Source organism: Oncorhynchus gorbuscha, linkage group LG09 (genome assembly GCF_021184085.1).
Source record: "Oncorhynchus gorbuscha isolate QuinsamMale2020 ecotype Even-year linkage group LG09, OgorEven_v1.0, whole genome shotgun sequence".
Lineage (NCBI taxonomy): Eukaryota > Metazoa > Chordata > Actinopteri > Salmoniformes > Salmonidae > Oncorhynchus > Oncorhynchus gorbuscha.
In genome coordinates, this window is record NC_060181.1 from 96,288,644 (window position 1) to 96,416,143 (window position 127,500).

The 127,500-nt window shown below is 46.6% G+C and overlaps 3 protein-coding genes across 3 annotated transcripts in view; 2 read left to right on the forward strand and 1 right to left on the reverse strand.

Annotated features, from left to right (window-relative positions):
* The first annotated feature begins 6,299 nt into the window (after positions 1 to 6,299).
* Positions 6,300 to 26,371, forward strand: LOC124043035 (indian hedgehog B protein-like). Its single transcript, XM_046361219.1, has 3 exons — positions 6,300 to 7,263; positions 16,352 to 16,613; positions 25,567 to 26,371. The coding sequence occupies exons 1-3, from the start codon at positions 6,964 to 6,966 to the stop codon at positions 26,262 to 26,264; spliced, it is 1,260 nt and encodes a 419-aa protein (XP_046217175.1). The 5' UTR covers positions 6,300 to 6,963; the 3' UTR covers positions 26,265 to 26,371.
* A 14,305-nt stretch (positions 26,372 to 40,676) lies between these two features.
* Positions 40,677 to 77,475, reverse strand: slc23a3 (solute carrier family 23 member 3). The gene is made up of 13 exons (XM_046361220.1): positions 77,104 to 77,475; positions 61,724 to 61,875; positions 61,493 to 61,560; positions 61,190 to 61,266; positions 50,232 to 50,413; positions 49,475 to 49,574; positions 49,141 to 49,318; positions 48,357 to 48,610; positions 47,307 to 47,412; positions 46,721 to 46,888; positions 46,283 to 46,378; positions 42,410 to 42,629; positions 40,677 to 40,992 (listed from the first exon to the last, which is right to left on the reverse strand). The coding sequence occupies exons 1-12, from the start codon at positions 77,230 to 77,232 to the stop codon at positions 42,427 to 42,429; spliced, it is 1,713 nt and encodes a 570-aa protein (XP_046217176.1). The 5' UTR covers positions 77,233 to 77,475; the 3' UTR covers positions 40,677 to 40,992; positions 42,410 to 42,426.
* Positions 77,476 to 122,780: 45,305 nt separating this feature from the next.
* tmem198a (transmembrane protein 198a) overlaps positions 122,781 to 127,500 on the forward strand; it is a 50,877-nt gene continuing 46,157 nt past the window's right edge. Inside the window, 1 exon segment of the mRNA XM_046361221.1 lies at positions 122,781 to 123,141. The gene's annotated coding sequence lies outside the window, so the exon portion shown is untranslated.

The window sequence follows — 127,500 nt, forward strand, 5'->3', positions numbered from 1 at the left end:
CTAGTGGTTAGAGTCTAGTGGTTAGAGTCTAGTGGTTAGAGCGTTGGGCCAGTAACCTGCAGGTAGCCTAGTGGTTAGAGTCTAGTGGTTAGAGTGTTGGGCCAGTAACCAGCAGGTAGTCTAGTGGTTAGAGTCTAGTGGTCAGAGCGTTGGGCCAGTAACCAGCAGGTAGTCTAGTGGTTAGAGTCTAGTGGTCAGAGTCTAGTGGTCAGAGTGTTGGGCTATAAATTGCATGTAGCCTAGTGGTTAGAGTCTAGTGGTCAGAGTGTTGGGCCAGTAACCTGCAGGCAGCCTAGTGGTTAGAGTGTTGGGCCAGTAACCTGCAGGTAGCCTAGTGGTTAGAGTCTAGTGGTCAGAGTGTTGGGCCAGTAACCTGCAGGTAGTCTAGTGGTTAGAGTCTAGTGGTCAGAGTGTTGGGCCAGTAACTTGCAGGTAGTCTAGTGGTTAGAGTCTAGTGGTTAGAGCGTTGGGCCAGTAACCTGCAGGTAGCCTAGTGGTTAGAGTCTAGTGGTCAGAGTGTTGGGCCAGTAACCTGCAGGTAGTCTAGTGGTTAGAGTCTAGTGGTTAGAGCGTTGGGCCAGTAACCTGCAGGTAGCCTAGTGGTTAGAGTCTAGTGGTTAGAGTGTTGGGCCAGTAACCTGCAGGTAGTCTAGTGGTTAGAGTCTAGTGGTTAGAGTGTTGGGCCAGTAACCTGCAGCTAGTCTAGTGGTTAGAGTCTAGTGGTCAGAGTGTTTGACCAGTAACCTGCAGGTAGCCTATTGGTTAGAGTCTAGTGGTCAGAGTGTTGGGCCAGTAACCTGTAGGTAGCCTAGTGTTTAGAGTCTAGTGGTCAGTGTTGGGCCAGTAACCTGCAGGTAGTCTAGTGGTCAGAGTGTTGGGCCAGTAACCTGCAGGTAGCCTAGTGGTTAGAGCCTAGTGGTCAGAGTGTTGGGCCAGTAACCTGCAGGTAGCCTAGTGGTTAGAGTCTAGTGGTCAGAGTGTTGGGCCAGTAACCTGCAGGTAGCCTAGTGGTTAGAGTCTACTGGTCAGAGTGTTGGGCCAGTAACCTGCAGGTAGCCTAGTGGTTAGAGCCTAGTGGTCAGAGTGTTGGGCCAGTAACCTGCAGGTAGCCTAGTGGTTAGAGCCTAGTGGTCAGAGTGTTGGGCCAGTAACCTGCAGGTAGCCTAGTGGTTAGAGTCTAGTGGTCAGAGTGTTGGGCCAGTAACCTGCAGGTAGCCTAGTGGTTAGAGCCTAGTGGTCAGAGAGTTGGGCCAGTAACCTGCAGGTAGCCTAGTGGTTAGAGTCTAGTGGTCAGAGTGTTGGGCCAGTAACCTGCAGGTGGTCTAGTGGTCAGAGTGTTGGACCACTAACCGAAAGGTCACTGGTTTTGAATCCCTCTGAGCTGACAAGGTGAAACAACGTTGTTGTTGACAACGGGAGAGTTGGGATATACACAACAACAACAAAATAATAATGCAATTTACACTTGTACATATAGATATAGAACAAATATAAACATATTATTATTACTATTATTATTATTATTACTTTTTTATTTTCCTGTTTCTCAGCAGCTGCAGAGGGCTCAGCAGAGGGCTCAGCAGAGGGCTCAGCAGAGGGCTCAGCAGAGGGCTCAGCATAGAGCTCAGCAGAGGGCTCAGCATAGAGCTCAGCAGAGGGCTCAGCATAGAGCTCAGCAGAGAGCTCAGCAGAGGACTCAGCATAGGGCTCATCAGATGGTTCAGCAGAGGGCTCAGCAGAGGGTTCAGCAGAGGGCTCAGCAGAAGGCTCAGCAGATGGCTCAGCAGATGGCTCAGCAGAGGGCTCAGCAGAGGACTCAGCATAGGGCTCATCAGATGGTTCAGCAGAGGGCTCAGCAGAGGGTTCAGCAGAGGGCTCAGCAGAAGGCTCAGCATAGAGCTCAGCAGAGGGCTCAACATAGAGCTCAACATATAGCTCGCAGAGGGCTCAGCATAGAGCTCAGCAGAGGGCTCAGCAGAGGGCTCAGCATAGAGCTCAGCAGAGGGCTCACCAGAGGGCTCAGCATAGAGCTCAGTAGAGGGCTCAGCAGAGGGCTCAGCAGATGGCTCAGCAGATGGCTCAGCAGAGGGCTCAGCAGAGGGCTCAGCAGAAGGCTCAGCATAGAGCTCAGCAGAGGGCTCAGCAGAGGGCTCAGCATAGAGCTCAGCAGAGGGCTCAGCAGAGGGCTCAGCATAGAGCTCAGCATAGAGATCAGCGGAGGGCTCAGCAGAGGGCTCAGCATAGAGGTCAGCAGACGGCTCAGCAGAGGGCTCAGCATAGAGCTCAGCATAGAGCTCAGCAGAGGGCTCAGTAGATGGCTCAGCAGAGGGCTCAGCAGAGGGCTCAGCAGCTGCAGAGGGCTTAGCAGAGGACTTAGCAGAGGGCTCAGCATAGAGCTCAGCAGAGGGCTCAGCAGAGTGCTCACCAGAGGGCTCATCATAGAGCTCAGCAGAGGGCTCAGCAGAGGGCTCAGCAGATGGCTCATCAATTGTTCAGCAGAGGGCTCAGCAGAGGGCTCAGCATAGAGCTCAGCAGATGGCTCAGCAGAGGGCTCAGCAGAGGGCTCAGCAGCTGCAGAGGGCTTAGCAGAGGACTTAGGAGATGGCTCAGCATAGAGCTCAGCAGAGGGCTCAGCAGAGTGCTCACCAGAGAGCTCAGCATAGAGCTCAGCAGAGGGCTCAGCAGAGGGCTCAGCAGATGGCTCATCAGATGGTTCAGCAGAGGGCTCAGCAGACGGCTCACCAGAGGGCTCAGCAGAGTGCTCAGCAGAAAGCTCAGCAGACGGCTCAGCAGAAGGCTCAGTGGAGGGCTCAGCAGAGGGCTCACCAGAGGGCTCAGCATAGAGCTCAGCAGACGGCTCAGCAGAGGGCTCAGCAGATGGCTCAGCAGATGGTTCAGCAGAAGGCTCAGCAGAGGGCTCAGCATAGAGCTCAGCAGAGGGCTCCCGAGTGGTGCAACAGTCTAAGACACTGCATCTCAGCGCAAGAGGCGTCACTACAGTCCCTGGTTCGAATCCAGGCTGCGTCACATCCGGCTGTGAAAAGGGAGTCCCGTAGGGCGGTGCACAATTGGCTCCTGGGTGGGTAGGGCTCCTGGGTGGGTTTGGCTCCTGGGTGGGTAGGGCTCCTGGGTGGGTAGGGCTCCTGGGTGGGTAGGGCTCCTGGGTGGGTTTGGCTCCTGGGCGGGTTTGGCTCCTGGGTGGGTAGGGCTCCTGGGTGGGTAGGACTGTCATTGTAAATCAGAATTTGCATTGAGCCGATCAGAGTTGTTGTGAGAGCAGTTCACTTGACAGTGACAAGTGGAAGGAAGCACTCTGGTATCACACATACTTTGTCCTGATAAGTTGGAATGCGCTGTAGCCTATAGTGAACAACAGCCCTGCATACTGCTAACAGAGTTTTCTATCCAGTGTTGAAATACACTGAGTGTACAAAACATTAAGAACACCCTGAGTTGCACTCCTCAGAACAGCCTCATTTCGACAGGGCATGGACTCTACAAGGTGTCGAAAGCGTTCCACAGAGCTGCTGGTCCATGTTGACTCCAATGCTTCTCACAGTGGTGTCAAGTTGGCTGGATGTCCTTTGGGTGGTGGATACACACATTCTTGATACACACAAGAAACTGTTGAGTGTGAAAAACCCAGCATCGTTGCAGTTCTTGACACAGTCCGGTGTGCCTGACACCTACTTCCATACCCCATTCAAATTCACTTAAATATTTTGTCTTGCCCATTCACCCTCTAAATGGCACACATACACAATCCATGTCCCAATTGTCTGGAGTCTTAAAATATTTATTTAAACTGTCTCTTCCCCTTCATCTACACTGATTGAAGTGGATTTAACAGGTGACATCAATAAGGGATCGTAGCTTTCACCTGGATTCACCTGGTCAGTCTATGTGGAAAGAGCAGGTGTTCCTAATGTTTTGTCCACTCATGTCAGTGTCTGTTGACCCAAGTCATGTTACACATTCAAGTGTACAGAATATCTTGGCTACTGTATAACTAGTATTTTCTGAATTATTACAAATGACTAGGCTAGCAGACTATCTTGACTAGTTTAATAATCACCTTAGTTGTCCTGGCCGTGGTTGCCATGCTTACGGTGTGACACGGCACAGCCCAAGGCTGTGTGTAATGCAGTGGCAGCCTAGACAGGAGCTGAGGAAGAGAAGTCAGGATAGATAGAGGCTCTGTCTATCTCTCAGTGCAATGCATTTGACTGGAGCACTCTGGTCTAAAGTAGTGCACTACATAGACAATAGGGTGACATAGGGCTCTGGTCTAAAGTAGTGCACTACATAGGCAATAGGGTGACATAGGGCCCTGGTCTAAAGTAGTGCACTGTGTAGGCAATAGGGTGCCATAGGGCCCTGGTCTAAAGTAGTGCACTATGTAGGCAATAGGGTGCCATAGGGCCCTGGTCTAAAGTAGTGCACTATGTAGGCAATAGGGTGCCATAGGGCCCTGGTCTAAAGTAGTGCACTATGTAGGCAATAGGGTGCCATAGGGCCCTGGTCTAAAGTAGTGCACTGTGTAGGCAATAGGGTGCCATAGGGCCCTGGTCTAAAGTAGTGCACTACGTAGGCAATAGGGTGCCATAGGGTCCTGGTCTAAAGTAGTGCACTACGTAGGCAATAGGGTGCCATAGGGTCCTGGTCTAAAGTAGTGCACTACGTAGGCAATAGGGTGCCATAGGGTCCTGGTCTAAAGTAGTGCACTACGTAGGCAATAGGGTGCCATAGGGCCCTGGTCTAAAGTAGTGCACTACGTAGGCAATAGGGTGCCATAGGGCCCTGGTCTAAAGTAGTGCACTGTGTAGGCAATAGGGTGCCATAGGGCCCTGGTCTAAAGTAGTGCACTACGTAGGCAATAGGGTGCCATAGGGTCCTGGTCTAAAGTAGTGCACTACGTAGGCAATAGGGTGCCATAGGGCCCTGGTCTAAAGTAGTGCACTGTGTAGGCAATAGGGTGCCATAGGGTCCTGGTCTAAAGTAGTGCACTACGTAGGCAATAGGGTGCCATAGGGTCCTGGTCTAAAGTAGTGCACTACGTAGGCAATAGGGTGCCATAGGGCCCTGGTCTAAAGTAGTGCACTACGTAGGCAATAGGGTGCCATAGGGCCCTGGTCTAAAGTAGTGCACTGTGTAGGCAATAGGGTGCCATAGGGCCCTGGTCTAAAGTAGTGCACTACGTAGGCAATAGGGTGCCATAGGGTCCTGGTCTAAAGTAGTGCACTACGTAGGCAATAGGGTGCCATAGGGCCCTGGTCTAAAGTAGTGCACTACGTAGGCAATAGGTTGCCATAGGGCCCTGGTCTAAAGTAGTGCACTACGTAGGCAATAGGGTGCCATAGGGCCCTGGTCTAAAGTAGTGCACTACGTAGGCAATAGGGTGACATAGGGCCCTGGTCTAAAGTAGTGCACTACGTAGGCAATAGGGTGCCATAGGGCCCTGGTCTAAAGTAGTGCACTGTGTAGGCAATAGGGTGCCATAGGGCCCTGGTCTAAAGTAGTGCACTGTGTAGGCAATAGGGTGCCATAGGGTCCTGGTCTAAAGTAGTGCACTACGTAGGCAATAGGGTGCCATAGGGCCCTGGTCTAAAGTAGTGCACTACGTAGGCAATAGGGTGCCATAGGGCCCTGGTCTAAAGTAGTGCACTACGTAGGCAATAGGGTGCCATAGGGCCCTGGTCTAAAGTAGTGCACTACGTAGGCAATAGGGTGCCATAGGGCCCTGGTCTAAAGTAGTGCACTACGTAGGCAATAGGGTGCCATAGGGCCCTGGTCTAAAGTAGTGCACTACGTAGGCAATAGGGTGCCATAGGGTCCTGGTCTAAAGTAGTGCACTACGTAGGCAATAGGGTGCCATAGGGTCCTGGTCTAAAGTAGTGCACTACGTAGGCAATAGGGTGCCATAGGGTCCTGGTCTAAAGTAGTGCACTACGTAGGCAATAGGGTGCCATAGGGTCCTGGTCTAAAGTAGTGCACTACGTAGGCAATAGGGTGCCATAGGGTCCTGGTCTAAAGTAGTGCACTACGTAGGCAATAGGGTGCTATTTGGGGGAGAGACTGTAAGTATCCATTCGCTGAAACTGCTAACTCCTCCACACAATGAATTGTCCTCTTTCCAGTCTCGGAGTGATGCACGTTAGCGCCTGACGGGCATACTGAGGTGACAGGATAAGGGGCAGAACCTGTGGTGGTGCCGCGGGTGTAGGGGACGGGGCAGTGGCACTGGCAACCACACTACAGTGACCCGATGGGCGGAGTGGCAGAGCAGGATAGAAGGGCAGGACTGGCAGGGTGCGGTCTCGAGTGGCAACTGATCGCTTGGTTCGCTCAAATTCCCCATTTCAATTGGAAAAGCAAAGCGGAAGTGAGAAGCCACTGAGAAGGAACCTTTTGGAGTCCGGGACAAACGGACAAGAAGGACAAATGCCAGAACCCGTAGTGGTCCTCCTCGTTTGACATTGACAGTTCTTCAGTGGCAAAACCACAGCACCAAGAAGACAATCTGCGACCACAGGTCACAACAGAAGATCGACTTTGAACCTGTTTATTTAAATAACCATACTTTACAACTCCATGCCCATATCTATTGGGTCCCGACTGGAAGAAAGACGTTACAGTTACGCCGCAGCGTTTGGACAACACCATACGCGGACGACAGAGACATCGAACTTTTACCCCGCTGCTGGTACCATAAAACGCATTCGGTTAAAATTGTTGTATTTTTTGGGGGCTTTTATGGACAGTTGCTGTGCGCAAGTATGATGTCGTGGATTAGACCGATACAATATTAAAGATTCGGTCCTCTACCCCCCCCCCATCCCTTACCCTGTGGGGGAAACAAGACGTATCCAGAGGGAGAGGGTAGCTTGAGACACCACGGCGACCTGTGCCACCTTACCACTCCGCGTCGGAGTGCCAGTGCCCGGCCCGGCCGGTCTGGGTGGGATGCGTCGCTCCGTGCTTGTGGGCCTCTTCATGGGGTGCACCCTGCTGCTCGCACCTGTAACGGAGGGCTGTGGGCCGGGGAGGGGATATGGCAAGAGACGTCCGCCGAAGAAGCTCACACCCCTCTCTTATAAGCAGTTCAGCCCAAACGTTGCCGAGAAAACACTGGGCGCCAGTGGCAGACATGAAGGCAAAATAACGAGAAATTCAGAACGATTCAAAGAGCTCACTCCCAACTATAACCCTGATATCATATTTAAAGACGAGGAGAATACGGCTGCCGATCGACTTATGACCCAGGTGAGAAGCAGGAATGGGGTTTTTAAAACGATGTGTGTTTTTATCCCAGTTTGACAGCGGTAGCAAGGTGACCCGATAGTCACATTAGACACGCTGTTGATAGTTCGTTTTTACATCTGGTTTGTACTTTGTTAAATGTTTAAAAACTTTTACTTCAAACTTTATTTTTTTTCCCCCCCAGCACTTTCATCTATGTTTTGGTTCAATTGATTTCTGTTGACCGTTCAAAATTAGACTAGCCTACACGTCAATTATGCAATAATAGGCTAGGCTATAACTAGTCTACCTCCTCTAAATGTAGGTTATATTGCAACACTGTAACTAACCTTATTTTAGACTAACTTGTCTCCTGTTTTGGGAGCTAAATTAGACTACACATGCAAGTGGACATCAGCAAAATACAAATGGCGCGAATTTATATGAATTGATAACCGGTTTAATTTTTTATTGATTATGACATGTTCACATCTATTTAATTAACCCTTCAAATGCTCTTGTTACACATTTTGAACGGAGAGTGAAATTACGCACCTACCATTACGCATGGATTATGTTTGAATAGCTCGCGGGTTTATTTGCAGACTTGTTCAGCGAAACCACTGATCTCTTCTAAAAAACAAGACCACGAAGAAACACAAGACATATCATGGCAATAGTTATCTGTATTTTTATTGGGAGGCAAACATACAGTAGCATAGCACATCGGGTGCAAAGCGAAAACATGTTTATAGCCTACATGTCTACGGCACTTTGACCACTTGTGACAACATCGCCGATCAAATCAAATTGTACTTGTCACGTACACATATTTAGCAGATGTTATTGCGGGTGTAGCGAAAAACTCAATAGCCTTTATGTGTTTAGGATATATAGTCTTTGTATTTAGTTGTTTCCCTCAGAGATTTTCATTCATCGTTGTATTACATGTAATGTATATATTTCATTATACATGATTACGTTTTAATTTATATCATTTCATTTGTTCTTCCTCCACTATGTTTTCTCAAGTCTTTTATGTTGTAATTAGCTCATATTTATGCCTACATGCTTAGTCCTACCAATGCTTACAGGACTGTTTGTTATCATCTGGTTCTTCTGTGGTTCCATGACAACCATTGACTCTTACTCTAATATCCCATTATGTTAGTCATTCCTCTCTCTCTCTCCTCTCTTCTCTCTCTCTCTCTTCCCCATCATTGTTAGTCATCCTTCTCTCTCCCCCAGCATTGTTAGTCATCCCTCTCGCTACTCTCTCTTCCCCAGCGTTGTTAGTCATTCCTCTCTCTCCTCTCTCTTCTCTCTCTCCTCTCTCTTCTCTCTCTCCTCTCTCTTCTCTCTCCTCCAGCGTTGTTAGTCATCCCTCTCTCTTCTCTCTCCTCTCTCTCCTCTCTCTCCCCCAGCGTTGTTAGTCATCCCTCTCTCCTCTCTCTCCCCCAGCGTTGTTAGTCATCCCTCTCTCTCCCCTCTCTCTCTCTTCCCCAGCGTTGTTAGTCATCCCTCTCTCCCCCAGCATTGTTAGTCATCCCTCTCTCTACTCTCTCTCCCCTCTCTCTCTCTTCCCCAGCGTTGTTAGTCATCCCTCTCTCCTCCAGCATTGTTAGTCATCCCTCTCTCTACTCTCTCTCCCCTCTCTCTCTCTTCCCCAGCGTTGTTAGTCATCCCTCTCTCCTCCAGCATTGTTAGTCATCCCTCTCTCTCCTCTCTCTCCCCCAGCGCTGTTAGTCATCCCTTTCTCTCCTCTATCTCTCTCTTCCCCAGCGTTGTTAGTCATCCCTTTCTCTCCTCTCTCTCTCTCTTCCCCAGCGTTGTTAGTCATCCCTTTCTCTCCTCTCTCTCTCTCTTCCCCAGCGCTGTTAGTCATCCCTTTCTCTCCTCTCTCTCTCTCTTCCCCAGCGCTGTTAGTCATCCCTTTCTCTCCTCTCTCTCTCTCTTCCCCAGCGTTGTTAGTCATCCCTTTCTCTCCTCTCTCTCTCTCTTCCCCAGCGCTGTTAGTCATCCCATTCTCTCCTCTCTCTCCCCCAGCGTTGATAGTCATCCCTCTCTCTCTGCTCTCTCTTCCCCAGCGTTGTTAGTCATCCCTCTCTCTCCTCTCTCTCCTCTCTCTCCCCCAGCGTGGTTAGTCATCCTCTCTCTCCTCTCTCTCCTCTCTCTCCCCCAGCGTTGTTAGTCATCCCTCTCTGTCCTCTCTCTCCTCTCTCTCCCCCAGCGTTGTTAGTCATCCCTCTCTCTCCTCTCTCTCCCCCAGCGTTGTTAGTAATCCCTCTCTCTCCTCTCTCTCCTCTCTCTCCCCCAGCGTTGTTAGTCATCCCTCTCTCTCCTCTCTCTCCTCTCTCTTCCCCAGCGTTGTTAGTCATCCCTCTCTCTCTCTCTCTCTCTCTTCTCTCTCTCCTCCAGCGTTGTTAGTCATCCCTCTCTCCTCTCTCTTCCCCAGCGTGGTTAGTCATCCCTCTCTCTCTCTCTCTCTCTCTCTCTCTCCCCCAGCGTTGTTAGTCATCCCTCTCCTCTCTCTCCCCCAGCGTTGTTAGTCATCCCTCTCTCTCCTCTCTCTCTCTCTCTCCCCCAGCGTTGTTAGTCATCCCTCTCCTCTCTCTCCCCCAGCGTTGTTAGTCATCCCTCTCTCTCCTCTCTCCCCCAGCATTGTTAGTCATCCCTCTCTCTACTCTCTCTCCTCTCTCTCTCTCTCTTCTCCAGCGCTGTTAGTCATCCCTTTCTCTCCTCTCTCTCCCCAGCGTTGTTAGTCATCCTTCTCTCTCCTCTCTCTCCCCAGCGTTGTTAGTCATCCTCTCTCTCTCTCTCTCTTCCCCAGCGCTGGTAGTCATCCCTTTCTCTCCTCTCTCTCCCCCAGCGTTGTTAGTCATCCCTCTCTCCTCTCTCTCCTCTCTCTTCCCCAGCGTTGTTAGTCATCCCTCTCTCTCCTCTCTCTTCTCGCTCTCCCCCAGCGTTGTTAGTCATCCCTCTCTCCCTCTCTCTCCCCCAGCGTTGTTAGTCATCCCTCTCTCTACTCTCTCTCGCCTCTCTCTCCTCTCTCTTCCCCAGCGTTGTTAGTCATCCCTCTCTGTCCTCTCTCTTCTCTCTCTCCCCCAGCGTTGTTAGTCATCCCTCTCTCCTCTCTCTCCCCCAGCGTTGTTAGTCATCCCTCTCTCTCCTCTCTCTCCCCCAGCATTGTTAGTCATCCCTCTCTCTCCTCTCTCTCCTCTCTCTTCCCCAGCGTTGTTAGTCATCCCTCTCTCTACTCTCTCTTCTCTCTCTCCTCCAGCGTTGTTAGTCATCCCTCTCTCCTCTCTCTTCCTCAGCGTGGTTAGTCATCCCTCTCTCTCCTCTCTCTCCTCTCTCTCCCCCAGCGTTGTTAGTCATCCCTCTCTCTCCTCTCTCTCCTCTCTCTCCCCCAGCGTTGTTAGTCATCCTCTCTCTCCTCTCTCTCCTCTCTCTCCCCCAGCGTTGTTAGTCATCCCTCTCTCCTCTCTCTCCTCTCTCTCCCCCAGCGTTGTTAGTCATCCCTCTCTCTCCTCTCTCTCCTCTCTCTCCCCCAGCGTGGTTAGTCATCCCTCTCTCTCCTCTCTCTTCTCTCTCTTCCCCAGCGTTGTTAGTCATCCCTCTCTCTCCTCTCTCTCCTCTCTCTTCCCCAGCGTTGTTAGTCATCCCTCTCTCTACTCTCTCTCTCTCCTCTCTCTCTCTCTCCTCCAGCGTTGTTAGTCATCCCTCTCTCCTCTCTCTTCCCCAGCGTGGTTAGTCATCCCTCTCTCTCCTCTCTCTCCTCTCTCTCCCCAGCGTTGTTAGTCATCCCTCTCCTCTCTCTCCCCCAGCGTTGTTAGTCATCCCTCTCTCTCTCTCTCTCTCTCTCTCCCCCAGCATTGTTAGTCATCCCTCTCCTCTCTCTCCCCAGCGTTGTTAGTCATCCCTCTCTCTCCTCTCTCTTCCCCAGCGCTGGTAGTCATCCCTTTCTCTCCTCTCTCTCCCCAGCGTTGTTAGTCATCCCCTCTCTCTCCTCTCTCTCCTCTCTCTTCCCCAGCGTTGTTAGTCATCCCTCTCTCTCTCTCTCTTCTCGCTCTCCCCAGCGTTGTTAGTCATCCCTCTCTCTCTCTCTCCCCCAGCGTTGTTAGTCATCCCTCTCTCTACTCTCTCTCGCCTCTCTCTCCTCTCTCTTCCCCAGCGTTGTTAGTCATCCCTCTCTGTCCTCTCTCTTCTCTCTCTCCCCCAGCGTTGTTAGTCATCCCTCTCTCTCCTCTCTCTCCCCCAGCGTTGTTAGTCATCCCTCTCTCTCCTCTCTCTCCCCCAGCATTGTTAGTCATCCCTCTCTCTCCTCTCTCTCCTCTCTCTTCCCCAGCGTTGTTAGTCATCCCTCTCTCTACTCTCTCTTCTCTCTCTCCTCCAGCGTTGTTAGTCATCCCTCTCTCCTCTCTCTTCCTCAGCGTGGTTAGTCATCCCTCTCTCTCCTCTCTCTCCTCTCTCTCCCCCAGCGTTGTTAGTCATCCTTCTCTCTCCTCTCTCTCCTCTCTCTCCCCAGCGTTGTTAGTCATCCCTCTCTCTCCTCTCTCTCCTCTCTCTCCCCCAGCGTTGTTAGTCATCCCTCTCTCTCCTCTCTCTCCTCTCTCTCCCCCAGCGTTGTTAGTCATCCCTCTCTCTCCTCTCTCTCCTCTCTCTCCCCCAGCGTGGTTAGTCATCCCTCTCTCTCCTCTCTCTTCTCTCTCTTCCCCAGCGTTGTTAGTCATCCCTCTCTCTCCTCTCTCTCCTCTCTCTTCCCCAGCGTTATTAGTCATCCCTCTCTCTACTCTCTCTCTCCTCTCTCTTCTCTCTCTCCTCCAGCGTTGTTAGTCATCCCTCTCTCCTCTCTCTTCCCCAGCGTGGTTAGTCATCCCTCTCTCTCCTCTCTCTCCTCTCTCTCCCCCAGCGTTGTTAGTCATCCCTCTCCTCTCTCTCCCCCAGCGTTGTTAGTCATCCCTCTCTCTCCTCTCTCTCTCTCTCTCCCCCAGCATTGTTAGTCATCCCTCTCCTCTCTCTCCCCCAGCGTTGTTAGTCATCCCTCTCTCTCCTCTCTCTCCCCCAGCATTGTTAGTCATCCCTCTCTCTCCTCTCTCTCCCCCAGCATTGTTAGTCATCCCTCTCTCTACTCTCTCTCCTCTCTCTCCTCTCTCTTCTCCAGCGCTGTTAGTCATCCCATTCTCTCCTCTCTCTCCCCCAGCGTTGATAGTCATCCCTCTCTCTCTGCTCTCTCTTCCCCAGCGTTGTTAGTCATCCCTCTCTCTCCTCTCTCTCCTCTCTCTCCCCCAGCGTGGTTAGTCATCCCTCTCTCTCCTCTCTCTCCTCTCTCTCCCCCAGCGTTGTTAGTCATCCCTCTCTCTCCTCTCTCTCCTCTCTCTCCCCCAGCGTTGTTAGTCATCCCTCTCTCTCCTCTCTCTCCCCCAGCGTTGTTAGTAATCCCTCTCTCTCCTCTCTCTCCTCTCTCTCCCCCAGCGTTGTTAGTCATCCCTCTCTCTCCTCTCTCTCCTCTCTCTTCCCCAGCGTTGTTAGTCATCCCTCTCTCTACTCTCTCTCCTCTCTCTTCTCTCTCTCCTCCAGCGTTGTTAGTCATCCCTCTGTCCTCTCTCTTCCCCAGCGTGGTTAGTCATCCCTCTCTCTCCTCTCTCTCCTCTCTCTCCCCCAGCGTTGTTAGTCATCCCTCTCCTCTCTCTCCCCCAGCGTTGTTAGTCATCCCCTCTCTCCTCTCTCTCCTCTCTCTCCCCCAGCGTTGTTAGTCATCCCTCTCCTCTCTCTCCCCCAGCGTTGTTAGTCATCCCTCTCTCTCCTCTCTCCCCCAGCATTGTTAGTCATCCCTCTCTCTACTCTCTCTCCTCTCTCTCCTCTCTCTTCTCCAGCGCTGTTAGTCATCCCTTTCTCTCCTCTCTCTCCCCAGCGTTGTTAGTCATCCTTCTCTCTCCTCTCTCTCCCCAGCGTTGTTAGTCATCCCTCTCTCTCCTCTCTCTTCCCCAGCGCTGGTAGTCATCCCTTTCTCTCCTCTCTCTCCCCCAGCGTTGTTAGTCATCCCTCTCTCTCCTCTCTCTCCTCTCTCTTCCCCAGCGTTGTTAGTCATCCCTCTCTCTCCTCTCTCTTCTCGCTCTCCCCCAGCGTTGTTAGTCATCCCTCTCTCTCCTCTCTCTCCCCCAGCGTTGTTAGTCATCCCTCTCTCTACTCTCTCTCGCCTCTCTCTCCTCTCTCTTCCCCAGCGTTGTTAGTCATCCCTCTCTGTCCTCTCTCTTCTCTCTCTCCCCCAGCGTTGTTAGTCATCCCTCTCTCTCCTCTCTCTCCCCCAGCGTTGTTAGTCATCCCTCTCTCTCCTCTCTCTCCCCCAGCATTGTTAGTCATCCCTCTCTCTCCTCTCTCTCCTCTCTCTTCCCCAGCGTTGTTAGTCATCCCTCTCTCTACTCTCTCTTCTCTCTCTCCTCCAGCGTTGTTAGTCATCCCTCTCTCCTCTCTCTTCCTCAGCGTGGTTAGTCATCCCTCCTCTCTCTCCTCTCTCTCCTCTCTCCCCCAGCGTTGTTAGTCATCCCTCTCTCTCCTCTCTCTCCTCTCTCTCCCCCAGCGTTGTTAGTCATCCCTCTCTCTCCTCTCTCTCCTCTCTCTCCCCCAGCGTTGTTAGTCATCCCTCTCTCTCCTCTCTCTCCTCTCTCTCCCCCAGCGTTGTTAGTCATCCCTCTCTCTCCTCTCTCTCCTCTCTCTCCCCCAGCGTGGTTAGTCATCCCTCTCTCTCCTCTCTCTTCTCTCTCTTCCCCAGCGTTGTTAGTCATCCCTCTCTCTCCTCTCTCTCCTCTCTCTTCCCCAGCGTTGTTAGTCATCCCTCTCTCTACTCTCTCTCTCCTCTCTCTTCTCTCTCTCCTCCAGCGTTGTTAGTCATCCCTCTCTCCTCTCTCTTCCCCAGCGTGGTTAGTCATCCCTCTCTCTCCTCTCTCTCCTCTCTCTCCCCCAGCGTTGTTAGTCATCCCTCTCCTCTCTCTCCCCCAGCGTTGTTAGTCATCCCTCTCTCTCCTCTCTCTCCTCTCTCTCCCCCAGCATTGTTAGTCATCCCTCTCCTCTCTCTCCCCCAGCGTTGTTAGTCATCCCTCTCTCTCCTCTCTCTCCCCCAGCATTGTTAGTCATCCCTCTCTCTCCTCTCTCTCCCCCAGCATTGTTAGTCATCCCTCTCTCTACTCTCTCTCCTCTCTCTCCTCTCTCTTCTCCAGCGCTGTTAGTCATCCCTTTCTCTCCTCTCTCTCCCCAGCGTTGTTAGTCATCCTTCTCTCTCCTCTCTCTCCCCAGCGTTGTTAGTCATCCCTCTCTCTCCTCTCTCTTCCCCAGCGCTGTTAGTCATCCCTTTCTCTCCTCTCTCTCCCCCAGCGTTGTTAGTCATCCCTCTCTCTCCTCTCTCTCCTCTCTCTTCCCCAGCGTTGTTAGTCATCCCTCTCTCTCCTCTCTCTTCTCGCTCTCCCCCAGCGTTGTTAGTCATCCCTCTCTCTCCTCTCTCTCCCCCAGCGTTGTTAGTCATCCCTCACTCTACTCTCTCTCGCCTCTCTCTCCTCTCTCTTCCCCAGCGTTGTTAGTCATCCCTCTCTCCTCTCTCTCCCCCAGCGTTGTTAGTCATCCCTCTCTCTCCTCTCTCTCCTCTCTCTTCCCCAGCGTTGTTAGTCATCCCTCTCTCCTCTCTCTCCCCCAGCGTTGTTAGTCATCCATCTCTCTCCTCTCTCTCCTCTCTCTCCCCCAGCGTTGTTAGTCATCCCTCTCTCTCCTCTCTCTCCCCCAGCGTTGTTAGTCATCCCTCTCTCCTCTCTCTCCCCCAGCGTTGTTAGTCATCCCTCTCTCTCCTCTCTCTCCTCTCTCTCCCCAGCGTTGTTAGTCATCCCTCTCTCTCCTCTCTCTCCTCTCTCTCCCCCAGCGTTGTTAGTCATCCCTCTCTCTCCTCTCTCCCCCAGCGTTGTTAGTCATCCCTCTCTCCTCTCTCTCCCCCAGCGTTGTTAGTCATCCTCTCTCTCCTCTCTCTCCCCCAGCGTTGTTAGTCATCCTCTCTCTCCTCTCTCTCCCCCAGCGTTGTTAGTCATCCCTCTCTCTCCTCTCTCTCCTCTCTCTCCCCCAGCGTTGTTAGTCATCCCTCTCTCTCCTCTCTCTCCTCTCTCTCCCCCAGCGTTGTTAGTCATCCCTCTCTCTCCTCTCTCTCCTCTCTCTCCCCCAGCGTTGTTAGTCATCCCTCTCTCCTCTCTCTCCCCCAGCGTTGTTAGTCATCCCTCTCTCTCCTCTCTCTCTTCTCTCTCCCCCAGCGTTGTTAGTCATCCCTCTCTCCTCTCTCTCCCCCAGCGTTGTTAGTCATCCATCTCTCTCCTCTCTCTCCTCTCTCTCCCCCAGCATTGTTAGTCATCCCTCTCTCTCCTCTCTCTCCCCCAGCGTTGTTAGTCATCCCTCTCTCCTCTCTCTCCTCTCTCTTCCCCAGCGTTGTTAGTCATCCATCTCTCTCCTCTCTCTCCTCTCTCTCCCCCAGCGTTGTTAGTCATCCCTCTCTCTCCTCTCTCTCCCCCAGCGTTGTTAGTCATCCCTCTCTCTCCTCTCTCTCCCCCAGCGTTGTTAGTCATCCCTCTCTCTCCTCTCTCTCCCCCAGCGTTGTTAGTCATCCCTCTCTCTCCTCTCTCTCCCCCAGCGTTGTTAGTCATCCCTCTCTCTCCTCTCTCTCCCCCAGCGTTGTTAGTAATCCCTCTCTCACCTCTCTCTCCTCTCTCTCCCCCAGCGTTGTTAGTCATCCCTCTCTCTCCTCTCTCTCCCCCAGCGTTGTTAGTAATCCCTCTCTCTCCTCTCTCTCCCCCAGCGTTGTTAGTAATCCCTCTCTCTCCTCTCTCTCCTCTCTCTCCTCTCTCTCCTCTCTCTCCCCCAGCGTTGTTAGTAATCCCTCTCTCTCCTCTCTCTCCTCTCTCTCCCCCAGCGTTGTTAGTAATCCCTCTCTCTCCTCTCTCTCCTCTCTCTCCCCCAGTGTTGTTAGTCATCCCTCTCTCTCCTCTCTCTCCCCCAGCATTGTTAGTCATCCCTCTCTCTCCTCTCTCTCCTCTCTCTCCCCCAGCGTTGTTAGTCATCCCTCTCTCTCCTCTCTCTCCCCCAGCGTTGTAAAGACAAGCTGAACTCCTTGGCCATCTCTGTGATGAACATGTGGCCTGGGGTGACGCTGAGAGTGACAGAAGGATGGGACGAGGACGGGCACCACTCAGAGGACTCCCTCCATTATGAGGGAAGAGCGGTGGACATCACCACGTCTGACCGGGACAGGAACAAGTACGCCATGCTGGCTCGCCTGGCTGTGGAGGCTGGCTTCGACTGGGTCTATTACGAGTCCAAGGCCCACGTGCACTGCAGTGTCAAATCAGGTAGGGTGATGGGATGACACACACAGAACGCAGTCCTGTATCATATAAGTGATCCACCTTGTGTGGCAACATGCAGTACATGTGATTGAAGTCTCAGACCGCTCTGGCTCGTTCAGAGATGGTTTCTGTCTGTTGGTGAGAGACTAGAATTCGGCAGGCTAAATGTAGTGGTGATGTTATAACCTTTTTGTTGATTGGGTGACCGTGGTTGAGAGGTTGTAGAGCCCACTACCACCGTTATAGCCCTTCAGTGTCAGGGGAGGACAGGGGAGGACAGCGGTGTGAACTTCTATTTATTCATTTATTAATGAAAATGTGTTTTTTGGGGGCAGAAATGCCTTCTTGAACATGTGAACTTTCATGTGCCTGAATAACAAACTTGTATGTCATTTGTAAATACGAATAAAATAGTTAAATTAAGAGACTAGTTGGTTTAGCCACAGACAAAGTTAACAACCTTTCCTCTAGCCATGATTGGCTGAGATAATGAGTGGGCTGGACATGCCGAGAGATGAGTTTGGATTGGTCTGCCGTATAGCAGGAGTTTGAGCTATTTGAGCTGGTCCGTATGTGTATGTTATCCTGTCTAAAGTATCACGTAGTAAAACTGCATACGTGTTGCTCTCCACTTTCTGGAGGACTGAGTTTTGAAATGAGTTGAATTCGAGTATGATATAGAGAAAACACCTTTCTCCGGATTACATCTTCAAACTAAAGGGCAACCGTGGCATACAGAGAAGATAGTCTAGCTAGTAATATTTTCAGATGTTGGTTAGCTACAGTGCCTGCAGATTTATGCAGGGTAGTAACATCATGAGTTGGGATTATGGTTCATCGATTAGCTAGCTACATGTCTTGACAAAAGACTCCATTATGCAAGTATCTATTTCAATATAATGTCACTGCGACAATAGATAGACGTTTGTTTGCCACCTACTTTCTGAAAGCCCGGTAGCTACAAGGGGTTTGAATACTTTCTGAAAGCCCTGTAGCTACAAGGGTTATGAATACTTTCTGAAAGCCCTGTAGCTACAAGGGGTATGAATACTTTCTCAAAGCCCTGTAGCTACGAGGGGTATGAATACTTTCTGAAAGCCCTGTAGCTACAAGGGGTATGAATACTTTCTGAAAGCCCTGTAGCTACAAGGGGTGTGAATACTTTCTGAAAGCCCTGTAGATACAAGGGGTGTGAATACTTTCTGAAAGCCCTGTATGCCGACAGAGGAGCGCCTTTTATGATGGAACGTTGAATATCTTTGACCTTTATTGAGTTGGACCAGAGTTACAACTTCTTAACTGTAGGACCAGAGTTACAACTTCTTAACATAGGACCAGAGTTACAACTTCTTAACATAGGACCAGAGTTACAACTACTTAACATAGGACCAGAGTTACAACTTCTTAACATAGGACCAGAGTTACAACTACTTAACATAGGACCAGAGTTACAACTACTTAACTGTAGGACCAGAGTTACAACTACTTAACATAGGACCAGAGTTACAACTACTTAACATAGGACCAGAGTTACAACTACTTAACATAGGACCAGAGTTACAACTTCTTAACTGTAGGACCAAAGTTACAACTTCTTAACTGTAGGACCAGAGTTACAACTTCTTAACTGTAGGACCAGAGTTACAACTACTTAACATAGGACCAGAGTTACAACTACTTAACATAGGACCAGAGTTACAACTTCTTAACTGTAGGACCAGAGTTACAACTTCTTAACTGTAGGACCAGAGTTACAACTTCTTAACTGTAGGACCAGAGTTACAACTACTTAACATAGGACCAGAGTTACAACTACTTAACATAGGACCAGAGTTACAACTTCTTAACTGTAGGACCAGAGTTACAACTTCTTAACATAGGACCAGAGATAACAACTTCTTAACTGTAGGACCAGAGTTACAACTACTTAACATAGGACCAGAGTTACAACTACTTAACATAGGACCAGAGTTACAACTACTTAACATAGGACCAGAGTTACAACTACTTAACTGTAGGACCAGAGATAACAACTTCTTAACATAGGACCAGAGTTACAACTACTTAACATAGGACCAGAGTTACAACTTCTTAACTGTAGGACCAGAGTTACAACTTCTTAACTGTAGGACCAGAGTTACAACTACTTAACATAGGACCAGAGTTACAACTACTTAACATAGGACCAGAGTTACAACTTCTTAACTGTAGGACCAGAGTTACAACTTCTTAACATAGGACCAGAGATAACAACTTCTTAACTGTAGGACCAGAGTTACAACTACTTAACATAGGACCAGAGTTACAACTACTTAACATAGGACCAGAGTTACAACTTCTTAACATAGGACCAGAGTTACAACTTCTTAACATAGGACCAGAGATAACAACTTCTTAACTGTAGGACCAGAGATACAACTTCTTAACTGTAGGACCAGAGTTACAACTTCTTAACATAGGACCAGAGTTAACAAGCTTGTGTGTGCAGAGCGGCACAATAATTACAATGAAGACACGTCTTACATTTTTTTTTTAGTTAATTAATCCAATGTTTAACCCGACCCAGAGTATGACGCGTGTCATCCTTCTAACTGTGGATCAAATAGCGATCATTCTGTTCAGGACAAATCAGACCAATACAATTTGTATTTGTCACATGCGCCGAATGCAACAGGTGAAATGTTTACTTTTACAAGCCCTTAACCAACAATTCAGCAGAGAGAACAGTCTATGACTACGGTGGCTGGGGTCTTTGACAATTTCTAGGGCCGATCTTCATCTCTCCCGAGCCTGTACGGGAGTTGTAGCGATGAGACAAGATAGTAACTACTAATAATTGGATACAGTGAAATTGGGGTGAAAAGGGGGTAAAATCAAATTTAAGAAATGGAAATGTGAAGAGCACATTTTGTCTCACGAGTGTTTTGGTACGAGGTCCTGGTATAGACGTCCTGGATGCCCCTGTGATGTACTGGGCCGCGTGCATTACCCTCTGTAGTTCCTTGGTGTAGAGGTCCTGGATGGCAGGAAGCTTGGCCCGGTGTGGTACTGGGCCGTACTATGTACCCTCTGTAGTTCCTTGGTGTAGAGGTCCTGGATGGCAGGAAGCTTGGCCCGGTGTGGTACTGGGCCGTACTATGTACCCTCTGTAGTTCCTTGGTGTAGAGGTCCTGGAAGGCAGGAAGCTTGGCCCGGTGTGGTACTGGGCCATACTACATACCCTCTGTAGTTCCTTGGTGTAGAGGTCCTGGAAGGCAGGAAGCTTGGCCCAGTGATGTACTGGGCCGTACTACATTACCCTCTGTAGTTCCTTGGTGTAGAGGTCCTGGATGGCAGGAAGCTTGGCCCAGTGATGTACTGGGCCGCATGCATTACCCTCTGTAGTTCCTTGGTGTAGAGGTCCTGGATGGCAGGAAGCTTGGCCCGGTGATGTACTGGCCGCATGCATTACCCTCTGTAGTTCCTTGGTGTAGAGGTCCTGGATGGCAGGAAGCTTGGCCCGGTGTGGTACTGGGCCGTACTACATTACCCTCTGTAGTTCCTTGGTGTAGAGGTCCTAGATGGCAGGAAGCTTGGCCCGGTGTGGTACTGGGCCGTACTACATACCCTCTGTAGTTCCTTGGTGTAGAGGTCCTGGATGGCAGGAAGCTTGGCCCGGTGTGGTACTGGGCCGTACTATGTACCCTCTGTAGTTCCTTGGTGTAGAGGTCCTGGATGGCAACGTCTCATCTTTACAGGACAAAGTCTCATCTTAAAACTTATTTTCGAGATATTAAACTCAGATCACATACAAATGCTCAAAAGTTGCCCAAATAAGGGGGAGGGATGGGGTTATCTTGTCAGGTAGAGGATCTGTGATCTGTTGAGGATCCCAGAAGATACACGCAAATCAGGATTTTCTCTGAGATGATAATTGTGATGATACTCTCTGAATATTTTGTTTTTCTGTGTGGATTGATTGTCTTGTTTTCACAATCCTCTTAAGTTTGAAACCCGGAGTAGTTGTCTGAAGCAGTTTACAGTAGGTCAGAGAGGTTAGTGGAGGGAGAGGCCCCACTCTAAGAGCCGGTGACAGTTAACTGATTAACTTTCTCTGTTTGTCCCCCCCCCCGCTCCCTTTGTCGTGTTTTCCCTCAGTCCTCCGTGATCTCCCTGGTCTCCTTGCTCACCTTTCTCAAATATCTAATCTAATCAAGTCTTATCACTTGGCCTTGGTACTTAACCGTTCCCAAATATTAGTGTTTTGACCCAGTGAAGACTTGAGACTGCCATTCGAGTGTCTTAGGTTGCGTGCCAAATGGTATTCCCTACAGAGTGCACTATTTTTTGTCCCTGATCCGTGTAGGGAATAGGGTACCACTTGGAATACCGCCTTTACCTGTTCTGTGACTAGAGAACAGAGAGACTTTCTGACTCATTTCAGTGGAAGTTGAGATGTAATCATTGGGTTACTCATTAAGCTGGTAATGCATTTGCCCCGAATTTTTGAGCAAAAGTTAAAGTTGAAAAGGAGAGATATGTTGTCAATGTTTCAGTGGAAGGTTTTTTTTCAAGGAGTATGTGTTTAAATGAAGAGTGTGTGTGTGTGTGTGTGTGTGTGTGTGTGTGTGTGTGTGTGTGTGTGTGTGTGTGTGTGTGTGTGTGTGTGTGTGTGTGTGTGTGTGCGTGCGTGCGTGCGTGCGTGCGTGCGTGCGTGCGTGCGTGCGTGCGTGCGTACGTACGTGTGTGTGTGTGTGTGTGTGTGTGTGTGTGTGTGTGTATGTGCGTGTGTGTGTGTGTGTGTGTGTGCGTGCGTGCGTGCGTGCGTGCGTGCGTGCGTGCGTGCGTGCGTGCGTACGTGTGTGTGTGTGTGTGTGTGTGTGTGTGTGTGCTTACACATGCTTGTGTGCAACATAACTGCCTACGTGGGTGTGTATTGACAGAGACCCCTTCAAGTCTCCAAAAGCTATAATGTTGACCTCAATCGAAAAGGTCTTGGTGTTTCCCTAAATGTTAAACATGAAACAATCATGGGATGTACGTGTTGACTAAGGTATCATAGACACTGGATGTACGTGTTGACTAAGGTATCATAGACACTGGATGTACGTGTTGACTAAGGTATCATAGACACTGGATGTACGTGTTGACTAAGGTATCATAGACACTGGATGTACGTGTTGACTAAGGTATCATAGACACTGGATGTACGTGTTGACTAAGGTATCATAGACACTGGATGTACGTGTTGACTAAGGTATCATAGACACTGGATGTACGTGTGGACTAAGGTATCATAGACACTGGATGTACGTGTTGACTAAGGTATCATAGACACAGGATGTACGTGTTGACTAAGGTATCATAGACACTGGATGTGCGTGTTGACTAAGGTATCATAGACACTGGATGTACGTGTTGACTAAGGTATCATAGACACTGGATGTACGTGTTGACTAAGGTATCATAGACACTGGATGTACGTGTTGACTGAAGGTATCATAGACACTGGATATGCGTGTTGACTAAGGTATCATAGACACTGGATGTACGTGTGGACTAAGGTATCATAGACACTGGATGTACGTGTTGACTAAGGTATCATAGACACAGGATGTACGTGTTGACTAAGGTATCATAGACACTGGATGTACGTGTTGACTAAGGTATCATAGACACTGGATGTACGTGTTGACTAAGGTATCATAGACACTGGATATACGTGTTGACTAAGGTATCATAGACACTGGATGTACGTGTTGACTAAGGTATCATAGACACTGGATGTACGTGTTGACTAAGGTATCATAGACACTGGATGTACGTGTTGACTAAGGTATCATAGACACTGGATGTACGTGTTGACTAAGGTATCATAGACACTGGATGTACGTGTTGACTAAGGTATCATAGACACTGGATGTATCATAGACACTGGATGTACGTGTTGACTAAGGTATCATAGACACTGGATGTACGTGTTGACTAAGGTATCATAGACACTGGATGTACGTGTTGACTAAGGTATCATAGACACTGGATGTACGTGTTGACTAAGGTATCATAGACACTGGATAGACACGTGTTGACTAAGGTATCATAGACACTGGATGTACGTGTTGACTAAGGTATCATAGACACTGGATGTACGTGTTGACTAAGGTATCATAGACACTGGATGTACGTGTTGACTAAGGTATCATAGACACTGGATGTACGTGTTGACTAAGGTATCATAGACACTGGATGTACGTGTTGACTAAGGTATCATAGACACTGGATGTACGTGTTGACTAAGGTATCATAGACACTGGATGTACGTGTTGACTAAGGTATCATAGACACTGGATGTACGTGTTGACTAAGGTATCATAGACACTGGATGTACGTGTTGACTAAGGTATCATAGACACTGGATGTACGTGTTGACTAAGGTATCATAGACACTGGATGTACGTGTTGACTAAGGTATCATAGACACTGGATGTACGTGTTGACTAAGGTATCATAGACACTGGATGTACGTGTTGACTAAGGTATCATAGACACTGGATGTAGACACGTGTTGACTAAGACACTGTATCATAGACACTGGATGTACGTGTTGACTAAGGTATCATAGACACTGGATGTACGTGTTGACTAAGGTATCATAGACACTGGATGTACGTGTTGACTAAGGTATCATAGACACTGGATGTACGTGTTGACTAAGGTATCATACGTGTTGACTAAGGTATCATAGACACTGGATGTACGTGTTGACTAAGGTATCATAGACACTGGATGTACGTGTTGACTAAGGTATCATAGACACTGGATGTACGTGTTGACTAAGGTATCATAGACACTGGATGTACGTGTTGACTAAGGTATCATAGACACTGGATGTACGTGTTGACTAAGGTATCATAGACACTGGATGTACGTGTTGACTAAGGTATCATAGACACTGGATGTACGTGTTGACTAAGGTATCATAGACACTGGATGTACGTGTTGACTAAGGTATCATAGACACTGGATGTACGTGTTGACTAAGGTATCATAGACACTGGATGTACGTGTTGACTAAGGTATCATAGACACTGGATGTACGTGTTGACTAAGGTATCATAGACACTGGATGTATCATAGACACGTGTTGACTAAGGTATCATAGACACTGGATGTACGTGTTGACTAAGGTATCATAGACACTGGATGGATGTACGTGTTGACTAAGGTATCATAGACACTGGATGTACGTGTTGACTAAGGTATCATAGACACTGGATGTTGACTAAGGTGTTGACTAAGGTATCATAGACACTGGATGTACGTGTTGACTAAGGTATCATAGACACTGGATGTACGTGTTGACTAAGGTATCATAGACACTGGATGTACGTGTTGACTAAGGTATCATAGACACTGGATGTACGTGTTGACTAAGGTATCATAGACACTGGATGTACGTGTTGACTAAGGTATCATAGACACTGGATGTACGTGTTGACTAAGGTATCATAGACACTGGATGTACGTGTTGACTAAGGTATCATAGACACTGGATGTACGTGTTGACTAAGGTATCATAGACACTGGATGTACGTGTTGACTAAGGTATCATAGACACTGGATGTACGTGTTGACTAAGGTATCATAGACACTGGTATCATAGACACTGGATGTACGTGTTGACTAAGGTATCATAGACACTGGATGTACGTGTGGACTAAGGTATCATAGACACTGGATGTACGTGTTGACTAAGGTATCATAGACACTGGATGTACGTGTTGACTAAGGTATCATAGACACTGGATGTATCATAGACACGTGTTGACTAAGGTATCATAGACACTGGATGTACTGGTGTTGACTGTATCATAGACACTGGAACGTGTTGACTAAGGTATCATAGACACTGGATGTACGTGTTGACTAAGGTATCATAGACACTGGATGTACGTGTTGACTAAGGTATCATAGACACTGGATGTACGTGTTGACTAAGGTATCATAGACACTGGATGTACGTGTTGACTAAGGTATCATAGACACTGGATGTACGTGTTGACTAAGGTATCATAGACACTGGATGTACGTGTTGACTAAGGTATCATAGACACTGGATGTACGTGTTGACTAAGGTATCATAGACACTGGATGTACGTGTTGACTAAGGTATCATAGACACTGGATGTACGTGTTGACTAAGGTATCATAGACACTGGATGTACGTGTTGACTAAGGTATCATAGACACTGGATGTACGTGTTGACTAAGGTATCATAGACACTGGATGTACGTGTTGACTAAGGTATCATAGACACTGGATGTACGTGTTGACTAAGGTATCATAGACACTGGATGTACGTGTTGACTAAGGTATCAACCCACTGGCCTATTGATGGAACCTCTTTATGTCAGTTTACCTTCAGGTCTTGTGTCAAAGTCTACACTTCTTAACAGTCCTCAATATGTCTGTCTGTCTGTCTGTCTGTCTGTCTGTCTGTCTGTCTGTCTGTCTGTCAGTCCTCAATATGTCTGTCTGTCTGTCTGTCTGTCTGTCTGTCTGTCTGTCTGTCTGTCTGTCTGTCTGTCTGTCTGTCTGTCTGTCTGTCTGTCTGTCTGTCTGTCTGTCTGTCTGTCTGTCTGTCTGTCTGTCTGTCTGTCTGTCTGTCTGTGTCTCTGTCTGTGTCTCTGTCTGTCTGTGTCTGTGTCTCTCTCTCTCTCTCTCTCTCTCTCTCTCTCTCTCTCTCTCTCTGTCTCTCTCTCGGTCTCTCTCTCTGTCTCTCTCTCTGTCTGTCTCCCTCTCTGTCTCTCTCTCTGTCTCTCTCTCTGTCTCTCTCTCTGTCTCTCTCTCTCTGTCTCTCTCTCTCTCTCTCTCTCTCTCTCTCTCTCTCTCTCTCTCTCTCTCTCTCTCTCTCTCTCTCTCTCTCTCTCTCTCTCTCTCTCTCTCTCTCTCTCTCTCTCTCTCTCTCTCTCTCAGAGCACTCAGTAGCAGCTAAGACCGGAGGTTGTTTCCCAGGTCGTTCCCTGGTGACGCTGGAAGACGGGAGCAGCAGGGCGGTTCAGGACCTCCAGCCGGGTGACCGTGTCCTGTCCTCCTCGGGGGTTGATGGGAGCGGAGGAGAGCTTGTCTACAGTGAGTTCCTGACCTTCCTGGACCACGAGCCTGCAGCCAGGAAACAGTTCTACGTGTTGGGAACAGAGACGGGAGCGAACCTGACCCTCACCGCGGCTCATCTTGTGTTCGTGACCGAGGGTAACTGTTCAGTCGGCGAATCGTCCAATGGGGTTGTCACACGGACTATGTACGCCAGCGACGTACGGCCAGGGCAGTGTGTGCTGACCGCAGGTGGAGACAAGGGACTACAAGCCCACCTCTCCCCAGTCGCCTGGATCCACATCCAGGTGGACATCGGGGCCTTCGCCCCCCTGACACGCCACGGCTCACTGGTGGTGGACGGCGTTTTAGCCTCGTGCTACGCTGCTATGGACCAGCACCACATGGCGCACTGGGCATTTGGTCCCCTCCGCCTGCTGTACAGCTGGACTGGCCTAGGGACTATACAAGGGGACGGACTACACTGGTACTCACGGGTCCTGTATTGGATAGGAACCTTCCTACTGGACCCTGGACACTTCCACCCCTGGGGGGTGGTCACGAATGATGTGGAGAGATAGAGAGTGAGAACAGAGAGACAGGGAGGAGAACAGAGAGAACAGAGAGACAGGGTAGAGAACAGAGAGACAGGGTGGAGAACAGAGAGAACAGAGAGACAGGGTAGAGAACAGAGAGACAGGGTAGAGAACAGAGAGACAGGGTAGAGAACAGAGAGAACAGAGAACAGAGAGACAGGGTAGAGAACAGAGAGAACAGAGAACAGAGAGAACAGAGAGACAGGGTAGAGAACAGAACAGAGACAGGGTAGAGAACAGAGAGACAGGGTAGAGAACAGAGAGATAGGGGAGAGAACAGAGAGACAGGGTAGAGAACAGAGAGAACAGAGAGACAGGGTAGAGAACAGAGAGACAGGGTAGAGAACAGAGAGAACAGAGTAGAGAACAGAGAGACAGGGTAGAGAACAGAGAGAACAGAGAGACAGGGTAGAGACCAGAGAGACAGGGTAGAGACCAGAGAGAACAGAGAGAACAGGGTAGAGAACAGAGAGATAGGGGGAGAGAACAGAGACAGGGTAGAGAACAGAGAGACAGGGAGAGAACAGAGAGACAGGGTAGAGAACAGAGAGAACAGAGAGACAGGGTAGAGAACAGAGAGACAGGGTAGAGAACAGAGAGAACAGAGAGACAGGGTAGAGACCAGAGAGAACAGAGAGAACAGAGAGACAGGGTAGAGAACAGAGAGACAGGGTAGAGAACAGAGAGATAGGGGAGAGAACAGAGAGACAGGGTAGAGAACAGAGAGAACAGAGTAGAGAACAGAGAGACAGGGTAGAGAACAGAGAGAACAGAGAGACAGGGTAGAGACCAGAGAGAACAGAGACAGGGTAGAGAACCAGAGAGAACAGAGAGAACAGAGAGACAGGAGTAGAGAGACACAGAGAGAACAGAGAGACAGGGTAGAGAACAGAGAGAACAGAGAGACAGAGAGTAGAGAACAGAGAGAACAGAACAGAGAACAGGGTAGAGAACAGAGAGAACAGAGAACAGAGAGAACAGGAGTAGAGAACAGAGAGAACAGGGTAGAGAACAGAGAGAACAGAGAGACAGGGTAGAGAACAGAGAGAACAGGGTAGAGAACAGAGAGACAGGGTAGAGAACAGAGTGAACAGAGAGAATAGGGTAGAGAACAGAGAGACAGGGTAGAGAACAGAGAGAGACAGGGTAGAGAACAGAGAGAACAGGAGAACAGAGAACAGGGTAGAGAACAGAGAGAGAGACAGGGTTAGAGAACAGAGAGAACAGAGAGAACAGAACAGAGAGACAGGGTAGAGAACAGAGAGAACATGGTGGAGAACAGAGAGAACAGAGAACAGGGTAGAGCACAGAGAGAACAGAGAGACAGGGTAGAGAACAGAGAGAACAGAGAGAACAGGAACAGAGAGAACAGAGAACAGGGTAGAGAACAGAGAGACAGGGTAGAGAACAGAATAGGGAGAGAACAGAGAGACAGGGTAGAGAACAGAACAGAGAACAGAGAGAACAGGGTAGAGAACAGAGAGACAGGGTGGAGAACAGAGAACAGAGAGAGAACAGGGTAGAGAACAGAGAGACAGGGTAGAGAACAGAACAGAGAGACAGGGTAGAGAACAGAGAGAACAGAGAGACAGGGTAGAGAACAGAGAGAACAGAGAGACAGGGTAGAGAACAGAGAGACAGGGTAGAGAACAGAGAGAACAGAGAGAACAGAGACAGGGTAGAGAACAGAGAGAACAGAGAGAACAGAGAGACAGGGTGGAGAACAGAGAGAACAGAGAGAGACAGTAGAGAACAGAGAGACAGGAGAACAGAGAACAGTAGAGAACAGAGAGAACAGAGGGAACAGAGAGAACAGAGAACAGAGAGACAGGGTAGAGAACAGAGAGAACAGAGAGAACAGAGAGAACAGGGTAGAGAACAGAGAGAACAGAGAGACAGGGTAGAGAACAGAGAGAACAGAGAGAACAGAGAGACAGGGTAGAGAACAGAGAGAACAGAGAGACAGGGTAGAGAACAGAGAACAGAGAGAACAGAGAGAACAGAGAGAACAGAGAGAACAGAGAGAACAGAGAGACCAGAGAGAACAGAGAGAACAGAGAGAACAGAGAGTGAATACAAGTATGTGTATATAAAGGTGTAATAAAAGTTGTGGAAGCCTGTAACAGATTCCTGTAGCAGCTTCCTGACACGTTTCACAGAGTTATGCATTACAGCCCAGGGAGAAACCTCAAACCCAATCATCCTTTTTGAATTGAAGCCTTTTCAACCATATGCCTTCCTTTTCTCAGGACCACACTAGTGCTAGACACACAACACTGATACATGAACACATACACACTAGTGCTAGACACACAACACTGATACATGAACACATACACACTAGTGCTAGACACACAACACTGATATATGAACACATACACACTAGTGCTAGACACACAACACTGATATATGAACACATACACACACTACATACACACACTGCATACAGACACTACATACACACACTGCATACAGACACTACATACACACACTGCATACAGACATTACATACACACACTGCATACAGACAATACATACAGACACTACATACACAAACTACATACACACACTGCATACACACACTACATACACACACTACATACAGACACTACATACACACACTACATATAGACACTGCATACACACACTACATATAGACACTACATACACACACTACATATTGACACTACATACACACACTACATATAGACACTACATACACACACTGCATACACACACTACATATAGACACTGCATACACACACTACATACACACACTACATATAGACACTACATACACACACTACATACACACACTGCATACAGACACTACATACACACACTGCATACAGACACTGCATACATACACTACATACACACACTACATACACACACTGCATACAGACACTACATACACACAATACATATACACACTGCATATACACACTGCATACAGACACTACACACACCTGGGGGGGCAGTTAGCCTAGGGATTAGAGCGTTAGACTAGTAACCGAAAGGTTGCAAGATCAAATCCCTGAGCTGACAAGGTAACAATCAGTCGTTCTGCCCCTGAACAAGGCTGTTAACCCACTGTTCCTAGACCAGTTAACCCACTGTTCCTAGACCAGTTAACCCACTGTTCCCTGGTAGGCCGTCATTGTAAATAATAATTTGTTCTTAACTGACTTGCCTCGTTAAATAAAGTTTAAATAAGCAGAGCGAAGGGAAGGAGGAGCGGAGGGAAGGAGGAGCGACAGAGGGGAAGGAATTCAGGAGCATTCCAGAAGTTCTGTTTTCTAATCACAAATTCATTCATTCATTTTCAGAGAAAGATATGTTTACCTAGCTAGCACAGAACACATTGCTGTTTACCTAGCTAGTACATATTGTTGTTTACCTAGCTAGCACAGAACACATTGTTGTTTACCTAGCTAGCACAGACCACATTGGTGTTTACCTAGCTAGTACATATTGGTGTTTACCTAGCTAGCACAGAACACATTGGTGTTTACCTAGCTAGCACAGAACATATTGGTGTTTACCTAGCTAGTACATATTGTTGTTTACCTAGCTAGTACATATTGTTGTTTACCTAGCTAGCACAGAACACATTGGTGTTTACCTAGCTAGCACAGAACATATTGGTGTTTACCTAGCTAGTACATATTGTTGTTTACCTAGCTATCACAGAACACATTGGTGTTTACCTAGCTAGCACAGAACACATTGGTGTTTACCTAGCTAGCACAGAACATATTGGTGTTTACCTAGCTAGTACAGAACACATTGGTGTTTACCTAGCTAGCACAGAACATATTGGTGTTTACCTAGCTAGTACAGAACACATTGGTGTTTACCTAGCTAGTACATATTGGTGTTTACCTAGCTAGCACATATTGTTGTTTACCTAGCTAGTACACATTGTTGTTTACCTAGCTAGTAGCGAACACATTGGTGTTTACCTAGCTAGCACAGAACACATTGGTGTTTACCTAGCTAGTACATATTGTTGTTTACCTAGCTATCACAGAACACATTGTTGTTTACCTAGCTAGTACAGAACACATTGGTGTTTACCTAGCTAGCACAGAACCCATTGGTGTTTACCTAGCTAGCACAGAACCCATTGGTGTTTACCTAGCTAGTACATATTGTTGTTTACCTAGCTATCACAGAACACATTGGTGTTTACCTAGCTAGCACAGAACATATTGGTGTTTACCTAGCTAGCACAGAACATATTGGTGTTTACCTAGCTAGCACAGAACATATTGGTGTTTACCTACAGCATTGGTGTTTACAGAACACATTGGTGTTTACCTAGCTAGTACAGAACACATTGTTTACCTGGCACAGAACACATTGGTGTTTATCTAGCTAGCACAGAACACATTGGTGTTTACCTAGCTAGTACATATTGTTGTTTACCTAGCTAGTACAGAACACATTGGTGTTTACCTAGCTAGCACAGAACATATTGGTGTTTACCTAGCTAGTACAGAACACATTGGTGTTTACCTAGCTAGTACATATTGTTGTTTACCTAGCTAGTAGAGAACACATTGGTGTTTACCTAGCTAGTACAGAACACATTGGTGTTTACCTAGCTAGCACAGAACACATTGGTGTTTACCTAGCTAGTACATATTGTTGTTTACCTAGCTAGTACAGAACACATTGGTGTTTACCTAGCTAGTACATATTGTTGTTTACCTAGCTAGTAGAGAACACATTGGTGTTTACCTAGCTAGTACAGAACACATTGGTGTTTACCTAGCTAGCACAGAACATATTGCTGTTTACCTAGCTAGTACATATTGTTGTTTACCTAGCTAGTACAGAACACATTGGTGTTTACCTTGCTAGCACAGAACATATTGGTGTTTACCTAGCTAGTGCAGAACACATTGGTGTTTACCTAGCTAGTACATATTGTTGTTTACTTAGCTATCACAGAACACATTGGTGTTTACCTAGCTAGTACATATTGTTGTTTACCTAGCTAGCACAGAACACATTGGTGTTTACCTAGCTAGCACAGAACATATTGGTGTTTACCTAGCTAGTACAGAACACATTGGTGTTTACCTAGCTAGCACAGAACATATTGGTGTTTACCTAGCTAGTACAGAACACATTGGTGTTTATCTAGCTAGCACAGAACACATTGGTGTTTACCTAGCTAGTACATATTGTTGTTTACCTAGCTAGTACAGAACACATTGGTGTTTACCTAGCTAGCACAGAACATATTGGTGTTTACCTAGCTAGTACAGAACACATTGGTGTTTACCTAGCTAGTACATATTGTTGTTTACCTAGCTAGTAGAGAACACATTGGTGTTTACCTAGCTAGTACAGAACACATTGGTGTTTACCTAGCTAGCACAGAACACATTGGTGTTTACCTAGCTAGTACATATTGTTGTTTACCTAGCTAGTACAGAACACATTGGTGTTTACCTAGCTAGTACATATTGTTGTTTACCTAGCTAGTAGAGAACACATTGGTGTTTACCTAGCTAGTACAGAACACATTGGTGTTTACCTAGCTAGCACAGAACATATTGCTGTTTACCTAGCTAGTACATATTGTTGTTTACCTAGCTAGTACAGAACACATTGGTGTTTACCTTGCTAGCACAGAACATATTGGTGTTTACCTAGCTAGTACAGAACACATTGGTGTTTACCTAGCTAGTACATATTGTTGTTTACTTAGCTATCACAGAACACATTGGTGTTTACCTAGCTAGTACATATTGTTGTTTACCTAGCTAGCACAGAACACATTGGTGTTTACCTAGCTAGCACAGAACATATTGGTGTTTACCTAGCTAGTACAGAACACATTGGTGTTTACCTAGCTATCACAGAACATATTGGTGTTTACCTAGCTATTGGTGTTTACCTACAGAACACATTGGTGTTTACCTAGCTAGTACATATTGTTGTTTACCTAGCTAGCACAGAACACATTGGTGTTTACCTAGCTAGCACAGAACATATTGGTGTTTACCTAGCTAGTACAGAACACATTGGTGTTTACCTAGCTATCATATTGTGTTTACCTAGAACATATTGGTGTTTACCTAGCTAGTACAGAACACATTGGTGTTTACCTAGCTAGTACATATTGTTGTTTACCTAGCTAGTACAGAACACATTGGTGTTTACCTAGCTAGCACAGAACATATTGGTGTTTACCTAGCTAGTACAGAACATATTGGTGTTTACCTAGCTAGCACAGAACATGTTGGTGTTTACCTAGCTAGCACAGAACATATTGGTGTTTACCTAGCTAGTACAGAACACATTGGTGTTTACCTAGCTAGCACAGAACATATTGGTGTTTACCTAGCTAGTACAGAACACATTGGTGTTTACCTAGCTAGTACATATTGGTGTTTACCTAGCTAGTACAGAACACATTGGTGTTTACCTAGCTAGCACAGAACATATTGGTGTTTACCTAGCTAGTACAGAACACATTGGTGTTTACCTAGCTAGTACATATTGGTGTTTACCTAGCTAGTACATATTGTTGTTTACCTAGCTACCACAGAACATATTGGTGTTTACCTAGCTAGTACAGAACACATTGGTGTTTACCTAGCTAGTACATATTGTTGTTTACCTAGCTAGCACAGAACACATTGGTGTTTACCTAGCTAGTACAGAACACATTGGTGTTTACCTAGCTAGCACCGAACCCATTGGTGTTTACCTAGCTAGTACAGAACACATTGGTGTTTACCTAGCTAGTACATATTGTTGTTTACCTAGCTAGCACAGAACACATTGGTGTTTACCTAGCTAGCACAGAACCCATTGGTGTTTACCTAGCTAGTACATATTGTTGTTTACCTAGCTATCACAGAACACATTGGTGTTTACCTAGCTAGCACAGAACATATTGGTGTTTACCTAGCTAGCACAGAACATATTGGTGTTTACCTAGCTAGCACAGAACATATTGGTGTTTACCTAGCTAGTACAGAACACATTGGTGTTTACCTAGCTAGCACAGAACATATTGGTGTTTACCTAGCTAGTACAGAACACATTGGTGTTTATCTAGCTAGCACAGAACACATTGGTGTTTACCTAGCTAGCACAGAACATATTGGTGTTTACCTAGCTAGTACAGAACACATTGGTGTTTACCTAGCTAGCACAGAACATATTGGTGTTTACCTAGCTAGTACAGAACACATTGGTGTTTACCTAGCTAGTACATATTGTTGTTTACCTAGCTAGTACAGAACACATTGGTGTTTACCTAGCTAGTACAGAACACATTGGTGTTTACCTAGCTAGTACAGAACATATTGGTGTTTACAGAACAGAACATATTGGTGTTTACCTAGCTAGTACATATTGGTGTTTACCTAGCTAGTTTACAGAACACATTGGTGTTTACCTAGCTAGTACATATTGTTGTTTACCCTAGCTAGTACCAGAACACATTGGTGTTTACCTAGCTAGTACAGAACACATTGGTGTTTACCTAGCTAGCACAGAACATATTGCTGTTTACCTAGCTAGTACATATTGTTGTTTACCTAGCTAGTACAGAACACATTGGTGTTTACCTTGCTAGCACAGAACATATTGGTGTTTACCTAGCTAGTACAGAACACATTGGTGTTTACCTAGCTAGTACATATTGTTGTTTACTTAGCTATCACAGAACACATTGGTGTTTACCTAGCTAGTACATATTGTTGTTTACCTAGCTTGTTGTTTACCTAGCTAGCACAGAACACATTGGTGTTTACCTAGCTAGCACAGAACATATTGGTGTTTACCTAGCTAGTACAGAACACATTGGTGTTTACCTAGCTATCACAGAACATATTGGTGTTTACCTAGCTAGCACAGAACACATTGGTGTTTACCTAGCTAGTACATATTGTTGTTTACCTAGCTAGCACAGAACACATTGGTGTTTACCTAGCTAGCACAGAACATATTGGTGTTTACCTAGCTAGTACAGAACACATTGGTGTTTACCTAGCTATCACAGAACATATTGGTGTTTACCTAGCTAGTACAGAACACATTGGTGTTTACCTAGCTAGTACATATTGTTGTTTACCTAGCTAGTACAGAACACATTGGTGTTTACCTAGCTAGCACAGAACATATTGGTGTTTACCTAGCTAGTACAGAACATATTGGTGTTTACCTAGCTAGCACAGAACATGTTGGTGTTTACCTAGCTAGCACAGAACATATTGGTGTTTACCTAGCTAGTACAGAACACATTGGTGTTTACCTAGCTAGCACAGAACATATTGGTGTTTACCTAGCTAGTACAGAACACATTGGTGTTTACCTAGCTAGTACATATTGGTGTTTACCTAGCTAGTACAGAACACATTGGTGTTTACCTAGCTAGCACAGAACATATTGGTGTTTACCTAGCTAGTACAGAACACATTGGTGTTTACCTAGCTAGTACAGAACACATTGGTGTTTACCTAGCTAGTACATATTGGTGTTTACCTAGCTAGTACATATTGTTGTTTACCTAGCTACCACAGAACATATTGGTGTTTACCTAGCTAGTACAGAACACATTGGTGTTTACCTAGCTAGTACATATTGTTGTTTACCTAGCTAGCACAGAACACATTGGTGTTTACCTAGCTAGTACAGAACACATTGGTGTTTACCTAGCTAGCACCGAACCCATTGGTGTTTACCTAGCTAGTACAGAACACATTGGTGTTTACCTAGCTAGTACATATTGTTGTTTACCTAGCTAGCACAGAACACATTGGTGTTTACCTAGCTATCACAGAAAACATTGGTGTTTACCTAGCTAGCACAGAACCCATTGGTGTTTACCTAGCTAGCACAGAACACATTGGTGTTTACCTAGCTAGCACAGAACATATTGGTGTTTACCTAGCTAGCACAGAACACATTGGTGTTTATCTAGCTAGTACAGAACACATTGGTGTTTACCTAGCTAGTACATATTGGTGTTTACCTGGCTAGTACATATTGTTGTTTACCTAGCTAGTACAGAACATATTGTTGTTTACCTAGCTAGTACATATTGGTGTTTACCTAGCTAGTACATATTGTTGTTTACCTAGCTAGCACAGAACACATTGGTGTTTACCTACCTAGTGCAGAACACATTGGTGTTTACCTAGCTAGTACATATTGTTGTTTACCTAGCTAGCACAGAACATATTGGTGTTTACCTAGCTAGCACAGAACATATTGGTGTTTACCTAGCTAGTACAGAACACATTGGTGTTTACCTAGCTAGCACAGAACATATTGGTGTTTACCTAGCTAGTACAGAACACATTGGTGTTTACCTAGCTAGTACATATTGGTGTTTACCTAGCTAGTACAGAACACATTGGTGTTTACCTAGCTATCACAGAACATATTGGTGTTTACCTAGCTAGTACAGAACACATTGGTGTTTACCTAGCTAGTACAGAACCCCTAGCATATATTGTTGTTTACCTAGCTATCACAGAACATATTGGTGTTTACCTAGCTAGTACATATTGTTGTTTACCTAGCTAGTACATATTGTGTTTACCTAGCCAGCACAGAACATATTGGTGTTTACCTAGCTAGCACAGAACATATTGGTGTTTACCTAGCTAGTACATATTGTTGTTTACCTAGCTAGCACAGAACATATTGGTGTTTACCTAGCTAGTACAGAACACATTGGTGTTTAATGGTGTTTACCTAGCTAGTACATATTGGTGTTTACCTAGCTAGTACACATTGGTGTTTACCTAGCTAGTACAGAACACATTGGTGTTTACCTAGCTAGCACCGAACCCATTGGTGTTTACCTAGCTAGTACAGAACACATTGGTGTTTACCTAGCTAGTACACATTGGTGTTTACCTAGCTAGTACATATTGGTGTTTACCTAGCTAGTACAGAACATATTGTTGTTTACCTAGCTAGTACATATTGGTGTTTACCTAGCTAGTACATATTGTTGTTTACCTAGCTAGCACAGAACACATTGGTGTTTACCTAGCTAGCACAGAACATATTGGTGTTTACCTAGCTAGCACAGAACACATTGGTGTTTACCTAGCTAGTACAGAACACATTGGTGTTTACCTAGCTAGTACATATTGGTGTTTACCTAGCTAGTACATATTGGTGTTTACCTAGCTAGTACAGAACATATTGTTGTTTACCTAGCTAGTACATATTGGTGTTTACCTAGCTAGTACATATTGTTGTTTACCTAGCTAGCACAGAACATATTGTTGTTTATCTAGCTAGTACATATTGTGGTTTACCTAGCTAGCACAGAACATATTGGTGTTTACCTAGCTAGTACAGAACACATTGGTGTTTACCTAGCTAGCACAGAACATATTGGTGTTTACCTAGCTAGTACAGAACACATTGGTGTTTACCTAGCTAGTACATATTGGTGTTTACCTAGCTAGTACATATTGTTGTTTACCTAGCTAGCACAGAACATATTGGTGTTTACCTAGCTAGTACAGAACACATTGGTGTTTTCCTAGCTAGTACATATAGTTGTTTACCTAGCTAGCACAGAACATATTGTTGTTTACCTAGCTAGTACAGAACACATTGTTGTTTACCTAGCTAGTACATATTGGTGTTTACCTAGCTAGTATATATTGTTGTTTACCTAGCTAGTACATATTGGTGTTTACCTAGCTACCACATAACACATTGTTGTTTACCTAGCTAGTACATATTGGTGTTTACCTAGCTAGCACAGAACACATTGTTGTTTACCTAGCTAGTACATATTGTTGTTTACCTAGCTAGCACAGAACATATTGGTGTTTACCTAGCTAGCACAGAACACATTGGTGTTTACCTAGCTAGTACATATTGTTGTTTACCTAGCTAGCACAGAACACATTGGTGTTTACCTAGCTAGCACAGAACATATTGGTGTTTACCTAGCTAGTACAGAACACATTGGTGTTTACCTAGCTAGTACATATTGGTGTTTACCTAGCTAGTACAGAACACATTGGTGTTTACCTAGCTAGCACAGAACATATTGGTGTTTACCTAGCTAGTACAGAACACATTGGTGTTTACCTAGCTAGTACATATTGGTGTTTACCTAGCTAGTACATATTGTTGTTTACCTAGCTAGCACAGAACATATTGGTGTTTACCTAGCTAGTACAGAACACATTGGTGTTTACCTAGCTAGTACATATTGTTGTTTACCTAGCTAGCACAGAACATATTGGTGTTTACCTAGCTAGTACATATTGTTGTTTACCTAGCTAGTACATATTGTGGTTTACCTAGCTAGCACAGAACATATTGGTGTTTACCTAGCTAGCACAGAACATATTGGTGTTTACCTAGCTAGTACATATTGTTGTTTACCTAGCTAGTACATATTGTGGTTTACCTAGCTAGCACAGAACATATTGGTGTTTACCTAGCTAGCACAGAACATATTGGTGTTTACCTAGCTAGTACAGAACACATTGGTGTTTACCTAGCTAGTACATATTGGTGTTTACCTAGCTAGTACACATTGGTGTTTACCTAGCTAGTACAGAACACATTGGTGTTTACCTAGCTAGCACCGAACCCATTGGTGTTTACCTAGCTAGTACAGAACACATTGGTGTTTACCTAGCTAGTACACATTGGTGTTTACCTAGCTAGTACAGAACACATTGGTGTTTACCTAGCTAGCACCGAACCCATTGGTGTTTACCTAGCTAGTACAGAACACATTGGTGTTTACCTAGCTAGCACAGAACATATTGGTGTTTACCTAGCTAGCACAGAACACATTGGTGTTTACCTAGCTAGTACAGAACACATTGGTGTTTACCTAGCTAGTACATATTGGTGTTTACCTAGCTAGTACATATTGGTGTTTACCTAGCTAGTACAGAACATATTGTTGTTTACCTAGCTAGTACATATTGGTGTTTACCTAGCTAGTACATATTGTTGTTTACCTAGCTATCACAGAACACATTGGTGTTTACCTACCTAGTACAGAACACATTGGTGTTTACCTAGCTAGTACATATTGTTGTTTACCTAGCTAGCACAGAACATATTGTTGTTTATCTAGCTAGTACATATTGTGGTTTACCTAGCTAGCACAGAACATATTGGTGTTTACCTAGCTAGTACAGAACACATTGGTGTTTACCTAGCTAGCACAGAACATATTGGTGTTTACCTAGCTAGTACAGAACACATTGGTGTTTACCTAGCTAGTACATATTGGTGTTTACCTAGCTAGTACATATTGTTGTTTACCTAGCTAGCACAGAACATATTGTTGTTTACCTAGCTAGTACATATTGGTGTTTACCTAGCTAGTATATATTGTTGTTTACCTAGCTAGTACATATTGGTGTTTACCTAGCTACCACAGAACACATTGTTGTTTACCTAGCTAGTACATATTGATGTTTACCTAGCTACCACAGAACACATTGTTGTTTACCTAGCTAGTACATATTGTTGTTTACCTAGCTAGCACAGAACACATAGTTGTTAACCTAGCTAGTACATATTGTTGTTTACCTAGCTAGCACAGAACATATTGGTGTTTACCTAGCTAGCACAGAACACATTGGTGTTTAGCTAGCTAGTACATATTGTTGTTTACCTAGCTAGCACAGAACATATTGGTGTTTACCTAGCTAGTACATATTGTTGTTTACCTAGCTACCACAGAACATATTGGTGTTTACCTAGCTAGTACATATTGGTGTTTACCTAGCTAGCACAGAACACATTGGTGTTTACCTAGCTAGCACAGAACATATTGGTGTTTACCTAGGTAATACAGAACATATTGGTGTTTACCTAGCTAGCACAGAACATATTGGTGTTTACCTAGCTAGCACAGAACACATTGGTGTTTACCTAGCTAGCACAGAACACATTGGTGTTTACCTAGCTAGCACAGAACACATTGGTGTTTACCTAGCTAGTACATATTGTTGTTTACAGGTGTTCAAAGCTCATGTATATGATATGTCTGGCAGTGTGTCTGCATTATTCGGTCTACGTTCAGCAATCTGTCCAGGTATATCTGTAGTCACATGTCTTCATGTGTTCGTGTGACTTAACTTTGTGTTTCACAGTTAAATTGTCTATTTAATATTATCTTCATGAAATCTAAGGAATTATTTTCATTGTGCTGAAAATATGTCAGATGTATTTTGTTATATTATGTCGTAAGAAACTATTTAAAGATCTATTTTTTAAATGACTGAAATGCGTTTTTGCAATTCTTTACAAATGTTTATTTTCCTCCTGAGAGTAGACTCTAGCTTTGTGTATTTTCCTGCTGAGAGTAGACTCTAGCTTTGTGTATTTTCCTGCTGAGAGTAGACTCTAGCTTTGTGTATTTTCCTGCTGAGAGTAGACTCTAGCTTTGTGTATTTTCCTGCTGAGAGTAGACTCTAGCTTTGTGTATTTTCCTGCTGAGAGTAGACTCTAGCTTTGTGTATTTTCCTGCTGAGAGTAGACTCTAGCTTTGTGTATTTTCCTGCTGAGCGTAGACTCTAGCTTTTTGTGAACCAAATGGATTATTACAGCCCTTTAATAATCCTATTTCAGTAGACAAACGACACGAGCCAGTCACGACGAACTACCATCTGCCAAATCCCCTTCGCTGTGTGCAGAATTACTCATTCGTCATGATTTATTATTTAAAATACTAATGTTCATAGTAGGGGTGCTGGAGGTGCTGCGGAACCCCCTTGATTAAATGAAATAATATTTCCAAAATTATATATAAAAAAATAAGTAAACGATTCAGAATACTACACCAGAGATCATCATTTAGTCACAGATGATCAACAGCTTCTTTTAAAATAAAGCAGACCACCCAAATATAGAACGGCTTGTTGGGTTGTGGCCATAGACATATAATCCATAGAAGGGTCTTGGAACCTCTGACCTCATGGGTACGCTAGCCAGTCCTGACTTGAATCAATAGATGCCATCTATGGATTACATTTCTACGGTTGGTTTAGGCTGTCAGTTTGCCTTTCGCTAAAATCCTTACTGCTGAAAAGAGAAGACTAGTCTGTCTGTAGAAGCAAAAAAATAATAATTCTCATCAACTTTTGAGCAATTCTGAGGGAACAGCACTTTTTTTTCCGAAGTATCTTATCTTGAGATAGGCTATTGGTAGGAGCGCATCGGCCATCACCGTGACTTATAGCCTATTGTATGTCTTCATCATTGGGTGATTCTGAAAAGTGGCACTGAAAAGTTTATTTAGTAGCCTACTTTAGCCTATTATATATATATATATATATATATATATATATATATATATATATATATATATATATATATATATATATACAGTACCAGTCAAAGGTTTGGCAACACCTACTCATTCCAGGGTATTTCTTTATTTTTACTATTTTCCACATTGCAAAATAATAGTGTAGAATAATAGTGAAGACATCAAAACCATTAAATAACACATATCAAATCATTCAGTAACCATAAAAGTGTTAATCAAAAATAAATCTTATAGTTGAGATTCTTCAAAGTAACCAATTTTTGACTTGATGACAGCTTTGCACATTCTCTCAACCAGAAGCATGAGGTAGTCACCTGGAAGGATCGCCGCAAGAGATGAGAAGCAGGTACGGGGAGTGAAGGTTTAATAGCTGACGGACATGAAATGGAACAGGAACAGCGTCTGGACAGGAACACATAACAACAATTAATGCGGACCAAGGGAACACCACCGAGGAACAGACAGATATATATAGGGGGTAATAAACAACGTAAAGAAGTCCAGGTGAGTCCGATGAGTGCTGATGCGCGTAATGATGGTGACGGGTGCGTGTAATGATGGTGACAGGTGTGCGTAATGATGGTGACAGGTGCGTAATGATGGTGACAGGTGTGCGTAATGATGGAGACAGGTGTGTGTAATGATGGGGACAGGTGCGCGTAATGATGGTGACAGGTGTGCGTAATGATGGTGACAGGTGCGTAATGATGGTGACAGGTGTGCGTAATGATGGTGACAGGTGTGCGTAATGATGGAGACAGGTGTGTGTAATGATGGGGACAGGTGCGCGTAATGATGGTGACAGGTGTGTGTAATGATGGTGACAGGTGCGTGTAATGATGGTGACAGGTGTGTGTAATGATGGTGACAGGTGCGTGTAATGATGGGGACAGGTGCGTGTAATGATGGGGACAGGTGTGTGTAAAGAAAGGTAGTCTCACGCCCTCGAGCACAAGGGAGGAGGAGCGGGAACAGGTGTGCCTTATTAAAAGTTAATTTGTGTAATTTCTTTCCTCCTTAATGCATTTGAGCCAATCAGTTGTGTTGTGACAAGGTAGGGGTGGTATACAGAAGATAGCCCTATTTGATAAAATACCAACTACATATTATGGCAAGAACAGCTCAAATAGGCAAAGAGAAACGACATTCCAACATTACTTTAAGACATGAAGGTCAGTCAATCCGGAAAATTTCAAGAACTTTTAAAGTTTCTTCATGTGGAGTCGCAAAAACCCATCAAGCGCTGTGATGAAACTGGCTCACAACAATCTGTTCAGTGGCCTGTGCTACTGTTTGCATTAAAGTCCAGTTCATTTTTGTTGATCTCAGTGTGTCAGTCAATGTAGCCACTCATTGTCAGTTGTGTGTATGGTTTAAAAATATATATATATTATAATATCTTATATTATTTAAATGACGTAGAATTGTATGAAATGCATTTATAAAATGAAAGAACAAATTAATCATCATTTCCATGTGTCGAAACATATAAAACACTTCTGCCCAACTGTCTGCCACTACGCAAATGTGCTTTATAGATTCATGCAAGGATTGATTATAAAGCAAACCCCCATCTCAAACCATCTTCCTGCAGCTATGCCATTACTCCACCAATACAAACCCACTATCACACAAGCCAACTCTGTTCAGGTCCCTAACTACGTGGACACACAGTACATTTCATAGACAGTATGGCATATACACGATTATCTGTTTGTATATACATCATTAGCTAATACCATATTATGCCTATCGTCCACAGTCCCTTGTCTTTACGTATCAAAACCGCACAACTTTAACTTTTTAAAACGAGACCTACTATCCTCAGACGGGACTCTACAGTACGCCTCCATCATCTGTGATCCTACAGGCAGAGAAGGGGGCCGTCCGTAACCAAGGTAACTTCCACAGTCTTCTCAGGAGATAAGGGGACTCGTAAATTAACTCCACTTCCTGGTGATACCCTGGCTCACTGTTGACTGATGTCCATCCTGTCTTCTCCATCTCCGCTGAGTCAAGTCCTCTCTCCGATGAAGACCCTGAGAGAAGAACATAGACACATGAGGACGTGGCACCTGTCGTTACACTAAGGCCTGGAGTTTTGGACATCATTTTTAAAAGCTGAGAGTCTGCGTATAAACTTTTCTTTTCACCGAAAAGATTATTAATGAATCATGATCGGGTGCAATATGAGTTAATGAATCATGATCAGGTGCTCTATGAGTTAATTAATCATGTTCAGGTGCTCTATGAGTTAATTAATCATGTTCAGGTGCTCTATGAGTTAATGAATCATGTTCAGGTGCTCTATGAGTTAATGAATCATGTTTAGGTGCTCTATGAGTTAATGAATCATGTTTAGGTGCTCTATGAGTTAATGAATCATGTTTAGGTGCTCTATGAGTTAATGAATCATGTTTAGGTGCTCTATGAGTTAATGAATCATGTTTAGGTGCTCTATGAGTTAATGAATCATGTTTAGGTGCTCTATGAGTTAATGAATCATGTTTAGGTGCTCTATGAGTTAATGAATCATGTTTAGGTGCTCTATGAGTTAATGAATCATGTTTAGGTGCTCTATGAGTTAATGAATCATGTTTAGGTGCTCTATGAGTTAATGAATCATGTTTAGGTGCTCTATGAGTTAATGCATCATGTTCAGGTGCTCTATGAGTTAATGAATCATGTTCAGGTGCTCTATGAGTTAATGAATCATTATCAGGTGCTCTATGAGTTAATGAATCGTTATCAGGTGCTCTATGAGTTAATGAATCATTATCAGGTGCTCTATGAGTTAATGAATCATGATCTGATGCTCTATGAGTTAATGAATCATTATCAGGTGCTCTATGAGTTAATGAATCATTATCAGGTGCTCTATGAGTTAATGAATCATGTTCAGGTGCTCTATGAGTTAATGAATCATGATCTGATGCTTTATGAGTTAATGAATCATGATCAGGTGCTCTATGAGTTAATGAATCATGATCAGGTGCTCTATGAGTTAATGAATCATTATCAGGTGCTCTATGAGTTAATGAATCATGTTCAGGTGCTCTATGAGTTAATGAATCATGATCTGATGCTCTATGAGTTAATGAATCATTATCAGATGCTCTATGAGTTAATGAATCATTATCAGGTGCTCTATGAGTTAATGAATCATTATCAGGTGCTCTATGAGTTAATGAATCGTTATCAGGTGCTCTATGAGTTAATGAATCATTATCAGGTGCTCTATGAGTTAATGAATCATGATCTGATGCTCTATGAGTTAATGAATCATTATCAGGTGCTCTATGAGTTAATGAATCATTATCAGGTGCTCTATGAGTTAATGAATCATGTTCAGGTGCTCTATGAGTTAATGAATCATGATCTGATGCTTTATGAGTTAATGAATCATGATCAGGTGCTCTATGAGTTAATGAATCATGATCAGGTGCTCTATGAGTTAATGAATCATGATCTGATGCTCTATGAGTTAATTAATTTATGTGCAGGGTCTATATGAGTTAATTAATAATGTTCAGGTGCTCTATGAGTTAATTAGTAATGTTCAGGTGCTCTATGAGTTAATGAATCATGTTCAGGGTCTATATGTGTTAATTAATAATGTTCAGGGTCTATATGAGTTAATTAATAATGTTCAGGTGCTCTATGAGTTAATTAGTAATGTTCAGGTGCTCTATGAGTTAATGAATCATGTTCAGGGTCTATATGAGTTAATTAATAATGTTCAGGTGCTCTATGAGTTAATTAGTAATGTTCAGGTGCTCTATGAGTTAATGAATCATGTTCAGGGTCTATATGAGTTAATTAATAATGTTCAGGGTCTATATGAGTTAATGAATCATGTTCAGGGTCTATATGAGTTAATTATTCATGTTCAGGTGCTCTATGAGTTAATTAGTAATGTTCAGGTGCTCTATGAGTTAATTAGTAATGTTCAGGTGCTCTATGAGTTAATGAATCATGTTCAGGGTCTATATGAGTTAATTAATAATGTTCAGGGTCTATATGAGTTAATTAATAATGTTCAGGTGCTCTATGAGTTAATTAATAATGTTCAGGGTCTATATGAGTTAATTATTCATGTTCAGGTGCTCTATGCATCTGATAGGTTAGAGTATTTTTTTAAATAACTTATAACCATATAAATAATTACTAGAACGGATAAAGCCCATCAGTCCACATTGATTTGAATGGGACTGTTCTAGTTACTATATTTCTATGCTGGTATCATCAACAACTTTTATAATTTTGTTTTATTTTTAACCTTTATTTATCTAGGCAAGTCAGTTAAGAACAAATTCTTATTTACAATGACGGCCTACCGGGGAACAGTGGGTTAACTGTCTTGTTCAGGGGCAGAACGACAAATTATTTTTTACCATCTCAGTTAAGGAATTCGATCTTGCAACCTTTGGGGTTACTAGTCCAACACTCTAACCACTAGGCTACCTGCTGGTTACTGGCCCAACACTCTAACCACTAGGCTACCTGCTGGTTACTAGTCCAACGCTCTAACCACTAGGCTACCTGCTGGTTACTAGTCCAACGCTCTAACCACTAGGCTACCTGCTGGTTACTAGCCCAACACTCTAACCACTAGGCTACCTGCTGGTTACTAGTCCAACGCTCTAACAACTAGGCTACCTGCTGGTTACTAGTCCAACGCTCTAACCACTAGGCTACCTGCTGGTTACTAGTCCAACGCTCTAACCACTAGGCTACCTGCTGGTTACTAGTCCAACACTCTAACCACTAGGCTACCTGCTGGTTACTAGTCCAACGCTCTAACCACTAGGCTACCTGCTGGTTACTAGTCCAACGCTCTAACCACTAGACTACCTGCTGGTTACTAGTCCAACACTCTAACCACTAGGCTACCTGCTGGTTACTAGTCCAACGCTCTAACCACTAGGCTACCTGCTGGTTACTAGTCCAACACTCTAACCACTAGGCTACCTGCTGGTTACTAGCCCAACACTCTAACCACTAGGCTACCTGCTGGTTACTAGTCCAACACTCTAACCACTAGGCTACCTGCTGGTTACTAGTCCAACACTCTAACCACTAGGCTACCTGCTGGTTACTAGCCCAACACTCTAACCACTAGGCTACCTGCTGGTTACTAGTCCAACGCTCTAACCACTAGGCTACCTGCTGGTTACTAGTCCAACACTCTAACCACTAGGCTACCTGCTGGTTACATTTAACATTACATTTAAGTCATTTAGCAGACGCTCTTATCCAGAGCGACTAGTCCAACGGTCTAACCACTAGGCTACCTGCTGGTTACTAGTCCAACGCTCTAACCATTAGGCTAACTGCTGGTTACTAGTCCAACGCTCTAACCACTAGGCTACCTGCTGGTTACTAGTCCAACGCTCTAACCATTAGGCTACCTGCCTCTAACCACTAGGCTACCTGCTGGTTACTAGTCCAACGCTCTAACCATTAGGCTACCTGCCTCTAACCACTAGGCTACCTGCTGGTTACTAGTCCAACGCTCTAACCACTAGGCTACCTGCTGGTTACTAGTCCAACGCTCTAACCACTAGGCTACCTACTGGTTACTAGTCCAACACTCTAACCACTAGTCTACCTGCTGGTTACTAGTCCAACATTCTAACCACTAGGCTACCTGCCGCCCCAACATGGAAATAGATAGCACAATGTACTTTACCCGATACTGTATTGTCCAATAGGAAAGCCAGGATGCCCACCAGGAGCACAGGTGAGGTCAGAAGAGAATGGAGAAGGACATCAACACTGACCATACCTGCACAGGTATACACACGATCAGGATATGGGCAAGACACACATTTAGCCACATTGATCTATTGTGCCTGGCTGTGTAATGTCAGAGTAGCCTGGTCCCAGATCTGTTTGTGAAGTAGAAGGAGAGCACAAACAGAGTTGTGGAGTTGACTCTACGACACAAACAGATCTGGGACCAGGCTGATGTCAGAGTAGGCTGGTCTAAAGTCTGCTTGGAGTTGACTCTACGACACAAACAGATCTGGGACCAGGCTGATGTCAGAGTAGGCTGGTCTAAAGTCTGCTTGGAGTTGACTCTACGGCACAAACAGATCTGGGACCAGGCTAAAATGAGATAAATTACCCGTGTCAATAAAGACGGTCTGCATGCGGAACCAGTGAGGCAGCACTAGAGACATGAAGACAGCCAAGCCGATGTTGAAGATGTTACGTCCAGAGTCGATGTGTGTGAACTGGAAGTACCTCACACCTGTAGCCACGGCAATAGTGTACGTTACACTGAGAAGAGCACCTGAACAGGGATGGAGAGAGAGAGAGAGTTCATTTTTGTTGTTTTTCACTTTATATATTCACTTTGTATGTTGTCTACCTCACTTGCTTTGGCAATGTTAACACATGTTTCCCATGCCAATAAAGCCCTTGAATTGAATTGAATTGAATTGAATTGAATTGAGAGAGAGAGAGAGAGAGAGAGAGAGAGAGGGGGGGAGACAGAGAGAGGGAGTGAGAGAGAGAGAGACAGAGAGAGAGAGAGAGAGAGAGAGAGAGAGACAGAGAGAGAGAGAGAGAGCGAGAGGGAGAGAGAGAGAGACAGAGAGAAAGAAGGAGAAATTGATCATCTTTTAATCAGTTAATCTTTCCTCTAGTCAGAAAAATAACATGCAGACACGCTAGACGAAGACAGACAGAGGACAGATAATTAAACTAACCGTAGATGGCCAAGGGGACAGAAGTGATGATCTGTGTCAGTCGAGGCGACACTCCTAGGACCAGTCCCAAGATGGCTGCCAGTTGCACTGTCCACCTGGACCCAGACTAGGAGGAGAGAGAGGAGCAGGAGAAAGAGTCAAAACACACTGTCCACCTGGACCCAGACTGGGAGGAGAGAGAGGAGCAGGAGAAAGAGTCAAAACACACTGTCCACCTGGACCCAGACTGGGAGGAGAGAGAGGAGCAGGAGAAAGAGTCAAAACACACTGTCCACCTGGACCTAGACTGGGAGGAGAGAGAGGAGCAGGAGAAAGAGTCAAAACATACTGTCCACCTTGACCCAGACTGGGAGGAGAGAGAGGAGCAGGAGAAAGAGTCAAAACACACTGTCCACCTGGACCCAGACTGGGAGGAGAGAGAGGAGCAGGAGAAAGAGTCAAAACACAGTGTCCACCTGGACCCAGACTGGGAGGAGAGAGAGGAGCAGGAGAAAGAGTCAAAACACACTGTCCACCTGGACCTAGACTGGGAGGAGAGAGAGGAGCAGGAGAAAGAGTCAAAACATACTGTCCACCTTGACCCAGACTGGATCAGGGGAAAGAGTCAAAACATACTGTCCACCTTGACCCAGACTGGATCAGGGGAAAGAGTCAAAACACACTGTCCACCTGGACAGTCAAAACATAGACACTTGCTGCCTGGACCGAGACTGGAGTAGAGAGAGGAGCAGGGGTCAAACATAGACACTGTATGCTGATTGGCTAAATCAGCGCTCACAACGTGTCTCAGAGTAGGAGGGCTGGTCTAGGATCAGTTTTCCCTTTTAAACCATATTGAACAAGAGTGTTGACCTGATCCTAGACCAGCACTCCTATTCTGAGACTCTTTGTGAATAGTGAATACGGGCCCCTGGTCTCAGATGCATGTTTTTCCGGGGACTTAAATGAAGTCAAAAGGACTTCTGGGAAACTGAACGGCAAGAGATAACGTTCTAAATGATGACATCATCATCACATGACATCATCATCACATGACATCATCATCACTACCTGGCTGAGTCCAAGAGTACAGGTGTTGGGGACACTGCTGCTGAGCCCCAGTGGCGCCCCCATCAGGCCAGCCACCACACTGCCAAGACCCTGGGACCCAAGGCCTCTGTTACAGGCTGCTGCGGGGGGAGGGGGGACTCCCAGGAGCCGGGCCGTTAGCAGGTACATCCCCACTGAACTGACAGAGGAGGAGAGGGCTGCAACGACACCAGCCGCCATGCCTCGAACTGACAGCAGGGGTAGACCTGTCTCAGCTTCACGCACACACACACGCACACGTACACGCGCGCGCGCACGCACGCACACACACACACACACACACACACACACACACACGCATACACGCACACACGTACACGCGCACACGCGCACACGCACACGCACACGCACACGCACACGCACACACACACACACACACACACACACACACACACACACACACACACACACACACACACACACACACACACACACACACACACACACACACACACTATATATGGAGAGATCATACTTTGATATTCACAACATGACATTAACATCACCGTGCTTCTACACCTGCATTGCTTGCTGTTTGGGGTTTTAGGCTGGGTTTCTGTACAGCACTTTGAGATATCAGCTGATGTACGAAGGGCTATATAAATACATTTGATTTGATTTGATTAACCTTAAAAATATTTTCTATATTTGACTGATGCCGAATAGACGGAGACTGTCTCTATGTTGCACCGCTGGTTATGACCTGAGAGACATAGCACAGCTAGTGTTAGATGTCTCTGCTGACCTGCCAGAGGGGGACTGAGCCACGGCACAGTGAAGGGGTCCGACCGTAAAGGTTCGGGAAAGGAAGTGTTGCTCGTCTTCAGTGCCGGCAGCAGCTCGGAGACGGAACGGAGACGCAAAACCCCAAAACTCTCCAAGACTTCACACAGAGCCCACACACTCAGTAGGGGAAGCAGCATCTGCAAAAAAATTATATATATATAGTTTGACATCTACAGTAATGTGCTTTGACTTTCTTGCTAAAAGGGAAAAGAAAAAAGAAAGGGATTTCACTCAAACGTTGTAAGTGCGTGTCAGAAAGGGTACAATCAATCAACCAATCAGGAGAGACTCACAGAGAGCATCCTGCAGACAGGCAGCTGAGGCATGCTGAGGCATGCTGGGAGCATGTAGGAGCGTAGATGCTGGGACAGGAGCACAAGGAGGATGACTGTCCTGCACAGAGAAACAGGACAGTGTTAATTCAGATATTCAGATATTACAATTTAGATATTCATAAAAGTTCACAAAAAAACATGACTGAATGCATGAGAGTTTGACAAAGGTAAAAAAATAGCATTTGAAAGCAGAGGACGGACAGACTGACGGACAGACAGACAGACGGATAGACAGACAGACAGACAGACAGACAGACAGACAGACAGACAGACAGACAGACAGACAGACAGACAGACAGACAGACAGACAGACAGACAGACAGACAGACACGGACAGACAGACGGATAGACAGACGGACGGACAGACAGACAGACAGACAGAAATACAGACAGACAGACAGACAGACAGACAGACAGACAGACAGACAGACAGACAGACAGACAGACAGACAGACAGACAGACAGACAGACAGACAGACAGACAGACAGACAGACAGACAGACAGACAGACAGACAGACAGACAGACAGACAGACAGACAGACAGACAGAAATACGGACGGACAGACGGACGGACGGACGGACGGACGGACAGACAGACGGACGGAAAGACAGACAGACAGAAATACAGACAGACGGACAGACAGACAGACAGACAGACGGACAGACGGACGGACGGACGGACGGACGGACAGACGGATACACAGAGAAACGTACAGTGCAGCGATGGCCCAGTGGTCTGAGCAGAGCAGAGCAGCCTCTCTGTAGATGGAGAAGCCCAGTAGACACAACAGAGGGGCTATGACCAGCGGACCACAGTGTCTCAGAACCACACCACTCAGACCAGTCACACCCAGAAGCAGCTGGACCATGCCCACTATCACAGTCATACCCTGGAGCTACATAGGAACACACAGAGAGAGATTAAATATTGCCCAGTACGAGAATAGAACAGAGGGAGAAATTCGATTTGGCCCAGCATTAGAATAGAACAGAGGGAGAAATTAGATTTGGCCCAGCATTAGAATAGAACAGAGGGAGATATTTACATATGGCCACAGCATTAGAATAGAACAGAGGGAGAGATTAAATATGGCCCAGCATTAGAATAGAACAGAGGGAGAGATATGGCCCAGCATTATACCAGAACAGAGGGAGAGATATGGCCCAGCATTAGACCAGAACAGAGGGAGAGATATGGCCCAGCATTAGACTAGAACAGAGGGAAGGATATGGCCCAGCATTAGAATAGAACAGAGGGAGAGATATGGCCCAGCATTAGAATAGAACAGAGGGAGGGATATGGCCCAGCATTAGAATAGAACAGAGGGAGGGATATGGCCCAGCATTATAATAGAACAGAGGGAGAGATATGGCCCAGCATTAGAATAGAACAGAGGGAGAGATATGGCCCAGCATTATACCAGAACAGAGGGAGAGATATGGCCCAGCATTAGACTAGACCAGAGGGAGAGATATGGCCCAGCATTAGAACAAAACAGAGGGAGAGATTAAATATGGCCCAGGATTATACTAGAACAGAGGGAGAGATTAAATATGGCCCAGCATTAGAATAGAACAGAGGGAGAGATTAAATATGGCCCAGCATTAGAATAGAACAGAGGGAGAGATTAAATATGGCCCAGCATTAGAATAGAACAGAGGGAGAGATTAAATATGGCCCAGCATTAGAACAAAACAGAGGGAGAGATTAAATATGGCCCAGCATTAGAATAGAACAGAGGGAGAGATTAAATATGGCCCAGCATTAGAATAGAACAGAGGGAGAGATTAAATATGGCCCAGCATTAGAATAGAACAGATAGAGAGATTAAAATGGCCCAGCATTAGAATAGAACAGAGGGAGAGATTAAATATGGCCCAGCATTAGACCAGAACAGAGGGAGAGATATGGCCCAGCATTATACCAGAACAGAGGGAGGGATATGGCCCAGCATTAGAATAGAACAGAGGGAGGGATATGGCCCAGCATTAGACCAGAACAGAGGGAGAGATATGGCCCAGCATTAGAATAGAACAGAGGGAGAGATATGGCCCAGCATTAGACCAGAACAGAGGGAGGGATATGGCCCAGCATTATACCAGAACAGAGGGAGAGATATGGCCCAGCATTATACCAGAACAGAGGGAGAGATATGGCCCAGCATTATACCAGAACAGAGGGAGAGATATGGCCCAGCATTATACCAGAACAGAGGGAGAGATATGGCCCAGCATTAGACCAGAACAGAGGGAGAGATATGGCCCAGCATTATACCAGAACAGAGGGAGAGATATGGCCCAGCATTATACCAGAACAGAGGGAGAGATATGGCCCAGCATTAGACCAGAACAGAGGGAGAGATATGGCCCAGCATTAGACTAGACCAGAGGGAGAGATTAAATATGGCCCAGCATTAGACCAGACCAGAGGGAGAGATTAAATATGGCCCAGCATTAGAATAGAACAGAGGGAGAGATATGGCCCAGCATTAGACTAGACCAGAGGGAGAGATTAAATATGGCCCAGCATTAGACTAGAACAGAGGGAGAGATATGGCCCAGCATTAGAATAGAACAGAGGGAGAGATATGGCCCAGCATTAGACCAGAACAGAGGGAGGGATATGGCCCAGCATTATACCAGAACAGAGGGAGAGATATGGCCCAGCATTATACCAGAACAGAGGGAGAGATATGGCCCAGCATTATACCAGAACAGAGGGAGAGATATACATACACTGCCCAGCATTATACCAGAACAGAGGGAGAGATATGGCCCAGCATTAGACCAGAACAGAGGGAGAGATATGGCCCAGCATTATACCAGAACAGAGGGAGAGATATGGCCCAGCATTATACCAGAACAGAGGGAGAGATATGGCCCAGCATTAGACCAGAACAGAGGGAGAGATATGGCCCAGCATTAGACTAGACCAGAGGGAAGATTAAATATGGCCCAGCATTAGCCAGACCAGACAGATTAAATATGGCCCAGCATTAGAATAGAACAGAGGGAGAGATATGGCCCAGCATTAGACTAGACCCAGATTTATGGCCCAGCATTAGACTAGAACAGAGGAGAGATATGGCCCAGCATTAGAATAGAACAGAGGGAGAGATATGGCCCAGCATTAGACTAGACCAGAGGGAGAGATATGGCCCAGCATTAGACTAGACCAGAGGGAGAGATATGGCCCAGCATTAGACCAGAACAGAGGGAGAGATATGGCCCAGCATTATACCAGAACAGAGGGAGGGATATGGCCCAGCATTATACCAGAACAGAGGGAGGGATATGGCCCAGCATTATACCAGAACAGAGGGAGAGATATGGCCCAGCATTAGACCAGAACAGAGGGAGAGATATGGCCCAGCATTATACCAGAACAGAGGGAGAGATATGGCCCAGCATTAGACTAGACCAGAGGGAGAGATATGGCCCAGCATTAGACTAGACCAGAGGGAGAGATATGGCCCAGCATTAGAATAGACCAGAGGGAGAGATATGGCCCAGCATTAGAATAGACCAGAGGGAGAGAGGGGAAATATTCACTGTATAGTACAGATAGAAACAAAATGGCTGAATTGCAGAAAACCATCCATCGATGAGGACAGGAAAGGAGATGATGTCACACCATTAAAGAGGATGTTTTGATGTGTAAATATCCCTAAAAGGTCTTTAAAATCAATACAGATTAAGTTCTGAACAAGAGTTTTATTTCCATAAAACTAAATCCACCAATTTTTTCTCATTTGGATACCTACACTTTGAAGTCGGAAGTTTTACATACACCTTAGTCAAATACATTTAAAGTCAGTTTTTCACAAATCCTGACATTTAATCCTAGTAAAAAAATACCCTGTTTTAGGTCAGTTAGGATCACCACTTTAATTTAAGAATGTGAAATGTCAGAATAATAGTAGAGAGAAAAATGTATTACAGCTGTTATTTCTTTCATCACATTCCCAGTGGGTCAGTCAATTAGTATTTGGTAGCATTGCCTTTAAATTGTTTAACTTGGGTCAAATGTTTCGGGTAGCCTTCCACAAGCTTCCCACAATGAGTTGAGTGAATGTTGGCCCATTCCTCCTGACAGAGCTGGTGTAACTAAATCAGGTTTGTAGGCCTCCTTGCTCGCAAACCGTAGTCTGAATTTTTTATGGCGGTTTTGGAGCAGTGGCTTTTTCCTTGCTGGGCAGCCTTTCAGGTGATGTCGATATAGGACTCGTTTTACTGTGGATGTAGATACTTTTGTACCTGTTTCCTCCAGCATCTTCACAAGGTCCTTTGCTGTTGTTCTGGGATTGATTTGCACTTTTCGAACCAATGTACGTTCATCTCTAGGAGAGAGAACGCGTCTCCTTCCTGAGCGGTTTGACGGCTGCGTGGTCCCATGGTGTTTATACTTGCGTACCATTGTTTGTACACATGAACGTGGTACCTTCAGACGTTTGGAAATGACCGGTACCACCTGTATATAGCCTCCACATTGACTCTGTACTGTAACAACCTGTATATAGCCTCCACATTGACTCTGTATCGTAATACCCTGTATATAGCCTCCACATTGACTCTGTACCGTAACACCCTGTATATAGCCTCCACATTGACTCTGTACCGGTACCCCTGTATATAGCCTCCACTTTGACTCTGTACCGTACCCCTGTATATAGCCTCCACATTGACTCTGTACCGGTACCCCCTGTATATAGCCTCCACATTGACTCTGTACCGGTACCCCTGTATATAGCCTCCACATTGACTCTGTACCGGTAACCCTCTGTATATAGCCTCCACATTGACTCTGTACCGTACCCCCTGTATATAGCCTCCACATTGACTCTGTACCGTAACACCCTGTATATAGCCTCCACATTGACTCTGTACTGTAACAACCTGTATATAGCCTCCACATTGACTCTGTATCGTAATACCCTGTATATAGCCTCCACATTGACTCTGTACCGTAACACCCTGTATATAGCCTCCACATTGACTCTGTACCGGTACCCCCTGTATATAGCCTCCACTTTGACTCTGTACCGGTACCCCCTGTATATAGCCTCCACATTGACTCTGTACCGGTACCCCCTGTATATAGCCTCCACATTGACTCTGTACCGGTACCCCCTGTATATAGCCTCCACATTGACTCTGTACCGTAACACCCTGTATATAGCCTCCACATTGACTCTGTACCGTAACACCCTGTATATAGCCTCCACATTGACTCTGTACCGTAACACCCTGTATATAGCCTCCACATTGACTCTGTACTGTAATACCCTGTATATAGCCTCCACATTGACTCTGTACCAAATACCCTGTATATAGTCTCCACATTGACTCTGTACCGTAACACCCTGTATATAGCCTCCACATTGACTCTGTACTGTAATACCCTGTATATAGCCTCCACATTGACTCTGTACTGTAATACCCTGTATATAGCCTCCACATTGACTCTGTACCGTAACACCCTGTATATAGTCTCCACATTGACTCTGTCTCACTATTGTTATTTTACGGTTTAATTATTTGTTACTTTTATTTTCTAGTTTTTACACTTTTTTTCTTAAAATCTTGTAAGGTTTACTAATAATAATAATAAATGCCATTTAGCAGACGCTTTTATCCAAAGCGACTTACAGTCATGTGTGCATACATTCTACGTATGGGTGGTCCCGGGGATCGAACCCACTACCCTGGCATTACAAGCGCCATGCTCAACCAACTGAGCTACAGAAGGACCACTAAGTAAGAGCCCACTAAATAAGAGCCCAGAAATGTTCTAGACGCACAAAAATACATTTCCCTCAAATTTCTCATTTGCCAAGATAATCCATCCACCTGACAGGTGGGGCATATCAAGAGGCTGATTAAAAAGCATGATCATTAGACAGTGCTGGAACAAAAGGTGACAAATGTGCAGTTGTCACAACACAATGCCACAAATGTCTTAAGTTGAGGGAGGGTGCCTGGCATGCTGACTGCAGGGTTGTCCACCAGAGCCAGAAAAGTGAATGTTGATTTTTCTACCGTAAATCACCTCCAACATAATTTGAGATTTTCTACAGCCAATAGGCCTCAACCGCAGACCACAACTACACCAGCCCAGAACCTCTACATCCAACTTCTTCACCTGGGGGATCATCTGAGACCAAGACTGCTGATGAAACTGATGAGTATTTGTCTAATTTGTATTTTTTACCTTTATTTAACCAGGCAAGTCAGTTAAGAACATATTCTTATTTTCAATGACCCTGGGAACAGTGGGTAGTGGATAGAACGACAGACCTTGTCAGCTCAGGGGTTTGAACTCACAACCTTCCGGTTACTAGCCCAACGTATCTAACCACTAGACTCTGCCGCCCCCATAAATAAACTATTTGATGGGAAAACTAAATCTGATTGGTTGGGCCTAGCTTCCCAATGACTCTGTTGCACCCCTGCCCAGTCATGTGAAAGCCATAAATTATGGACTAATTTATTTCTTTCAATTGACTGATTTCCTGTATATGAACTCTAACTCAGTAAAGTCGTTAATTGTTGAGTTTATATTGTTGGTCAGTATAAATTAGCATCAAATGAAAGAGATACTAATTGGTTAACATTAGCAAAATATGCCAAATTTGGTATATACAGTGGATGATGGTGACCACAGTGAGTCATGAACAACTTTCAGATAAGAATTTTGAAATCACTTACTTTGCACCCTTGTACTTCTCCCGTACTGACTGCTGTGCATGCGTAGCAGTGTTGAGATACATTTGGTGCAGATCCTCTGTGCAAGGCATAACCGTCTAAAGAGTAGCCAGTCACCTCTGCCAGAGACTTTGACCACGACTACACCTGTTGTTTTCAGCATTTCACTTGAGGTCTCTACACCTGTTGTATTCAGCATTTCACTGTAGGTCTACTACACCTGTTGTATTCAGCATTTCACTGTAAGGTCTACTACACCTGTTGTATTCAGCATTTCACTTGACATTTCACTGTAAGGTCTACTACACCTGTTGTATTCAGCATTTCACTGTAAGGTCTACTACACCTGTATATTCAGCATTTCACATTGTCTACTACACCTGGTGTATTCAGCATTTCAATGTAAGGTCTACTACACCTGGTGTATTCAGCATTTCACTGTAAGGTCTACTACACCTGTTGTATTCAGCATTTCACTGTAAGGTCTACTACACCTGGTGTATTCAGCATTTCACTGTAAGGTCTACTACACCTGTGTATTCAGCATTTCAATTAAGTTCTACTACACCTGGTGTATTCAGCATTTAACTTAGGTCTACTAACCTGGTGTATTCAGCATTTCATGTAAGGTCTATACACCTTGTATTCAGCATTTCACTGTAAGGTCTACTACACCTGGTGTATTCAGCATTTCACTGTAAGGTCTACTACACCTGTTGTATTCAGCATTTCACTGTGAGGTCTACTACACCTGTTGTATTCAGCATTTCACTGTAAGGTCTACTACACCTGTTGTATTCAGCATTTCACTGTAAGGTCTACTACACCTGTTGTATTCAGCATTTCACTGTAAGGTCTACTACACCTGTTGTATTCAGCATTTCACTGTAAGGTCTACTACACCTGTTGTATTCAGCATTTCACTGTAAGGTCTACTACACCTGTTGTATTCAGCATTTCACTGTAAGGTCTACTACACCTGTTGTATTCAGCATTTCACTGTAAGGTCTACTACACCTGTTGTATTCAGCATTTCACTGTAAGGTCTACTACACCTGTTGTATTCAGCATTTCACTGTAAGGTCTACTACACCTGTTGTATTCAGCATTTCACTGTAAGGTCTACTACACCTGTTGTATTCAGCATTTCACTGTAAGGTCTACTACACCTGTTGTATTCAGCATTTCACTGTAAGGTCTACTACACCTGTTGTATTCAGCATTTCACTGTAAGGTCTACTACACCTGGTGTATTCAGCATTTCACTGTAAGGTCTACTACACCTGGTGTATTCAGCATTTCACTGTAAGTTCTACTACACCTGTTGTATTCAGCATTTCACTGTAAGGTCTACTACACCTGGTGTATTCAGCATTTCACTGTAAGGTCTACTACACCTGGTGTATTCAGCATTTCACTGTAAGGTCTACTACACCTGGTGTATTCAGCATTTCACTGTAAGGTCTACTACACCTGTTGTATTCAGCATTTCACTGTAAGGTCTACTACACCTGGTGTATTCAGCATTTCACTGTAAGGTCTACTACACCTGGTGTATTCAGCATTTCACTGTAAGGTCTACTACACCTGGTGTATTCAGCATTTCACTGTAAGGTCTACTACACCTGGTGTATTCAGCATTTCACTGTAAGGTCTACTACACCTGGTGTATTCAGCATTTCACTGTAAGGTCTACTACACCTGGTGTATTCAGCATTTCACTGTAAGGTCTACTACACCTGTTGTATTCAGCATTTCACTGTAAGGTCTACTACACCTGTTGTATTCAGCATTTCACTGTAAGGTCTACTACACCTGGTGTATTCAGCATTTCACTGTAAGGTCTACTACACCTGTTGTATTCAGCATTTCACTGTAAGGTCTACTACACCTGGTGTATTCAGCATTTCACTGTAAGGTCTACTACACCTGTTGTATTCAGCATTTCACTGTAAGGTCTACTACACCTGGTGTATTCAGCATTTCACTGTAAGGTCTACTACACCTGGTGTATTCAGCATTTCACTGTAAGGTCTACTACACCTGTTGTATTCAGCATTTCACTGTAAGGTCTACTACACCTGGTGTATTCAGCATTTCACTGTAAGGTCTACTACACCTGTTGTATTCAGCATTTCACTGTGAGGTCTACTACACCTGGTGTATTCAGCATTTCACTGTGAGGTCTACTACACCTGTTGTATTCAGCATTTCACTGTAAGGTCTACTACACCTGTTGTATTCAGCATTTCACTGTAAGGTCTACTACACCTGTTGTATTCAGCATTTCAATGTAAGGTCTACTACACCTGTTGTATTCAGCATTTCACTGTAAGGTCTACTACACCTGTTGTATTCAGCATTTCACTGTAAGGTCTACTACACCTGTTGTATTCAGCATTTCACTGTAAGGTCTACTACACCTGTTGTATTCAGCATTTCACTGTAAGGTCTACTACACCTGTTGTATTCAGCATTTCACTGTAAGGTCTACTACACCTGTTGTATTCAGCATTTCACTGTAAGGTCTACTACACCTGTTGTATTCAGCATTTCACTGTAAGGTCTACTACACCTGTTGTTTTCAGCATTTCACTGTAAGGTCTACTACACCTGTTGTATTCAGCATTTCACTGTAAGGTCTACTACACCTGTTGTATTCAGCATTTCACTGTAAGGTCTACTACACCTGTTGTATTCAGCATTTCACTGTAAGGTCTACTACACCTGTTGTATTCAGCATTTCACTGTAAGGTCTACTACACCTGTTGTATTCAGCATTTCACTGTAAGGTCTACTACACCTGGTGTATTCAGCATTTCAATGTAAGGTCTACTACACCTGTTGTATTCAGCATTTCACTGTAAGGTCTACTACACCTGTTGTATTCAGCATTTCACTGTAAGGTCTACTACACCTGTTGTATTCAGCATTTCACTGTGAGGTCTACTACACCTGTTGTATTCAGCATTTCACTGTAAGGTCTACTACACCTGTTGTATTCAGCATTTCACTGTAAGGTCTACTACACCTGTTGTATTCAGCATTTCACTGTGAGGTCTACACCTGGTGTATTCAGCATTTCACTGTAAGGTCTACTACACCTGTTGTATTCAGCATTTCACTGTAAGGTCTACTACACCTGTTGTATTCAGCATTTCACTGTAAGGTCTACTACACCTGGTGTATTCAGCATTTCACTGTAAGGTCTACTACACCTGTTGTATTCAGCATTTCACTGTGAGGTCTACTACACCTGTTGTATTCAGCATTTCACTGTGAGGTCTACTACACCTGTTGTATTCAGCATTTCACTGTGAGGTCTACTACACCTGGTGTATTCAGCATTTCACTGTGAGGTCTACACCTGGTGTATTCAGCATTTCACTGTAAGGTCTACTACACCTGTTGTATTCAGCATTTCACTGTAAGGTCTACTACACCTGTTGTATTCAGCATTTCACTGTGAGGTCTACTACACCTGTTGTATTCAGCATTTCAATGTAAGGTATACTACACCTGGTGTATTCAGCATTTCACTGTAAGGTCTACTACACCTGGTGTATTCAGCATTTCACTGTGAGGTCTACTACACCTGGTGTATTCAGCATTTCAATGTGAGGTCTACTACACCTGTTGTATTCAGCATTTCAATGTAAGGTCTACTACACCTGGTGTATTCAGCATTTCAATGTACGGTCTACTACACCAGTTGTATTCAGCATTTCAATGTAAGGTCTACTACACCTGTTGCATTCAGCATTTCACTGTAAGGTCTACTACACCTGTTGTATTCAGCATTTCACTGTAAGGTCTACTACACCTGGTGTATTCAGCATTTCACTGTAAGGTCTACTACACCTGGTGTATTCAGCATTTCAATGTAAGGTCTACTACACCTGGTGTATTCAGCATTTCACTGTAGGGTCTACTACACCTGGTGTATTCATGTATTCACCTGGTGTATTCAGCATTTCACTGTGAGGTCTACTACACCTTGTGTATTCAGCATTTCAATGTAAGGTCTACTACACCTGTTGTATTCAGCATTTCACTGTGAGGTCTACTACACCTGTTGTATTCAGCATTTCACTGAAAGGTCTACTACACCTGTTGTATTCAGCATTTCACTGTAAGGTCTACTACACCTGTTGTATTCAGCATTTCACTGTGAGGTCTACTACACCTGTTGTATTCAGCATTTCACTGTGAGGTCTACTACACCTGTTGTATTCAGCATTTCATTGTAAGGTCTACTACACCTGTTGTATTCAGCATTTCACTGTGAGGTCTACTACACCTGTTGTATTCAGCATTTCACTGTAAGGTCTACTACACCTGTTGTATTCAGCATTTCACTGTGAGGTCTACTACACCTGTTGTAATTCAGCATTTCACTGTAAGGTCTACTACACCTGTTGTATTCAGCATTTCACTGTAAGGTCTACTACACCTGTTGTATTCAGCATGTCACTGTGAGGTCTACTACACTTGTTGTATTCAGCATGTCACTGTGAGGTCTACTACACCTGTTGTATTCAGCATTTCACTGTCAGGTCTACTACACCTGTTGTATTCAGCATTTCACTGTAAGGTCTACTACACCTGTTGTAATCAGCATTTCACTGTAAGGTCTACTACACCTGTTGTAGTCAGCATTTCACTGTAAGGTTTACTGACCTTTGAGTCATCATTTCACTATCTACTACACCTGTGGTATTCAGCATTTCTTGATAAGGTCTACTACACCTGTTTTTAATCTTCACATAACTCTGTTGTCCTGTTGTATTCGGTGCATGTGACAAATAGAATTAGATTTGATTTACTATTGTAGTGGTATAGTCTCTTGATAAAGATCATGAAACAATGTTTTAATCTAAACATAACTCCTGCATGTGAGAAGAGGAGGTGGTCTGGTCTGTGGTTTCAGCACCACGGACAGCAACACTACAGCCTGAGTACAGTACCTCTCTGACTGGGTTGGCTCTGGGCAGGATATCCTCCTCACTCTCCTCACAGTGCCCTCTGCAGGCCGGTTCAGTAACTGCAGGAAATAAATAACGGTCGTACCATTAACCACAACGAGATACAAAGGCCAAGTTCACACTCATGTTGTACAACTGAGAGACACAATGGTTGTGACATTTTTTTTTTGATGAGTTTGCCAGCCAAAACAACGTTGTGTCAAATGAGTTTTTTCATCAGTTGTACAACTTGTGAACTTGGCCTGAGGTAAACGGTAGGTTGTCAGATTGACGTAGCTAACTCACCAATCTGGGCAGTGAGGACTACAGCAGGAATCAGGGTTTCCAGAGATGGAGCCTGGACCAGAGGGAGGCTGAGGATGAGAGAGTTCTGATTGTATTCATGTCAGTCAATGTGTTTAAATGCTTGGTTTGATCATCATAGACAGGTGTGAGTGAGAGAGTTGAGAAATAATGTTAAAAAAAAAAAGTTTAAAAAAAGAACAAACTAATTGATTGATTGTGAGGATTCCTCACCATGTCCCCAGACAGCTCTGTATCAGAGTGGAGAGAGCGGAGTAGAACAACATGGAGGACAGTAACCTCTCTCTCTCTCCATCCTGTAACAGTAGATGTTGCTGCAACACACCGAGGACCAGAACCAGCAGAGAGCACTGCACAAACACCTGCTGTAGAGAGAGAGAGATTCACAAGAACTGCAGTATGAAACAGGTACAAAGAGCTAGCCAGTGGGAGGGAGGTACCAACAACTAGCCAGTGGTAGGGAGGTACCAACAGCTAGCTAGTGGTAGGTAGGGAGGTACCAACAGCTAGCCAGTGGTAGGTTGGTAGGTACCAACAGTTAGCCAGTGGTAGGGAGGTACCAACAGCTAGCCAGTGGTAGGTAGGTACCAACAGCTAGCCAGTGGTAGGTAGGTACCAACAGCTAGCCAGTGGTAGGTAGGGAGGTACCAACAGCTAGCCAGTGGTAGGTAGGTACCAACAGCTAGCCAGTGGTAGGTAGGGAGGTACCAACAGCTAGCGAGTGGTAGGTAGGTACCAACAGCTAGCCAGTGGTAGGTAAGTACCAACAGCTAGCCAGTGGTAGGTAAGTACCAACAGCTAGCCAGTGGTAGGTAGGTACCAACAGCTAGCCAGTGGTAGGTAGGTACCAACAGCTAGCCAGTGGTAGGTAGGTAGGTACCAACAGCTAGCCAGTGGTAGGTAAGTACCAACAGCTAGCCAGTGGTAGGTAGGTAGGTACCAACAGCTAGCCAGTGGTAGGTAGGTAGGTACCAACAGCTAGCCAGTGGTAGGTAGGTACCAACAGCTATCCAGTGGTAGGTCTGTTCCAACAGCTAGCCAGTGGTAGGTAGGTACCAACAGCTAGCCAGTGGTAGGTAGGTACCAACAGCTAGCCAGTGGTCGGTAGGTACCAACAGCTAGCCAGTGGTAGGTTGGTTCCAACAGCTAGCCAGTGGTAGGTAGGTACCAACAGCTAGCCAGTGGTAGGTAGGTACCAACAGCTAGCCAGTGGTAGGTAGGTACCAACAGCTAGCCAGTGGTAGGTAGGTACCAACAGCTAGCCAGTGGTAGGTAGGTACCAACAGCTAGCTAGTGGTAGGTAGGGAGGTACCAACAGCTAGCCAGTGGTATTTGGGTACCAACAGCTAGCCAGTGGTAGGTAGGGAGGTACCAACAGCTAGCCAGTGGTAGGTCGGTTCCAACAGCTAGCCAGTGGTAGGTCGGTTCCAACAGCTAGCCAGTGGTAGGTAGGTACCAACAGCTAGCCAGTGGTAGGTAGGTAGATACCAACAGCTAGCCAGTGGTAGGTAGGGAGGTACCAACAGCTAGCCAGTGGTAGGTAGGTACCAACAGCTAGCTAGTGGTAGGTAGGTACCAACAGCTAGCCAGTGGTAGGTAGGAGGTACCAACAGCAAGCTAGTGGTAGGTAGGTACCAACAGCTAGCCAGTGGTAGGTAGGTACCAACAGCTAGCCAGTGGTAGGTAGGTACCAACAGCTAGCCAGTGGTAGGTAGGTACCAAAAGCTAGCCAGTGGTAGGTAGGTACCAACAGCTAGCCAGTGGTAGGTATCGAGGTACCAACAGCTAGCCAGTGGTAGGTAGGTACCAACAGCTAGCCAGTGGTAGGTAGGTACCAACAGCTAGCCAGTGGTAGGTAAGTACCAACAGCTAGCCAGTGGTAGGTAGGTAGGTACCAACAGCTAGCCAGTGGTAGGTAGGTACCAACAGCTAGCCAGTGGTAGGTAGGTAGGTACCAACAGCTAGCCAGTGGTAGGTAGGTACCAACAGCTATCCAGTGGTAGGTCGGTTCCAACAGCTAGCCAGTGGTAGGTAGGTACCAACAGCTAGCCAGTGGTAGGTAGGTACCAACAGCTAGCCAGTGGTGGTAGGTACCAACAGCTAGCCAGTGGTAGGTTGGTTCCAACAGCTAGCCAGTGGTAGGTAGGTACCAACAGCTAGCCAGTGGTAGGTAGGTACCAACAGCTAGCCAGTGGTAGGTAGGTACCAACAGCTAGCCAGTGGTAGGTAGGTACCAACAGCTAGCCAGTGGTAGGTAGGTACCAACAGCTAGCTAGTGGTAGGTAGGGAGGTACCAACAGCTAGCCAGTGGTATTTGGGTACCAACAGCTAGCCAGTGGTAGGTAGGGAGGTACCAACAGCTAGCCAGTGGTAGGTCGGTTCCAACAGCTAGCCAGTGGTAGGTCGGTTCCAACAGCTAGCCAGTGGTAGGTAGGTACCAACAGCTAGCCAGTGGTAGGTAGGTAGATACCAACAGCTAGCCAGTGGTAGGTAGGGAGGTACCAACAGCTAGCCAGTGGTAGGTAGGTACCAACAGCTAGCTAGTGGTAGGTAGGTACCAACAGCTAGCCAGTGGTAGGTAGGGAGGTACCAACAGCAAGCTAGTGGTAGGTAGGTACCAACAGCTAGCCAGTGGTAGGTAGGTACCAACAGCTAGCCAGTGGTAGGTAGGTACCAACAGCTAGCCAGTGGTAGGTAGGTACCAAAGCTAGCCAGTGGTAGGTAGGTACCAACAGCTAGCCAGTGGTAGGTATCGAGGTACCAACAGCTAGCCAGTGGTAGGTAGGTACCAACAGCTAGCCAGTGGTAGGTAGGTACCAACAGCTAGCCAGTGGTAGGTAAGTACCAACAGCTAGCCAGTGGTAGGTAGGTAGGTACCAACAGCTAGCCAGTGGTAGGTAGGTACCAACAGCTAGCCAGTGGTAGGTAGGTAGGTACCAACAGCTAGCCAGTGGTGTACCAACAGTAGCCAGTGGTAGGTAGGTACCAACAGCTAGCCAGTGGTAGGTAGATAGGTACCAACAGCTAGCCAGTGGTAGGTAGATAGGTACCAACAGATAGCCAGTGGTAGGTAGGGAGGTACCAACAGCTAGCTAGTGGTAGGTAGGTACCAACAGCTAGCCAGTGGTAGGTAGGTACCAACAGCTAGCCAGTAGTAGGTAGGGAGGTACCAACAGCTAGCCAGTGGTAGGTAGGTACCAAGAGCTAGCCAGTGGTATGTAGGTAGGTACCAACAGCTAGCCAGTGGTAGGTAGGTAGGTACCAACAGCTAGCCAGTGGTAGGTAGGTAGGTACCAACAGCTAGCCAGTGGTAGGTAGGTAGGTACCAACAGCTAGCCAGTGGTAGGTAGGGAGGTACCAACAGCTAGCCAGTGGTAGGTAGGTACCAACAGCTAGCCAGTGGTAGGTAGGTAGGTACCAACAGCTAGCCAGTGGTAGGTAGGTTGGTACCAACAGCTAGCCAGTGGTAGGTAGGGAGGTACCAACAGCTAGCCAGTGGTAGGTAGGTACCAACAGCTAGCCAGTGGTAGGTAGGTACCAACTGCTAGCCAGTGGTAGGTAGGGAGGTACCAACAGCTAGCCAGTGGTAGGTAGGTAGGTACCAACAGCTAGCCAGTGGTAGGTAGGTACCAACAGCTAGCTAGTGGTAGGTAGGTACCAACAGCTAGCTAGCGGTAGGTAGATACCAACAGCTAGCCAGTGGTAGGTAGGTAGGTACCAACAGCTAGCTAGTGGTAGGTAGGTACCAACAGCTAGCCAGTGGTAGGTAGGTACCAACAGCTAGCCAGTGGTAGGTAGGTACCAACAGCTAGCCAGTGGTAGGTAGGTAGGTACCAACAGCTAGCCAGTGGTAGGTAGGTAGGTACCATCAGCTAGCCAGTGGTAGGTAGGTAGGTACCAACAGCTAGCCAGTGGTAGGTAGGTAGGTACCAACAGCTAGCCAGTGGTAGGTAGGTAGGTACCAACAGCTAGCCAGTGGTAGGTAGGTACCAACAGCTAGCCAGTGGTAGGTAGGTAGGTACCAACAGCTAGCCAGTGGTAGGTAGGTAGGTACCAACAGCTAGCCAGTGGTAGGTAGGTACCAACAGCTAGCCAGTGGTAGGTAGGTACCAACAGCTAGCCAGTGGTAGGTAGGTACCAACAGCTAGCCAGTGGTAGGTAGGGAGGTACCAACAGCTAGCCAGTGGTAGGTAGGTACCAACAGCTAGCTAGTGGTAGGTAGGTACCAACAGCTAGCTAGCGGTAGGTAGATACCAACAGCTAGCCAGTGGTAGGTAGGTAGGTACCAACAGCTAGCTAGTGGTAGGTAGGTACCAACAGCTAGCCAGTGGTAGGTAGGTACCAACAGCTAGCCAGTGGTAGGTAGGGAGGTACCAACAGCTAGCCAGTGGTAGGTAGGTACCAAGAGCTAGCCAGTGGTATGTAGGTAGGTACCAACAGCTAGCCAGTGGTAGGTAGGTAGGTACCAACAGCTAGCCAGTGGTAGGTAGGTAGGTACCAACAGCTAGCCAGTGGTAGGTAGGTAGGTACCAACAGCTAGCCAGTGGTAGGTAGGGAGGTACCAACAGCTAGCCAGTGGTAGGTAGGTACCAACAGCTAGCCAGTGGTAGGTAGGTAGGTACCAACAGCTAGCCAGTGGTAGGTAGGTTGGTACCAACAGCTAGCCAGTGGTAGGTAGGGAGGTACCAACAGCTAGCCAGTGGTAGGTAGGTACCAACAGCTAGCCAGTGGTAGGTAGATAGGTACCAACAGCTAGCCAGTGGTAGGTAGATAGGTACCAACAGATAGCCAGTGGTAGGTAGGTAGGTACCAACAGCTAGCCAGTGGTAGGTAGGTACCAACAGCTAGCTAGTGGTAGGTAGGTACCAACAGCTAGCTAGCGGTAGGTAGATACCAACAGCTAGCCAGTGGTAGGTAGGTAGGTACCAACAGCTAGCTAGTGGTAGGTAGGTACCAACAGCTAGCCAGTGGTAGGTAGGTACCAACAGCTAGCCAGTGGTAGGTAGGTACCAACAGCTAGCCAGTGGTAGGTAGGTAGGTACCAACAGCTAGCCAGTGGTAGGTAGGTAGGTACCATCAGCTAGCCAGTGGTAGGTAGGTAGGTACCAACAGCTAGCCAGTGGTAGGTAGGTAGGTACCAACAGCTAGCCAGTGGTAGGTAGGTAGGTACCAACAGCTAGCCAGTGGTAGGTAGGTAGGTACCAACAGCTAGCCAGTGGTAGGTAGGGAGGTACCAACAGCTAGCCAGTGGTAGGTAGGTACCAACAGCTAGCCAGTGGTAGGTAGGTAGGTACCAACAGCTAGCCAGTGGTAGGTAGGTTGGTACCAACAGCTAGCCAGTGGTAGGTAGGGAGGTACCAACAGCTAGCCAGTGGTAGGTAGGTACCAACAGCTAGCCAGTGGTAGGTAGGTACCAACTGCTAGCCAGTGGTAGGTAGGTACCAACAGCTAGCCAGTGGTAGGTAGGTACCAACAGCTAGCCAGTGGTAGGTAGGTACCAACAGCTAGCCAGTGGTAGGTAGGGAGGTACCAACAGCTAGCCAGTGGTAGGTAGGTACCAACAGCTAGCTAGTGGTAGGTAGGTACCAACAGCTAGCCAGTGGTAGGTAGGTAGGTACCAACAGCTAGCCAGTGGTAGGTAGGTAGGTACCAACAGCTAGCCAGTGGTAGGTAGGTAGGTACCAACAGCTAGCCAGTGGCAGGTAGGGAGGTACCAACAGCTAGCCAGTGGTAGGTAGGTAGGTACCAACAGCTAGCCAGTGGTAGGTAGGTACCAACAGCTAGCCAGTGGTAGGTAGGTAGGTACCAACAGCTAGCCAGTGGTAGGTAGGGAGGTACCAACAGCTAGCCAGTGGTAGGTAGGTACCAACAGCTAGCCAGTGGTAGGTAGATAGGTACCAACAGCTAGCCAGTGGTAGGTAGGTAGGTACCAACAGCTAGCCAGTGGCAGGTAGGGAGGTACCAACAGCTAGCCAGTGGTAGGTAGGTAGGTACCAACAGCTAGCCAGTGGTAGGTAGGTAGGTAGGTACCAACAGCTAGCCAGTGGTAGGTAGGTAGGTACCAACAGCTAGCCAGTGGTAGGTAGGGAGGTACCAACAGCTAGCCAGTGGTAGGTAGGTACCAACAGCTAGCCAGTGGTAGGTAGATAGGTACCAACAGCTAGCCAGTGGTAGGTAGATAGGTACCAACAGCTAGCCAGTGGTAGGTAGGTACCAACAGCTAGCTAGTGGTAGGTAGGTACCAACAGCTAGCTAGCGGTAGGTAGATACCAACAGCTAGCCAGTGGTAGGTAGGTAGGTACCAACAGCTAGCTAGTGGTAGGTAGGTACCAACAGCTAGCCAGTGGTAGGTAGGTACCAACAGCTAGCCAGTGGTAGGTAGGTACCAACAGCTAGCCAGTGGTAGGTAGGTAGGTACCAACAGCTAGCCAGTGGTAGGTAGGTAGGTACCATCAGCTAGCCAGTGGTAGGTAGGTAGGTACCAACAGCTAGCCAGTGGTAGGTAGGTAGGTACCAACAGCTAGCCAGTGGTAGGTAGGTAGGTACCAACAGCTAGCCAGTGGTAGGTAGGTAGGTACCAACAGCTAGCCAGTGGTAGGTAGGGAGGTACCAACAGCTAGCCAGTGGTAGGTAGGTACCAACAGCTAGCCAGTGGTAGGTAGGTAGGTACCAACAGCTAGCCAGTGGTAGGTAGGTTGGTACCAACAGCTAGCCAGTGGTAGGTAGGGAGGTACCAACAGCTAGCCAGTGGTAGGTAGGTACCAACAGCTAGCCAGTGGTAGGTAGGTACCAACTGCTAGCCAGTGGTAGGTAGGTACCAACAGCTAGCCAGTGGTAGGTAGGTACCAACAGCTAGCCAGTGGTAGGTAGGTACCAACAGCTAGCCAGTGGTAGGTAGGGAGGTACCAACAGCTAGCCAGTGGTAGGTAGGTACCAACAGCTAGCTAGTGGTAGGTAGGTACCAACAGCTAGCCAGTGGTAGGTAGGTAGGTACCAACAGCTAGCCAGTGGTAGGTAGGTAGGTACCAACAGCTAGCCAGTGGTAGGTAGGTAGGTACCAACAGCTAGCCAGTGGCAGGTAGGGAGGTACCAACAGCTAGCCAGTGGTAGGTAGGTAGGTACCAACAGCTAGCCAGTGGTAGGTAGGTAGGTACCAACAGCTAGCCAGTGGTAGGTAGGGAGGTACCAACAGCTAGCCAGTGGTAGGTAGGTACCAACAGCTAGCCAGTGGTAGGTAGATAGGTACCAACAGCTAGCCAGTGGTAGGTAGGTAGGTACCAACAGCTAGCCAGTGGCAGGTAGGGAGGTACCAACAGCTAGCCAGTGGTAGGTAGGTAGGTACCAACAGCTAGCCAGTGGTAGGTAGGTAGGTACCAACAGCTAGCCAGTGGTAGGTAGGTAGGTACCAACAGCTAGCCAGTGGTAGGTAGGGAGGTACCAACAGCTAGCCAGTGGTAGGTAGGTACCAACAGCTAGCCAGTGGTAGGTAGATAGGTACCAACAGCTAGCCAGTGGTAGGTAGATAGGTACCAACAGATAGCCAGTGGTAGGTAGGTACCAACAGCTAGCCAGTGGTAGGTAGGTACCAACAGCTAGCCAGTGGTAGGTAGGTACCAACAGCTAGCCAGTGGTAGGTAGGTAGGTACCAACAGCTAGCCAGTGGTAGGTAGGTAGGTAGGTACCAACAGCTAGCCAGTGGTAGGTAGGTACCAACAGCTAGCCAGTGGTAGGTAGGTACCAACAGCTAGCCAGTGGTAGGTAGGGAGGTACCAACAGCTAGCCAGTGGTAGGTAGGTAGGTAGGTACCAACAGCTAGCCAGTGGTAGGTAGGTACCAACAGCTAGCTAGTGGTAGGTAGGTACCAACAGCTAGCTAGCGGTAGGTAGATACCAACAGCTAGCCAGTGGTAGGTAGGTAGGTACCAACAGCTAGCTAGTGGTAGGTAGGTACCAACAGCTAGCCAGTGGTAGGTAGGTACCAACAGCTAGCCAGTGGTAGGTAGGTAGGTACCAACAGCTAGCCAGTGGTAGGTAGGTAGGTAGGTACCAACAGCTAGCCAGTGGTAGGTAAGTACCAACAGCTAGCCAGTGGTAGGTAGGGAGGTACCAACAGCTAGCCAGTGGTAGGTAGGTACCAACAGCTAGCCAGTGGTAGGTAGGTAGGTACCAACAGCTAGCCAGTGGTAGGTAGGTAGGTACCAACAGCTAGCCAGTGGTAGGTAGGTAGGTACCAACAGCTAGCCAGTGGTAGGTAGGTAGGTACCAACAGCTAGCCAGTGGTAGGTAGGTAGGTACCAACAGCTAGCCAGTGGTAGGTAGGGAGGTACCAACAGCTAGCCAGTGGTAGGTAGGGAGGTACCAACAGCTAGCCAGTGGTAGGTAGGTAGGTACCAACAGCTAGCCAGTGGTAGGTAGGTACCAACAGCTAGCTAGTGGTAGGTAGGTACCAACAGCTAGCCAGTGGTAGGTAGGGAGGTACCAACAGCTAGCCAGTGGTAGGTAGGGAGGTACCAACAGCTAGCCAGTGGTAGGTAGGTAGGTACCAACAGCTAGCCAGTGGTAGGTAGGTACCAACAGCTAGCCAGTGGTAGGTATCGAGGTACCAACAGCTAGCCAGTGGTAGGTAGGTACCAACAGCTAGCCAGTGGTAGGTAGGTACCAACAGCTAGCCAGTGGTAGGTAAGTACCAACAGCTAGCCAGTGGTAGGTAGGTAGGTACCAACAGCTAGCCAGTGGTAGGTAGGTACCAACAGCTAGCCAGTGGTAGGTAGGTAGGTACCAACAGCTAGCCAGTGGTAGGTAGGTACCAACAGCTATCCAGTGGTAGGTCGGTTCCAACAGCTAGCCAGTGGTAGGTAGGTACCAACAGCTAGCCAGTGGTAGGTAGGTACCAACAGCTAGCCAGTGGTCGGTAGGTACCAACAGCTAGCCAGTGGTAGGTTGGTTCCAACAGCTAGCCAGTGGTAGGTAGGTACCAACAGCTAGCCAGTGGTAGGTAGGTACCAACAGCTAGCCAGTGGTAGGTAGGTACCAACAGCTAGCCAGTGGTAGGTAGGTACCAACAGCTAGCCAGTGGTAGGTAGGTACCAACAGCTAGCTAGTGGTAGGTAGGAGGTACCAACAGCTAGCCAGTGGTATTTGGGTACCAACAGCTAGCCAGTGGTAGGTAGGGAGGTACCAACAGCTAGCCAGTGGTAGGTCGGTTCCAACAGCTAGCCAGTGGTAGGTCGGTTCCAACAGCTAGCCAGTGGTAGGTAGGTACCAACAGCTAGCCAGTGGTAGGTAGGTAGATACCAACAGCTAGCCAGTGGTAGGTAGGGAGGTACCAACAGCTAGCCAGTGGTAGGTAGGTACCAACAGCTAGCTAGTGGTAGGTAGGTACCAACAGCTAGCCAGTGGTAGGTAGGGAGGTACCAACAGCAAGCTAGTGGTAGGTAGGTACCAACAGCTAGCCAGTGGTAGGTAGGTACCAACAGCTAGCCAGTGGTAGGTAGGTACCAACAGCTAGCCAGTGGTAGGTAGGTACTAAAAGCTAGCCAGTGGTAGGTAGGTACCAACAGCTAGCCAGTGGTAGGTATCGAGGTACCAACAGCTAGCCAGTGGTAGGTAGGTACCAACAGCTAGCCAGTGGTAGGTAGGTACCAACAGCTAGCCAGTGGTAGGTAAGTACCAACAGCTAGCCAGTGGTAGGTAGGTAGGTACCAACAGCTAGCCAGTGGTAGGTAGGTACCAACAGCTAGCCAGTGGTAGGTAGGTAGGTACCAACAGCTAGCCAGTGGTAGGTACCAACAGCTAGCCAGTGGTAGGTAGGTACCAACAGCTAGCCAGTGGTAGGTAGATAGGTACCAACAGCTAGCCAGTGGTAGGTAGATAGGTACCAACAGATAGCCAGTGGTAGGTAGGGAGGTACCAACAGCTAGCTAGTGGTAGGTAGGTACCAACAGCTAGCCAGTGGTAGGTAGGTACCAACAGCTAGCCAGTAGTAGGTAGGGAGGTACCAACAGCTAGCCAGTGGTAGGTAGGTACCAAGAGCTAGCCAGTGGTATGTAGGTAGGTACCAACAGCTAGCCAGTGGTAGGTAGGTAGGTACCAACAGCTAGCCAGTGGTAGGTAGGTAGGTACCAACAGCTAGCCAGTGGTAGGTAGGTAGGTACCAACAGCTAGCCAGTGGTAGGTAGGGAGGTACCAACAGCTAGCCAGTGGTAGGTAGGTACCAACAGCTAGCCAGTGGTAGGTAGGTAGGTACCAACAGCTAGCCAGTGGTAGGTAGGTTGGTACCAACAGCTAGCCAGTGGTAGGTAGGGAGGTACCAACAGCTAGCCAGTGGTAGGTAGGTACCAACAGCTAGCCAGTGGTAGGTAGGTACCAACTGCTAGCCAGTGGTAGGTAGGGAGGTACCAACAGCTAGCCAGTGGTAGGTAGGTAGGTACCAACAGCTAGCCAGTGGTAGGTAGGTACCAACAGCTAGCTAGTGGTAGGTAGGTACCAACAGCTAGCTAGCGGTAGGTAGATACCAACAGCTAGCCAGTGGTAGGTAGGTAGGTACCAACAGCTAGCTAGTGGTAGGTAGGTACCAACAGCTAGCCAGTGGTAGGTAGGTACCAACAGCTAGCCAGTGGTAGGTAGGTACCAACAGCTAGCCAGTGGTAGGTAGGTAGGTACCAACAGCTAGCCAGTGGTAGGTCAGGTACCATCAGCTAGCCAGTGGTAGGTAGGTAGGTACCAACAGCTAGCCAGTGGTAGGTAGGTAGGTACCAACAGCTAGCCAGTGGTAGGTAGGTAGGTACCAACAGCTAGCCAGTGGTAGGTAGGTACCAACAGCTAGCCAGTGGTAGGTAGGTAGGTACCAACAGCTAGCCAGTGGTAGGTAGGTAGGTACCAACAGCTAGCCAGTGGTAGGTAGGTACCAACAGCTAGCCAGTGGTAGGTAGGTACCAACAGCTAGCCAGTGGTAGGTAGGTACCAACAGCTAGCCAGTGGTAGGTAGGGAGGTACCAACAGCTAGCCAGTGGTAGGTAGGTACCAACAGCTAGCTAGTGGTAGGTAGGTACCAACAGCTAGCTAGCGGTAGGTAGATACCAACAGCTAGCCAGTGGTAGGTAGGTAGGTACCAACAGCTAGCTAGTGGTAGGTAGGTACCAACAGCTAGCCAGTGGTAGGTAGGTACCAACAGCTAGCCAGTGGTAGGTAGGAGGTACCAACAGCTAGCCAGTGGTAGGTAGGTACCAAGAGCTAGCCAGTGGTATGTAGGTAGGTACCAACAGCTAGCCAGTGGTAGGTAGGTAGGTACCAACAGCTAGCCAGTGGTAGGTAGGTAGGTACCAACAGCTAGCCAGTGGTAGGTAGGTAGGTACCAACAGCTAGCCAGTGGTAGGTAGGGAGGTACCAACAGCTAGCCAGTGGTAGGTAGGTACCAACAGCTAGCCAGTGGTAGGTAGGTAGGTACCAACAGCTAGCCAGTGGTAGGTAGGTTGGTACCAACAGCTAGCCAGTGGTAGGTAGGGAGGTACCAACAGCTAGCCAGTGGTAGGTAGGTACCAACAGCTAGCCAGTGGTAGGTAGATAGGTACCAACAGCTAGCCAGTGGTAGGTAGATAGGTACCAACAGATAGCCAGTGGTAGGTAGGTAGGTACCAACAGCAGCCAGTGGTAGGTAGGTACCAACAGCTAGCTAGTGGTAGGTAGGTACCAACAGCTAGCTAGCGGTAGGTAGATACCAACAGCTAGCCAGTGGTAGGTAGGTAGGTACCAACAGCTAGCTAGTGGTAGGTAGGTACCAACAGCTAGCCAGTGGTAGGTAGGTACCAACAGCTAGCCAGTGGTAGGTAGGTACCAACAGCTAGCCAGTGGTAGGTAGGTAGGTACCAACAGCTAGCCAGTGGTAGGTAGGTAGGTACCATCAGCTAGCCAGTGGTAGGTAGGTAGGTACCAACAGCTAGCCAGTGGTAGGTAGGTAGGTACCAACAGCTAGCCAGTGGTAGGTAGGTAGGTACCAACAGCTAGCCAGTGGTAGGTAGGTAGGTACCAACAGCTAGCCAGTGGTAGGTAGGGAGGTACCAACAGCTAGCCAGTGGTAGGTAGGTACCAACAGCTAGCCAGTGGTAGGTAGGTAGGTACCAACAGCTAGCCAGTGGTAGGTAGGTTGGTACCAACAGCTAGCCAGTGGTAGGTAGGGAGGTACCAACAGCTAGCCAGTGGTAGGTAGGTACCAACAGCTAGCCAGTGGTAGGTAGGTACCAACTGCTAGCCAGTGGTAGGTAGGTACCAACAGCTAGCCAGTGGTAGGTAGGTACCAACAGCTAGCCAGTGGTAGGTAGGTACCAACAGCTAGCCAGTGGTAGGTAGGGAGGTACCAACAGCTAGCCAGTGGTGGTACCAACAGCTAGCTAGTGGTAGGTAGGTACCAACAGCTAGCCAGTGGTAGGTAGGTAGGTACCAACAGCTAGCCAGTGGTAGGTAGGTAGGTACCAACAGCTAGCCAGTGGTAGGTAGGTAGGTACCAACCAGCCAGTGGCAGTACCAACAGCTAGCCAGTGGTAGGTAGGTAGGTACCAACAGCTAGCCAGTGGTAGGTAGGTACCAACAGCTAGCCAGTGGTAGGTAGGTAGGTACCAACAGCTAGCCAGTGGTAGGTAGGGAGGTACCAACAGCTAGCCAGTGGTAGGTAGGTACCAACAGCTAGCCAGTGGTAGGTAGATAGGTACCAACAGCTAGCCAGTGGTAGGTAGGTAGGTACCAACAGCTAGCCAGTGGCAGGTAGGGAGGTACCAACAGCTAGCCAGTGGTAGGTAGGTAGGTACCAACAGCTAGCCAGTGGTAGGTAGGTAGGTAGGTACCAACAGCTAGCCAGTGGTAGGTAGGAGGTACCAACAGCTAGCCAGTGGTAGGTAGGAGGTACCAACCAGCCAGTGGTAGCAACAGCTAGCCAGTGGTAGGTAGATAGGTACCAACAGCTAGCCAGTGGTAGGTAGATAGGTACCAACAGCTAGCCAGTGGTAGGTAGGTACCAACAGCTAGCTAGTGGTAGGTAGGTACCAACAGCTAGCTAGTGGTAGGTAGATACCAACAGCTAGCCAGTGGTAGGTAGGTAGGTACCAACAGCTAGCTAGTGGTAGGTAGGTACCAACAGCTAGCCAGTGGTAGGTAGGTACCAACAGCTAGCCAGTGGTAGGTAGGTACCAACAGCTAGCCAGTGGTAGGTAGGTAGGTACCAACAGCTAGCCAGTGGTAGGTAGGTAGGTACCATCAGCTAGCCAGTGGTAGGTAGGTAGGTACCAACAGCTAGCCAGTGGTAGGTAGGTAGGTACCAACAGCTAGCCAGTGGTAGGTAGGTAGGTACCAACAGCTAGCCAGTGGTAGGTAGGTAGGTACCAACAGCTAGCCAGTGGTAGGTAGGTTGGTACCAACAGCTAGCCAGTGGTAGGTAGGGAGGTACCAACAGCTAGCCAGTGGTAGGTAGGTACCAACAGCTAGCCAGTGGTAGGTAGGTACCAACTGCTAGCCAGTGGTAGGTAGGTACCAACAGCTAGCCAGTGGTAGGTAGGTACCAACAGCTAGCCAGTGGTAGGTAGGTACCAACAGCTAGCCAGTGGTAGGTAGGAGGTACCAACAGCTAGCCAGTGGTAGGTAGGTACCAACAGCTAGCTAGTGGTAGGTAGGTACCAACAGCTAGCCAGTGGTAGGTAGGTAGGTACCAACAGCTAGCCAGTGGTAGGTAGGTAGGTACCAACAGCTAGCCAGTGGTAGGTAGGTAGGTACCAACAGCTAGCCAGTGGCAGGTAGGGAGGTACCAACAGCTAGCCAGTGGTAGGTACCAACAGCTAGCCAGTGGTAGGTAGGTAGGTACCAACAGCTAGCCAGTGGTAGGTAGGGAGGTACCAACAGCTAGCCAGTGGTAGGTAGGTACCAACAGCTAGCCAGTGGTAGGTAGATAGGTACCAACAGCTAGCCAGTGGTAGGTAGGTAGGTACCAACAGCTAGCCAGTGGCAGGTAGGGAGGTACCAACAGCTAGCCAGTGGTAGGTAGGTAGGTACCAACAGCTAGCCAGTGGTAGGTAGGTAGGTACCAACAGCTAGCCAGTGGTAGGTAGGTAGGTACCAACAGCTAGCCAGTGGTAGGTAGGGAGGTACCAACAGCTAGCCAGTGGTAGGTAGGTACCAACAGCTAGCCAGTGGTAGGTAGATAGGTACCAACAGCTAGCCAGTGGTAGGTAGATAGGTACCAACAGATAGCCAGTGGTAGGTAGGTACCAACAGCTAGCCAGTGGTAGGTAGGTACCAACAGCTAGCCAGTGGTAGGTAGGTACCAACAGCTAGCCAGTGGTAGGTAGGTAGGTACCAACAGCTAGCCAGTGGTAGGTAGGTAGGTAGGTACCAACAGCTAGCCAGTGGTAGGTAGGTACCAACAGCTAGCCAGTGGTAGGTAGGTACCAACAGCTAGCCAGTGGTAGGTAGGAGGTACCAACAGCTAGCCAGTGGTAGGTAGGTAGGTAGGTACCAACAGCTAGCCAGTGGTAGGTAGGTACCAACAGCTAGCCAGTAGGTAGGTAACAGCTAGCTAGCGGTAGGTAGATACCAACAGCTAGCCAGTGGTAGGTAGGTAGGTACCAACAGCAGCTAGTCAGGTGGTACCAACAGCTAGCCAGTGGTAGGTAGGTACCAACAGCTAGCCAGTGGTAGGTAGGTAGGTACCAACAGCTAGCCAGTGGTAGGTAGGTAGGTAGGTACCAACAGCTAGCCAGTGGTAGGTAGTACCAACAGCTAGCCAGTGGTAGGTAGGGAGGTACCAACAGCTAGCCAGTGGTAGGTAGGTACCAACAGCTAGCCAGTGGTAGGTAGGTAGGTACCAACAGCTAGCCAGTGGTAGGTAGGTAGGTACCAACAGCTAGCCAGTGGTAGGTAGGTAGGTACCAACAGCTAGCCAGTGGTAGGTAGGTAGGTACCAACAGCTAGCCAGTGGTAGGTAGGTAGGTACCAACAGCTAGCCAGTGGTAGGTAGGGAGGTACCAACAGCTAGCCAGTGGTAGGTAGGGAGGTACCAACAGCTAGCCAGTGGTAGGTAGGTTGGTACCAACAGCTAGCCAGTGGTAGGTAGGGAGGTACCAACAGCTAGCCAGTGGTAGGTAGGTACCAACAGCTAGCCAGTGGTAGGTAGGTACCAACTGCTAGCCAGTGGTAGGTAGGTACCAACAGCTAGCCAGTGGTAGGTAGGTACCAACAGCTAGCCAGTGGTAGGTAGGTACCAACAGCTAGCCAGTGGTAGGTAGGGAGGTACCAACAGCTAGCCAGTGGTAGGTAGGTACCAACAGCTAGCTAGTGGTAGGTAGGTACCAACAGCTAGCCAGTGGTAGGTAGGTACCAACTGAGATTTAAACAACAACCTGCATGTGGTCTGTGGTCACTGCATGTTTCTCCATAGCGCTTTATGTTGAACTGTTTCAAGAGGAAGTACACATCTAATATATACTATAATATGTGACATAATGCAGACGTTTTTATCCAAAGCATCCTACAGTATATATATAGTAACTTACATATATTCAACTTAACTACAACAATGGCTTTGTCACTTAGCTTATTCACCAAGGGACTTACCTGTATCGCCAACAGCAGGTTTAGAAAGCAGGGTGGATGTTGGTTCACACTTGAGATATCTGTGTTGCTGGTACTTCTGGTTTCGTCAGGGAGTTCGGTGTCAAAACGCTGACCTGCATCCATTATCATACACGGCTGTTGTCTTCTTGTCAAAACTCCTTACATGAATACAGATTTCCTTCTCTCTCTCCTCTCTCTCTCTCTCTCTCTCTCGCGCTTTTCTTCTCACTCCCCCCTCTATCTCTCTCTGTCTCTCTCTCTCTCTGTCTTTCTGTCCCTCTCTCTCTCTCGCTCTGTCTTCAACTCATCCGCTGCAAAACCACAACAACAACAACAGAGGATCAGCTGAAACGTGTAGCAATTCTGTCCCCTCTCTTGTGTCCTAACTGAACTTTGACCCAGGATAGTTCCAAGTCAGTAGTTTGTCATTACTTGTATATCTCCTTCTTTTAATCATTATCTTCACACACACACACACACACACACACACACACACACACACACACACACACACACACACACACACACACACACACACACACACACACACACACACACACACACACACACACACACACACACACACACACACACACACACACACACACACACACACACACACACACACACACACACACACACACACACACCAAAACAATGAGTGTGTGAGCTAAAAGGCCTACTGGATTGATTTTAACGTCCTGACTATCACGACTGTAAGATTATATAATCTCGGGAACCCAGAACTAAATCTGGAGACAAATTGTTAAATCTGTTGCAAAAAGACTACAGGTTATAAAACCACACATACTGTGAAGCTGTGTTGAGAGAAAACCACACATACTGTGAAGCTGTGTTGACAGAAAACCACACATACTGTGAAGCTGTGTTGACAGAAAACCACACATACTGTGAAGCTGTGTTGAGAGAAAACCACACATACTGTGAAGCTGTGTTGAGAGAAAACCACACATACTGTGAAGCTGTGTTGAGAGAAAACCACACATACTGTGAAGCTGTGTTGAGAGAAAACCACACATACTGTGAAGCTGTGTTGACAGAAAACTTTACATTCACGATGATAGTTGGGGATACAAGGAATGGAACAAGTGTGAACCACAGTGCAAAAGAAAAATAAAGACCCAAATTGAGCGTCTAAAATTCCAGTTTATTAGCATTGGTCACTTAGGATCAAGAAAAAACAGTATTATTCCCCTATAGCTTGAGGAAGAACAAGGTCTTTATCACCCTGATGAGTTCAACATACAGGATTTCTACTATAATGTAATATAATATATATAATCTACACATGGAATTATTTTGGCACGCTCCTTGACTCATTTTACACACGTAACACAGATGTGAATATATTTATATAACAATAAATGTCTCTTCATTGTCCCAGTTTGGTAAATTAGACATATATAGTATACATGGCAAATGCACCATAATAATAAATAGGACTGATTAGGTCTCTCCCGAGTCCCTAACCAATCAGAATGGCTCCTGTAAAACTGTCTTACCCAATCAACACACACACATCCAATCACACACACACACACACACACACACACACACACACACACACACACACACACACACACACACACACACACACACACACACACACACACACACACACACACACACACACACACACACACAGCATCATTTCGGCAGGTCTGATGAAAATCTCTCTGGTATATCAGGTCAATGGAGAACCAGATGCCAGAGGTCTCACTGCACCGGGGCATGGCATGGGGGGATACAACAATAGCTATATTTTATTTTCAATATCTTCCAAGATCATTGCTTTAATTAAAACCATACATTTTATTTTATTTTTTAAATATGTTGTGTTCTGAAGCATAAGCCGACAGTCACACTTTAAAAAAAAAAACAGAAAAACAAAACACAGAACAACGGCAGAAGGATCAGAGTTACACCTAACGTTTTTCACACACAGGAGAAACATAAGACACACTTTCTCCAAATAAATAATAATAATAATAATAATAATACTCTAAATAAACAGCATGTCCCTCAGTGTACAGACACTTGGATTTATATGACCACGCCTTCAGGATCCGTATCTAGTGTCCTCACACAGATCGTCTGCTTCCTTACATATCTCAAGGTAGGATGCAGGAAATGTAGAGTTAAGTTAGTAACGTTATGTAATAGGGGACTATTACATAGAGTATAGTACAGGGCTGAGGGTTAGTTAGTCTATTCACGCGGGATCATCACATCACCTGGCAACCAGGAATCATCACAACACTTGGCAACCTTGACACAAACACACTTTATTGGGTGAGGGGTTTGGGGAGAACCCTGGTATCATGGTATCATTGTCGAGTCACATGAAAAAGGTGTAGGAGCTCCTAGGGTGCTGGTAGCATGGTAGCATGGTCTAGGGGCTCTTAGGGCTGGTATCATGGTAGCATGGTCTAGGAGCTCTTAGTGCTGGTATCCTGGTATCATTGTCTAGGGGCTCTTAGGGCTGGTAACATGGTAGCATGGTAGCATGGTCTACGGGCTCTTAGGGCTGGTAACATGGTAGCATGGTCTAGTTGCTCTTAGGGCTGGTAGCATGGTAGCATGGTAGCATGGTCTAGGAGCTCTTAGGGCTGGTAGCATGGTAGCATGGTAGTATGGTCTACGGGCTCTTAGGGCTGGTAACATGGTAGCATGGTCTAGTTGCTCTTAGGGCTGGTAGCATGGTAGCATGGTAGCATGGTCTAGTGCTGGTATCATCGTAGCGTGGTAGCATGGTCTAGCTATTAGTGCTGGGATCATGGTAGCATGGTAGCATGGTCTAGGGGCTCTTAGTGCTGGTATCATCGTAGCGTGGTATCATGGTCTAGGGGCTCTTAGTGCTGGGATCATGGTAGCATGGTCTAGGAGCTATTAGTGCTGGTATCATGGTAGCATGGTCTAGGAGCTCTTAGTGCTGGTATCATGGTAGCATGGTCTAGGAGCTCTTAGTGCTGGTATCATGGTATCATTGTCTAGGGGCTCTTAGTGCTGGTATCATGGTATCATGGTCTAGGAGCTCTTAGTGCTGGTATCATGGTAGCATGGTCTAGATCTCAGCGACCACTGCCTCATTGCCTGTATCCGCTACGGTGCCGCAGTCAAACGACCACCCTCATCACTGTCAAACGCTCCCTAAAACACTTCTGTGAGCAGGCCTTTCTAATCGACCTGGCCCGGGTATCCTGGAAGGACATTGACCTCATCCCGTCAGTTGAGGATGCCTGGTCATTCTTTAAGAGTAACTTCCTCACCATCTTAGATAAGCATGCTCCGTTCAAAAAATGCAGAACTAAGAACAGATACAGCCCTTAGTTCACTCCAGACCTGACTGCCCTCGACCAGCACAAAAACATCCTGTGGCAGACTGCAATAGCATCGAACAGTCCCCGCGATATGCAACTGTTCAGGGAAGTCAGGAACCAATACATGCAGTCAGTCAGGAAAGCTAAGGCCAGCTTCTTCAGGCAGAAGTTTGCATCCTGTAGCTCAAACTCCAAAAAGTTCTGGGACACTGTGAAGTCCATGGAGAACAAGAGCACCTCCTCCCAGCTGCCCACTGCACTGAGGCTAGGGAACACGGTCACCACCGACAAATCCATTATTATCGAAAACTTCAACAAGCATTTCTCAACGGCTGGCCATGCCTTCCGCCTGGCTACTCCTACCTCGGCCAACAGCTCCGGCCCCCCCGCAGCTCCTCGCCCAAGCCTCTCCAGGTTCTCCTTTACCCAAATCCAGATAGCAGATGTTCTGAAAGAGCTGCAAAACCTGGACCCGTATAAATCAGCTGGGCTTGACAATCTGGACCCTCTATTTCTGAAACTATCCGCCGTCATTGTCGCAACCCTTATTACCAGCCTGTTCAACTTCTCTTTCATATCGTCTGAGATCCCCAAGGATTGGAAAGCTGCCGCAGTCATCCCCCTCTTCAAAGGCGGAGACACCCTGGACCCAAACTGTTACAGACCTATATCCATCCTGTCCTGCCTATCTAAGGTCTTCGAAAGCCAAGTCAATAAACAGGTCACTGACCATCTCGAATCCCACCGTACCTTCTCCGCTATGCAATCTGGTTTCCGAGCCGGTCACGGGTGCACCTCAGCCACACTCAAGGTACTAAACGACATCATAACCGCCATCAATAAAAGACAGTACTGTGCAGCCGTCTTCATCCACCTTGCCAAGGCTTTCGACTCTGTCAATCACCATATTCTTATCGGCATACTCAGTAGCCTCGGTTTTTCGGATGACTGCCTTGCCTGGTTCACCAATTACTTTGCAGACAGAGTTCAGTGTGTCAAATCGGAGGGCATGTAGTCCGGTCCTCTGGCAGTCTCTATGGGGGTGCCACAGGGTTCAATTCTCGGGCCGACTCTTTTCTCTGTATATATCAATGATGTTGCTCTTGCTGCGGGCGATTCCCTGATCCACCTCTACGCAGACAACACCATTGTATACACTTTCGGCCCGTCATTGGACACTGTGCTATCTAACCTCCAATCGAGTTTCAATGCCATACAACACTCCTTCTGTGGCCTCCAACTGCTCTTAAACGCTAGTAAAACCAAATGCATGCTTTTCAACCGATCGCTGCCTGCACCCGCATGCCCGACTAGCACTGGATGGTTCCGACCTTGAATATGTGGACACCTATAAGTACCTAGGTGTCTGGCTAGACTGCAAACTCTCCTTCCAGACCCATATCAAACATCTACAATCGAAAATCAAATCAAGAATCGGCTTTCTATTCCGCAACAAAGTCTCCTTCACTCACGCTGCCAAGCTTACCCTAGTAAAACTGACTATCCTACCAATCCTCGACTTCGGCGACGTCATCTACAAAATTGCTTCCAACACTCTACTCAGCAAACTGGATGCAGTTTATCACAGTGCCATCCGTTTTGTCACTAAAGCACCTTATACTACCCACCACTGCGACTTGTATGCTCTAGTCGGCTGGCCCTCGCTACATATTCGTCGCCAGACCCACTGGCTTCAGGTCATCTACAAGGCCATGCTAGGCAAAGCTCCACCTTATCTCAGCTCACTGGTCACGATGGCAACACCCATCCGTAGCACGCGCTCCAGCAGGTGTATCTCATTGATCATCCCTAAAGCCAACACCTCATTCGGCCGCCTTTCGTTCCAGTACTCTGCTGCTTGTGACTGGAACGAATTGCAAAAATCGCTAAAGGTGGAGACTTTTATCTCCCTCACCAGCATCCTAGGACAGCCCCTTTTCTGCAATTCCGAATAAAACCCCAACTTTGAGAAGTTCTCACGAGACCATGTTTTTATTTTTACGAGAGGACGAAGGTTGCAGACCATTGCTGAATCTTTTAACCATACCACCTGGTTAAACTCTTAGACTATCGATACCGACAGAATAAGAACAAGTCTTTGATATTAATTACTAGTCTGCAGCTAGGAATTCGGTATCATTGAACGCGAAGAACGACAACCGCCAAAACATCTATTCTACAACAACATGAATGAATGTCGCTCTGAACTATCCCCTCACTTAAATATTTAGTCTTGCCCATTCACCTTCTGAATGGCACACATACACAATCTGTCTCAATTGTCTTAAGGCTTAAAATCCTTCTTTAACCTGTCTCCTCCCCTTCATTTACACTGATTGAAGTGGATTTAACAGGTGACATCAATAAGGGATCATAGCTTTCACCTGGATTTACCTGGTGAGTCTGTGTCATGTAAAGATCAGGTGTTCCTAATGTTTTGTCCACTCAGTGTAGATTTCATGCTCACTAAACCATACGGTGACTACTGGTGCCCTGTGGATGGGGACATTGTCATTGCCATGGTAGCGAAAATAATGACCTGCCCAGAATTTGTACACTTGTTAATTGCTTAATTAACCTATGAGAAAATCCCTGCTTTCAATATACTCTGTATCTCCTATTTACTCGATGTGTTTCCAATATTACCTGTAAGTGAAGCATAAAACAGACAGTATCAGCAGTACTTCATTGTTACTTTCTTCCCTCTCGGTTCTAACACCTCGATGCTGGGGTTCTAAAACCTCGATGCTGGGGTTATAACATCTCAATGCTGGGGTTATAACACCTCGATGCTGGGGTTATAACACCTCGATGCTGGGGTTATAACACCTCGATGCTGTGGTTCTAACACCTCGATGCTGTGGTTCTAAAACCTCGATGCTGTGGTTCTAACACCTCGATGCTGGGGTTATAACACCTCGATGCTGGGGTTCTAACACCTCGATGCTGGGGTTCTAACACCTCGATGCTGGGGTTCTAACACCTCGATGCTGGTGTTCTAACACCTCGATGCTGTGGTTCTAACACCTCGATGCTGGGGTTCTGACAGACCGGGACCTCTGACAGACCGGGACCTCTGACAGAGTGGGACCTATCATAGTCCGGGCCGTCTGACAGACCGGGACCTCTGACAGACCGGGACCTCTCATAGTCCGGGCCGTCTGACAGACCGGGACCTCTGACAGACCGGGACCTATGACAGACCGGGACCTATGACAGGCCGGGACCTCTGACAGACCGGGACCTCTGACAGACCGGGACCTCTGACAGACCGAGCCGTCTGACTGACCGGGACCTCTGACAGACCGGGACAAACCACCTGAGAGGCTGAGGACACGGCTGTCCCACCATGACTTGGTGTAGCCAGGGTGGACAGGTCCATGTCCAAAAGGTTGTCCCCTGCAGGGCTGTCAAACTGCCAGGGGAAGGAAGGAGACAACACAAACAGACAGTTAACAGGAGTAGGATGGTAAGGATTTAGCAAGGGTCACACAATATGTGGAGTTGGGGTTCAATTGAATGGAGTCAATTCAGGAAGAAAAATGAAATTCTAAATTCATTCAATAATTATTTTCAATAACTTGTCAGTAATCTGAAAAAGAGAAGCTATTTCTTTAAGTCCCCCCCCCCCAAAAAAAATATTTTTTAAATTTAAAATTCAGATAACTTCCTGAATTGACTGACTTCAAGTCACTATTGAACCCAACCCTGGAGGAAAGTCCTAATAAAAAAAATCTAGCAACAAAATGTAAACACTTAAAGGGGTAGGCAACCAGATTTAGCTGCGGGCCGATTTTTATCCGAGTGGATGGTTGGAGGATCGGTACATAAATATTATAATTTCTACACCACAAATGGACCACAACTAATCCCAGAAAGAGATTATATTTGAAAATAACCATCCTACCTTCCTACCTTGATTACATTGAGACACCATCACACAGGTCTCTTTTCTTCGCGGAAAAAATCTTTGTGAACAGATTTCCTGAAAATAAAATTACAGTTTTTTTTTTAGAACAAAAATGACCATCTCAAAACTTTTTTGTGGTGGATTGGGGAGAAACAAAATATGTAACTTGCGAGACGGTTTAGGCCGCCTGTTGCCGACCCCTGCGGTGCGGTAAGGGGCTAGGCTAGGTTTAGGGTAGAGTAAGGGTTAGGTCAAGGAGGTAGGTAAACAGGCCCTACCTGTGTTGGGGATGTAACACTGATGTTAGGAGCAGCTGCAGCATCAAACAGGTTAATGATGTTTTCTGGTTTCATGTCCCGACAGGGGCTGGATTCAGGCCGCGGCGGCATCGCTGGTCTCAGCTACACAACGTTACGACGGAGAGAAAAGACAGGTCAATATAGGGGTTTCATCATGGGTTGACAAGACAGCACAAACAGACATCGGACCAGGCTATAAACCTTTAAAAACGCTCATAAATGTCAATAGATATTTGTAAATAACTACTTAAATGTTAATACTATTTACACGATCTATAAATAGTTATATCAATGCTCACAAAGGTTTACAAAGGTCTCCCCTGACAGTTGGTAACAGACTAGACAGAGCCAGCATGTCTGTGTTTCTCCTGACAGTTGGTAACAGACTAGACAGAGCCAGCATGTCTGTGTTTCTCCTGACAGTTGGTAACAGACTAGACAGAACCAGCATGTCTGTGTTTCTCCTGACAGTTGGTAACAGACTAGACAGAGCCAGCATGTCTGTGTTTCTCCTGACAGTTGATAACAGACTAGACAGAGCCAGCATGTCTGTGTTTCTCCTGACAGTTGGTAACACACTAGACTGAGTTCCTCAGTAAAAGGCACAACAGCCCACATGGAGTTTGCCAAAAGGCACCTCAGACCATGAGAAACAAGATTCTCTGGTCTGACGAAACCAAGATTGAACTCTTTGGTCTGACGCTTGGCATTCAGACCAAAGAGTTCAATCTTGGTTTCTTCAGACCAGAGAATCTTGTTTCTACGGTGAAGTCTTTGGACTCTATGATCACTCGGCTACACAGCTGATGCCCCCTAGACTGTTTCAATAACATGGTACCTCATTTTGTTTCGGTCGGCCCCAGCCTCGAACTCAGATCTTGTAAGTACCTAACTGACCCTTTCTGCCCATTCATCGCCATTTATCCGTTATTGTCTTAGCTCTCCCGATCAACACCTGTGACTGCTTTATGCCTCTCTCTAATGTCAATATGCCTCTCTCTAATGTCAATATGCCTTGTATACTGCTGTCTCGGCTCTTATAGTCCTTATTGTTTTGTTTCACTGTAGAGTCCCAAGACCTGCTCAACATGCCTTAGATAGCTCTTTTGTCCCACCCCCACACAGGCCTCACCTGGTTAACTGGTCCCAGCAGAGATGAAACCTCTCACATCCTTCCATACTCTTGTCTGTACATCATGCCCTGAATCAATTATACCACCCCCAGAAATCTGCTCCTTGTATTCTCTGCTCCCAACGCACTAGACGACCAGTTCTTTTAGCCTTTAGCCGTACCCTTATCCTACTCCTCCTCTGTTCCTCTGGTGATGTAGAGGTTAACCCAGGCCCTGTAGCCCCCAGTACCACACCTATTCCTCAGGCACTATCATTTGTTGACTTTTGTAACCGTAAAAGCTTTGGTTTCATGTTAACATCAGATGCCTACTCCCTAAGTTTTTTTATTCACTGCTTTAGCACACAACGCCAACCCTGATGTTCTAGCCATGTCTGAATCAAAGGCTAGCTTTTTTAAACCGAAATTTGCATCCTGTAGCACAAATTCCCCAAAGTTTTGGGACACTGTAAAGTCCATGGAGAATAAGAGCACCTCCTCCCAGCTGCCCACTGCACTGAGGCTAGAAAACACTGTCACCACCGATAAATCCACAATAATCGAGAATTTCAAGAAGCATTTTTCTATGCCTGGCCATGCTTTCCACCTGGCTACCCTTACCCCGGCCAACAGCTCTGCACCCCCAGCAACAACTTGCCCAAGCCCGCCCCGCTTCTCCTTCACACAAATCCACACAGCTGATGTTCTGAAAGAGCTGCAAAATCTGGATCCCTACAAATCAACTGAGCTAGACAATATGGACTCTCTCTGAAATGATCCGCAGCAATTGTTCCAACCCCTATTACAAGCCTGTTCAACTCCCCTTTCGTATCGCCTGAGATCCCTAAAGATTGGAAAGCTGCTGCGGTCATCCCACTCTTCAAAGGGGGTGACACTCTAGACCCAAACTGTTACAGACCTACATCCATCCTGCTCTGCCTTTCTAAAGTTTTCGAAAGCCAAGTTAACAAACAGATCCTCAACCATTTCGAATCCGCTATGCAATCTGGTTTCTGAGCTGGTCATGGTGAACCTCAGCCACGCTCAAGGTCCTAAACGATATCATAACTCCCATCAAAAAAAGACAGAACTGTGCAGCCGTCTTCATCGACCTGGCCAAGGCTTTAGACTCTGTCAATCACTGCATTCTTATCAGCAGACTCAACAGCCTTGGTTTCTCAAATGACTGCCTCGCATGGTTCACCAACAACTTCACAGATAGAGTTCAGTGTGTCAAATCGGAGGGCCTGTTGTCCGGAACTCTGGCAGTCTCTATGGGGGTGCCACAGGGTTTAATTCTCGGGCCAACTCTTTTCTCTGTATATATCAATGATGTCGCTCTTGCTGCTGGTGATTCTCTGATCCACCTCTACGCAGACGACACCATTCTGTATATATCTGGCCCTTCTTTGGACACTGTGTTAAAACCTCCAGACAGGCTTCAATGCCATACAACACTCTTTTCCGTGGCCTCCGACCGTTCTTAAAATCTAGTAAAACTAAATGCATGCTTTTCAAACGATCACTGCCCGTACCCGCCCTCCCGACCAGCATCACTACTCTCTACGGTTCTGACTTAGAATATGTGGACAACTACAAAACCCTAGGTGTCTGGTTAGCCTCTTAGTCCGCCCCATCCCGGATCCGGGATCGTGACTACAACCTCAAGCTCATTACCATAACGCAAAATTAGCGATTTCTGAAAATTGCAAATTAAATGAAATAAATATGCCTATCCTCAAGCTTATCCTTTTCTTAACAATCCTGTCGTCTCAGATTTTCAAAATATGCTTTAGAACCAGAGAAAATCAATAATTTGTGTAAGAGTGGTGATAGCTAGCTTAGCATTTAGCGTTAGCATTTAGCACGCAACATTCACAAAAACCAGCAAAGGGATCAAATAAAATAATTTACCTTTGAAGAACTTCAGATGTTTCAATGAGGAGACTCTCAGTTACATAGCAGATGTCCAGTTTTTCCTGAAAGATGCTTGTGTAGGACACAACGTTCCGTTTGTTACTATGCATTTGGCTACCGAAACTAACCGAAAATTCAGTCACCTAAACGTCAAACTTTTTCCGAATTAACTCCATAATATCGACTGAAACATGGAAAACGTTGTTTGAATCAATCCTCAAGGTGTTTTGTCATATATCTCTTCATTGAAATCCCTTCCCTGGAAGCGTGCATTCTTCTCTGATTCGGATGGAAAAATACTGGTACCTGACTTTTGCGCACCAATTTCCACGCAGACACCGTGCGGGACACTTGGTAATTGTAGGCTCTTATGGTCAATCTTCCAATGATATGCCTACAAATACGTCACAATGCTGCAGACACCTGGGGGAAACGATAGGAAATGTCCGTTCATTCCTGTCGCATTCACAGCCATATAAGGAGATCATGGAAAACGTGCCTCCAGAAATCCTGTTGATTTCCTGGTCACTCAAACATCTTGGTTTTGCCTGTAGATTCTGTTCTATGGCACTCACAGTGAAAATCTTTACAGTTCTGGAAACGTCAGAGTGTCTTCTTTCCAAAACTATCAATTCCAAGCATAGTCGAGCATCTTTTCGTGACAAAATATTGCGCTTAAAACGGGCATGTCTTTTTATCCAAAAATGAAATACTGCCCCTAGAGTCTTAACAGGTTAGACTGTAAACTCTCCTTCCAGACTCACATTAAGCATCTCCAATCGAAAATTACATCTAGAATCGGCTTCCTATTTCGCAAACAAAGCCTCCTTCACTCATGCTGCCAAACATACCCTCATAAAACTGACTATCCTACCGATCCCTGACTCCGGCGATGTCATTTACAAAATAGCCTCCAATACTCTACTCAGCAAACTGGATGTAGTCTATCACAGGGCCATCCGTTTTGTTACCAAAGCCCGATATACTGCCCACCACTGTGACCTGTACGCTCCTGTTGGCTGGCGCTTGCTTCATTTTAGTCGCCAAACCCACTGGCTCCAGGTCATCTATAAGTCTTTGCTAGGTAAAGCCCTGCCTTATCTAAGCTCACTGGTCACAATAGCAACACCCACCCGTACCACGCGCTCCAGCAGGTATATTTCACTGGTCACCCCCAAAGCCAACTCCTCTTTTGGTTGTCTTTCCTTCCAGTTCTCTGCTGTCAATGACTGGAAGGAACAAAAATCACTGAAGCTGGAGACGTATATCTCCCTCACTAACTTTAAGCATCAGCTGTCAGAGCAGCTTACCGATCACTGGACCTGTACACAGCCCATCTGTAAATAGCCCACCCAACTACCTCATCCCCATTTTGTTATTTATTTTGCTCTTTTGCACCCCAGTATCTCTACTTGCACATCATCATCTGCACATCTATCACTCCAGTGTTAATGCTATATTGTAATGACTTTGCCACCATGGCCTATTTATTGCCTTACCTCCCAAATCTTACTACATTTGCACACACTGTATATAGATGTTTCTATTGTGTTATTGACTGTACGTTTGTTTATTCCATGTGTAACTCTCTGTTGTTGTTTATTGTCTCACTGCTTTGCTTTATCTTGGCCAGGCGCAATTGTAAATGAGAACTTGTTCTCAACTGGCCTACCTGGTTAAATAAAGGTGTTCTCAACTGGCCTACCTGGTTAAATAAAGGTGTTCTCAACTGGCCTACCTGGTTAAATAAAGGTGTTCTCAACTGGCCTACCTGGTTAAATAAAGGTGTTCTCAACTGGCCTACCTGGTTAAATAAAGGTGTTTCAACTGGCCTACCTGGTTAAATAAAGGTGTTCTCAACTGGCCTACCTGGTTAAATCAATGAATGAAAAAATATATAAAAATAAGAAGACTCACTGTATTGCTGAGGTGTTTCAACAAAGTACTGAGTAAAGGGTCTAGTACTTAAGTAAATGTGATATCAGTGTTTTTTTTATATACAATTACAAAAAAAATCCTAAAAACTGTTTTAGCTTTGTCATTATGCAGTACTGTATGTAGATTCATGAGGGGGAAAAAAACAATTTAAGAATAAGTATGTAATGTAACAAAATGTGGAAAAAGTCACTGTGTGTGTTGATTTGAACTGGGTTCATGCAAGTGACTGATTGATCGTGCCTGGGCGAAATCCTCACTATCAGTATAAGCAATATGGCAGTACGCCCAGAACATTGCTTTGAGAACTGAAAGGGGTATCTCAGTTTTCAAGGTCTCCGCTTGGAGAGAAGAAGCATCGGTCAGTCACATGCAGGAACCAAACGTTACTGATGAATTAATGATGACGAAGGAATAATGTAAATCATACGAATACACAGTAACTGTGTCAGCTAAGTAAGATATAAGATAACTAACGTATAAGATAACTAACTATGTTGCATTACGCTTGTTGGCACCTTTCCGGCTTGCTGATAATAATGAATGATTAATACAAGTTAGACGTTTGAGTCCCTGGTGGTACTTTCCACGACAAAACATTCATGTGTTCTCCCTTCTACCTTTACACCACTGCTCTCCAGCAGTTAAGAACATTGTAAATAAACATTATGACGTCGGATTCCAAATAAAAACATGTTTTCAAAGACCCTTCCTCGTTTGCCATATGGGAGAACCACGCGATCTCACACGGGTCCAAAATCAGATGTGTGTGTGTGTGTGTGTGTGTGTGTGTGTGTGTGTGTGTGTGTGTGTGTGTGTGTGTGTGTGTGTGTGTGTGTGTGTGTGTGTGTGTGTGTGTGTGTGTGTGTGTGTGTGTGTGTGTGTGTGTGTGTGTGTACAGCGCTCCCACCGGCGCATCAATTGTCTTAAACACCTATATAACACAGACATATTCCATCACCTGACATTTTTTTAGAAAACTCTCAATATCCGCAGCGTAAACCAGCTGTGTTTCATCACATGGTTATTCACTAAAGGGCTCAGCACTGCGGGGGGGAAACTAAGTGACTACTGAAGGTCCGCATCACCGAACATAAAGTCATCCATTCTTTGAAATGATCAACAGTGTCCTGTTGACAAGCACTTTCTCATAATTAAATCACGGCATTACAACACTCAAGTTGATTGTGATAGAGAAGGTTCCCATGTACTGTAGGGGTGGGGACACTGTAGGTGTGGGGACACTGTAGGTGTGGGGACACTGTAGGGGTGGGGACATTGTAGGGGTGGGGACATTGTAGGGGTGGGGACATTGTAGGGGTGGGGACACTGTAGGTGTGGGGACACTGTAGGGGTGGGGACATTGTAGGGGTGGGGACATTGTAGGGGTGGGGACACTGTAGGGGTGGGGACATTGTAGGGGTGGGGACACTGTAGGGGTGGGGACACTGTAGGTGTGGGGACACTGTAGGGGTGGGGACATTGTAGGGGTGGGGACATTGTAGGGGTGGGACACTGTAGGGGTGGGGACACTGTAGGGGTGGGGACACTGTAGGTGTGGGGACACTGTAGGGGTGGGGACACTGTAGGGGTGGGGACATTGTATGTGTGGGGACACTGTAGGGGTGGGGACACTGTAGGGGTGGGGACACTGTAGGGGTGGGGACACTGTAGGTGTGGGGACACTGTAGGGGTGGGGACACTGTAGGGGTGGGCACACTGTAGGGGTGGGGACACTGTAGGTGTGGGGACACTGTAGGTGTGGGGACACTGTAGGGGTGGGGACACTGTAGGGGTGGGGACACTGTAGGGGTGGGGACACTGTAGGGGTGGGGACATTGTAGGGTTGGGGACACTGTAGGGGTGGGGACACTGTAGGTGTGGGGACACTGTAGGGGTGGGGACACTGTAGGGGTGGGGACACTGTAGGTGTGGGGACATTGTAGGGGTGGGGAGACTGTAGGGGTGGGGACAATGTAGGGGTGGGGACACTGTAGGGGTGGGGACAATGTAGGGGTGGGGACACTGTAGGGGTGGGGACAATGTAGGGGTGGGGACACTGTAGGGGTGGGGACACTGTAGGTGTGGGGACACTGTAGGGGTGGGGACACTGTAGGGGTGGGGACACTGTAGGTGTGGGGACACTGTAGGGGTGGGAGAGGGGTGGGGTCAATGTAGGGGTGGGGACACTGTAGGGGTGGGGACAATGTAGGGGTGGGGACACTGTAGGGGTGGGGACATTGTAGGGGTGGGGACATTGTAGGGGTGAGGACACTGTAGGGGTGGGGACACTGTAGGGGTGGGGACACTGTAGGTGTGGGGACACTGTAGGGGTGGGGACACTGTAGGGGTGGGGACATTGTATGTGTGGGGACACTGTAGGGGTGGGGACACTGTAGGGGTGGGGACACTGTAGGGGTGGGGACACTGTAGGTGTGGGGACACTGTAGGGGTGGGGACACTGTAGGGGTGGGCACACTGTAGGGGTGGGGACACTGTAGGTGTGGGGACACTGTAGGTGTGGGGACACTGTAGGGGTGGGGACACTGTAGGGGTGGGGACACTGTAGGGGTGGGGACACTGTAGGGGTGGGGACATTGTAGGGTTGGGGACACTGTAGGGGTGGGGACACTGTAGGTGTGGGGACACTGTAGGGGTGGGGACACTGTAGGGGTGGGGACACTGTAGGTGTGGGGACATTGTAGGGGTGGGGAGACTGTAGGGGTGGGGACAATGTAGGGGTGGGGACACTGTAGGGGTGGGGACAATGTAGGGGTGGGGACACTGTAGGGGTGGGGACAATGTAGGGGTGGGGACACTGTAGGGGTGGGGACACTGTAGGTGTGGGGACACTGTAGGGGTGGGGACACTGTAGGGGTGGGGACACTGTAGGTGTGGGGACACTGTAGGGGTGGGGAGACTGTAGGGGTGGGGTCAATGTAGGGGTGGGGACACTGTAGGGGTGGGGACAATGTAGGGGTGGGGACACTGTAGGGGTGGGGACACTGTAGGGGTGGGGACACTGTAGGTGTGGGGACATTGATAACGTCCTACTAAAACGGGAATGGTTCTGGCTCCACTACCTGGAGAGTCTGCCCTGTTAATGAGGACATTTACAGTATCGTGTAGTTTACATTAAGCAGACAGAGAACAGTAGTTTACATTAAGCAGACAGAGAACAGTAGTTTACATTAAGCAGACAGAGAACAGTAGTTTACATTAAACAGACAGACAGACAGACAGACAGACAGACAGACAGACAGACAGACAGACAGACAGACAGACAGACAGACAGACAGACAGACAGACAGACAGACAGACAGACAGACAGACAGACAGACAGACAGACAGACAGACAGAGAACAGTAGTTTACATTAAGAGGACAGGCAGGCAGACAGACAGAGAACAGTAGTTTACATTAAGTGGACAGGCAGGCAGACAGACGGAGAACAGTAGTTTACATTAAGCGGACAGGCAGGCAGACAGACAGAGAACAGTAGTTTACATTAAGCAGACAGACAGACAGACAGACAGACAGACAGACAGACAGACAGACAGACAGACAGACAGACAGACAGACAGACAGACAGACAGACAGACAGACAGACAGACAGAGAACAGTAGTTTACATTAAGAGGACAGGCAGGCAGACAGACAGAGAACAGTAGTTTACATTAAGTGGACAGGCAGGCAGACAGACGGAGAACAGTAGTTTACATTAAGCGGACAGGCAGGCAGACAGACAGAGAACAGTAGTTTACATTAAGCAGACAGACAGACAGACAGACAGACAGACAGACAGACAGACAGACAGACAGACAGACAGACAGACAGACAGACAGACAGACAGACAGACAGACAGACAGACAGACAGACAGACAGACAGACAGACACACAATTTATTTACCTGTATATAGAGCAGACACATGACAACACTTGCAACAACATAAACAGTATATGGTAGTGGGGTTGGCTGAGTCAAAGGTTTAGTTGAGTTAAAGGGTTAGTTGAGTCAAAGGTTTAGTTGAGTCAAAGGGTTAGCTGAACCAAAGGTTTAGCTGAGTCAAAGGATTAGCTGAACCAAAGGTTTAGCTGAGTCAAAGGATTAGCTGAGCCAAAGAGTTAGCTGAGTTAAAGGGTAAGTTGAGTCAAAGGGTTAGCTGAGTCAAAGGTTTAGTTGAGTCAAAGGGTTAGCTGAACCAAAGGGTTAGCTGAGCCAAAGAGTTAGCTGAGTCAAAGGTTAAGTTGAGTCAAAGGGTTAGCTGAGTCAAAGGTTTAGTTGAGTCAAAGGGTTAGCTGAGCCAAAGGGTTAGCTGAGTCTGTTATGCAGGTGAATGAGGACCCAAAAGCGACTTGGCGAAAACAGAGTATTTAATCCAGTAAAGTTACTTTACAAACAAAAGGCATAATACTACTCGTAATGACGAGAATAGACAGGAGACTTGATCAAGAACTGCAGGTTGCCTCGGGAAGGCACTTGAACGTAGCAGACTCAGACACCTGCTCACCACGCAGCATCTGAGGGAAACACGACACGACAGGGCAATACATAGACACAGCACGGTGAACAATAGATAAGGATCCGACAGGACAGGAACGGAAAACAAGGGAAGAAATAGGGACTCTAATCAGGGGAAAAGATAAGGAACAGGTGTGGGAAGACTAAATGATGATTAGGGGAATAGGAACAGCTGGGAGCAGGAACGGAACGATAGAGAGAGGAGAGAGAGGGAGGGGGAGAGAGAGGGATAGAAAAAGGGAACGAACCTAATAAGACCAGCAGGGGGAAACGAACAGAAGGGAAAGCATAATGACAAGACGATCTAAGACAAAACATGACAGTACCCCCCCACTCACCGAGCGCGTCCTGGCGCACTCGAGGAGGAATCCTGGCGGCAACGGAGGAAATCATCAATAAGTGAACGGTCCAGCACGTCCCGAGACGGAACCCAACTCCTCTCCTCAGGACCGTAACCCTCCCAATCCACTAAGTATTGGTGACCCCGTCCCCGAGAACGCATGTCCATGATCTTACGTACCTTGTAAATAGGTGCGCTCTCGACAAGGACGGGAGGGGGGGAGGGAAGACGAACGGGGGTGCGAAGAAAGGGCTTGACACAGGAGACATGGAAGACAGGATGGACGCGACGAAGATGTCGCGGAAGAAGCAGTCGCACAGCGACAGGATTGACGACCTGGGAGACACGGAACGGACCAATGAACCGCGGAGTCAACTTACGAGAAGCTGTCGTAAGAGGAAGGTTGCGAGTGGAAAGCCACACTCTCTGGCCGCAACAATACCTTGGACTCTTAATCCTGCGTTTATTGGCGGCTCTCACAGTCTGTGCCCTGTAACGGCAAAGTGCAGACCTCACCCTCCTCCAGGTGCGCTCACAACGTTGGACAAACGCTTGAGCGGAGGGAACGCTGGACTCGGCAAGCTGGGATGAGAACAGAGGAGGCTGGTAACCCAGACTACTCTGAAACGGAGATAACCCGGTAGCAGACGAAGGAAGCGAGTTGTGAGCGTATTCTGCCCAGGGGAGCTGTTCTGCCCAAGACGCAGGGTTTCTGAAAGAAAGGCTGCGTAGTATGCGACCAATCGTCTGATTGGCCCTCTCTGCTTGACCGTTAGACTGGGGATGAAACCCGGAAGAGAGACTGACGGACGCACCAATCAAACGACAGAACTCCCTCCAAAACTGTGACGTGAATTGCGGGCCTCTGTCTGAAACGGCGTCTAACGGGAGGCCATGAATTCTGAACACATTCTCGATAATGATTTGTGCCGTCTCCTTAGCGGAAGGAAGTTTAGCGAGGGGAATGAAATGTGCCGCCTTAGAGAACCTATCGACAACCGTAAGAATCACAGTCTTCCCCGCAGACAAAGGCAGACCGGTAATGAAGTCTAGGGCGATGTGAGACCATGGTCGAGAAGGAATGGGGAGCGGTCTGAGACGACCGGCAGGAGGAAAGTTACCCGACTTAGTCTGCGCGCAGTCCGAACAAGCAGCCACGAAACGGCGCGTGTCACGCTCCTGAGTCGGCCACCAAAAGCGCTGGCGAATAGACGCAAGAGTGCCTCGAACACCGGGATGACCAGCTAACTTGGCAGAGTGAGCCCACTGAAGAACAGCCAGACGAGTGGAAACAGGAACGAAAAGGAGGTTACTAGGACAAGCGCGCGGAGACGCAGTGTGCGTGAGTGCTTGCTTAACCTGTCTTTCAATTCCCCAGACTGTCAACCCGACAACACGCCCATAAGGAAGAATCCCCTCGGGATCAGTAGAAGCCACAGAAGAACTAAACAGACGGGATAAGGCATCAGGCTTGGTGTTTTTGCCTCCCGGACGGTAAGAAATCACAAACTCGAAACGAGCGAAAAACAACGCCCAACGAGCTTGACGGGCATTAAGTCGTTTGGCAGAACGGATGTACTCAAGGTTCTTATGGTCTGTCCAAACGACAAAAGGAACGGTCGCCCCCTCCAACCACTGTCGCCATTCGCCTAGGGCTAAGCGGATGGCGAGCAGTTCACGGTTACCCACATCATAGTTGCGCTCAGATGGCGACAGGCGATGAGAAAAATAAGCGCAAGGATGAACCTTATCGTCAGACTGGAAGCGCTGGGATAGAATGGCTCCCACGCCTACCTCTGAAGCGTCAACCTCGACAATGAATTGTCTAGTGACGTCAGGAGTAACGAGGATAGGAGCGGACGTAAAACGTTCTTTTAGAAGATCAAAAGCTCCCTGGGCGGAACCGGACCACTTAAAACACGTCTTGACAGAAGTAAGAGCTGTGAGAGGGGCAGCAACTTGACCGAAACTACGAATGAAACGCCGATAGAAATTAGCGAAACCTAAAAAACGCTGCAACTCGACACGTGACCTTGGAACGGGCCAATCACTGACAGCTTGGACCTTAGCGGAATCCATCTGAATGCCTTCAGCGGAAATAACGGAACCGAGAAAAGTAACGGAGGAGACATGAAAAGAGCACTTCTCAGACTTTACGTAGAGACAATTCTCTAAAAGGCGCTGTAGAACACGTCGAACGTGCTGAACATGAATCTCGAGTGACGGTGAAAAAATCAGGATATCGTCAAGATAGACAAAAACAAAGATGTTCAGCATGTCTCTCAGAACATCATTAACTAATGCCTGAAAAACAGCTGGCGCATTGGCGAGACCAAACGGCAGAACCCGGTACTCAAAATGCCCTAACGGAGTGTTAAACGCCGTTTTCCACTCGTCCCCCTCTCTGATGCGCACGAGATGGTAAGCGTTACGAAGGTCCAACTTAGTAAAGCACCTGGCTCCCTGCAGAATCTCGAAGGCTGATGACATAAGGGGAAGCGGATAACGATTCTTAACCGTTATGTCATTCAGCCTCGATAATCCACGCAGGGGCGCAGAGTACCGTCCTTCTTCTTAACAAAAAGAACCCCGCCCCGGCCGGAGAGGAAGAAGGCACTATGGTACCGGCGTCAAGAGACACAGATAAATAATCCTCGAGAGCCTTACGTTCGGGAGCCGACAGAGAGTATAGTCTACCCCGAGGAGGAGTGGTCCCCGGAAGGAGATCAATACTACAATCATACGACCGGTGAGGAGGAAGGGAGTTGGCGCGGGACCGACTGAAGACCGTGCGCAGATCATGATATTCCTCCGGCACTCCTGTCAAATCGCCAGGTTCCTCCTGAGAAGTGGGGACAGAAGAAATGGGAGGGATGGCAGACATTAAACACTTCACATGACAAGAAACGTTCCAGGATAGGATAGAATTACTAGACCAATTAATAGAAGGATTATGACATACTAGCCAGGGATGACCCAAAACAACAGGTGTAAAAGGTGAACGAAAAATCAAAAAAGAAATAGTCTCACTGTGGTTACCAGATACTGTGAGAGTTAAAGGTAGTGTCTCAAATCTGATACTGGGAAGATGACTACCATCTAAGGCAAACATGGGCGTAGGCTTGTCTAACTGTCTGAAAGGAATGTCATGTCTCCGAGCCCATGCTTCGTCCATGAAACAACCCTCAGCCCCAGAGTCAATCAAGGCACTGCATGTAGCACCCGAACCGGTCCAGCGTAGATGGACCGACATAGTAGTACAGGATCTAGATGAAGAGACCTGAGTAGTAGCGCTCACCAGTAGCCCTCCGCTTACTGATGAGCTCTGGCCTTTACTGGACATGAATTGACAAAATGTCCATCAAATCCGCAATAGAGGCACAGGCGGTTGGTGATCCTCCGTTCCCTCTCCTTGGTCGAGATGCGAATACCTCCCAGCTGCATGGGCTCAGTCTCTGAGCCAGAGGAGGGAGATGGTTGCGATGCGGAGCAGGGAAACACCGTTGACGCGAGCTCTCTTCCACGAGCTTGGTGACGAAGATCTACCCGTCGTTCTATGCGGATGGCGAGAGCAATCAAAGAGTCCACACTGGAAGGAACCTCCCGAGAGAGAATCTCATCTTTGACCACTGCGTGGAGTCCCTCCAGAAAACGAGCGAGCAGCGCCGGCTCGTTCCAGTCACTAGAGGCAGCAAGAGTGCGAAACTCTATAGAGTAATCCGTTATGGATCGATCACCTTGGCATAGGGAAGCCAGGGCCCTAGAAGCCTCCCTACCAAAAACTGAACGGTCAAAAACCCGAATCATCTCCTCTTTAAAGTTCTGGTAATTGTTAGAACAATCAGCCCTTGCCTCCCAGATAGCTGTGCCCCACTCTCGAGCCCGGCCAGTAAGGAGTGAAATGACGTAAGCAACCCGAGCTCTCTCGCTAGAGTATGTGTTGGGTTGGAGAGAGAACACAATATCACACTGGGTGAGAAAGGAGCGGCACTCCGTGGGCTGCCCGGAGTAGCAAGGTGGGTTATTAACCCTAGGTTCCGGAGGCTCGGCAGGCCAGGAAGTAACAGGTGGCACGAGACGAAGACTCTGGAACTGTCCAGAGAGGTCGGAAACCTGAGCGGCCAGGTTCTCCACGGCATGGCGAGCAGCAGACAATTCCTGCTCGTGTCTGCCGAGCATGGCTCCTTGGATCTCGACGGCAGTGTTACGAGTATCTGTAGTCGCTGGGTCCATTCCTTGGTCGGATCCTTCTGTTATGCAGGTGAATGAGGACCCAAAAGCGACTTGGCGAAAACAGAGTATTTAATCCAGTAAAGTTACTTTACAAACAAAAGGCATAATACTACTCGTAATGACGAGAATAGACAGGAGACTTGATCAAGAACTGCAGGTTGCCTCGGGAAGGCACTTGAACGTAGCAGACTCAGACACCTGCTCACCACGCAGCATCTGAGGGAAACACGACACGACAGGGCAATACATAGACACAGCACGGTGAACAATAGATAAGGATCCGACAGGACAGGAACGGAAAACAAGGGAAGAAATAGGGACTCTAATCAGGGGAAAAGATAAGGAACAGGTGTGGGAAGACTAAATGATGATTAGGGGAATAGGAACAGCTGGGAGCAGGAACGGAACGATAGAGAGAGGAGAGAGAGGGAGGGGGAGAGAGAGGGATAGAAAAAGGGAACGAACCTAATAAGACCAGCAGGGGGAAACGAACAGAAGGGAAAGCATAATGACAAGACAATCTAAGACAAAACATGACAGAGTCAAAGAGTTAGCTGAGTCAAAGGGTTAGCTGAGTCAAAGGGTTAGCTGAGTCAAAGAGTTAGCTGAGTCAAAGGGTTAGCTGAATCAAAGGGTTAGCTGAGTCAAAGGGTTAGCTGAGCCAAAGGGTTAGCTGAGTCAAAGGGTTAGCTGAGTCAAAGGGTTACACCATAACCCATATATTTTGTCTGTTATAGTATTTCAGCAATTTTTCATGCACTCAAACTCAAACTGCACTTTTCAAAGGTGTGGTGATATTTAATTCAGTACAGAAATGTGTAGATGTGGAACATCTCACCGCAAGGCAGCTCAATTTATCCTGTCCCTAGGCTCAACATACCCTGTCCCTAGGCTCAACATACCCTGCTGTCCCTAGGCTCAACATACCCTGTCCCTAGGCTCAACATACCCTGCTGTCCCTAGGCTCAACATGCCCTGTCCCTAGGCTCAACATACCCTGCTGTCCCTAGGCTCAACATACCTAGGCTCAACATACCCTGTCCCTAGGCTCAACATACCCTGCTGTCCCTAGGCTCAACATACCCTGCTGTCCCTAGGCTCAACATACCCTGTCCCTAGGTTCAACATACCCTGTCCCTAGGCTCAACATATCCTGTCCCTAGGCTCAACATACCCTGCTGTCCCTAGGCTCAACATACGCTGTCCCTAGGCTCAACATACCCTGCTGTCCCTAGGCTCAACATACCCTGTCCCTAGGCTCAACATACCCTACTCTCCCTAGGCTCAACATACCCTGTCCCTAGGCTCAACATACCCTGCTGTCCCTAGGCTCAACATACCCTGTCCCTAGGCTCAACATACCCTGCTGTCCCTAGGCTCAACATACCCTGTCCCTAGGCTCAACATACCCTGCTGTCCCTAGGCTCAACATACCCTGCTGTCCCTAGGCTCAACATACCCTACTCTCCCCTACAGCTGAATGTCCAGCCTACCTCAAAAGTGTACACACCGTTCAGCTCAAAAAATAAATATGAAACTACATACAGTCCTGAGTCTATGACTCCACTGAGTCTATGACTCCACTGAGTCTATGACTCCACTGAGTCTATGACTCCACTGAGTCTATTATGACTCCACTGAGTCTATGATGACTCCACTGAGTCTATTATGACTCCACTGAGTCTATGACTCCACTGAGTCTATGACTCCACTGAATCTATGACTCCACTGAGTCTATTATGACTCCACTGAGTCTATGACTCCACTGAGTCTATGACTCCACTAAAACACATGTATTACCTCAACGTTGTTTCCCAACTTCTCTAAGTCTCTATTTACACTAGAAAGAGAAGAACGTGGAGAAAATGAAGCGACAAATGAAGGCACAAATAAGGCATTAATGAATGAACGAGCACGGATAATGAGCATAGCAAAAGTATAGGTAGGTGTTGAGAAGAACACAATGAACAGGGAACTGATGAGAGAGGAGATAGAGGTGAGAAAATGGAGAGAGAGGAGATGAACAGGAAACTGATGAGAGAGTAGAGGGAGAGGAGAGAAAGGAGATGAACAGGGAACTGATGAGAGAGTAGAGGGAGAGGAGAGAAAGGAGATGAACAGGGAACTGATGAGAGAGTAGAGGGAGAGGAGAGAGAGGAGAGAAAGGAGATGAACAGGGAACTGATGAGAGAGTAGAGGGAGAGGAGAGAGAGAGGAGAGAAGGGAGATGAACAGGGAACTGATGAGAGAGTAGAGGGAGAGGAGAGAGAGAGGAGAGAAAGGAGATGAACAGGGAACTGATGAGAGAGTAGAGGGAGAGGAGAGAGAGAGGAGAGAAAGGAGATGAACAGGGAACTGATGAGAGAGTAGAGGGAGAGGAGAGAGAGAGGAGAGAAAGGAGATGAACAGGGAACTGATGAGAGAGTAGAGGGAGAGGAGAGAGAGAGGAGAGAAAGGAGATGAACAGGGAACTGATGAGAGAGTAGAGGGAGAGGAGAGAGAGAGGAGAGAAAGGAGATGAACAGGGAACTGATGAGAGAGTAGAGGGAGAGGAGAGAGAGAGGAGAGAAAGGAGATGAACAGGGAACTGATGAGAGAGGAGAGAGAGAGAGGAGATGAACAGGAAACTGATGAGAGAGTAGAGGGAGAGGAGAGAGAGAGGAGAGAGAGAGGAGAGAAATGGGAGAGAGAGGAGATGAACAGGGAACTGATGAGAGAGGAGAGAGAGAGAGAGAGAGAGGAGATGAACAGGGAACTGATGAGAGAGGAGAGAGAGGAGAGAAAGAGGAGAGGGTAGCCTCATTCAACCATTGAGGTGGATCAGGGTGGTGGATCAGGGTGGTGGATGTTGAGGTCTTAGAGCTACCGTCTGTTAAATGCTCTAGAGAGAGTCGAGGAATTAGAGCTACAATCTGTTAAATGCTCTACAGAGTCGAGGAATTAGAGCTACAATCTGTTAAATGCTCTACAGAGTCGTGGAATTAGAGCTACAATCTGTTAAAGGGTCATTTCAATTAGCAGGACTGCCATTATGTTTTTTTTCGATTACCAGAATGTAACTTTAATACAATTAAAAAGGAATGTGTCGGTCTGTTAGATCAACCTGTCCTAACACACTAGTACATCTCTATGCTCTAATACCAACCTGTCCTAACACACTAGTACATCTCTATGCTCTAATACCAACCTGTAATAACACACTAGTACATCTCTATGCTCTAATACCAACCTGTCCTAACACACTAGTACATCTCTATGCTCTAATACCAACCTGTCCTAACACACTAGTACATCTCTATGCTCTAATACCAACCTGTCCTAACACACTAGTACAGCTCTATGCTCTAATACCAACCTGTCCTAACACACTAGTACAGCTCTATGCTCTAATACCAACCTGTCCTAACACACTAGTACAGCTCTATGCTCTAATACCAACCTGTCCTAACACACTAGTACAGCTCTATGCTCTAATACCAACCTGTCCTAACACACTAGTACAGCTTTATGCTCTAATACCAACCTGTCCTAACACACTAGTACATCTCTATGCTCTAATACCAACCTGTCCTAACACACTAGTACATCTCTATGCTCTAATACCAACCTGTCCTAACACACTAGTACAGCTCTATGCTCTAATACCAACCTGTCCTAACACACTAGTACAGCTCTATGCTCTAATACAAACCTGTCCTAACACACTAGTACAGCTCTATGCTCTAATACCGACCTGTCCTAACACACTAGTACAGCTCTATGCTCTAATACCAACCTGTCCTAACACACTAGTACAGCTCTATGCTCTAATACCAACCTGTCCTTACACACTAGTACAGCTCTATGCTCTAATACCAACCTGTCCTTACACACTAGTACAGCTCTATGCTCTAATACCAACCTGTCCTAACACACTAGTACATCTCTATGCTCTAATACCAACCTGTCCTAACACACTAGTACATCTCTATGCTCTAATACCAACCTGTCCTAACACACTAGTACATCTCTATGCTCTAATGCCAACCTGTCCTTACACACTAGTACAGCTATATGCTCTAATACTAACCTGTCCTAACACACTAGTACAGCTCTATGCTCTAATACCAACCTGTCCTTACACACTAGTACAGCTCTATGCTCTAATACCAACCTGTCCTAACACACTAGTACAGCTCTATGCTCTAATACCAACCTGTCCTAACACACTAGTACAGCTCTATGCTCTAATACCAACCTGTCCTAACACACTAGTAAAGCTATATGCTCTAATACTAACCTGTCCTAACACACTAGTACAGCTCTATACTCTAATACCAACCTGTCCTAACACACTAGTACAGCTCTATACTCTAATACCAACCTGTCCTAACACACTAGTATAGCTCCTACTTCTGACACAAGGGAGAGTGATGGTGAGAATGACAGTGAGTGAGAGAGAGAGTGAGAGAGACAGGTAGAGAAACAGGGAGAGAGAGTGACAGAGACAGGGAGAGAGAGAGTGAGAGTGTGAGCGAGAGTGAGAGAGACAGGGACAGAGAGAGTGAGCTAGAGTGAGAGAGAGTAAGAGAGACAGGGGGGAGAGTGAGAGAGACGGGGGGAGAGTGAGAGAGACAAGGAGAGAGAGTGAGAGAAACAGAGAGAGAGACAGGGAGAGAGTGAGAGAGACAGAGAGAGAGAAGGAAAGATTGAGGGTTGAGAAACTGTGACAGAGGAAGAGACAGGGAGGGACTGACAGAGGAAGAGACAGGGAGGGACTGACAGAGGAGAGAGACAGGGAGAGACTGACAGAGGAGAGAGACAGGGAGAGACTGACAGAGGAGAGACTGATAGAGGAAGAGGCAGGGAGAGACTGACAGAGGAGAGACTGACAGAGAAGAGACTGACAGAGGAGAGAGACAGGGAGAGACTGACAGAGGAGAGACTGACAGAGGAGAGAGACAGGGAGAGACTGACAGAGGAGAGACATAGAGGAGAGACTGACAGAGGAGAGACTGACAGAGAAGATACTGACAGAGGAGAGAGACAGGGAGAGATTGACAGAGGAGAGACTGACAGAGAAGAGACTGACAGAGGAGAGAGACAGGGAGAGACTGACAGAGGAGAGAGACAGGGAGGGACTGACAGAGGAGAGACTGACAGAGGAGAGACTGACAGAGGAGAGAGACAGGGAGGGACTGACAGAGGAGAGACTGACAGAGGAGAGACTGACAGAGGAAGAGGCAGGGAGAGACTGACAGAGGAAGAGGCAGGGAAAGACTGACAGAGGAGAGACTGACAGAGGAAGAGGCAGGGAGAGACTGACAGAGGAGAGAGAAAAGGGACAGAGGGAACATAAGGAAGTTAATCTGACTTTTTGTAGCATAAATAAAGACGACCTCTGACCTCGACGATGGAGTCCACATCATCTTTGCCGTACCACTCCGGCTCGTACATGTCAGACAGACACTCCTTAAGGTTCTTGGAGGATTGGTGCATCGCTGTCGACAGACACACTTGCCAGTGAAGAACCAGTGCTGTGTAGTGATCGTAGTGAGGAACACACCACAGTTCTACACCGATTATCAGTATCTGAGTTGTGTCAATTAAGGACCACAAAGGAAAAACACTTTAATGAATAGGTTTTGGAAATGACAAATGAAAGTAGCGTTTGTTATTGAACGAGTTCAAGTCTTCAGTTTTAGGACCGTAGTCTTATTGAAGGTATATGTAGACGTCACGGTCTTACTTTGTATTTCCGCCAGGTAGACCCTCAGGTCTTTCTGCAGTTTGGAGGCCCTCTGTCTGAAAACAGAACACACCTGATGTCACACACGGTACAGCTCCGGTGGGTGAGACAAGGTAAGACTGTGGATTTGAATTAGAGATGGTGAAGGAATGGAGGCTGCAACTGTATGAGGATCGGTTCTTCCTCTCATCCCCCTTCCTCTCATCACCCTTCCTCTCATCCCCCTTCCTCCCATCCCCCTTCCTCCCATCCCCCTTCCTCTCATCCCCCTTCCTCTCATCACCCTTGCTCTCATCCCCCACCTCCCATCCCCCTTCCTCTCATCACCCTTCCTCTCATCCCCCCACCACCCATCCCCCTTCCTCCCATCCCCCTTCCTCTCATCCCCCCACCTCCCATCCCCCTTCCTCCCATCCCCCTTCCTCCCATCCCCCTTCCTCTCATCACCCTTCCTTTCATCCCCCCTTCCTCCCATCCCCCTTCCTCCCATCACCCTTCCTCTCATCCCCCCACCACCCATCCCTCTTCCTCTCATCCCCCACCTCCCATCCCCCTTCCTCTCATCCCCCCACCTCCCATCCCCTTCCTCTCATCCCCCACCTCCCATCCCCCTTCCTCTCATCCCCCCACCTCCCATCCCCCTTCCTCTCGTCCCTCCACCTCCCAGCCCCTTCCTCCCATCCCCTGTCCTCTCATCCCCCTTCCTCTCATCACCCTTCCTCTCATCCCCCCACCTCCCATCACCCTTCCTCTCATCCCCCCACCACCCATCCCCCTTCCTCTCATCCCCCTTCCTCCCATCCCCCAACTCCCATCCCCCTTCCTCCCATCCCCCTTCCTCTCATCCCCCTTCCTCCCATCCTCCTTCCTCTCATCCCCCTTCCTCCCATCTCCCTTCCTCCCATCCCCCTTCCTCTCATCCCCCTTCCTCCCATCACCCTTCCTCCCATCCCCCTTCCTCTCATCACCCTTCCTTTCATCCCCCTTCCTCCCATCCCCCTTCCTCCCATCACCCTTCCTCTCATCCCCCCACCACCCATCCCCCTTCCTCTCATCCCCCCACCTCCCATCCCCCTTCCTCTCATCCCCCACCTCCCATCCCCCTTCCTCTCATCCCCCCACCTCCCATCCCCCTTCCTCTCATCCCTCCACCTCCCAGCCCCCTTCCTCCCATCCCCTGTCCTCTCATCCCCCTTCCTCTCATCACCCTTCCTCTCATCCCCCCACCTCCCATCACCCTTCGTCTCATCCCCCCACCACCCATCCCCCTTCCTCTCATCCCCCACCTCCCACCCCCTTCCTCCCATCCCCCTTCCTCCCATCCCCCTTCCTCTCATCCCCCCTTCCTCCCATCCCCCTTCCTCCCATCCCCCTTCCTCCCATCACCCCTTCCTCCCATCCGCCCCACCTCCCCACCTCCGAACCAGTCATTACCTCCCATCCCCCCACCTCCCATCCACCCCCAGGTAGACCCTCAGTTTTTTTTTGCGATTTGAAAGCATTGTGCCAGTAACTGAAAAAAAATCGCTGGTTTGAAACATCGAGCTGATGTCGATGTCTCCATGAGCAAGGCACTTAAACCCTAATTGCTCCAGTACGTCGCTCTGGGAAACAGCGTCTTCTAAATGACTCAAACGGAAAATGGTTCCGAACAAGATTCTTACGTATTGTTTGGTGAAGTTGACCACTCCCTCCTCAAATGCAACATCTCTGGTCTCATCTGCTTTCCCCAGTTTCTGCATAACCTGGAAGACAAGACGTTGAACATTCATCTTCATCCTGGCCCGTGGTAGATACAGGAGAGGAAACACTGTCTCTCCTTCATACAGCATGTCTACGTGTCACTAAGACAATCACAGGGGGTCATGCACAGTGAAGGAGACACACTGGATACACTTCTATAACAATGTTGATGAACACAGCAGAGTACCCATGTTATACTGTATCTACTGATGAATACAACAGAGCCATGTTATACTGTATCTACTGATGAATATAGCAGAGTATCCATGTTATACTGTATCTACTGATGAATTTAGCAGAGTATCCATGTTATACTGTATCTACTGATGAATATAGCAGAGTATCCATGTTATACTGTATCTACTGATGAATATAGCAGAGTATCCATGTTATACTGTATCTACTGATGAATACAACAGAACCATGTTATACTGTATCTACTGATGAATACAACAGAGTATCCATGTTAATTCAATGGATTGGGCTGTACTTTTCTAGCCAATAATTTTGAAAAAAACGTTTGCCTAAAAAACAGAAATCAAATGATCCTCCATCGTTAAGACAGTGGATGAATCAAATACATTACTTTTTAAATATTATTTAAAAAACACATGGGTTATAGAGAGAATCTGAAGAGCACAATTTGAGGTAATTTGGCATAGAGTCTAACAAGCACGAGAAATGGAAGCTGTGGGAACATGTGGGTCTGGGCAGGTGTGATATCATCGATGTTTACGTTTCTGTGTATTATTTTAATAATCTCACAACAACAACAACAACATCTACCGCATCCTGTCGACGATAGTATGTTTTATTAAAGGTTGCCGGTCAAGATGTGTCACTGAGTCCTCTCCGGTGAAGTGTCATAGCAGGATGGAACCAGATATCATAACCTAAATAACCAGATATCATAACCTAAATAACCAGATATCATAACCTAAATAACCAGATATCATAATCTAAATAACCAGATATCATAACCTAAATAACCAGATATCATAACCTAAATAACCAGATATCATAACCTAAATAACCAGATATCATAACCAAAATAACCAGATATCATAACCTAAATAACCAGATATCATAAGCAAAATAACCAGATATCATAACCAAAATAACCAGATATCATAAGCAAAATAACCAGATATCATAACCAAAATAACCAGATATCATAACCAAAATAACCAGATATCATAACCAAAATAACCAGATATCATAACCTAAATAACCAGATATCATCAAAATAACCAGATATCATAACCAAAATAACCAGATATCATAACCTAAATAACCAGATATCATCAACATAACCAGATATCATAACCTAAATAACCAGATATCATAACCTAAATAACCAGATATCATAACCTAAATAACCAGATATCATAACCTAAATAACCAGATATCATAACCTAAATAACCAGATATCATAACCTAAATAACCAGATATCATAACCTAAATAACCAGATATCATAACCTAAATAACCAGATATCATAACCTAAATAACCAGATATCATAACCTAAATAACCAGATATCATAACCTAAATAACCAGATATCATAACCTAAATAACCAGATATCATCAACATAACCAGATATCATCAACATAACCAGATATCATCAACATAACCAGATATCATCAACATAACCAGATATCATAACCTAAATAACCAGATATCATCAACATAACCAGATATCATCAACATAACCAGATATCATAACCTAAATAACCAGATATCATAACCTAAATAACCAGATATCATAACCTAAATAACCAGATATCATAACCTAAATAACCAGATATCATAACCTAAATAACCAGATATCATAACCTAAATAACCAGATATCATAACCTAAATAACCAGATATCATAATCATAATAACCAGATATAATAATCATAATAACCAGCTATCATAACCTAAATAACCAGATATCATAACCTAAATAACCAGATATCATAACCTAAATAACCAGATATCATCAACATAACCAGATATCATAACCTAAATAACCAGATATCATAACCTAAATAACCAGATATCATAACCTAAATAACCAGATATCATAATCAAAATAACCAGATATCATAACCTAAATAACCAGATATCATAACCATAATAACCAGATATCATAACCGTAATAACCAGATATCATAACCTAAATAACCAGATATCATAACCTAAATAACCAGATATCATAACCTAAATAACCAGATATCATAACCTAAATAACCAGATATCATAACCTAAATAACCAGATATCATAACCTAAATAACCAGATATCATAACCTAAATAACCAGATATCATAACCTAAATAACCAGATATCATAACCTAAATAACCAGATATCATAACCTAAATAACCAGATATCATAACCTAAATAACCAGATATCATAACCATAATAACCAGATATCATAACCATAATAACCAGATATCATAACCTAAATAACCAGATATCATAACCTAAATAACCAGATATCATAACCTAAATAACCAGATATCATAACCATAATAACCAGATATCATAACCATAATAACCAGATATCATAACCAAAATAACCAGATATCATAACCATAATAACCAGATATCATAACCATAATAACCAGATATCATAACCATAATAACCAGATATCATAACCATAATATCCAGATATCATAACCATAATATCCAGATATCACAACCATAATAACCAGATATCATAACCTAAATAACCAGATATCATAACCATAATAACCAGATATCATAACCATAATAACCAGATATCATAATCAAAATAACCAGATATCATAACCATAATAACCAGATATCATAACCATAATAACCAGATATCATAACCATAATAACCAGATATCATAACCATAATAACCAGATATCATAACCATAATATCCAGATATCATAACCATAATATCCAGATATCATAACCATAATATCCAGATATCATAACCATAATAACCAGATATCATAACCATAATATCCAGATATCATAACCATAATATCCAGATATCATAACCATAATATCCAGATATCATAACCATAATAACCAGATATCATAACCTAAATAACCAGATATCATAACCTAAATAACCCCAAACAAACGGTAAATAACAACAAATGAAACCTCATGTTTTTTACCTTCTCTTGGGCACGTGTTAATTTCTTCTGCACGTTACTAGCGAGTTTCCCCGCAGTAACCCCCTTCCCCATACCCATCTCAGCCATGTCGTCTTCCCGATAAGCTCTCGATTCAATATAATAAAAAATAACAACTCCTACGGATAAAGAAGAAGAGACATCAACGTCGACAAAAACAAATAGTCAGCGCTCGTTATTCTAGGCTTTAAACACCGTAAAGCGTGTCTGTGGGTACCGAATAGACCAAATATCACCGCTCGTTATTCTAGGCTTTAAGCACCGTAACGCGTGTCTGTGGGTACCGAATAGACCAAATATCACCGCTCGTTATTCTAGGCTTTAAACACCGTAACGCGTGTCTGTGGGTACCGAATAGACCAAATATCACCGCTCGTTATTCTAGGCTTTAAACACCGTCACGCGTGTCTGTGGGTACCGAATAGACCAAATATCACCGCTCGTTATTCTAGGCTTTAAACACCGTAACGCGTGTCTGTGGGTACCGAATAGACCAAATATCACCGCTCGTTATTCTAGGCTTTAAACACCGTCACGCGTGTCTGTGGGTACCGAATAGACCAAATATCACGGCTCGTTATTCTAGGCTTTAAACACCGTCACGCGTGTCTGTGGGTACCGAATAGACCAAATATCACCGCTCGTTATTCTAGGCTTTAAACACCGTCACGCGTGTCTGTGGGTACCGAATAGACCAATTATCACCGCTCGTTATTCTAGGCTTTAAACACCGTCACGCGTGTCTGTGGGTACCGAATAGACCAAATATCACCGCTCGTTATTCTAGGCTTTAAGCACCGTAACGCGTGTCTGTGGGTACCGAATAGACCAAATATCAGCGCTCGTTATTCTAGGCTTTAAACACCGTAACGCGTGTCTGTGGGTACCGAATAGACCAAATATCACCGCTCGTTATTCTAGGCTTTAAACACCGTAACGCGTGTCTGTGGGTACCGAATAGACCAAATATCACCGCTCGTTATTCTAGGCTTTAAACACCGTAACGCGTGTCTGTGGGTACCGAATAGACCAAATATCACCGCTCGTTATTCTAGGCTTTAAGCACCGTAACGCGTGTCTGTGGGTACCGAATAGACCAAATATCACCGCTCGTTATTCTAGGCTTTAAACACCGTAACGCGTGTCTGTGGGTACCGAATAGACCAAATATCACCGCTCGTTATTCTAGGCTTTAAACACCGTAACGCGTGTCTGTGGGTACCGAATAGACCAAATATCACCGCTCGTTATTCTAGGCTTTAAACACCGTAACGCGTGTCTGTGGGTACCGAATAGACCAAATATCACCGCTCGTTATTCTAGGCTTTAAACACCGTCACAACGTTTCGTAACGGGTGTCTGTGGGTACCGAATAGACCAAATATCACCGCTCGTTATTCTAGGCTTTAAACACCGTCACAACGTTTCGTAACGGGTGTCTGTGGGTACCGAATAGACCAAATATCACCGCTCGTTATTCTAGGCTTTAAGCACCGTAACGCGTGTCTGTGGGTACCGAATAGACCAAATATCACCGCTCGTTATTCTAGGCTTTAAGCACCGTAACGCGTGTCTGTGGGTACCGAATAGACCAAATATCACCGCTCGTTATTCTAGGCTTTAAACACCGTAACGCGTGTCTGTGGGTACCGAATAGACCAAATATCACCGCTCGTTATTCTAGGCTTTAAACACCGTAACGCGTGTCTGTGGGTACCGAATAGACCAAATATCACCGCTCGTTATTCTAGGCTTTAAACACCGTCACAACGTTTCGTAACGGGTGTCTGTGGGTACCGAATAGACCAAATATCACCGCTCGTTATTCTAGGCTTTAAACACCGTCGTAACGGGTGTCTGTGGGTACCGAATAGACCAAATATCACCGCTCGTTATTCTAGGCTTTAAGCACCGTAACGCGTGTCTGTGGGTACCGAATAGACCAAATATCACCGCTCGTTATTCTAGGCTTTAAGCACCGTAACGCGTGTCTGTGGGTACCGAATAGACCAAATATCACCGCTCGTTATTCTAGGCTTTAAACACCGTAACGCGTGTCTGTGGGTACCGAATAGACCAAATATCACCGCTCGTTATTCTAGGCTTTAAAAACCGTCACAACGTTTCGTAACGGGTGTCTGTGGGTACCGAATAGACCAAATATCACCGCTCGTTATTCTAGGCTTTAAACACCGTCACAAAGTTTCGTAACGGGTGTCTGTGGGTACCGAATAGACCAAATATCACCGCTCGTTATTCTAGGCTTTAAGCACCGTAACGCGTGTCTGTGGGTACCGAATAGACCAAATATCACCGCTCGTTATTCTAGGCTTTAAGCACCGTAACGCGTGTCTGTGGATACCGAATAGACCAAATATCACCGCTCGTTATTCTAGGCTTTAAACACCGTAACGCGTGTCTGTGGGTACCGAATAGACCAAATATCACCGCTCGTTATTCTAGGCTTTAAACACCGTAACGCGTGTCTGTGGGTACCGAATAGACCAAATATCACCGCTCGTTATTCTAGGCTTTAAACACCGTCACAACGTTTCGTAACGGGTGTCTGTGGGTACCGAATAGACCAAATATCACCGCTCGTTATTCTAGGCTTTAAACACCGTCACAACGTTTCGTAACGGGTGTCTGTGGGTACCGAATAGACCAAATATCACCGCTCGTTATTCTAGGCTTTAAGCACCGTAACGCGTTTCTGTGGGTACCGAATAGACCAAATATCACCGCTCGTTATTCTAGGCTTTAAGCACCGTAACGCGTGTCTGTGGGTACCGAATAGACCAAATATCACCGCTCGTTATTCTAGGCTTTAAACACCGTAACGCGTGTCTGTGGGTACCGAATAGACCAAATATCACCGCTCGTTATTCTAGGCTTTAAACACCGTAACGCGTGTCTGTGGGTACCGAATAGACCAAATATCACCGCTCGTTATTCTAGGCTTTAAACACCGTCACAACTTTTCGTAACGGGTGTCTGTGGGTACCGAATAGACCAAATATCACCGCTCGTTATTCTAGGCTTTAAACACCGTCACAACGCGTAACGGGTGTCTGTGGGTACCGAATAGACCAAATATCACCGCTCGTTATTCTAGGCTTTAAGCACCGTAACGCGTGTCTGTGGGTACCGAATAGACCAAATATCACCGCTCGTTATTCTAGGCTTTAAGCACCGTAACGCGTGTCTGTGGGTACCGAATAGACCAAATATCACGCTCGTTATTCTAGGCTTTAAACACCGTAACGCGTGTCTGTGGGTACCGAATAGACCAAATATCACCGCTCGTTATTCTAGGCTTTAAACACCGTAACGCGTGTCTGTGGGTACCGAATAGACCAAATATCAGCGCTCGTTATTCTAGGCTTTAAGCACCGTAACGCGTGTCTGTGGGTACCGAATAGACCAAATATCAGCGCTCGTTATTCTAGGCTTTAAGCACCGTAACGCGTGTCTGTGGGTACCGAATAGACCAAATATCACCGCTCGTTATTCTAGGCTTTAAACACCGTAACGCGTGTCTGTGGGTACCGAATAGACCAAATATCACCGCTCGTTATTCTAGGCTTTAAACACCGTAACGCGTGTCTGTGGGTACCGAATAGACCAAATATCACCGCTCGTTATTCTAGGCTTTAAGCACCGTAACGCGTGTCTGTGGGTACCGAATAGACCAAATATCACCGCTCGTTATTCTAGGCTTTAAGCACCGTAACGCGTGTCTGTGGGTACCGAATAGACCAAATATCACCGCTCGTTATTCTAGGCTTTAAGCACCGTAACGCGTGTCTGTGGGTACCGAATAGACCAAATATCACCGCTCGTTATTCTAGGCTTTAAGCACCGTAACGCGTGTCTGTGGGTACCGAATAGACCAAATATCAGCGCTCGTTATTCTAGGCTTTAAGCACCGTAACGCGTGTCTGTGGGTACCGAATAGACCAAATATCAGCGCTCGTTATTCTAGGCTTTAAGCACCGTAACGCGTGTCTGTGGGTACCGAATAGACCAAATATCAGCGCTCGTTATTCTAGGCTTTAAGCACCGTAACGCGTGTCTTTGGGTACCGAATAGACCAAATAGTCAGCGCTCGTTATTCTAGGCTTTAAGCACCGTAACGCGTGTCTGTGGGTACCGAATAGACCAAATATCACCGCTCGTTATTCTAGGCTTTAAACACCGTCCCAACGTTTCGTAACGCGTGTCTGTGGGTACCGAATAGACCAAATATCACCGCTCGTTATTCTAGGCTTTAAACACCGTAACGCGTGTCTGTGGGTACCGAATAGACCAAATATCACCGCTCGTTATTCTAGGCTTTAAGCACCGTAACGCGTGTCTGTGGGTACCGAATAGACCAAATATCACCGCTCGTTATTCTAGGCTTTAAACACCGTAACGCGTGTCTGTGGGTACCGAATAGACCAAATATCACCGCTCGTTATTCTAGGCTTTAAACACCGTAACGCGTGTCTGTGGGTACCGAATAGACCAAATATCAGCGCTCGTTATTCTAGGCTTTAAGCACCGTAACGCGTGTCTGTGGGTACCGAATAGACCAAATATCAGCGCTCGTTATTCTAGGCTTTAAACACCGTCACGCGTGTCTGTGGGTACCGAATAGACCAAATATCACCGCTCGTTATTCTAGGCTTTAAACACCGTCACGCGTGTCTGTGGGTACCGAATAGACCAAATATCACCGCTCGTTATTCTAGGCTTTAAACACCGTAACGCGTGTCTGTGGGTACCGAATAGACCAAATATCACCGCTCGTTATTCTAGGCTTTAAACACCGTAACGCGTGTCTGTGGGTACCGAATAGACCAAATATCACCGCTCGTTATTCTAGGCTTTAAGCACCGTAACGCGTGTCTGTGGGTACCGAATAGACCAAATATCACCGCTCGTTATTCTAGGCTTTAAACACCGTAACGCGTGTCTGTGGGTACCGAATAGACCAAATATCACCGCTCGTTATTCTAGGCTTTAAACACCGTAACGCGTGTCTGTGGGTACCGAATAGACCAAATATCACCGCTCGTTATTCTAGGCTTTAAGCACCGTAACGCGTGTCTGTGGGTACCGAATAGACCAAATATCACCGCTCGTTATTCTAGGCTTTAAGCACCGTAACGCGTGTCTGTGGGTACCGAATAGACCAAATATCACCGCTCGTTATTCTAGGCTTTAAACACCGTAACGCGTGTCTGTGGGTACCGAATAGACCAAATATCACCGCTCGTTATTCTAGGCTTTAAGCACCGTAACGCGTGTCTGTGGGTACCGAATAGACCAAATATCACCGCTCGTTATTCTAGGCTTTAAACACCGTCACAACGTTTCGTAACGGGTGTCTGTGGGTACCGAATAGACCAAATATCACCGCTCGTTATTCTAGGCTTTAAACACCGTCACAACGTTTCGTAACGGGTGTCTGTGGGTACCGAATAGACCAAATATCACCGCTCGTTATTCTAGGCTTTAAGCACCGTAACGCGTGTCTGTGGGTACCGAATAGACCAAATATCACCGCTCGTTATTCTAGGCTTTAAGCACCGTAACGCGTGTCTGTGGGTACCGAATAGACCAAATATCACCGCTCGTTATTCTAGGCTTTAAACACCGTAACGCGTGTCTGTGGGTACCGAATAGACCAAATATCACCGCTCGTTATTCTAGGCTTTAAACACCGTAACGCGTGTCTGTGGGTACCGAATAGACCAAATATCACCGCTCGTTATTCTAGGCTTTAAACACCGTCACAACGTTTCGTAACGGGTGTCTGTGGGTACCGAATAGACCAAATATCACCGCTCGTTATTCTAGGCTTTAAACACCGTCACAACGTAACGGGTGTCTGTGGGTACCGAATAGACCAAATATCACCGCTCGTTATTCTAGGCTTTAAGCACCGTAACGCGTGTCTGTGGGTACCGAATAGACCAAATATCACCGCTCGTTATTCTAGGCTTTAAGCACCGTAACGCGTGTCTGTGGGTACCGAATAGACCAAATATCACCGCTCGTTATTCTAGGCTTTAAACACCGTAACGCGTGTCTGTGGGTACCGAATAGACCAAATATCACCGCTCGTTATTCTAGGCTTTAAACACCGTAACGCGTATCTGTGGGTACCGAATAGACCAAATATCACCGCTCGTTATTCTAGGCTTTAAACACCGTCACAACGTTTCGTAACGGGTGTCTGTGGGTACCGAATAGACCAAATATCACCGCTCGTTATTCTAGGCTTTAAACACCGTCACAACGTTTCGTAACGGGTGTCTGTGGGTACCGAATAGACCAAATATCACCGCTCGTTATTCTAGGCTTTAAGCACCGTAACGCGTGTCTGTGGGTACCGAATAGACCAAATATCACCGCTCGTTATTCTAGGCTTTAAGCACCGTAACGCGTGTCTGTGGGTACGGAATAGACCAAATATCACGGCTCGTTATTCTAGGCTTTAAACACCGTAACGCGTGTCTGTGGGTACCGAATAGACCAAATATCACCGCTCGTTATTCTAGGCTTTAAACACCGTAACGCGTGTCTGTGGGTACCGAATAGACCAAATATCAGCGCTCGTTATTCTAGGCTTTAAGCACCGTAACGCGTGTCTGTGGGTACCGAATAGACCAAATATCAGCGCTCGTTATTCTAGGCTTTAAGCACCGTAACGCGTGTCTGTGGGTACCGAATAGACCAAATATCACCGCTCGTTATTCTAGGCTTTAAACACCGTAACGCGTGTCTGTGGGTACCGAATAGACCAAATATCACCGCTCGTTATTCTAGGCTTTAAACACCGTAACGCGTGTCTGTGGGTACCGAATAGACCAAATATCACCGCTCGTTATTCTAGGCTTTAAGCACCGTAACGCGTGTCTGTGGGTACCGAATAGACCAAATATCACCGCTCGTTATTCTAGGCTTTAAGCACCGTAACGCGTGTCTGTGGGTACCGAATAGACCAAATATCACCGCTCGTTATTCTAGGCTTTAAGCACCGTAACGCGTGTCTGTGGGTACCGAATAGACCAAATATCACCGCTCGTTATTCTAGGCTTTAAACACCGTAACGCGTGTCTGTGGGTACCGAATAGACCAAATATCACCGCTCGTTATTCTAGGCTTTAAACACCGTAACGCGTGTCTGTGGGTACCGAATAGACCAAATATCAGCGCTCGTTATTCTAGGCTTTAAGCACCGTAACGCGTGTCTGTGGGTACCGAATAGACCAAATATCAGCGCTCGTTATTCTAGGCTTTAAGCACCGTAACGCGTGTCTGTGGGTACCGAATAGACCAAATATCACCGCTCGTTATTCTAGGCTTTAAACACCGTAACGCGTGTCTGTGGGTACCGAATAGACCAAATATCAGCGCTCGTTATTCTAGGCTTTAAGCACCGTAACGCGTGTCTGTGGGTACCGAATAGACCAAATATCACCGCTCGTTATTCTAGGCTTTAAACACCGTCACACCGTAACGCGTGTCTGTGGGTACCGAATAGACCAAATATCAGCGCTCGTTATTCTAGGCTTTAAGCACCGTAACGCGTGTCTTTGGGTACCGAATAGACCAAATATCACCGCTCGTTATTCTAGGCTTTAAACACCGTAACGCGTGTCTGTGGGTACCGAATAGACCAAATATCACCGCTCGTTATTCTAGGCTTTAAACACCGTCCCAACGTTTCGTAACGCGTGTCTGTGGGTACCGAATAGACCAAATATCACCGCTCGTTATTCTAGGCTTTAAACACCGTAACGCGTGTCTGTGGGTACCGAATAGACCAAATATCACCGCTCGTTATTCTAGGCTTTAAGCACCGTAACGCGTGTCTGTGGGTACCGAATAGACCAAATATCACCGCTCGTTATTCTAGGCTTTAAACACCGTCACGCGTGTCTGTGGGTACCGAATAGACCAAATATCACCGCTCGTTATTCTAGGCTTTAAACACCGTCACGCGTGTCTGTGGGTACCGAATAGACCAAATATCACCGCTCGTTATTCTAGGCTTTAAACACCGTAACGCGTGTCTGTGGGTACCGAATAGACCAAATATCACCGCTCGTTATTCTAGGCTTTAAACACCGTAACGCGTGTCTGTGGGTACCGAATAGACCAAATATCACCGCTCGTTATTCTAGGCTTTAAGCACCGTAACGCGTGTCTGTGGGTACCGAATAGACCAAATATCACCGCTCGTTATTCTAGGCTTTAAACACCGTAACGCGTGTCTGTGGGTACCGAATAGACCAAATATCACCGCTCGTTATTCTAGGCTTTAAACACCGTAACGCGTGTCTGTGGGTACCGAATAGACCAAATATCACCGCTCGTTATTCTAGGCTTTAAACACCGTAACGCGTGTCTGTGGGTACCGAATAGACCAAATATCACCGCTCGTTATTCTAGGCTTTAAACACCGTCACAACATTTCGTAACGGGTGTCTGTGGGTACCGAATAGACCAAATATCACCGCTCGTTATTCTAGGCTTTAAACACCGTCACAACGTTTCGTAACGGGTGTCTGTGGGTACCGAATAGACCAAATATCACCGCTCGTTATTCTAGGCTTTAAGCACCGTAACGCGTGTCTGTGGGTACCGAATAGACCAAATATCACCGCTCGTTATTCTAGGCTTTAAGCACCGTAACGCGTGTCTGTGGGTACCGAATAGACCAAATATCACCGCTCGTTATTCTAGGCTTTAAACACCGTAACGCGTGTCTGTGGGTACCGAATAGACCAAATATCACCGCTCGTTATTCTAGGCTTTAAACACCGTAACGCGTGTCTGTGGGTACCGAATAGACCAAATATCACCGCTCGTTATTCTAGGCTTTAAACACCGTCACAACGTTTCGTAACGGGTGTCTGTGGGTACCGAATAGACCAAATATCACCGCTCGTTATTCTAGGCTTTAAACACCGTCACAACGTTTCGTAACGGGTGTCTGTGGGTACCGAATAGACCAAATATCACCGCTCGTTATTCTAGGCTTTAAGCACCGTAACGCGTGTCTGTGGGTACCGAATAGACCAAATATCACCGCTCGTTATTCTAGGCTTTAAGCACCGTAACGCGTGTCTGTGGGTACCGAATAGACCAAATATCACCGCTCGTTATTCTAGGCTTTAAACACCGTAACGCGTGTCTGTGGGTACCGAATAGACCAAATATCACCGCTCGTTATTCTAGGCTTTAAACACCGTAACGCGTGTCTGTGGGTACCGAATAGACCAAATATCACCGCTCGTTATTCTAGGCTTTAAGCACCGTAACGCGTGTCTGTGGGTACCGAATAGACCAAATATCACCGCTCGTTATTCTAGGCTTTAAACACCGTAACGCGTGTCTGTGGGTACCGAATAGACCAAATATCACCGCTCGTTATTCTAGGCTTTAAACACCGTAACGCGTGTCTGTGGGTACCGAATAGACCAAATATCACCGCTCGTTATTCTAGGCTTTAAGCACCGTAACGCGTGTCTGTGGGTACCGAATAGACCAAATATCACCGCTCGTTATTCTAGGCTTTAAGCACCGTAACGCGTGTCTGTGGGTACCGAATAGACCAAATATCACCGCTCGTTATTCTAGGCTTTAAGCACCGTAACGCGTGTCTGTGGGTACCGAATAGACCAAATATCAGCGCTCGTTATTCTAGGCTTTAAGCACCGTAACGCGTGTCTGTGGGTACCGAATAGACCAAATATCACCGCTCGTTATTCTAGGCTTTAAGCACCGTAACGCGTGTCTGTGGGTACCGAATAGACCAAATATCAGCGCTCGTTATTCTAGGCTTTAAGCACCGTAACGCGTGTCTGTGGGTACCGAATAGACCAAATAGTCAGCGCTCGTTATTCTAGGCTTTAAGCACCGTAACGCGTGTCTGTGGGTACCGAATAGACCAAATATCAGCGCTCGTTATTCTAGGCTTTAAGCACCGTAACGCGTGTCTGTGGGTACCGAATAGACCAAATATCAGCGCTCGTTATTCTAGGCTTTAAGCACCGTAACGCGTGTCTTTGGGTACCGAATAGACCAAATATCAGCGCTCGTTATTCTAGGCTTTAAACATTACATTACATTACATTACATTTAAGTCATTTAGCAGACGCTCTTATCCAGAGCGACTTACAAATTAAACACCGTCACAACGTTTCGTAACGCGTGTCTGTGGGTACCGAATAGACCAAATATCACCGCTCGTTATTCTAGGCTTTAAGCACCGTAACGCGTGTCTGTGGGTACCGAATAGACCAAATATCAGCGCTCGTTATTCTAGGCTTTAAGCACCGTAACGCGTGTCTGTGGGTACCGAATAGACCAAATATCAGCGCTCGTTATTCTAGGCTTTAAGCACCGTAACGCGTGTCTGTGGGTACCGAATAGACCAAATATCAGCGCTCGTTATTCTAGGCTTTAAGCACCGTAACGCGTGTCTGTGGGTACCGAATAGACCAAATAGTCAGCGCTCGTTATTCTAGGCTTTAGGCACCGTAACGCGTGTCTGTGGGTACCGAATAGACCAAATATCAGCGCTCGTTATTCTAGGCTTTAAGCACCGTAACGCGTGTCTGTGGGTACCGAATAGACCAAATATCAGCGCTCGTTATTCTAGGCTTTAAGCACCGTAACGCGTGTCTGTGGGTACCGAATAGACCAAATAGTCAGCGCTCGTTATTCTAGGCTTTAAGCACCGTAACGCGTGTCTGTGGGTACCGAATAGACCAAATATCACCGCTCGTTATTCTAGGCTTTAAACACCGTAACGCGTGTCTGTGGGTACCGAATAGACCAAATATCACCGCTTGTTATTCTAGGCTTTAAACACCGTAACGCGTGTCTGTGGGTACCGAATAGACCAAATATCACCGCTCGTTATTCTAGGCTTTAAGCACCGTAACGCGTGTCTGTGGGTACCGAATAGACCAAATATCACCGCTCGTTATTCTAGGCTTTAAACACCGTAACGCGTGTCTGTGGGTACCGAATAGACCAAATATCACCGCTCGTTATTCTAGGCTTTAAACACCGTAACGCGTGTCTGTGGGTACCGAATAGACCAAATATCAGCGCTCCTTATTCTAGGCTTTAAGCACCGTAACGCGTGTCTGTGGGTACCGAATAGACCAAATATCAGCGCTCGTTATTCTAGGCTTTAAACACCGTAACGCGTGTCTGTGGGTACCGAATAGACCAAATATCACCGCTAGTTATTCTAGGCTTTAAACACCGTAACGCGTGTCTGTGGGTACCGAATAGACCAAATATCACCGCTCGTTATTCTAGGCTTTAAACACCGTAACGCGTGTCTGTGGGTACCGAATAGACCAAATATCACCGCTCGTTATTCTAGGCTTTAAACACCGTAACGCGTGTCTGTGGGTACCGAATAGACCAAATATCACCGCTCGTTATTCTAGGCTTTAAACACCGTAACGCGTGTCTGTGGGTACCAAATATCACCGCTCGTTATTCTAGGCTTTAAGCACCGTAACGCGTGTCTGTGGGTACCGAATAGACCAAATATCACCGCTCGTTATTCTAGGCTTTAAACACCGTCACAACGTTTCGTAACGCGTGTCTGTGGGTACCGAATAGACCAAATATCAGCGCTCGTTATTCTAGGCTTTAAGCACCGTAACGCGTGTCTGTGGGTACCGAATAGACCAAATATCAGCGCTCGTTATTCTAGGCTTTAAACACCGTCACAACGTTTCGTAACGGGTGTCTGTGGGTACCGAATAGACCAAATATCACCGCTCGTTATTCTAGGCTTTAAACACCGTCACAACGTTTCGTAACGGGTGTCTGTGGGTACCGAATAGACCAAATATCACCGCTCGTTATTCTAGGCTTTAAACACCGTCACAACGTTTCGTAACGGGTGTCTGTGGGTACCGAATAGACCAAGCGACGGGTCTCCAGCTTACGGTACTGTCAGTCAGTGGATGATAATAACCATTGTATCGGGGTTTCCTCTTAAAGAGAAAAGTTGACGAGCCCACTGCACATTCCACTATTTCCTTAGGTCTACTGTTATTTCCCCTTTACGCACTTGGGGGCGACATTGCTTTGGTCAGCTCACCAAATAAAACGGAAAGTCCTGTCGACTAAAAAAGTCCTGTCGACTAAAAAAGTCCTGTCTGGACTAAAGACTTGACTGTAAAAAGTCCTGTCTGGACTAAAGACTTGACTGAAAAAGGTCCTGTCTGGACTAAAGACTTGACTGTAAAAAGTCCTGTCTGGACTAAAGACTTGACTGTAAAAAGTCCTGTCTGGACTAAAGACTTGACTGTAAAAGGTCCTGTCTGGACTAAAGACTTGACTGTAAAAAGTCCTGTCTGGACTAAAGACTTGACTGTAAAAAGTCCTGTCTGGACTAAAGACTTGACTGTAAAAGGTCCTGTCTGGACTAAAGACTTGACTGTAAAAAGTCCTGTCTGGACTAAAGACTTGACTGTAAAAAAGTCCTGTCTGGACTAATGACTTGACGGTAGCTAAAGACAAAGGCCGAGGTTAGTGGTCAATGCATCAAACATACATACTGTATGTAGTTTATTATGTGGGCTGGTCCGGCGCTGTCCATGGTGCTGAATCACTGTCAGTCTACTACAGCCTCGGTAGCTGTCCATGGTGCTGAATCACTGTCAGTCTACTACAGCCTCGGTAGCTGTCCATGGTGCTGAATCACTCTCAGTCTACTACAGCCTCGGTACCTGTCCATGGTGCTGAATCACTCTCAGTCTACTACAGCCTCAGTACCTGCCCATGGTGCTGAATCACTCTGAGTCTACTTCAGCCTTGGTACCTGTCCATGGTGCTGAATCACTGTCAGTCTACGACACCCTCGATACCTGTCCATGGTGCTGAATCACTGTCAGTCTACTACAGCCTCGGTACCTGTGGTGGTGTTGAGTCACTGTCAGTCTACTACAGCCTCGGTACCTGTCCATGGTGCTGATTCACTGTCAGTCTACTACAGCCTCGGTACCTGTGGTGGTTCTGAATGGTTAGTATTCTGTGTGTGAATGTTGTGGACCACAGATAACACACAGGGGAACAGTTTTCCCCAGATGTTTCTCCTAAATGTAAAGCATGTACATTACAAGCAGCATGATCCTTTCAGATGATCTGATCTAAATATTTATTTGTACTGTATTCTATTTTCTTATATTTATTTAATTTCTCCGACAGTAAATAAAGCCAAGAACAGAACATGACTTCGCCACGTCTCGAGTAGCGCACTTTCCATCCATCGATATTCTCTCTTCTGTAGCCTACAACCCCGTGTTCCTGCGCATGATGGTCTCATCCAAGGCTAACTGGAGCTACCCGATGCGAGCAGAGGAGGCTTATTAGAAACAAAGAAACCACCGAGTCGGATTGGGGGAAGAACAAGAGACGAGACATCTCAAACCAAAAGATGGACAGCAATCTATGACAACAGTTTTAATTAAAAACAGGCTTGATTTGATATTTTATTAACCAAAGGTGGTCCATTATTTAGATTTGAATATTACAGAGGCTGGAGCTTTGAGAAGTTGTTCTGTATTCCGGATGGATTGGTGGACGGGGGCAGTGTCTCTGTCAAGCCGTGGTTCTGGGTTCCTCTGTAGCGTTTTGTGCCAGACATTGACTGGGACAGGGTTGACGCGCATGACTGTCTTGGATGCAGTGAACTGACACCGCGGAGGATTCAATGGACTCTGGCTGGGAATAGTTTATGCTCTATATGTTGGGTCAGTAAGGAGGTGAGTGAAGCAGGTGCAACTTTCTTTGTTCTTCAATTATACCCGCCGGTTGTTGAATGCATTTTGAACATTACTGTAGCCCGCCTTTCTGATAGAGGAACGCTCGATGACAAGACACAATGGAGACAACTGAAATACAGTAAGATAATAAATGAATTCGTTGGGAAAATGTCACATTATCACGAAGAAAAAAAAACAGGTTTTGTAAATGAGCCATTGTTTTTGTCATTTTGTTTGTTTCACTAATGTTCCAACTAACGGTTGTTAGCATATGTCTCAACACATTTAATTGTCTCCATATCCATTGTTCTACTATCCCCACCAAACACAAGTATTATCGCTGCGGTTATTTATAAACATTGGTATTTTATTAGATATTAGGGTGTATAATTACGCGCCACAGCATGTAATCGATTCCCCGCGTGACCGCTGTGATGCCCGGCGAACTCCTGGCAGAAAGTCACGTGTGTGATTTGAGGACCGGGTCCATCACAATCTGTTTTGACAATTGAGCACATTAAGCACATTGAGCAGATTGAGCACATTGAGCACATTGAGCAGATTGAGCACATTGAGCAGATTGAGCACATTGAGCACATTGAGCAGATTGAGCACATTGAGCACATTGAGCACATTGAGCACATTGAGCACATTGAGCACATTAAGCACATTGAGCAGATTGAGCACATTAAGCACATTGAGCACATTGAGCACATTGAGCACATTGAGCACATTGAGCACATTGAGCACATTGAGCACATTGAGCACATTGTCCATATATAATATAAATAATGACCTATATCCGGCAGAAACGTAGCAGACGGCTTTTAACGGCTTAATATATATATATATATACCGTTTTGTTTTTGCATCCACCTATATAAATAAAATGTAAATCAAAAAGACCATAAGGTTGGCCTATGCATTCAGTATAGTTGTTTTGCCTATGTATGTATGTGTGTGTGTGTGTGTGTGTGCGGGCGCGTGTGTGTATGTGTGTGTGTGTGTGTGTGTGTGTGTGTGTGTGTGTGTGTGTGTGTGTGTGTGTGTGTGTGTGTGTGTGTGTGTGTGTGTGTGTGTGTGTGTGTGTGTGTGTGTGTGTGTGTGTGTGTGTGTGTGTGTGTGTGTGTGTGTGTGTGTGTGTGTGTGTGTGTGTGTGTGTGTGTGTGTGTGTGTGTGTGTGTGTGTGTGTGTGTACATACGTGTGTGCATATGATGACTTTGGTTATGACTAGGGTCATTCGGGGTGTATGAGGTGAGATGTAGGCTCAGAGCTGGTAGTCTGAGGTTGGGGCAGTTTAGTTCAAGTTGAAGGGACAATCATGGAAAACAACAAACCTGCTGCACTGACACTTGCTTTGGTAACCAGCCGACGGATGAGTCTGGAGGAATGTAACCAGCCGACGGATGAGTCTGGAGGAATGTAACCAGCCGACGGATGAGTCTGGAGGAATGTAACCAGCCGACGGATGAGTCTGGAGGAATGTAACCAGCCGACGGATGAGTCTGGAGGAATGTAACCAGCCGACGGATGAGTCTGGAGGAATGTAACCAGCCGACGGATGAGTCTGGAGGAATGTAACCAGCCGACGGATGAGTCTGGAGGAATGTAACCAGCCGACGGATGAGTCTGGAGGAATGTAACCAGCCGATGGATGAGTCTGTGGTTGGCAGTGTCTTGGGCTGTGGTTGGCAGTGTCTTAGGCTGTGGTTGGCAGTGTCTTGGGCTCTGGTTGGAAGTGTCTTGGGCTCTGGTTGGCAGTGTCTTGGGCTGTGGTTGGCAGTGTCTTGGGCTGTGGTTGGCAGTGTCTTGGGCTGTGGTTGGCAGTGTCTTGGGCTGTGGTTGGCAGTGTCTTGGGCTGTGGTTGGCAGTGTCTTGGGCTGTTTTTGGCAGTGTCTTGGGCTGTGGTTGGCAGTGTCTTGGGCTGTAGTTGGCAGTTTCTTGGGCTGTGGTTGGCAGTGTCTTGGGCTGTGGTTGGCAGTTTCTTGGGCTGTGGTTGGCAGTGTTTTGGCTGTGGTTGGCAGTGTCTTGGGCTGTGGTTGGCAGTGTCTTGGGCTGTGGTTGGCAGTGTCTTGGGCTGTGGTTGGCAGTGTCTTAGGCTCTGGTTTGCAGTGTCCTGGGCTATGGTTGGCAGTGTCTTGGGCTGTGGTTGGCAGTGTCTTGCGCTGTGGTTGGCAGTGTCCTGGGCAGGGGTTGGCAGTGTCTTGGGCTGTGGTTGGCAGTGTCTTGGGCTGTGGTTGGCAGTGTCTTGGGCTGTGGTTGGCAGTGTCTTGGGCTGTGGTTGGCAGTGTCTTGGGCTGTGGTTGGCAGTGTGTTGGGCTGTGGTTGGCAGTGTCTTGGGCTGTAGTTGGCAGTGTCTTGGGCTGTGGTTTTTACAGACAACAACATACAGTATAACGCTACCCTTTGTTATATAATGTGGGTTGAGGATCCTGTGTTAATTGAACACGTTTTTAGTGAAAGATAAACATTTGACATTTTAAATATTCGCTGGTTTGAAGATAAAAAAAATAAGTCCCCCGTGTACTGAAGGCAGAACACGTGCATTTCTATCATTGCTTTAGACACAGCTTTAGGGATAGTGAGTGATGGATGATGAGGATGAGGAAGGGATGACTTGGGAATGTAATATGGTGTGAAATGGGGACATTGTGTTTTATGAAGGCAGTTATGTAATAATGGAAGGACAAAAGAACCCAGGCAGCAACAGCACTTCTCCTGGGGGGGGGGCTCACAATTTAATGTGTTACGCTGCAACAGGCCAAATGTTTTGATAGGCTAATACATTATCAGAGAGGGTGAGAGAGTGAGGGGGGGAGTAAAGGAGGTGGGAGTGAGATAGAGAGAGAGAGAGAGAGAGAGAGAGAGAGAGAGAGAGAGAGAGAGAGAGAGAGAGAGAGAGAGAGAGAGGGAGAGGGAGAGGGTGAGAGAGTGAGGGGGGAGTAAAGGAGGTGGGAGTGAGATAGAGAGAGTGAGGGAGAGAGAGAGAGAGAGAGAGAGAGGGTGAGAGAGTGAAGGGGTAAGGGAGATGAAAGAGAGAGGGGGTGAGGGAGAGAGGGAGGGAGAGAGAAAGGGTGAGATAGGGAGGGAGGTAAGGGAGATGAGAGAGAGGGGTGAGTGAGAGAGAGAGAGGGGTGAGGGAGAGAGAGCAGGGGGGTGAGGGAGAGAGTGGGTGAGGGAGATGAGAGGGTAAGGGAGATGAGAGAGAAGGAGAGGGATAGAGAGTGGAGGGAGTGGGAGTCAGAGAAAATGAGACTGTGAGAGAGAGAGAGTGATGGGATAGAGAGAGTGAGAGAGAGAGAGAGAGAGAGGGGGGGGCGGGTGGAGGGACTGTGAGAGAGCGAGAGGGAGACTGTGAGAAAGGATGGCAGAGAGAGAAAGTCGATTCTAAACCTTATTAATCCACTTCACTGCTGTCCTTCCCAACAGCTACAGATTCACCAGCAGATGCTGTATAGACACCAGCTACAGCTACACCATAACAAAGCCATGCAGATGGCAGTCTTTATCCAGGGAGTTGCTACTACACAGCCAACGGAGGAGACGGGGACTCTTTTTGATTGAGGGTTTTATACACACTATAATGCATGTTTTATTTGACAGATACCTTTGAAGACACTCAAGGACACCATGTTGTTGTTTGTTCTAGAACATCATGTAGAGAGAGGGTCATGTTCTAGAACATCATGTAGGGAGAGGGTCATGTTCTAGAACATCATGTAAAGAGAGGGTCATGTTCTAGAACATCATGTAGAGAGAGGGTCATGTTCTAGAACATTATGTAGAGAGAGGGTCATGTTCTAGAACATCATGTAGAGAGAGGGTCATGTTCTAGAACATCATGTAGAGAGAGGGTCATGTTCTAGAACATCATGTAGAAAGAGAGTCATGTTCTAGAACATCATGTAAAGAGAGGGTCATGTTCTAGAACATCATGTAGAGAGAGGGTCATGTTCTAGAACATCATGTAGAGAGAGGGTCATGTTCTAGAACATCATGTAGAGAGAGGGTCATATTCTATAACATCATCTAGAGAGAGGGTCATGTTCTAGAACATCATGTAAAGAGAGGGTCATGTTCTAGAACATCATGTAAAGAGAGGGTCATGTTCTAGAACATCATGTAGAGAGAGGGTCATGTTCTATAACATCATGTAGAGAGAGGGTCATGTTCTAGAACATCATGTAGAGAGAGGGTCATGTTCTATGAACATCATGTAGAGAGAGGGTCATGTTCTAGAACATCATGTAGAGAGAGGGTCATGTTCTATAACATCATGTAGAGAGCAGGTCATGTTCTAGAACATCATGTAGAGAGAGGGTCATGTTCTAGAACATCATGTAGAGAGAGGGTCATGT

Bases quoted from the DNA above. Each gene is read 5' to 3' on its own strand.
- LOC124043035 (XM_046361219.1), top strand. From the start codon at position 6,964: ATGCGTCGCTCCGTGCTTGTGGGCCTCTTCATGGGGTGCACCCTGCTG. The intron at 7,264-16,351 runs GTGAGAAGCAGG...TCTCTCCCCCAG, and splicing joins CCGATCGACTTATGACCCAG to CGTTGTAAAGACAAGCTGAA. The intron at 16,614-25,566 runs GTAGGGTGATGG...TCTCTCTCTCAG, and splicing joins GCACTGCAGTGTCAAATCAG to AGCACTCAGTAGCAGCTAAG.
- slc23a3 (XM_046361220.1), bottom strand. From the start codon at position 77,232: ATGATAATGGATGCAGGTCAGCGTTTTGACACCGAACTCCCTGACGAA. The intron at 47,413-48,356 runs GTAGTGATGATG...CTCTCCTCCTAG, and splicing joins GTACTCTTGGACTCAGCCAG to TCTGGGTCCAGGTGGACAGT. The intron at 46,889-47,306 runs GTTAGTTTAATT...ATCCCTGTTCAG, and splicing joins TGTCCCCTTGGCCATCTACG to GTGCTCTTCTCAGTGTAACG.